At 43.7% G+C, this 144179-nt stretch overlaps 1 long non-coding RNA gene across 1 annotated transcript; it reads right to left on the reverse strand.

Moving 5' to 3' along the window:
• Positions 1 to 43729: 43729 nt before the first annotated feature.
• Positions 43730 to 110578, reverse strand: LOC138667250 (uncharacterized). The gene is made up of 4 exons (XR_011318672.1): positions 110457 to 110578; positions 106797 to 106901; positions 48148 to 48217; positions 43730 to 45823 (listed from the first exon to the last, which is right to left on the reverse strand). It is a non-coding gene; the product is annotated as an uncharacterized lncRNA (long non-coding RNA).
• Positions 110579 to 144179: the final 33601 nt, after the last annotated feature.

Below are 144179 nucleotides of genomic sequence, written 5' to 3' on the forward strand. Positions count from 1 at the left end.
GGCCTCGGGCCTAGTAAGGAATGGAAGAGCCATTTTTCGACTTCACCTTTGGAAAGGGAAGCGGTTGGGGAACTCCTGAAGCGGGTCTGAGCAGTAAGAAAGCTGCAGGACCGACGGATCCGGTAGATATTCTTGGAGGAGTGAGGGACAGTACAGGGAATGGAATGATATTCTACGAAGAATCTTGTGCTGTTTCTTTGACTAAACTGGATGAGCGGAGTAAAATTGTTTTGTTGAAAGTGAACCTGGACTCTAACTGTCATTGTGTGGTGTTAAAGTGAAAGGACTCTCGACAGTGTGAAATGTACCCTGACTTGCAAGTGAGTGAACTACCATGTGTTAATAGAGCGGAGGGCCAGGGTGTGTCAGTACTGCAACGACTACCTCCCTGGCCTCCGTTTCATTTGCAATGTTTGTATGTGTATTAACGTGTAATGTATTGTGATGTTCTCCTGTAATCTGATACGTCTGTTATGCATGTAATAGAGGCAGGGACAGAAACCGTTAAACTTGTGGGCTGGGTCAGCAGCAGAGAGGAAAAAGGAAGCTGCTGTCCCCAGTCAGTGAGACCTTATATGTTGGCATGGGCAGACGTGTGTTATTGAATGGAAACTGCCAGACTCCTGGATGGGAGATATCTGTTGCCCTGGATCAAAGATTCATATGGACTGAAGGATTACAACACAGGCCCCCAGGACTCGGGACAGGGCCTTCACTGAAGGGGTCTCCGGTGCCCAGATTTCAGCTATTGGACTACTGTGAACTTCGGAGTCAGGGAGAGAGCAGGTAGCCAGTGTTAACGTTGTCTTTTTGTCCACCTTTCATCCATGTTCAATAAAAGTTATTTTCCCTGTTGGGAGTACAGCTGCCTTCCGGACCTTTATTTGCCAGGACTACCACCCTGTTTGCCCTTGTTACACAATCTTGAACCTGTATCCATAGCCAGTCTCTGTACTTATCTGACTGCAAGACAACCTATGCAAGAAAACGGTCACCATTCCGTGTTAATATATATATTATTTATTATTATAGTGCTATTTATTCTATGGCGCTTTACATGTGAGGAAGGGTATACATAACAAAAACAAGTACAATAATCTATATACAGTATATCTAATCTTTGTCGCCATAAAATGAGGGGGGGGGGGGGGGGCAGACACATTTCTTGCACAGGGGCCTCAAGCTGTCAGTGTCCGCCCCTGGTATACAGAGTACAGGAATATTTATTCAGCATGTGGAAGACTATAAGGAGTACTAGGGGTATGAGGGAGGCTGTATACAGACTGCAGAGGGATTCACAGACTGACAACATTCACTTACATTGTAGTCTATGCACGGATATATTCAATTTCCTGCTATGTCTTCTATTAAACCTTATTCCATGAACAGTCTACAAATGACATATGAACTTAATATTTATATCAAAGAAATGCTTATAACCAGACTGCACTAATGAATAATCTTTTAATTACAAGTTAGTTCAAGAATTTGGCTTCCTTGCACAGACACGTAGCCTGTGACTAGTACGGCAGCCATTTGTTGTGGTGGAGCTGTACATGTGCATTTTCTGCATTGTAGGCATTTTCAGATAATTATTTTTTACTTATAAACATTTCCATGTATTAGGGGATGACATTCTGAGACATCTGTTCTTGTACAGCAGATGCAAGTTTAGCTGATCTGTCTGGGAAGATGTTCTGCTTTCATGACATAGTAACATACATAGTAACATAGTTAGTAAGGCCGAAAAAAGACATTTGTCCATCCAGTTCAGCCTATATTCCATCATAATAAATCCCCAGATCTACGTCCTTCTACAGAACCTAATTGTATGATACAATATTGTTCTGCTCCAGGAAGACATCCAGGCCTCTCTTGAACCCCTCGACTGAGTTCGCCATCACCACCTCCTCAGGCAAGCAATTCCAGATTCTCACTGCCCTAACAGTAAAGAATCCTCTTCTATGTTGGTGGAAAAACCTTCTCTCCTCCAGACGAAAAGAATGCCCCCTTGTGCCCGTCACCTTCCTTGGTATAAACAGATCCTCAGCGAGATATTTGTATTGTCCCCTTATACATGGTTATTAGATCGCCCCTCAGTCGTCTTTTTTCTAGACTAAATAATCCTAATTTCGCTAATCTATCTGGGTATTGTAGTTCTCCCATCCCCTTTATTAATTTTGTTGCCCTCCTTTGTACTCTCTCTAGTTCCATTATATCCTTCCTGAGCACTGGTGCCCAAAACTGGACACAGTACTCCATGTGCGGTCTAACTAGGGATTTGTACAGAGGCAGTATAATGCTCTCATCATGTGTATCCAGACCTCTTTTAATGCACCCCATGATCCTGTTTGCCTTGGCAGCTGCTGCCTGGCACTGGCTGCTCCAGGTAAGTTTATCATTAACTAGGATCCCCAAGTCCTTCTCCCTGTCAGATTTACCCAGTGGTTTCCCATTCAGTGTGTAATGGTGACATTGATTCCTTCTTCCCATGTGTATAACCTTACATTTATCATTGTTAAACCTCATCTGCCACCTTTCAGCCCAAGTTTCCAACTTATCCAGATCCATCTGTAGCAGAATACTATCTTCTCTTGTATTAACTGCTTTACATAGTTTTGTATCATCTGCAAATATCGATATTTTACTGTGTAAACCTTCTACCAGATCATTAATGAATATGTTGAAGAGAAGAGGTCCCAATACTGACCCCTGCGGTACCCCACTGGTCACAGCGACCCAGTTAGAGACTATACCATTTATAACCACCCTCTGCTTTCTATCACTAAGACAGTTACTAACCCATTTACACACAATTTCCCCCAGACCAAGCCTTCTCATTTTGTGTACCAACCTCTTGTGCGGCACGGTATCAAACGCTTTGGAAAAATCGAGATATACCACGTCCAATGACTCACCGTGGTCCAGCCTATAGCTTACCTATGATGACCTTGATGAATATTCTTTGTTATTTCGCTAATATGTCATCTATGAATCCAGTTGTAACTACAGAACACAATACTTTCTCACATTCTGATTTTCGCTCTCATATCTCTCACACAATGACATTGAATGAGGAGTAGTCCAGACGGCTTCTGTGCAATTCCGTTCCTACCACTTGAACGCTGGACACGGTTTCTGAAAAAATATTCCATTTTTAATCCTAGACTACAATGTTCATTTCAAAAGCAAAAATATAGCAAGGATGGACTTAAAAGATTAAAAAAATGAAAGATAATTGAGAGAATATCAGGCATACCGGTCCTTTCAGACAAAATCTATAAAAAAAGAGAAAGCACTCGGCACCCGATAGCGTTATGTTGCTAAATCAAGTTTTATTTTCAAATGATCCAAAGTGATGACATTTCTGTCCTGTATAACAGATCTTCATCAGATATCTTCAGATAGAGAAGGAGAGATAATCAGAAGATACCAGGCTAAAACTACTTTGTGCAGGGTTGCTGAAGGAATAGCACCTTGCTCATGGCTCCTAATTTCTGACCATCTCTCCTCTATCTGCGATCTATATATTTGATGAAGGTCCATTATAAAAGGACCAAAAAGTCATTATTTCAAATTGTTGAAAAATAAAAATCCATCAGCATGTTACTACAAAGTACCGAGAGCTTTCTCATTACTATATTTCTCTTGGGTGCAACCCAACTAGAAGACCCACCATCCAGGAATGCCAAACAGCTCTTTTCGAAATCTGTGGAATTGCATGGTCTTGTAAATGTTAAACCTGTTTTTGGTGCCCCTGTCAGTCTAATATGTTAAGAAACTGTCCCAATTTTCCTGTTCTGTACCTTGCCATACAGTCTTTTTGAGTGGATGGTTCCTCTTCTTCAGGTCTCCACCAGCAGTATAAAGACCTTCTCCCCTTCCTGTAATCCATCTGGTGTCTTTGCTGTTGGAGACTGATTACATTTGACAACAGGCAGTGGACAACAAGTGAAATAGATGTTAGACAGCTAGTCGCTGGCAATTTTAAAATTATTTTTCAGGCATAAGATACGGTAATATCATCATAAATAGGGTGACTTACAGATGGCCTTTTTAAACACATGATCAAATGAGATAACTTTGTCTGAAGGTACAGTGACAATTTAAATTGGAAGGCAATTATCTGAATTCATATTTTAGAAAAAAAAAAGCTTTTAGGGATAGCACAATATATAATATGTGTTATAAGCAGCTAGTGGGAGCTGGAAGAATTACTTTGAGAGACCTGCAGGCAATTCTTGCCAAACTGTGCTCCTTTCTATATAAAAAGTGTATAATTTTATGTAATGTTTTCTTGCATAGACCTGGTTCACACTTTACACTAAGCCTCTACTAACATTCACACGACTCCGCAATATTCAGTAATCTACATTGGTGAGATCACACACACAAGTCCATAGAATCGTATAACCTGGAAATGAAATGAAAAATGAAAATGTGTCTGTACTCTCCTCATTGCCAACTTTTCCCATATGAATGTCTCCCTTGTTTAACCATCACAAAACCAGTGTAGCACTTAAGATTTACATTTTAACATATTTTATAGCTGCATCTCAGAAAGTGCCTCATTTACAGTGGTGATACATGGGCATTGATGGGTGGTGAAGCATCTTCCTATTTTACGACCTACAATGCAATACCAGCAAGCTCTAAAAGAACAATCTAGCGGGAGGGATGGACTGGACCTACAATTCAGCCCTACTACCTATATTTCCAATAATGCCACTATACAAAAGATAATAATATACATACAGTTAGGTCCATATATATTTGGACAGGGACAATATTTTTCTAATTTTGGTTATAGACATTACCACAATGAATTTTAAACAAAACAATTCAGATGCAGTTGACGTACAGACTTTCAGCTTTCATTTGAGGGTATCCACATTAAAATTGGATGAAGGGTTTAGGAGTTTCAGCTCCTTAACATGTACCATCCTGCTTTTAAAGGGACCAAAAGTAATTGGACAGATTCAATAATTTTAAATAAAATGTTAATTTTTAGTACTTGGTTGAAAATCCTTTGTTGGCAATGACTGCCTGAAGTCTTGAACGCATGGACATCACCAGACGCTGTGTTTCCTCCTTTTTGATGCTCTGCCAAGCCTTCACTGCGGTGGTTTTCAGTTGCTGTTTGTTTGTGGGCCTTTCTGTCTGAAGTTTAGTCTTTAACAAGTGAAATGCACGCTCAATTGGGTTGAGATCAGGTGACTGACTTGGCTATTCAAGAATATTCCACTTCTTTGCTTTAATAAACTCCTGGGTTGCTTTGGCTTTATGTTTTGGGTCATTGTCCATCTGTAGTATGAAACGACGACCAATCAGTTTGGCTGCATTTGGCTGGATCTGAGCACACAGTATGTCTCTGAATACCTCAGAATTCATTCGGCTGCTTCTGTCCTGTGTCACATCATCAATAAACACTAGTGACCCAGTGCCACTGGAAGCCATGCATGCCCAAGCCATCACACTGCCTCTGCCGCGTTTTACAGATGATATGGTATGCTTTGGATCATGAGCTGTACCACGCCTTCACCATACTTTTCTCTTTCCATCATTCTGGTAGAGGTTGATCTTGGTTTCATCTGTCCAAAGAATGTTCTTCCAGAACTGTGCTGGCTTTTTTAGATGTTTTTTAGCAAAGTCCAGTCTAGCCTTTTTATTCTTGATGCTTATGAGTGGCTTGCGCCGTGCAGTGAACCCTCTGTATTTTCTTTCATGCAGTCTTCTCTTTATGGTAGATTTGGATATTGATATGTCTACCTCCTGGAGAGTGTTGTTCACTTGATTGGCTGTTGTGAAGGGGTTTCTCTTCACCGTGGAGATTATTCTGCGATCATCCACCACTGATGTCTTTCGTGGGCACCCAAGTCTTTTTGCATTGATGAGTTCACCAGAGCTTTCTTTCTTTCTCAGGATGTACCAAACTGTAGATTTTGTCACTCCTAATATTGTAGCAATTGCTCGGATGTTTTTTTTTCTGTTTTCGCAGCTTAAGGATGGCATGTTTCACCTGCATGGAGAGCTCCTTTGACCGCATGTTTACCTCACAGCAAAACCTTCCAAATGCAAGCACCACACCTCAAATCAACTCCAGGCCTTTTATCTGCTTAATTGAGAATGACATAACAAAGGGATTCCCCACACCTGTCCATGAAATAGCCTTGGAGTCAATTGTCCAATTACTTTTGGTCCCTTTAAAAACAGGGTGGCACATGTTAAGGAACTGAAACTCCTAAACCTTTCATCCAATTTTAATGTGCATACCCTCACATGAAAGCTGAAAGTCTGACCTTCAACTGCATCTGAACTGTTTTGTTTAAAATTCATTGTGGTAATGTCTATAACCAAAATTAGAAAAATGTTGTCTCTGTCCAAATATATATGGACCTAACTGTATATCACCAGTGGTGATAATACCAATATCCTAATCATTAACCAAAACCTCTGTACTGGGACTCATATTACCTTAGTGCAGTGGCCAGCGTCGGACTGGAGAACCTTGGGCCCACCAGAGAAAATCATTCTTGGGCCCACTATGTAGCTACATAGAAATAGATACAAGACCACCAATTGTGCGGTAAAAAGCGCTTAATTATGTAGCAAGGGTTGAGGTAGCCCCCTCGCAGAATATAATTTAGCCCCCTCATAAAATATAACGCAGTCCCCTCTAATAGAAAATAATGCAGCACCCCACAAAATATAATGCAACCCCCTCAGGTATAACGCAGTCCCCACCATAGAATATAATGTAGCACCCTCATAGGGTATAATGCAGCCCCCCTCATATAATATAATGCAGTCACCACAGAATATAATGTAGTCAACTGAGAGAATTCAGCCCCACCACAGAATATAATGCAGCCCCCCCATAGAGTATACTGTAGCCCCCTCATATAGTATGATGTAGCCCCCCATAATATAATGTAGTCCTCTGAGAATAATGCAGCCCCCCCACAGAATATAATGTAGCCCCCTCATATAGTATAAAGCAGCCCCTCTCCACCCCCATCATTGTCCTCATCACCACCTCCATCATTGCCTTCTTCCCCACCACCCCTATCATTCTCCCCCACCACCTCCATCACTGCCCATTCCACTACCTGCATCATTACCTCCTCCCCCACCATCATTGTCCATTTCATCACCTCCATCATTGCCTCCCCCACCATCATCATTGCCCATTTCATCAACTCCATCATTGCCTCCCACCTCCATCATTGCCCATCACCTCCATCATTGCCTCTCCCCCACCACCATCATTGCCCATCACCTCCATCACTGCCTCCCCCACCACCATTGCCCATTTCATCACCTCCATCATTTCCTCCCACCACCACCATTGCCCATCACCTCCATCATTGCCTCCCCCACCACCATCATTGCCCATCACCTCCATCATTGCCTCCCCACCATCATTGCCTATCACCTCCATCATTGCCTCCCATACCATCATTACCTATCACCTCCATCATTGCCTCCCCCACCATCATTTCCTCCCCTCACCCTCATTGCCCATCACCTCCATCATTCCCTCCCTCACCATGATTGCCCATCACCTCCATCAGTGTCTCCTACACCATCACTGCCCATCACTTCTATCATTGCCTCCCCTCACCTCCATCATTGCCTCCCCACCACCACCATAATTGCCCATCACCTCCATCATTGCCTCCCCCACCATCATTGCCTCCCCTCACCCTCATTGACCATCACCTCCATCACTCCCTCCCTCACCATGATTGCCCATCACCTCCATCATTCTCCCCAACCATCACTTCCATAATTGCCTCCCCTCACCTCCATCATTGCCTCCCCACCACCATCATCATTGCCCAGCACATCCATCATGGTCTTCCCTCCATCATTACCCATGACCTCCATCATTGTCTCCCCCAACCACCATCATTGCCTATCACCTCCATCATTGTCTCCCCCACCAATATCATTGTCCTTCACCACAAACATAGCTCACCACAGCTCATCACACACACACACACACACACACACTCTCTCACACACACACACACACACACACACACACACAGGCAGGCACACACACAGGTACGCAGCACAGCTCACCTCCCCGCAGCAGCAGCTCATTCCAGCAGCCTCTTCCTCGCTGGATTCCTGGAAGCTTTCTGACTGAGACACCTTGCTGGATGATGACGTCATCCAGCTGGGCTGTCTCAGACAGGAAGCAGGACGCCGGGCCCGGGAGGTGAGCTGCTCTGTGTGAGTCTGTGTGTATGTGTGCGGTGCTGTGTGTGTGTGTGTGTGTGGGGGGGGTGCGGTACTTTGTGAGTGTGTGTGTGGTGCGGCTTTACATGCGGGCAGTGTTAGCTACATCCTGTGGCTAACGCTGCCCGCTATTAAAGACAAATGGTATTCACGCCTCTTCCACTCCAATAGGGGCGTGGGGAAGCGTGAATATTCATTTGGCTTTAGCAGCGGGGACAGGATCCTGGTTCCAGCTGCTGCTACTGGCAGAGGGCGGGCCCCCTTTACTCAGGGGCCCTATAGCCACTGGCAAGGGGCCCCTGCAGCAGTGGGGGCCCTAGGCAGCTGCTGGCCAGTATGCCAGCAGCTGTCAGTGCCTGGGCCCACCGGAGAATCCTCCGGTTCTCCGGTGGGGCAGTCCAAGCCTGACAGTGGCTATATATTGGTAATATCAGATCTACAACACCGCTATGCAGACCATATATGTGTACTCTTCAGGTTCTCACCAGTTATGTTCTCACTGACCGTTGGCATTCATTTTCCCTTTTTTTATTCATCCCAGACTGCCATTACTTCCATCCATAGCTTGTTCCTGCAAAATGATGCAACACAGAAATATTATTGACTCAATGCATTTCCATCCCCTTTCCCACATTACCCCATATCTACACAAGCCATTTAGTGCTTTAACCAGTGCCCTTGACAGTAATAATGCCTCTCTGTGCCCTGTATAGGAATTTGACCCTCCTTTTGTGCCCCACACAATAGCAGTGCCCCCTCTGTACCCCTACACATTCATACAGTTCCATCTGTACTTCCTCATTGAAATAATGTCCCCCTTTGCCGCTTGATAATAATTACCCTTGACCCTTTATAATAATTACTCAAAATCTACTTATAATACATATGTCTCCTGTGAATTCTTTTAATAATAATAATGCTTCTCTCTATATTATCCCCCCCATTATCCCTGAGAAGGGGTACACATAGATATCACAAGACCTCTTTGCAAATGTTCTATCACAGCAAATAGACTCGGTCATAGAAGCCCCTTAGTGTTCTCGCCCATTATGGTACCCCTTCCATGACCCCCATAGATTATGATGCCCCAAAAATGCCTCAATGCAGAATGAAGTTCCCATATTCATCCATCTGCACAATATAAGGGCATCAAAAACCCCACTACTAAGATGGTCACCCCAGCCCCCTTACACAGTATGATGGACACACCAGCCCCCTCCACCCACACACACACACACACATAGCATGATGGTCACCTCCGCCTCCCTACACAGTATGATAGTCACCAATGACCCTCACACAGTATAATGGTCTGTACACATATTGATGGTCTCAACAGCCCCCACGTAGTATGATGGATTTGAGTCTCCCACCAGGGCAGCGGGTTACTCGGCACCGGGTCCGGTCGCTATTAAAGGAGACGTTATGGTGGCTGCGACCAGGTCCGTGGCCCTGGGACTCACTGTAAAAGGGAACGGTCTTTAAATGAAATTGTGCTAAGGTCTGTCGTGATGCCACCTGTGGAGTTCGGTCAATAGGGGGACCGACGCTGCTTTAAAAGGGTCCTCTGGGGGATGTTGCGGCAGCAATGATGGTGATGCTTCCACAGGTGAAGTGGGGTCCCCAGGGCTTCCAAGGTGTATGGCGATGATGGTGAATGCCAGTCAATGAGTAAAGGACACAGCGTTGCAGTCTTTAACTGGTTTACTGAAGATGTAACAGGCCTCAGTCCAGGGTACCGGCAACAGGTATATAAGGTGTCCAGGTAGCCCAGAAACAAGTGAAATCCCCTTGGCAAGTCAGATTGGGAGCCTTCCACTTTGCGCTCGCTATAAGTCCCTTGCTGCCTGAAGTGTTCTAACAAGGTCCTGGTTCTTCCCTGTCCTGGGACAGGTACCTGTATGGTAGGCAGCTTGAGCCATTCCTTCTGGGGTCCCTGCACGGTGACTCCAGGCTCCAGAATGCTGCTGTACCATAGGCTTAATTTGGGCAATATACGTGTAGTTCTGTGGCCTCCGGTTCTGCTATGGGGCTTGCAGCTCTCCACAGCCCCGGGCTCCTGGTACCTTGTCTCTGTGCTCTGGCTCCTCGGAGGCCCACTCACAGCCTCCTTGAGCCCTATTCTCTCCTCTGTGTGCCTTTCCGATCACTATCTGCTCCAGACTAAACTGACTCCTCCTCCAGACCAGGATCTTTATTCAGGGAAGCTGCCCTAAAACCGGGTTTTGGGCTCCCCTTCCTGGCCTTGATTGAGAAGGTGTTGTGTGTGTGAGTTTACCTGCCAAAGAGATCCCTCTTGTTTCCAGGCATAGCACTACCCTCCCCGAGAGGAAGGCAGCACTACTGTGGTACTCGAACTCCTGGGGTGCCACAGATCCACCACACATTATAATGGTTAACTCACAGTCCCCCACACAATGTGATGGTCACCAAACACAGTATGATGTTTACAACACACAGTATGATTGTCCCCCACAGCTCTCCATATAGTATAATTGCTGCACCAAAACCTCCCATGTAGTATGATAGTCCCACACCACAGTATAATGGTTCCCCCACAGCCCTCCACATAGTATAATGCTTTCCCACGTCTCTAGTACAGTATTATGGTCCCCATGCACTGTTATGGTCCCCCACATCATCAATACAGTATGATAGTTCCCTATAGTTGCCCATATAGTATTTTGGTCCCCCACAGGCCCCTATATAGTGCAATGGTCCCACCACAAGCCCGTAGTTAGTATGATGGTTCACCCACAACCCCAATACAGTATCATGGTTCCCCACACAGCATGATGTGCCCCCCACATTCCCAATACATTGCGATGTTCTCCCTACATGTTGCCATTTAGTATGATTGTTCCCCACAACCTCAGTACAGTATTATGGTCTGTCGCAAACCTTCCATATAGTATGTAGGACCGTCCACAGCCCCCCACATAGTATGATGGTCCCGTCACACAGTATGATGGTCCTTCACAGCACTTCATATAGTATGACAGTCCCCTGTTAGGCCCTATATATTATGATAGCCCCCTACAGCTTTCCATATAGTAGGATGGTTCCCCCCACAGGGCCATATATAGTAAGATGGTACCCAACAGCTTTCCATATAGTATTATTGGTGCTACAGCATCCACAAAAGCAAAACAAAACTAATACTCACCTAATACAGTCTTTGCATCCACCGCAGCTGCCATCTCCTTTGCAATCCTGTCTTGCATTCAGTAGAGCAGTTCAGTAACATCATCGCGCTGCATAACGTCACCTATGTGGCTCCTGCCTACAGCAGGCTGCAAGCCGGAAGAATCCTGCAGCCTGATGGAGTAAGTGATAGAATATGGAGCCGGCAGCCTGAGGATGCTGAAACTGTTAACACAGTCACAATCGAGCCGGACTGGCCCATGTGGCATTTTACATAATAGCTAGCTGGCCAGTCCGGCCCATTCTAGTAGTAAATGAGCAGCAAACCAAATTTGCTTGGCTATTTTCCAGCAAGCAAACATCTGTAGTTCTCCAAATCATCCCTCCATGGATCTCAAAATCCATCTACACTACCAAAATCCATCTACACTAAAGTTTAGGGTCACTTAGAAATTATTTTTGAAAGAAAAGTACAGTTTTTTCCAATGAAGCTAACATTAAATGATTCAGAAATACACTCTATACATGGACCTCCTCAAGAATCCAGGGCCCAAGTATCACTGCAACCTGTGCACCACCTACTCTATAGCTCTGCCCCTTCCGCTAATGCCAAGCATGCTTTTATACCTAGCAGACGTGTTGTGGAAAGTATGTAATCAGGTTGAGGGATGCAGTGACAGACAAGAGGCAGAGCTAGGGTTAACAAGATACTGTATGCATTACAGGTCTAAGGCCTCTTTCACACTTGCGTCGTGTTAGATCCGTCGCAATGCATCGTTTTGGGAAAAAAACACATCCTGCAAATGTGCCCGCAGGATGCGTTTTTTCCCATAGACTTGTATTGCCAACAGATCGCGACGTATGGCCACGTATGGATCGTGTTTTGGCGGACCGTCATCACGAAAAAACGTTCAATGTAACATTTTTTTGTACGTCGCATCCGCCATTTCCTACCGCGCATGCGTGGCCGGAACTCCACCCCCTCCTCCCCGGGACATAGAATGGGCAGCGGATGTGTTGAAAAACTGCATCCTGTGCCCACGTTGTGCCGCATTTGCACAACCTACGTCGGTACGTCGCGCCGACGCTTTGCGACGGCCGCATACCGACGCAAGTGTGAAAGAAGCCTAAGAGTATTGTGCTTTGAGAAACAAAAATGAGCAATAAAATTAATAGTTGTTTTACTGTAGACCTTCAGATTGTGTAAGTTGAAGGAGAATAATTTTAAAAAACATGTCACCTATCCACTAGATAACTGATAGAGTGGTGTTGGTCCAACCACAGGGATTCCTGTGTGCTCAGCTATCCTCATCTATGCCAGCGGCATGTGAGTAAAAAATGTGTCCGGGCCGCTCTCCTTTTGTAGCGAGAAAGCTACACAACATATAAACTGAGTGTTTATTGCATTGCTCTCTTCTTACGTATAGCAGATTCTCTTGTTATCTTTGTTATTTATAGAGCCATGTCTTTATTTCATAGAATCCTCTCTTGTTAGATATAAAATAAAATGACTGCTGGTGGAATTTGGGAAAGCTTCATTTTTTAATGGAAGGGGGCTGATAGACTGGTCCTCTGGTCAGATGCTGTTCCATCAGCAGTCATTTTATTTTATATCTAACAAGAAAGGACTGTGTAATAAAGAGATGGTGTTTTAAAAAGCAAAAATAAAAACACGCTATGTAAGGGACGGTGCTATACATAACAAGATATCATACTATGTCATAATTGGATGACGCTTTACATAACAGAGGACGCTACTTAATAAGGGACGGTGTGTTACATAACTAAAGAAGATGCTTCATAATCATAACATGATAAAAGAGGAAACTTTGTAATTACGGATGGCACTCTATTGTATATACATTTGTCTACTGACTAAAATATCCCCCCAATATGTCTCTGGAAACAAATGCACCATTATTATACTATTAACCATGCACCATTCAAAATATAAATTGATAAGATCTCACTGTGCCCCCATATAATATCTGCCACCGAATAAATGATATCTAAATAAATATAAATTAATCAGTCCTTAGTATTTCCCCCAGTTCCTTTTAAGTACCTGTAATGTGTCCTTCCCCCACAATTCATTCATTAGAAGTCCCTATATACTATTCCCTGAAAATCATTTTAAGTCCCCGATAGCATAATAATGAATTGAGGGTGGGTTAGGATGCTATAAGACTTAGTATTCTCCCCTATTTTCCATTTAATTATAATCCTATAAAAGCGTCATAATGAATTGAGAGGGTGGGGGGCGAGACAAAATGCTATTTGATTCTTATAATGAATTTGGTGTGGGAGAGGATACTATCTGGGTCTTATAATGAATTGGGGATGTGAAAGGATACTATCTGGGTCTTATAATAAATTGGGGATGGGAGAGGATACTATCTGGGTCTTATAATGAATTGGGGATGGGAGAGAATATTATCTGGGTCTTACAATGAATTGGGGATGGGAGAGAATATTATCTGGGTCTTATAATGAATTGGGGATGGGAGAGGATACTTTCTGGGTCGTATAATGAATTGGGGACGGGAGAGGATACTATCTGGGTCTTATAATGAATTGGGGATGGAAGAGGATACTATCTGGGTCTTATAATGAATTGGGGATGGGAGAGGATACTATCTGGGTCTTATAATGAATTGGGGATGGGAGAGGATACTTTCTGGGTCTTATAATGAATTGGGGACGGGAGAGGATACTATCTGGGTCTTATAATTAATTGGGGATGGGAAAGGATACTATCTGGGTCTTATAATGAATTGGGGATGGGAGAGGATACTATCTGGGTCTTATAATGAATTGGGGATGGGAGAGGATACTATCTGGGTCTTATAATGAATTGGGGATGGGAGAGGATACTATCTGGGTCTTATAATGAATTGGGGATGGGAGAGAATATTATCTGGGTCTTATAATGAATTGGGGACGGGAGAGGATACTTTCTGGGTCTTATAAAGAATTGGGGACGGGAGAGGATACTATCTGGGTCTTATAATAAATTGGGGATGGGAAAGGATACTATCTGGGTCTTATAATGAATTGGGGATGGGAGAGGATATTATCTGGGTCTTATAATGAATTGGGGATGGGAGAGGATATTATCTGGGTCTTATAATGAAATGGGGATGGGAGAGGATATTATCTGGGTCTTACAATGAATTGGGGATGGAAAAGGATACTATATGGGTCTTATAATTAATTGGAGATGGGAAAGGATATTATCTGGGTCTTATAATTAATTGGGGATGGAAAAGGATACTATCTGGGTCTTATAATGAATTGGGGATGGGAGAGGATACTATCTGGGTCTTATAATGAATTGGAGATGGGAGAGGATATTATCTGGGTCTTATAATGAATTGGGGATGGGAGAGGAGACTTTCTGGGTCTTATAATGAATTGGGGACGGGAGAGGATACTATCTGGGTCTTATAATGAATTGGGGACGGGAGAGGATACTATCTGGGTCTTATAATTAATTGGGGATGGGAGAGGATACTATCTGGGTCTTATAATGAATTGGGGATGTGAAAGGATACTATCTGGGTCTTATAATTAATTGGGGATGGGAGAGGATACTATCTGGGTCTTATAATGAATTGGGGATGGGAGAGGATACTTTCTGGGTCTTATAATGAATTGGGGACGGGAGAGGATACTATCTGGGTCTTATAATTAATTGGGGATGGGAAAGGATACTATCTGGGTCTTATAATGAATTGGGGATGGGAGAGGATACTATCTGGGTCTTATAATGAATTGGGGATGGGAGAGGATACTATCTGGGTCTTATAATGAATTGGGGATGGGAGAGGATACTATCTGGGTCTTATAATGAATTGGGGATGGGAGAGGATACTATCTGGGTCTTATAATGAATTGGGGATGGGAGAGAATATTATCTGGGTCTTATAATGAATTGGGGATGGGAGAGGATACTTTCTGGGTCTTATAATGAATTGGGGACGGGAGAGGATACTATCTGGGTCTTATAATAAATTGGGGATGGGAAAGGATACTATCTGGGTCTTATAATGAATTGGGGATGGGAGAGGATACTATCTGGGTCTTATAATGAATTGGGGACGGGAGAGGATACTTTCTGGGTCTTATAATGAATTGGGGATGGGAGAGGATACTATCTGGGTCTTATAATGAATTGGGGATGGGAGAGGATACTATCTGGGTCTTATAATGAATTGGGGATGGGAGAGGATACTATCTGGGTCTTATAATGAATTGGGGATGGGAGAGAATATTATCTGGGTCTTATAATGAATTGGGGATGGGAGAGGATACTTTCTGGGTCTTATAATGAATTGGGGACGGGAGAGGATACTATCTGGGTCTTATAATAAATTGGGGATGGGAAAGGATACTATCTGGGTCTTATAATGAATTGGGGATGGGAGAGGATATTATCTGGGTCTTATAATGAATTGGGGATGGGAGAGGATATTATCTGGGTCTTATAATGAAATGGGGATGGGAGAGGATATTATCTGGGTCTTACAATGAATTGGGGATGGAAAAGGATACTATATGGGTCTTATAATTAATTGGAGATGGGAAAGGATATTATCTGGGTCTTATAATTAATTGGGGATGGAAAAGGATACTATCTGGGTCTTATAATGAATTGGGGATGGGAGAGGATATTATCTGGGTCTTATAATGAATTGGGGATGGGAGAGGAGACTTTCTGGGTCTTATAATGAATTGGGGACGGGAGAGGATACTATCTGGGTCTTATAATGAATTGGGGACGGGAGAGGATACTATCTGGGTCTTATAATGAATTGGGGATGGGAGAGGATACTATCTGGGTCTTATAATGAATTGGGGATGGGAAAGGATACTATCTGGGTCTTATAATTAATTGGGGATGGGAGAGGATACTATCTGGGTCTTATAATGAATTGGGGATGTGAAAGGATACTATCTGGGTCTTATAATTAATTGGGGATATGGGAGAGGATACTATCTGGGTCGTATAATGAATTGGGGATGGGAGAGGATATTATCTGGGTCTTATAATTAATTGGGGATGGAAAAGGATACTATCTGGGTCTTATAATGAATTGGGGATGGGAGAGGATACTATCTGGGTCTTATAATGAATTGGGGATGGGAGAGGATACTATCTGGGTCTTATAATGAATTGGGGATGGGAGAGGATACTATCTGGGTCTTATAATGAATTGGGGATGGGAAAGGATACTATCTGGGTCTTATAATTAATTGGGGATGGGAGAGGATACTATCTGGGTCTTATAATGAATTGGGGATGTGAAAGGATACTATCTGGGTCTTATAATTAATTGGGGATGGGAGAGGATACTATCTGGGTCGTATAATGAATTGGGGATGGGAGAGGATATTATCTGGGTCTTATAATTAATTGGGGATGGAAAAGGATACTATCTGGGTCTTATAATGAATTGGGGATGGGAGAGGATACTATCTGGGTCTTATAATGAATTGGAGATGGGAGAGGATATTATCTGGGTCTTATAATGAATTGGGGATGGGAGAGGAGACTTTCTGGGTCTTATAATGAATTGGGGACGGGAGAGGATACTATCTGGGTCTTATAATGAATTGGGGACGGGAGAGGATACTATCTGGGTCTTATAATGAATTGGGGACGGGAGAGGATACTATCTGGGTCTTATAATTAATTGGGGATGGGAGAGGATACTATCTGGGTCTTATAATGAATTGGGGATGGGAAAGGATACTATCTGGGTCTTATAATTAATTGGGGATAGGAGAGGATACTATCTGGGTCTTATAATGAATTGGGGATGTGAAAGGATACTATCTGGGTCTTATAATTAATTGGGGACGGGAGAGGATACTATCTGGGTCTTATAATTAATTGGGGATGGGAGAGGATACTATCTGGGTCTTATAATGAATTGGGGATGGGAAAGGATACTATCAGAGACTTAGCATCCTCCACCACTCCAATTCATTATAAATCCCTATATCACGTCCTCCACCCAATCTGCATCGGCAATATGTCCACTCCTGATCTGTGTTATAGACTTTCAAGCAGTACTCTATTCAAACCATCATGACGATAGTTTTGCAGCAGGGGAAAACAAAGGGGCACATGATTTCCATTCTGGTGACTGGTGGGGAGCCCAGCTGTTGGACCTACACCAATCTATCAGACATCATCTATCCAGGATATACAGTATGTGGCTTTATTTCTAGATCATTATTCTTATTTCTATTTTAAATTTTTTGGCAATATCCTATGGAAATGTAAGAAAGATATGTATCTATTTTTCACATTTTTTTCTATTTTTTTTTTTGCCACATAGTGTTACAGAGATATGTTTTCAATTGCATTCCCCCCGCTGTTGCAATTATTTTTATATATGGGATATATACAGTATATTTGTTTAGGGTGTTTCTCGAAATTGTGGTTTGGACTCGCAGTGGTGTTTTTATTTTATTTTGTTTTTTTTATTTTGTCTGGCTAAGTCTTCAGCTTCAGACATTGAACCGCAAAGCTGATTTAGGTCTTCTAAGAATAGGCAACTTTTGCATCTTCACTGGCACTAGGTGATCAAGTCCATGCTGGGACAAGAGAAGGAAGCTTCAACATTAGAGATGATCTGTGGAGGATCGAGATGGAGACGAATTGCGTGGTTTCACATGAATTCACACAAAAAGCAGAGACTAGACTATTATGGCACCGCCCCCAACTGATGACTTAGATGATTGACAGGTTTCTTGCAAAAATCTGACAGTCACATGCAGAAGCGCTGAGAGAAACCAGCTGGTGGTGGCACCAGATTAGCCTCGTCTCTGCCTATGGTCCCTGGCCGAACCTTAAAGCTAAGTTCCCATAATAACAAAAAAACAAAATGAGCATATACCCTACAAAAAGCAAATAATAATAGTACATGTAATTAACATATGGTACTTAGTTAATGCTATTTAGATTAAAAAAAAATCTCACCACAAGGTAAGGTTTTAACAATAAAGACAGATCATCCCGATGAGTACACTTTGTCATTGTGATATGGCTTTTAATTTCTTCTACTTTGTACAACAATGGCGTGGCCCCCCCTTTCTGAGCTAAGTATTTAATCTGTATAGCTTTCCATAGATGGGTGTCTTAGTTGGGCCCCTGTCCTGCTCTGCCCTTATTCACACTGATGTCGTTTGACACAAGGTGAGTTTTTAATACTATACTAGAGATAAGTTAGGACCATCCTGATGGGTACACCTTGTCGTGGTCAGATGGCTTTTATGCTTTTTCATTTCTAAACAAAACAGTGTTAACTAAGTACCCTATGTTATTTACATGTACTGTTACTATTTACTTGCTGTGGGGTATTTGCTCATTTTGTTTTTATGCATATATATATATATATATATATATATATCTCAACATTTTTCTAATTTTGGTTATAGACATTATCACAATGAAAGCTGAAAGTCTGAACTTCAACTGCATCTGAATTGTTTTGTTTAAAATTCATTGTGGTAATGTCTATAACCAAAATTAGAAAAATGTTGTCTCTGTCCAAATATATATGGACCTATGTGTGTATATATATATATGGGACAGCTCATAGAATCCCACGGTATGCAGTACCATCTCTACGCTGACGACACGCAGATCTACCTCTCCGGACCGGACCTCTCCTCCTTGCTTACCAAAATCCCGCACTGTCTGTCTGCCATTTCAGCCTTCTTTTCTGCTCGCTTTCTACAACTGAACATGGACAAAACAGAATTCATCATCTTTCCCCCATCTCACTCTACCCCTCCACCACATCTATCCATCAATGTCAATGGCTGCTCACTATCCCCAGTCCCACACGCCCGGTGTCTCGGGGTGATCCTCGACTCTGCCCTCTCTTTCAAGCCACATATCCAAGCCCTTGCCTCCTCCTGTCGTCTCAAACTCAAAAATATTTCCCGGATCCGTGCTTTCCTTGACCGCAACACTGCAAAAACGCTAGTGCATGCCCTTATCATCTCCCGCCTCGACTACTGCAACCTCTTACTCTCTGGACTCCCCTCTAGCACTCTGGCACCACTCCAATCCATCCTACACTCTGCTGCCCGACTAATCCACCTGTCCCCCCGCTATTCCCCAGCCTCTCCCCTGTGTCAAGCCCTTCACTGGCTTCCTATCGCCCAGAGACTCCAGTTCAAAACCCTCACACTGACATACAAAGCCATCCACAACCTGTCTCCTCCATACATCTGTGACATGGTCTCCCGGTACCTACCTACACGCAACCTCCGATCCTCACAAGACCTCCTTCTCTACTCCCCTCTCATCTCTTCTTCCCATAACCGCATCCAAGACTTCTCCCGTGCTTCCCCCATACTCTGGAACTCCCTACCCCAACACATCAGAATTGCGCCTACCATAGAAACCTTCAAAAAGAACCTGAAGACTCATCTCTTCCGACAAGCCTACAGCCTGCAGTGATCCTCAACCTACTGAACAGCCGCACAGCCAGCTTTTCCCTCTCCTAGTGTATCCTCACCCACCCCCTGCAGACTGTGAGCCCTCGCGGGCAGGGTCCTCCCCCCTTATGTACTCGTGTGCCTTGTTATCTGCTCATGTTTAATGTATTTGTCTATATTTGCCCCGTATTCACATGTAAAGCGCCATGGAATAAATGGCGCTATAAAAATGTATAATAATAATAATAATAAATATATAAGAAGGGGTTGACTAAAGCTATGAAATATGTTCTGTACAGTATATTTTATACTTATTTATGCTTTCAAATATTGTATGGTTTCTAATATTTATTAGGGAGGGCGTAATACCCTAGTTGGCCCTCTAGATAGGGGTGAAGTGATAGTCAGCTTGTAAATAGTTAAGTGGGAGGAGCTAATGGCCATTAACCTGGGAAACATCTGAAATTTGAATCAGTTTGGCGGGACCATCCTGACAGGGCAGTTAGCTCCGTAACATTGAAGATAAGCGCCCAGTCATACAGTATTCTGGGAAATGGTAACACCAGGAGAAGTGCTGACAGTGCAGAATAAATGGGTCTGCAGTTGCCAGAGGAAGATTAAGCAGTACGGGCAGGTCACTCAGAATGTGGGGGCTTGTTATGTGGGTGGATGTACTCGAGACTGGGACGAAACGGTTTAGAGGTACCCTAAGGGTATGTGCACGCATTCTGTTTTTTTCACGTTTTTCATGATAAAAACGCTATAAAAATGCATTAAAAATGCATACATATGCATCCTACCATTTAGAATGCATTCTGCAATTTTTGTGCACATGATGCGTTTTTTTCCACGAAAAAAATTCATCGCGGTAAAAAAAGCAGCATGTTCATTAATTTTGGAAATTTTTCATGTTTTTCCCATGATTTAATGCATTGGGAAAAACTGCAAAAAAAACGAACAAAAAACGCATGAAAAACGCTAAAAAAATGCATGCGGATTTCTGGCAGAAATGTCCGTTTTTTTCAGGAAATTTCTGCAAGAAATCCTGACGTGTGCACATAACCTTACTGAAGCAGGACTGAGCAAAGATGATGCTGAGAGACCGGAGATGTCGCTCCATCCCGGAAGCATGCTTTGTGATAGAGAAGGAAAGACAGGGACAGAGGAGAAATTGCCTAATGTCCACCCTGATGATGATGATGGAAAGAATATGTATGTGCTGTTTACCAGAAGCAGTAAAGTTAATAGTGCAAGCGTTGAACTGGATTGTGACTCTGTTTATTCTTCATCATCTGAGGAGTATGTGCAGTACAGTGCAGAAAGACCTGAGAGGGAGCTGAAGAACGTGACAGGTAATGGAATGGAGACCTGTGATTTGTACGTGACGGGAGGTCAGGGTGTGCAAGAGACTTTTACCTCAGCCACGACTCTACCACCCTGTCCCTCCCTCACACTTGGCGTTGTCGGCAAGATGCCAAAATCGTGCAGTGTGGAAACGCTGGAACAAGTGACATTGATGTGACAAGAGAAGAGTTGAGACAAGTGCTAAGTATCTTCGCTGTGACTGCTGACACATTACTAGGTGAGGAAATTGTGAAGAGAAAAGAGACTGAAATTCTGGATGTGACTACTTTAATTGATGTGACCACTTTGATGGATGTGACTGAAACTGTTCTTGGGACCGACAGTGCTGTGGTGACTAAGATGGTGGTGAAGGATGCCAAGGAAGAGAACGACAATGGTGGCTTCATCCTTCGTGGGTGTGTCATCCTATAAAGAGCGCTAAGGTCTGACTGCCAACCATTTTTTACCCTATCATGGTGGGTGTGGCTAAAGGAAAGAGGACCTCACCCTCTTCTATCAAATGCTGAAAAATAGGTGGAGCGGCTGGAAGCGACCCCACCTTGGCACAAGTGGGGCCCAGAAGAAATCCCTGGGTGCAGCTCTGCAGTGCCATTGTGTGATCTAGGCCCCACAGCAATAGAACACTCGTGGACCTGACACTGCAGGGGCGTAGGCCGCATGGACTTAAAAGGGCAGCAAGAAGAAGAGAGAACTCGACCTGGATGGCAAAGGGGAGTGGCGGATGAGTTTTGGACTCAACACTTTCCAGAGCTTCCACAGGAGCAAGATTGGCAGCTGCAGCAGTTGTCACTTCCATGGGGGTCGGAGCCTCTTCATGCGGAGCCAGCGCCTCGATGTCCTTTGGAGCCAGAACATCACCACGGGGAGCCGCAACATCCGGAACCAGTGTTACAGCCTTTGCGAGGTTTGGAGACAGCGACTGCCCCAGAAGAGCTCAGACCAGAAGCCAGGAATGAGCCGGATCCTGACACAGTATTGGCGGAGCGTACCGCGGAAGTATACAGCGATCACTGGACGGCCATGGCCAACATGACCGGAGTGGTGAGTGCACCCCAACCCCGAAAGTAAGGTCCCTGCCACAACTAAGTCCCTGAGGCCCAGTCTTCCTCCATTACTGTGATGTCCCTGAATGCCTTCTGTTTCTATCAGTCGGGAGGGGGCCCTTCCCTACGCCTGGCCAGGCTGCCTGGATCGGGGATGTAATCAGGCATAAAAAGCAATGGGAGTGTGTGGTCTGGGTGGAGTTGTGCCAACGGGGAGAAGCAGACCGCCACAGCAGTGGGCAGCTAGTTTACATGGATGTGACCCCCGGTTATGATTTTATTCGTGAAATGGAGACTAATGTTAAGGTCTACAGTAAGTCAATGCTGCCTCGGACAAATTTATGCTTTTAAATATTGTATTGTTTCTAATATTTATTAGAGAGAGCATAGTATCCTCATTGGCCCACTAGATGGCGGTGGAGTGATACTCAGCTTGTAAATAGTTAAGTGGGAGGAGCTAACGGCTGTTAACCTGGGAAACATCAGGAATTTGAATCAGTTGGGTGAGAGCCCCTGACAGGGCAATTAGCTCTGTAATGTTGAAGATAAGAGCCCAGTTAGGCCGGTTTCACACGTCAGTGGCTCCGGTACATGAGGTGACAGTTTCCTCACGTACCGGAGCCACTGACACACGTAGACGCATTAAAATCAATGCATCTGTGCAGATGTCATTGATTTTTTGCAGACCGTGTCTCCATGTGCTAAACACGGAGACATGTTATGGACCTGGTGGTTAGGAGCACCCAGAACGACCTGATGGTTAAACTCACACAGGATAAGCTCTGGGAAGTGGGAGCTCTGCTGACCGCAACCCCTAATCCTATCACACAACTAGAAATAGCCGTGGAGGGTACCTAACACGACCTAGACGCCTCTTCACAGCCTAAGAGCTAACTAGCCCTAAGGATAGAAAATAAAACCTACCTTGCCTCAGAGAAATTCCCCAAAGGAAAAGGCAGCCCCCCACATATATTGACTGTGAGTTAAGATGAAAGTCACAAACACAGAAATGAAACAGGTTTCAGCAAAGGGAGGCCAGACTTACTAAACAGACTGAGGATAGGAAAGGGATCTTTGCGGTCAGCACAAAAAACTACAAAAGACCACGCAGAGTGTGCAAAAAGACCTCCGCACCGACTCACGGTGCGGAGGTGCCACTCTGCATCCCAGAGCTTCCAGCTAGCAAGGCAAAATCATGATAGCCAACTGGACAAGGAAACAATGAACAAATAATTAACTAGCAGGGACTTAGCTTCTGCTGGAGTAGACAGGTCACCAGATAGATCCAAGAGCGAACTGAACCAGTACAAGAACATTGACAGCTGGCATGGAGTAACGATCTGAGTGGAGTTAAATAGAACAGCCAGCCAAAGAATAAACTATGTCACCTGTGGAAGGAACCTCAGAAGCAGCAGCTCCACTCACAGCCACCAGAGGTAGTCCATGGACAGAACTCGCCAAAGTACCATTCATGACCACAGGAGGGAGTTCGAAAACAGAATTCACAACAGTACCCCCCCCTTGAGAAGGGATCACCGAACCCTCACCAGAGCCCCCTGGCCGATCAGGATGAGCCAAATGAAAGGCACGAACTAGATCGGCAGCATGAACATCAGAGGCAAAAACCCAGGAATTATCTTCCTGACCATAACCCTTCCACTTGACCAGGTACTGGAGTTTCCGTCTCGAAATACGAGAATCCAAAATCTTCTCCACCACATACTCCAACTCCCCCTCGACCAACAGCGGGGCAGGAGGATCAACGGAGGGAACCATAGGCGCCACGTATCTCCGCAATAACGACCTATGGAACACATTATGGATGGCAAAAGAAACTGGAAGGGCCAAACGAAATGAAACAGGATTGAGAACCTCAGAAATCTTATACGGACCAATGAAATGAGGCTTAAACTTAGGAGAGGAAACCTTCATAGGAACATGACGAGATGACAACCAAACCAAATCCCCAACACGAAGTCGGGAACCAACACAGCGCCGGTGGTTAGAGAAATGTTGAGCCTTCTCCTGGGACAATGTCAAATTGTCCACCACATGAGTCCAAATCTGCTGCAACCTGTCCACCACCGTATCCACACCAGGACAGTCCGAAGGCTCAACCTGCCCTGAAGAGAAACGAGGATGGAAACCAGAATTACAGAAAAAAGGCGAAACCAAAGCAGCTGAGCTGGCCCGGTTATTAAGGGCGAACTCAGCCAAAGGCAAGAAGGACACCCAATCATCCTGATCAGCAGAAACAAAGCATCTCAGATATGTCTCCAAAGTCTGATTAGTTCGTTCGGTTTTCGCCATTTGTCTGAGGATGGAAAGCCGAAGAAAAAGACAAATCAATGCCCATCTGTTATGACCTGGTGGTAAGGACAATAATGGACCTGGTGGTTAAGAGCACACGGAATGACCTGATAGTCACTGATAATAAAGGACGAGCTCTGGGACGTGGGAACTCTGCTGACCGCAATCCCTAAACCTATCAACCACACTAGAAATAGCCGTGGATTGCGCCTAACGCTCCCTATGCAACTCGGCACAGCCTAAGAAACTAGCTAGCCCTGAAGACAGAAAAATAAAGCCTACCTTGCTTCAGAGAAATTTCCCAAAGGAAAAGGCAGCCCCCCACATATAATGACTGTGAGTAAAGATGAAAATACAAACACAGAGATGAAATAGATTTAGCAAAGTGAGGCCCGACTTACTGAACAGACCGAGGATAGGAAAGGTTACTTTGCGGTCAGCACAAAAACCTACAAAAAGACCACGCAGAGGGCGCAAAAAGACCCTCCGCACCGACTCACGGTGCGGAGGCGCTCCCTCTGCGTCCCAGAGCTTCCAGCAAGCAAGACAACAAATTAAGTAGCAAGCTGGACAGAAAAATAGCAAACCAAAGAAATACAAGCTGGAACTTAGCTTCTGATGGGAAGACAGGTCACAAGAACGATCCAGGAGTGAACTAGACCAATACTGGAACATTGACAGGTGGCCTGGAGCAAAGATCTAAGTGGAGTTAAATAGAGCAGCAGCTAACGAATTAACCTCGTCACTAGTGTTGAGCATTCCGATACCGCAAGTATCGGGTATCGGCCGATACTTGCGGTATCGGAATTCCGATACCGAGATCCGATATTTTTGTGATATCGGGTATCGGTATCGGAAGTGTAAAATAAAGAATTAAAATAAAAAATATTGTTATATTCACCTCTCCGGCGGCCCCTGGACATCAGCGGGAGGATCCGGCGTCCGGCACGGCTTCTTTCTTCAAAATGCGCGCCTTCAGGACCTGTGGAATGACGTCCCGGCTTCTGATTGGTCGCGTGCCGCCCATGTGACCGCCACGCGACCAATCAGAAGCCGCGACGTCATTCCTCAGCTAAAGTCCTAGAATGAGCGCCTTCTAGGACCTGAGGAATGACGTCGCGGCTTCTGATTGGTCGCGTGGCGGTCACATGGGCGGCACGCGACCAATCAGAAGCCGGGACGTCATTCCACAGGTCCTGAAGGCGCGCATTTTGAAGAAAGAAGCCGTGCCGGACGCCGGATCCTCCCGCTGATGTCCAGGGGCCGCCGGAGAGGTGAATATAACAATATTTTTTATTTTAATTCTTTATTTTACACTTTAATATGGATCCCAGGGCCTGAAGGAGAGTTTCCTCTCCTTCAGACCCTGGGATCCATGAGGATACCTTCCGATACTTGATGTCCCATTGACTTGTATTGGTATCGGATATCGGTATCGGCGATATCCGATATTTTTCGGGTATCGGCCGATACTATCCGATACCGATACTTTCAAGTATCGGACGGTATCGCTCAACACTACTCGTCACCTGTGAAAGGAAACTCAGAAACACCCACCAGAGGAAGTCCATGGACAGAACCAGCCGAAGTACCATTCATGACCACAGGAGGGAGCCCGACAACAGAATTCACAACACCCATCTTAGCACAAAAGGACCGCCAAAACCTCGAAACAAACTGGGAACCTCTGTCCGAGACGATGTTCTCCGGAATGCCATGCAAACGAACCACATGCTGGAAAAACAATGGCACCAAATCAGAGGAGGAAGGCAATTTAGACAAGGGTACCAAATAAACCATCTTAGAGAAGCGATCACAAACCACCCAAATAACCGACATCCTTTGAGAGACAGGGAGATCTGAAATAAAATCCATGGAAGTATGCAACCAGGGCCTCTTCGGGACCGGCAAGGGCAAAAGCAACCCACTGGCACGAGAACAGCAGGGCTTAGCCCGAGCACAAGTCCCACAGGACTGCACAAAAAAATGCACATCCCGTGACAAAGAAGGCCACCAAAAGGATCTAGCCACCAAATCCCTGGTACCAAAGATTCCAGGATGACCCGCCAACACCGAACAATGAACCTCAGAGATAACTCTACTAGTCCATCTATCAGGGACAAACAGTTTCTCCGCTGGACAACGGTCAGGTCTATCAGCCTGAAACTTCTGCAGCACACGCCGCAAATCAGGGGAGATGGCAGACAAAATTACCCCCTCTTTGAGAATACCCGCCGGCTCAGGAACACCCGGAGAGCCAGGCACAAAACTCCTTGACAGGGCATCAGCCTTCACATTCTTAGAGCCCGGAAGGTATGAAACCACAAAATCAAAACGGGAGAAAAGCAGCGACCATCGAGCCTGTCTAGGATTCAACCGTTTGGCAGACTCAAGATAAGTCAAATTCTTGTGATCTGTCAAGACCACCACGCGATGCTTGGCTCCTTCAAGCCAATGTCGCCACTCCTCGAATGCCCACTTCATGGCCAACAACTCTTGATTGCCAACATCATAATTGCGCTCAGTAGGCGAGAATTTTCTAGAAAAGAAGGCACATGGTTTCATCACCAAGCCATCAGAACTTCTTTGCGACAAAACAGCCCCTGCTCCAATCTCAGAAGCATCAACCTCAACCTGAAACAGGAGCGAAACATCTGGCTGGCACAACACAGGGGCAGAAGAAAAATTACGCTTCAACTCCTGAAAAGCCTCTACAGCCGCCGAGGACCAATTGACCACATCAGCACCTTTCTTGGTCAAATCAGTCAACGGTTTAGCAACACTAGAAAAATTAGCGATGAAGCGACGGTAAAAATTAGCAAAGCCCAGGAACTTCTGCAGGCTCTTCACAGATGTCGGCTGAGTCCAATCTTAAATGGCCTGAACTTTAACAGGGTCCACCTCGATAGTAGAAGGGGAAAAAAATGAAACCCAAAAATGAAACCTTCTGAACCACAAAGAGACATTTCGACCCCTTCACAAACAAGGAATTTGCACGAAGGACTTGGAACACCATTCTGACCTGCTTCACATGAGACTCCCAATCATCCGAAAAGACCAAAATATCATCCAAATATACAATCATGAATCTATCCAGGTACTCTCGGAAGATGTCATGCATAATGGACTGAAACACAGATGGAGCATTAGAAAGCCCGAATGGCATAACCAGGTACTCAAAATGGCCCTCGTCCGTATTAAATGCTGTTTTCCATTCATCGCCCTGTTTAATTCGCACAAGATTATACGCCCCTCGAAGATCTATCTTGGTGAACCAACTAGCCCCCTTAATCTGAGCTAACAAATCAGACAGCAGCGGCAAAGGGTACTGAAATTTGACTGTGATCTTGTTAAGAAGGCGGTAATCAATACAAGGTCTCAAAGAGCCATCCTTCTTGGCCACAAAAAAGAACCCTGCTCCCAACGGTGATGACGACGGGCGAATATGACCTTTCTCCAAGGATTCCTTTATATAACTCCGCATAGCGGCGTGCTCTGGCACAGATAAATTAAACAGTCGGCCCTTAGGAAACTTACTACCAGGAATCAAATTAATAGCACAATCGCAATCCCTATGAGGAGGTAAGGCACCGGATTTGGGCTCTTCAAGTACATCCCGGTAATCTGACAAAAAATCAGGGACTTCAGAAGGAGTGAAAGGCGAAATTGACAGCAATGGAACATCACCATGTACCCCCTGACAACCCCAGCCGGACACAGACATAGATTTCCAATCCAATACTGGATTATGGACCTGTAGCCATGGCAACCCCAAAACGACCACATCATGCAGATTATGCAACACCAAAAAGTGAATATCCTCCTGATGTGCAGGAGCCATGCACATTGTCAATTGAGTCCAGTACTGAGGCTTATTCTTGGCCAAAGGCGTAGCATCAATTCCTCTCAATGGAATAGGATACTGCAAGGGCTCCAAGAAAAAACCACAGCGCCTGGCAAACTCCAAGTCCATCAAATTCAGGGCAGCACCTGAATCCACAAATGCCATAACAGAATAGGACGACAGAGAGCAAATCAGAGTAACGGACAAAAGAAATTTAGACTGTACCGTACCAATGGTGGCAGACGTAGCGAACCGCTTAGTGCGCTTAGGACAATCGGAGATGGCATGAGTGGAATCACCACAGTAAAAACACAGCCCATTCCGACGTCTGTGTTCTTGCCGTTCAGCTCTGTTCAAAGTCCTATCACATTGCATAGGCTCAGGCCTATGCTCAGAGAATACCGCCAAATGGTGCACAGCTTTGCGCTCACGCAAGCGCCGATCGATCTGAATGGCCAAGGACATAGACTCATTCAGACCAGCAAGCGTGGGAAATCCCACCATGACATCCTTAAGGGCTTCAGAAAGACCCTTTCTGAAAATTGCCACCAGGGCACACTCATTCCACTGAGTAAGCACAGACCACTTTCTAAACTTCTGACAGTACACCTCCGCTTCATCCTGACCTTGACACAAAGCCAGCAAGATTTTCTCTGCCTGATCCACTGAATTTGGTTCATCAAAGCAATCCAAGTGCCAGAAAAAATGCATCTACATCACGCAATGCAGGATCTCCTGGCGCAAGGGAAAATGCCCAGTCTTGAGGGTCACCACGCAACAAAGAAATAATGATTTTTACTTGTTGAACGGGGTCACCAGTAGAGCGGGGTTTCAAAGCTAGAAACCGTTTACAATTATTTTTGAAATTCAGGAATTTAGATCTATCCCCAGAAAACAAATCAGGAATTGGAATTCTAGGCTCTAACATCGGATTCTGAACCACAAAATCTTGAATGTTTTGTACCCTTGCAGTGAGATGATCCACACAAGAGGACAGACCATGAATGTCCATATCTACACCTGTGTCCTGAACCACCCAGAGGTTAAGGGGAAAAGAAAGACAAAAAACACTGCAGAGAAAAAAAATGGTCTCAGAACTTCTCTTATCCCTCTATTGAGATGCATTAATACTTTGGGCCAGCCGTACTGTTATGGACCTGGTGGTTAGGAGCACTCGGAACGACCTGATGGTTAAACTCACACAGGACAAGCTCTGGGAAGTGGGAGCTCTGCTGACCGCAACCCTTAATCCTATCACACAACTAGAAATAGCCGTGGAGCGTACCTAACATGACCTAGATGCCTCTTCACAGCCTAAGAGCTAACTAGCCCTAAGGATAGAAAATAAAGCCTACCTTGCCTCAGAGAAATTCCCCAAAGGAAAAGGCAGCCCCCCACATATATTGACTGTGAGTTAAGATGAAAGTCACAAACACAGAAATGAAACAGGTTTCAGCAAAGGGAGGCCAGACTTACTAAACAGACTGAGGATGGGAAAGGTATATTTGCGGTCAGCACAAAAAACTACAAAAGACCACGCAGAGTGTGCAAAAAGACCTCCGCACCGACTCACGGTGCGGAGGTGCCACTCTGCATCCCAGAGCTTCCAGCTAGGCAAAATCATGATAGCCAACTGGACAAGGAAACAATGAACAAATAATAACTAGCAGGGACTTAGCTTCTGCTGGAATAGACAGGTCACCAGAAAGATCCAAGAGCGAACTGAACCAGTACAAGAACATTGACAGCTGGCATGGAGTAACGATCTGAGTGGAGTTAAATAGAACAGCCAGCCAAAGAATAAACTACATATGAGGCCAATCATCGGTGCCTTTATAGCCTTTTTACTAGGCACTGCTCCTAATAGCCAGATTCCTACTCCACACTGATGAGGGGCAAAAACCCCGAAACAGCTGTCTGTGGATGGATACCATGCTTGGCATAGGTGGCTTTCCTTCATAGGATGCTGCCCTTCCCATGGTTGTTCCTTCCCGGGGAAAGGCCTGGTTATTCACTGCTTGCGTCGAGAAACACGTGGTGGTGTCTCCGCAGCTTCTTTACTTGCATCTGCATATTTCCCATAAGGGATGGGGGCAGTGTTCTGGAATCACTGCGTTGAGAAACACGTGATGTTGTCTCCGCGGTGTTGGATGTTTTGGTCTCCCCGAGGCCAATCATCTGTGCCTTTATAGCCTTTTTACTAGGCACTGCTCCTATTAGCCAGATTCCTACTCCACACTGATGAGGGGCAAAAACCCCGAAACAGCTGTCTGTGGATGGATACCATGCTTGGCATAGGTGGCTTTCCTTCAAAGGATGCTGCCCTTCCCGTGGTTGTTCCTTCCCGGGGAAAGGCCTGGTTATTCACTGCTTGCGTCGAGAAACACGTGATGGTGTCTCCGCAGCTTCTTTACTTGCAAAAGAATAAACTACGTCACCTGTGGAAGGAACCTCAGAAGCAGCAGCTCCACTCACAGCCACCAGAGGGAGTCCATGGACAGAACTCGCCGAAGTACCATTCATGACCACAGGAGGGAATTTGAAAACAGAATTCACAACAGAGACATGTCAGAGTTCGTGGGAGCGCACATATTACACGGACCCATTAAAGTCAATGGGTCCGTGTAAAACATGTACCGCACACGGACGTTGTCCGTGTGCAGTCCTTGTGCAGTGCAGGAGACAGCGCTGCAGTAAGCGCTGTCCCCCCCACATGGTGCTGAAGCTGCGATTCATATCTTCTGTGCAGCAGCGTTTGCTGCAGAGAAGATATGAATAATCCTTTTTTTTTTAAGTTTATCGTGTATAAAATAAAGGTCCATGTCCCCACCCCATGTGCGCCCCCCCCGCTGTTCTGAAAATACTCACCCAGCTCCCTAGTTGACTGTCGCTGCTTCCTCTCCTGGCCGCACCTTCTACTGTATGCGGTCACGTGGGGCTGCCGATTACAGTCATGAATATGCGGCTCCACCTCCCATAGGGGTGGAGCCGCATATTCATGACTGTAAATGAGCTCCCTCGCTGGCTGTCGCTGCTTCCTCTCCTGGCCGCACCTTCTACTGTATGCGGTCACGTGGGGCCGCCGATTACAGTCATGAATATGCGGCTCCACCTCCCATAGGGGTGGAGCCGCATATTCATGACTGTAAATGAGCGGCCCCACGTGACCGCATACAGTAGAAGGCGCGGCCAGGAGAGGAAGCAGCGGCAGCCAACGAGGGAGCTGGGTGAGTATTTTCAGAACAGCGGGGGGGGGGGGGGGCGCACAGGGGGTGGGGACATGGACCTTTATTTTATACACGATAAACTTAAAAAAAAAAAAGGGTTATTCATATCTTCTCTGCAGCAAACGCAGCTGCACAGAAGATATGAATCGTGGTTTCAGCACGATGCAGGGGACAGTGCTAAACTTTAGCGCTGTCTCCTGCACGCTCCGTGTGGTACCCAGTGGGCACACGGGCAGCACACGTGTGCCGCACGTGTGCCACACTGATGTGCCACACTGATGTGCCACATAAACGCAGGGGCACACGGACACGGATAATTCCGGTACCGATTTTTTCCGGTACCGGAATTATCTGGACGAGTAGGACTGCCTTTATACAGTATTCTGGGGCAGGGCCTCATTGGGAAGTAACACCAGGAGAAATGCTTACAGTGCAGAATAAGTGGGTCTGCAGATGCCAGAGGAAGATTATGCAGTACGGGCAGGTCCGTCAGAATGTGGCAGCTTGTTACGTGGGTGGATGTACTCGAGACTGGGGCGAAATGGTTTAGAGGTACCCCTACTGAAGCAGGACTGAGCAGAGATGATTCTGAGAGACCGGAGATGCCTGGTCCGTCCCAGAAGCGTGCATAGTGACAGAGAAGGAAAGACAGGGACAGAGGAGAAATTGCCTAATGTCCACCCTGATGATGATGATGATGATGATGATGGAAATCAGGGTGTGCAAGAGACTTACCTCAGCCACGACTACCACCTTGTCCCTCTCTCACATACATATATATATGAAAGCTGCTGATAGAAAGGCAGGCTCCCGGTGATAGCTTGTCAAAGGGTGATGAAAAGTAGTAATAAACAAACTAGCATGCTAACACAAAAGCATAAGATAGAGAAGTTGTATATGGAAGCATACGGATCACTTATACGATGAATTGGCTCACATTAGGAATACATAATGAACAAATAGGTAGGTAAATAGAAGGGGAAAAAAGGTGTATGAAGTTTATTAAGCCAATAGTCCACACAGTAAAACTTAAAGAAGGCAATACTAAAATCAAAGTATTCAGACAGTATTAAAGAATAATAGCTTTCATGACCTAAATAATATATTAAGCTGTTAAACCCGATTCCGACATGTGTTGTAATAATACGCACATGTCAGACTCCCCGTTTGGTGTGGGCTCCAGCGCTGAGCCTACATTTTTCCGTGCACGTGACAGCTGATATATACAGCTGATATGTGCTCGCAACATACGCCGGTGGAATCGCGATCCACTCACAGCTGTTAACTAGTTAAATGCCTAAAAAATGCCTTAAGTGCTTAAAAAAAGCTCGTCACGTGCTCCTCCCATCGATGACCCCGTCACATGATCGCTGGTCAATGATGGGTTGGCATGACATGTCTGCAGCAGATCTCTGTAGTTGTCATTACCAGATGAGCGCAGCCTGGTGGTCGGCGCTCATAGCAAGTGAGCATTTCTGCTACACACCAGACGAACTGATCAGGCGGTGGCCTGTGTGTAGCAGAGCCGATAAAAGTACTACAGCTTCTAGTCTCCAATGGAAACTATTGAAGCATGCAAAAAGTAAAAAAAAAGTTTTAACAAATACTGAAAAAATAAAAAATATATAAAAGTTCAAATCACCCCACTTTCACCCCAATCACAATAAAACAATTAAAAAAATCAAACATACACAAATTTGGTATCACTGGGTTCAGAATCGCATGATCTATCAATAAAAAAAGGATTAACCTGATCGCTAAACGGCGTAATGTGAAAAAAAATAAAAAAACTCCAGAATTACGCTTTTTTGGTCACCGCTACATTGCAATAAAATGAAATAACGGGCAATCTAAAGATCGTATTTACTCCAAAATTGTATCAATAAAAACGTCAGCTCAGTGCGCAAAACAATAGCCCTCACCCAGACCCAAATCACGAAAAATGGAGACGCTACAGGTCTCAGAATTTTTTTTTTTTAACAAATGTTTTTTTCACCACTTAAATAAAAAAGAACCTAGACATGCTTAGTATCTATGAACTCGTAATGACTTGGAGTATCATAATGGATGGTCATTTTTAGCATTTAGTGAACATGGTAAAAAACAATACCAAAATAAATCCAACTGTGCAATTGCACCTTTTTTGCAATTTCACAGCACTTGGAATTTTTTCCTTTTTTCCGGTACACTATATGTTAATACCAATGGAGTCGTTCAAAATTACAACTCATCCCACAAAACACAAGCCCTCACATGGCCATATTGACGGAAAAATAAAAAAGTTATGGCTCTGGATAGATGGGGTGCAAAAAACAGAAACGCAAAAACGGAAAGTGGTCCAGGGATTAAGGGGTTATTAAGACTAAGAAGCGCAAGGGATATTTAATAAAACAGATGACCATGACAATTTATGTTAAAATTCGTACGGATCAATCTCATGGTTCAACCTGATGGGAGCTAAACTGTTAAGAATAAAAATCCATTTAGAATCAATCTCCTGGACATTTGTTTAACATAGTCCTCCTCAACCCTCCTTATTTTTTTCCGACAATCTGTATGCCACAAAATCGAGTCTCCTTGCATGATTGGTTACATACTTCATAATAGTAATGTGACAGTGAGTGACCCTTACAGCCTTACTGATATTATTGTAGTGTTCTTTGATTCTTTAGATGTTTAGAACGCCCTATGTACAGTTTATTACATGGGCATTGAATGAGTAAAATAACCCCTGATGTAGAACAAGAGGGGCCATTTACTTCATTGACCCCATGTCTCAAAAAATGGAGTGGCAGGGACTATCTTATTTTTGGTGTTACTTATTTTTGTTGCTCATAAAACGCAGCATTATTCGGTTTTTACAAAGTGGATGGAATATAGAGAACTCTCATTCCCACTTTGCTTTTCTATGCCACAGAAACTGATCTATGGAGCGTTTTTGAAATCTGCAACATGTTAATTTTTATTTCAGCAAATTTTTTTTCTCTAAATATTTTCTTATTATCCCTTCCAGAAAAGTTTTGATTGCAGATTTTCTTAAATGACATGAATAAAATCGGCAGATAAAAAAAAATGCATATGCATTTTTAGTCCATTCCTTCAGTGGAAACGCACTAAAAACGCATAACTTTATAAATAACGTTTTATCAAAGCTCAGTAACAGGATCTGCGTGAAACAAAGCAAGTGTATTTAAAACATAACATACCAAAAAGAGACCTAAACAGCAGCAGAAAAACACAATAAAAACGCATGTAAAAATGTACTCAACAATGCAATGAAAAAAAACACAAGTAACCTAATTTAGCTAATCTGCAACACCAAAAATGCATCAAATACTCATTGTGGGAACTTAGCCTTAGAGTATATTTTCTCTACGACGCCAGCGCTTTTCAGAGGAAATACTGTATATACTAATCTGCGATTGTGTAGCCAGGCTCTGATTAACGCCGCCCGCGGTTTGGGCAGCTTGAGTCAGGTGACACTTTCCCTTTAACATAGAGTAATATGAATTTCTCTATTGGGGTAAGGAATGATTTAAGGCTCATTTTGTCATCTTAAAGGTTACTCCTATAGTTCTGGCAGTATTTTATTACAGTGGCATTTAATGATAAGAGAGAAGTAGAGTGCTGTTGTATCTCTTCCCTTTTTTGACAAGACTGGAGCAAGGGGCATCTCAAGACTAAACTACATAGAACAAAGTCACCTTGGTCTAAATTTGGAGGAAGGACACAGGTACAAATAATGGAGCGCTACAGATAAGACTATAAATCATCATGTGTCAGAGGTTACAGCAGTGCACGTCTTGACACCTCGTTCATTACTAAATGTGTGCCCTGTGTAATAAGCTATCCAAGAACTTCTGATTATCACAGAGTATTGGAATAGCTGAAAAGAAGAACTGGACGAAGGATTTGTTTGGTGATGAGTGATTAGAGATGAGTGAATATTTGAATATTCGGTTCGGATTACGATCGCCGTATTTGCAATATTCGCCCAACATAGCCGAACGCCATTGGAGTCAAGGGAGTACAGATGAGCAAATATGTTCGGAAATGATCGTCAAATATAAATTCGGCACCAATATGGTTTTCCGAACATATTCGCTCATCTCTAGTGATGATCCATTAATTTGTTACATGTCTATTAGTTCTGATGTGCTGCTGTACCGCTCCTATCGGCAGCTGAATGTATGGTGAGATTCTGACCTGAAGAGAATACTTCCATATATATCGAATAATGGAACAGGACACTATTTTTGTCTGTTGGCTTGGTACGGAATACATGATATCGGAGACATATGAAAATATCATAAAAAGTTTTGGTATTCCTATAGTAGGCCTATTGCGTACAAAAGACGAAATTCAGTTGTGCCCTTATAGTAAAAAGAGCCATAAAATAAATTAAAAATAAAAAACATCTCTATCTATTTATCCCCTGCTGATCTATACTGCCGGCCGAGCTGTGCCACGAAATGTGGCACATGACTGCCGAGTGGCTGCAGTGGTCACTTTCTGATCGCCTATTAAACGGGACCTCCAGAGCATCACTGTTCTATAGGATATTTTTTTTAGAAGGCGGAAGCTTTTTAATGTGAGTTTTCAATATGAATAGTGTAAAGTACACTGTCATGACCTGTGTCTAGCCAGAAGTTGTGTTCACAACCTATTTCTGTCTCACCATTATATTGAGACTGGGCACCTTCTAACATTATATATACACAGCTGCTAAAGGTTTAAGGATGTAAAGATATATGAGGAAAGTCTAGGTTTTTATGTTCTGCTATGAAGGGGAACATAGTTAATGTTTTCTTTCAATAAATGAGAAAATGAAATATTAAAATGGTATTTTTTGGAAGGTACACGAAATAATTGGGACAAAAAATAATTGGCAGAAGGACCTTTAATATGTTACATTTCCTAGGACACCATTTCATCACGGCATAGCCCTCAGGGCAAGATTTTATTTCAGACAACTCAAAAAACAGAAACATATACAGTATTTACTGGCACCTTATTGATGCTTATATGTAAGGATGTCACCGAAATTAATTGAGAAGAGAAGCTAAAACATAGGACAGAAAGTTCACATAGGGCGTTATCCAGATACAGTCATTAATCGCTTACCTGATTGACTTGTGAGAAAGCACGACTCTTATAAAGGCTTACTAAAATATCCAGATGCTGCTGCTCCGCCGGTGGGAAGTTCCAACGTGAATATCTGAAACATGGTAGGAGATGTAGATGGTGCTGCATCGCTGGTAGATATAAAGAACTCAGATCCTTTCAAGTATAGATAGTATGTAGCCTATTCCCAGCTTGTCTCAAAGTCGAGCTGACCTCATCCTCAGGAGAATCGTAGAATAGAAGTAACAGCAACTAAATGTTGGTTTAAGTAGCTCAAACCTTTAAAAAAACTAGCGCCAAGATAGTTGAAAAAATGCCCATTCTGAGTGTGGTTAGTGGCTTTATTTCTTAGTTTAAAGGGAACCTGTCACCTGAATTTGGCGGGACCAGTTTTCGGTCATATGGGTGGAGTTTTCAGGTGTTTGATTCACCCTTTCCTTACCCGCTGGCTGCATGCTGGCCGCAATATTGGATTGTAGTTCAATCTTGCCTTGCACAGGCGTGTACTACGGAGGACAGAGAATGAACTTCAATCCAATATTGCGGCCAGCATGCAGCCAGCGGGTAAGGAAAGGGTGAATCAAACACCTGAAAACTCCGCCCATATGACCAAAAACCGGTCCCGCCAAATTCAGGTGACAGGTTCCTTTTAATAAACCTAAATAGAAAAAAGGCAGTAGTGAAAATGAAAGTTAATAACAGTAGGGAGATGTATGTGATGTACTGAATGAAAAGTGGAAAAAATTAACAAAAAGAAAAAGAGTACAATTTAAAAAAGAAGAATAAAGGGATTTGTACTAAACAACTACAAAAGCATAAACTTCTACTGGTATGAAGATGAGCAAATCTTTTTGTGTAACCCCAGTCCATGGTGCAGGTTGGAACTTTTTGGCAATGGATAGGAATGCACAAATTTCCTGAGCTTTTGGGTTCCCTGACGAGGCATATAATTCACTGGCCTGGTGCAACATCGACCATACCAGCAGGGTTGATCATAAGCTAAGCTTTCAAGGGACTGTAGGAGGAATCAGCGCAAATAGGGTCTTATCTGATACACAACATAGGTATTACTTAGATTAAACTAACCTGATCTATCCCTTGGAAAAAGCGTGGAATGTGAGCATCTGCTGCAGCTGATCCACGGGTCAGTCAGTGACCATTAGACATCAAATGAAAGGATATTTGTGGATGGTTTCTGCACCGTTTGATGAACTGAGATGTATATTCCGGTATTATGAGTGAAAAGGAAGTGGTTTATTTAACGAGTTTTGGAGTTCAAAATTAATTCTTCCTCAGGATATTCCACATGTGGAAGCTTAAACACTGTGAGAGCAATGTGCAGCGCAAATGTGTTAGCTCCGCTGTACCGTGTTAGCTCTGATCTTACTGCAGATAATCTCTGGAGGCAGAGTCTCATGCAGTTCCGCGTCCACCCCAAATCCTGGAACAGCTCATTTACATATTGTAGGGCTGGTGGAACGCACCGAGTAAATATAATGATAGTAAAGGTGCGCTCGCAGCCCGGGGTCCACCGTGAAGGAGTGGAACCTGCTACTAGTTAATGGCGGTACTATGCCAGAATAGACACGGGTTCCGTCACCTGGTCTGTATAGGAGCAAACTCTGTTGCTTCACAAAGTCACAGGGAATAAAGGTAATGCTGTGCCCTGTTAGCGGTCACAGGGTGCAGCAAATGGATACTAGTGGTATCCCTGCAATTTACCCCCACTATGCTGGTGATTGATCCCGCTCTGACCCTCAGTAGCTTTTGAGCCCACACCTGAGGGCGCCCTGAGTCAGATGCTGGGATCAAGCGGGAGTTCCCACCCTACACTGACGGATAGTCAGGAGAAACTTGAGATAGCCGCACAGAGTGCGTACAGCACCGCACTGGTGGTCACTGCTGGCTAGATGCAGTATAGATTGTGCCTGGTGCTGGATGGCACCATCTGGCACTAGACATCTCCAATATTCACAAACATTCATCAACTCTAGTGATGGAAATGATTTAGAGCTTTCACCAGAAAAGGCATACATCCACACACACAATTATTGATGTATACTAGCGCATGGTCGTGCGACCATGCAAACCTTTCATAGCGAAAGTTCTCCAGGACCTTCCAAGTGGTCCAATAGGAGCTGCTACAGGACCTGAGCATGTGAGCCCCGACCTCCAATGAGAGGTTGTCCCTTGGGCATGCTCAGTAGAGGAAAAGCAGGACTTAGTCAAAGGAGCATCTGCTCGCTGCTGATCAGTGCTGGTTACAATGGCTGGACCTGGAAGGGCAGCAGTAACCAAGTGCACAGTATCTGCCTGAGCCAGATGCTGGAACCGACGTCTCTGCTGAGCAGGCTCAACTGCGGCTGGAGAAGAATGGGAGACCACAGTGGACATGCTTCGAGATTACCCCTGTTCAGCGGCGGGAACTCGACACCGAACACATATAAGAAAAATGTGGATTTCTCTGGAATAAGACATTTGATTGCAAATATCAAGGTATCATTTTATTCAGCTTCCTATGATCTACATGCCCTTATAGATAGGGTTGATGATACTGACAGATTCCCTTTAAGAAGCAGTGATGTGTTTTTTTGCATTGTCAACTTACAGCACTATTTTACAATTTGTAAGAACAATCTTGGAAAGTTTATTCTCCTGCACTTTGGCATTTCCATCCATAGCAAGCCTCGACATCCTGAAAAAATGCTGCTATACAGCCCTGGGCAATATAATGAAAATAAAAAATAACTAAATCTGTGCTATGTTGGCACCATTTGATGAGCATTGAGGATACGGATACGCTTAGGTACTATTCCGTATTCCCTATGGGCTTAGAATCTCGGTTTAAATTATGTTTTTTTTTTGTTAAACTAGGATTTAGCTGAAGTAGCCTTTCATTTTAAAATTTAGTTTTTATAGTGAATATGATGTCTTAAAGGGGTGTTTCAGGACTTACACATTAGGCCGGGATCACACACAGCGAGATACGGCCGAGTCCCGCAGGTTAAAACCAAGCTCTGGCACCGGCACTCCAGAGCGGAGCGTGCGGCCGCATAGCAATACATGGAGCCGCACACTCTGCTCTGGAGTGCCGGTGCCAGAGCTTGATTTTAACCTGCGAGACTCGGCCGTATCTCACTGTATTGTGACTCCGGCCTTAATGACCTATCCTTAAGGTCAGAAATATCAGCTTGATGATATCCAAAACCCAAAGCCCAACATCCCCACTGTTTGCAGATGGATGTTTAGGTCATTAGAGCTGGAGCAGCAGTGTGTAATAGTGTTCTTCAGGTACTGCAGCTTGCTTCACAAGAAGCTGGGTTCTAGGACTCCAAAAGGGCCATTACAGCTTAGAAAGTTGTAATGTTCTGGCTCTGTCTACTGTGCACATCCGGATGCCAGCGGGAGATGCCAACAGCTGATCAATCGATGGTTGGCTCTGGTGTTTCAGACACCGCCGATCTGGTATTACAAACCTTTCTTAAGGACAGAACATCAGTTTCTATGTCTATGACAGCTCACATAAGAGGTGGTCCCAAGAAGACAGCCTTTTTGTATAGATGCTGGCCATGTGATCTTTGTGGGTCCTTTTTATACTTGCTTGTTTACAGTATATTATTTCATACCGGATTCATCTTTATTGTTTGTTTGCATGTGTTAAGTCTACGAGAAATAAATTGCATGTGGGAAAATGGTACGGCTGGCTGGTGTCCATGCAGTAGTGCAAGACAGATTCATTTGCTTTTAACACATGCGACTTGACTTGAGGATAAAATCCCAGCACTGAAACAGCAGCATTATTCCATATTTTGGGAAAGATTTCTGTACAGGTCTTTTATTTTAGTACCCTATATACAGTCCTTTTCCTTCTGTTAATATTTATTGCAGTATTTAAAGTGGTTGTCCACTACTAAACAATTTAACCTTAATGGGCCGAGGGTGATACAAGAAATAAAATAAAGCCTCTTCTCATGTAGAGTTGAGCAAATTTGTTCAGGTTCCCTCTTATTCGGCAAGCTATAGTCTTTGCCGAATAAGCTGCAGAGGGAACCCGGCTTCCTGGATCGCACCGACTGATCAGCGCCGAAACTGCATGTGTCACAGCTGTGTCACGCATGGATAACCAAACAAACAGGCTCTCCATGCATGTGCTGTGACAGTGGCACAGCCTTGACACATGCAGCTGCGGCGCCAATCAGCCACCACGATCCAGAAAGCCAGGTTCCCTCTGCAGTTTATTTGGTAAGCGCTATAGCTTGTCGAATAAAAGGAAAACCGAAAAAATTCACTCAACTATATTCTCATGCATCGGCACTGTTTCTCTGCACTCAGTACTCCATCCAAACAGAAAGAAACACCCTGTCCTCCTGTTTGGACAGGATGTGAAGGCTGTCATCGATCTGCAGCTGATGGTTGGCCACAGTGGACACATGATATCCCTCCCACCAGATATTCATTTCAGGAGACCATCGTGGGACATAGTAATTAGTGTGGAGGAGCATGACCAGTCCAGTAAATAAGTTTTTTTTTTTTTTATTACACCACCTTGGACCCATTAGGGATAACTTTTAATAGTGTGTGCAACCCCTTTAAATAGTTATTCTCATCTTTATTAATAGGTATTGTTGGATAGAGCTTGTAAATACAAGCAATTTTGCAATTTACTGCTTGTTAAAGAGAGTCAGTTTGGAGACTGACCTCCACTGTTAGACAGTAGAATACAGTGATGAGCAAAAGACCCCAAAGCTGTGGCAGCTGACCCCTGTGGGGCAAGAAAGCAGGACCAGCCAGCGATAGGATAGTAGGAGGGATTTGGCTGGTAAACAGATGCTGGATTAGGCACAGGTAGGATGAGTGCAGGAACACAGGACAGACTAGGGTACAGAACACAGGTACCGGTTCAGACTTGACAGGAGAGGGCAGAAGTACAGGTGCAGGCAAGATGGATCAGGCTCAGGACTGAGTGGTAGCAGGATGGACTCAGGAACAGATAAAGACAGGATGGACAGGATTAAGTGCAGACAAGGCGAGCAGGGTCAAATTCAGGCAGTACAGGTATTGGGAAACCACAAAAAGAGGACTAAAAAGCTCCAAAAATTCATGAATTAATACAGCACAAAAGGACTGCAGTGCTTTCTTGCCCAGGTCTCAGAACTAGTACTCTCTCAGGATGCAGCAAACCCATGTAATAAAGATGTGGCGATACAGGTGCAAAATACTGATGAGGCAACCTCTCAACCATCTCCTTTTCTCAATACATCAACATTAACTCAACCAACCCACCTTCAGTTCATTATTTGTGCTCCCCCACCCGCCACCCTCAAGTCATCAACATTTACAGTTACCCACCCCCCATTATCACTGACTCTCTCACCATCCTCAATTCATCATCATTTGCTCTTCCTACCCCCACCTTCAATTCATCATTTGCTCTTCTCCACCCCCATTGATTCTATACAATTTTTTACAGTGAGAGTGATCAATGAGTGTAACAGGCTGCCACGAGAGGTGGTGAGTTCTCCTTCAATTGAAGCTTCGAACAGAGGTTTAGTGAATCCTGCGCTGCATTGAGCAGGGGGTTGGACATGATGACGCTTGAGGTCCCTTCCAACTCTAACATTCTATGGTTCAATTCATCATTATTTGTGCTCCCTCACCTCAATACATCATCATTTACTGTTTCCCATCTCCAATTCATCCCCATTGGCTCACCACCCACACCTATTTAATTAATTTTATTAAAAAAAAAAGTTTTTCATACTTACCTGCAGCTCTACTTCTGATATCCTGATGCGCGTACATGCCAGTCCCTACGCAATGACATCATCATGTAGGCACAGTCACCAGTACTTCACAGATAAGTCAGAGGGTGCTACTCTAGAGCTGCACTGCCGTTCTATATTTTAGGCCGTTGAGCTCCAGGAAAGCTCCTTGCGCCGAGATGTGCACCACCGATGGCAGCGCACTGGCACACAGTACATTATTATACTCTGGGGTCTGGTGAGCAGAAGCAACAGAGGGGGGCCCGGACTAGGTCTAGGCCCCCTCTTTGCTTCTGCTCACCAGGCCCCCATAAACCATTAAGGATAGTAATGCCCTGATGGCGGCCCTGCTTACTATGTGCCAATATTCTGTACTCAGATTTTTTTACGCACAATGTAACATTTTAAATAATTATCCTTTAGAGAAAGTCATGCCCCTTTCACCCATGAGCAATACTTTTTAGTAAAGTGGTGCTCACAAAGGGCTAAATTAACTTAAAGGATTTATGCAGCATCTCTCACTTTTGCACTAGGAGGTGAGATGCTGCTGCTGTGGCGTTTGCCAGCTGATTGCTAGGTATTGTGCAAGCCCAGCTGGTATAGTGCATCTGTTGTATTAATTAAAATAGGATGCGTGCCCAGTAACTGCAGGGGCACATATGATATCTGGCCATTGTCTAATGGATGCCACATCACCTTGTTAAGCTAGTGAGAGGCTCTAGAATTGTTATTTATTTAATTTTGTGGCCAAAAAAAGGATTACAATTTTTGGGCAGCACGGTGGCGCAGTGGTTAGCACAGCAGCCTTGCAGCGCTGGGGTCCTGGGTTCTAATCCCACCCAGGACAACATCTGCAAAGAGTTTGTATGTTCTCTCCGTGTTTGCGTGGGTTTCCTCCGGGCACTCTGGTTTCCTCCCACATTCCAAAGACATACTGATAGGGATTCTAGATTGTGAGCCCCATCGGGGACAGTGATGATAATGTGTGCAAACTGTAAAGCGCTGCGGAATATGTTAGCGCTATATAAAGATTATTATTATTATTATTACGTGAATTCAGTTTAGTAAAAATTTGCAGTAAATAATTTTTTATTAAATCCTTAAGGCTAAATTCACACGAGCATATACAAAAAATCATTTGATTTTCATCCACTAAAGTGGTTGAATTATTTATCTGTATTGTCATCTGTATGACATGTATGATATCTGTATGGCATCTTGATTGATACATCAGTAGTAAATAAAATTTACAATACAAAAAACAGTGTTCTAGGTAATAATGGAAATGTATGCATAGAAATCAGATGCTATACGGTTAATTCATATGGAATCGGATTTTTTTTGCACACCCATAGATTTGAATAGGTGAGTCTCCTTCTCCCTGTAAGCCTGCCAGACATGACTCAACTGCTATTTATCTGCGCATTACCGCTATATCTGCAGGTAAATTACATTTTTGAAGGCAGCAGGTTCCCTTTTAAACCAGCTTGACATATTAAAGATTAAAATTAACCTAAATTGATTTCAACAGTACAAACTGGTGTATCACTAATCAATAGTGCAAAAGTTGTCATGTGACATTAGAAGAAAGGGATTTGCTCCACATGATAGCACTTTGTTGTTGACCCTAAAAGAGTAGGAGGTGGTCTCCCTAATGGCTATAATCAGCAGCATCCCTGCACATGCCTCATAACAGCCTGTCAAAGAATCCTCTTTCAAAACACATTGGAAAGCTTTTTATTTCTAACATTTCATAGGAAACTAAATACATGAATAGCAAAGTAAATACAATGAATTTAATAAAGGCTATTGGAACTGCACTTATATTGTATTTTTTTTATTGATTATTCTTAAAATAAAGATGCAAATATCCTACATTTATATTTACCTTAAATTTTCTGTCTCCAGGTCCTACGCAAACTTACAACTACTACAGCTACAAAGGTGCTAGCCTAATCCAGCTGTTTCTTTTAGATATTAATAGTTTTTAAAATAATAAACTTGAGATATTTGAGTTAACTTTTACCCAAACGCCTGCTGTAGTCTGAGATACTGAGAAAGGCTAAGTGCTGAATCCGAAGATCCACTGGGAAAAAGGGTAGGTCCAAATGATCAGTAATTGCTGCGGGTTTGACGCTGTGTACTTATGTAGCATCAAACCCATAACGGCCAGATGCTACAGCATCGTGGATGGGATTTCAAGCAATCCCATGACCACTCTGCATCCACAGATGCCCACGGCTCACCAACTGAGACTGAAATGCGACGCATCTTTCCGAAGCACAGCATGTCAATTTCACCCATAGAATGTATTCAGTGAACACATGCGGATTCACCTGCGTTCAATAGACAGCAGCAGAGAACATACGCTGCGTCCAAAGCGCTGCTGCTACTTCCGGATCGTGGGCGCCCATCTTAAAGGCCCCCATACACATTAGATAAAAGTCCTGTGGACCTGTTGCTTTTGGTGGATCGGCTGACCATCTAAAGAGTATATGAGCTTCCCAACTCCTCCGCGGCAGATGATGTCATGAAAGATAAATATCTGTCCAATTGAATTTCAACGGCTGATATTTTTGTTTGAAGCTGAGGAGTCTGTTACTGTCCCTCTCATTGAGAAGACAGGAGCTCTCTTGTGTATGGGGGAGTCAGGAGAAATAGTTGACTTCTGACAACTTTCTAATGTGTAAGACCATCTTTAGACTCTAAATCCCATTGTGACCGACATCTGTGAGTAACATTATAGACTGTTCATGTGGAAAAGAAATTGTAGAATTCTCCAATTGTGATATACTACACATTACTCCATGTCAACAGCCTAGAACCCAACAATAGAAGGCCTGAGAGTCCATTGCAAGCAGCAACCGTTGTACCGTAACCACCAAGCTCAGGTGTACAGTATTGCTCTTCAGCCACCAGGCTCTGGAATTTAGTATTGGAGATTAAGAGCAGCCATGATGTCACCAGTGTTGCTGTGCCACCATAAAACTATGTGTCATTATCTAGTGTGTAACCATCAAGTTTGTGACCTAGTCGAGAAACTAAATCTTTATTCTCCCCTGGCTCAGGTTCAATTTAAAATTAGTTTCAGATTAACTCTGACATGTTCATCACAGTACCATCCTCTTGCTGGAAAACATGACCAAATTAATCAGGACCAGGACTGACCATTGTTGAGGTGGAGTTGGTGGGATGCAAGTTGAGCCTTTTCACTATAGCCCATGAGCCTTAAGATATGTCTTTACTTTTCCTCTACATTCCAGCAGTTGTCCAAAATTGAAGGATCAGGTTCACAAACTGAAATGTAATAAAATGTGGCAGTCAGCTCAAACTTACAGAATAAACTAAGATGTTGCCACTATAAACAAAATCACACCTTTAGGCTTCTTTTACACATACCATGTTTCTTGTGACCTGTTATTGCTGGTCTTTTTTGCCGCAATTTTCAAGGTCTGGCACAATAATGGGCCGCAAAAAACTTGCAGATTGCCATTTTCCAGGTTCCCAATACTATAGCAAAAGTATTGGGGAAAAAAACGGCGGTTAGCAAAACCAGAAGTAATGGTGCACAGCAAAAACAACCTTCCATTTGTTACGGCCCCATAGAAAACAGCCGGCAAAATCACGGCAAGTGTAAAAGAAGCCTTAGCAGTCGAATTGCTGCCTGTGTTCAACAGAAAGCGAAGTTTAATCAGATATGATAATTAGTGTATTTGGTGGACCCTTGGCATGTCCAAGAGGCTCAGTGCGCCATTCCACCCACTGATTTTGCATGCCCCACCTCCCTCACTGATGATTGACCGCAAAATCCATTGCTATCTATACAGACAGTGCTCACTCCAGGCAAGTCAATGCTATCAACCACCAGTGAAGAAGTTTGGAAATATAAAATAAATGGGCACAATGGCACCCAGAGCCTCTTGGGCCACACCAAGGGTGCGCTGAGCACCCTAATTATCAAAAATTAAAAGAGTGCAGAACAGAGGCAATGCTTAGAACACTAAAGTAGATCTTTTTATAAGGGCTACATTCCCTAGGAGGCTATGAGCTTAGTTTATGATGTCTGCTTGGATCCCATTAAGTTCATTTTAAGCAAATATAAAGAGAAATAAAAATGTGCTCCTGTTTTACATATTAAAACTCATGATAAACCTAATAGGCGGCAGGTGGCATGTTTTATTGCTTATGTAAAATGCTAGGTCTCTTTAAGAAGAAAGTTCAGGATGTTTCTTTTTAGATCTTCGGGATTGCCTGTGCCATGTGTAGCCCCCAAATTGGGGGGAAAGCATTGAAAACCTTGAGAGAAGAATGTCAACTTCAGCATCAATTAGATGGGAGAAATCAAATACTGAATTATTAAGTGTAATTACAGGCAGGATTACTTCAATAGGCAGAGTAATTTTACAGATGATTGCTGGAAAACATGAGACAAAAGAGTTCCTTTAATCTTTCCGGCAAATCTATTTATACCACAAGAATGCTTGCAGTGTATACTCTGTGCATATAGAGATGGAGCGATAGAGATAGATTGTCCCAGATAAAGGATTCTTTTACATGATTTAGTATGGTAAGGGCAGGTAAGGGGGCTTAACTAGACATTGGAATTCTCTGCAGGAGTCTTCTCCAGGGCTGGAAAGCTGTTGCATTTAATATTCATATTCATTCTATTCTGTGTATAAAAAAATTGACAAATTGTGATGTATGAAGTGGAGCAAATTAAGAAAGATCTGTAAAACTAAGGCCGTGTTTACACCAATCAACTGATACCGTTAAACAACTGCCGATCGGCAACATGTTTGCTGATTGGCGGTAGTTTAGTAGCCTATTTACACATACAGACCATGCTTCAGATGTCCATGAATGATCAGCAATTGTTCTGTGCCCATAAGCTGTTACTGTTCTCAGTTGTTCAGGTATTTTTAAGCAAGGCGATGTGATGCCGAGGAGGAGGATTTTTAAGCAAAACGATGTGATGCCGAGGAGGATGATTTTTAAGCAAGGCAATGTCATGAGGAGGATGATTTTTAAGCAAGGCGATGTGATAACGAGGGGGATGATTTTTAAGCAAGGCGATGCCATGAAGGAGGATGATTTTTAAGCAAGGCGATGCAATGCTGAGGAAGATGATTTTTAAGCAAGCCAAAAGATTGGTAGCCGGTTTACACTACCCAGTTATTTGGAAATAAGAAAGATTGTTCACAATAATCAGCCAGTGTAAACCTGACCTAATGCTTCACTCTTTTTTCAAGACCAACTTGTATTTTACCTCCTGAAACTCCTGTATCTTATGTGATTGTCACCAAATATACAACATGTCCACCTTTATACAAGGCCGGATTTTAAGAAGGGCAATTGCTTAAGGGCCAGAAGAGATCTAGAGTCTGACTGTTAATGTTTTTTGCAATAAGGAGAGGCGAGTATGCAGCTACTAGTCACTAATGGCTCTGCTAGACCCTTGTTTTCCCGTTACATTGGGTGGACAGTCTGGCGCTCAAGCTATCTAATAGGTAAAGCCAGCTTACTTTAGAATATCAAATATTCTCTTTAAATACTTTTGGATGGTTTTGAAATGTGGGACTGCGAAATGACAGCAGCTCAGGCTAGAAGGATTTTACATTTACCTAAGGCATGGATGGAACTGAAAAATATAAATTCTTCTACATGATTTCCATTCCTGCTTCAGAATGCAACCTGCAGCAATATAAAAAAAACATGTAATTAAATACAGATAATACTGGTCTTCTTTTTTTGGCCCCAGAACTGAGTCCATGAAGCCTTTTTCATCTCTGAATTTGTGTCCATGGAACTTTTATAGACTCACGATTGTGGGTCAAAACCACATTTTCTGTCCTGTTAAAGTCAAACTAAAGTGATTTTGTGGCTTTGATGTTAAAGTCAGTGTAACTGCACAAAATGAATGTTCTAACCCAGCACATCCCTTAGTAAAGAACATAGTCCTCAAATAAATGACACCTTCAATATCTAAATGTGTTTGCATGAAATCGTGGCTGAGCAGTTGAGTGCACCATCCCTCCTAACTAGCTTACATCTATCTCTACACATCTTCCCTGGTAGACACCTTTGGCTTTACAAGAGCCAGAGAAAGGCTGAGATAGATGCAAAACAAATAAAAGGTCTGGTGGACGGAGAACTTCAGTATTGCATTTTAATAATGATGGATTTAAACACACAAAGAATGATTTTAATTAGGAAACGCCCCTACAAAGTAACGTGATTGAGTTAAACAGTTATTTGGTGCTCACTGTAAAAAGAACCTGTCTGCACAATTTTGCATGTTAAAGTAAAGGCATGACCATAATGGTGCTGTTATACAGATGAAATAGATACATATAGTGAAGAAATTCTCATCCTGGTTGTTGTTCAATCAGCATTTGAAGATTTGGAGTAATTATCTCTAGGTGCATTGAATAGGAGCATAAGGTCATAAGTGCATATGGGCATGTGCAAAGGGGCATAGGTGCAAATGGGCATGTGCAAAGGGGCATAAGTGCATATGGGCATGTGCAAAGGGGCATCATTGAGCCAAGATCTCAATCTGCCATCAGCGCCATTTTATTAAAGACCACCAGAAGATCAACCTGCACAGTATGTCTTTGGAGTGTGGGAGAAAACTGTAGTAACCGGAGGAAACCCAAGCAAACATGGGCAGTACATACAAACCTCTTGCTGATGTTGTCCTTGGTGTCATAAACTTAAATGCTAATCGAATGAAGCAGATCAGGTGATGTGCATTTGTGTAATGAAGAGCATGAGGACTAAGGATATAACATGCTTTATCAAGATGTGCACAATTATTAGGCAGCTTGTTTTCCTCAGGAAAAATGGGCCAAAAAAGAGATTTAACCACTCTGAAAAGTCAAATGTTGTTACAAGTCTTACAGGGGGATGCAGCACTCTTGAAACTGCTAAAATATTGGGACATGATCACAGAACCATCAAAAGTTTCAAGGCAAATAGTCAACAGGGTCGCAAAAAATATGTTGAGAAAAAAAAGACACTTTCACTGCCAAAGATTTCAGAAGATTCTAACGTGAAGTGACCAGGAGGCCATTATTCTACAATGCTGCCTGTGGTGGAATATGTGTATATATATTATATATATCTATATGTGTGTAGTGACCTCTGACATCTGTCTAGTGATAATGTAGCATCTGTCCTGAAGGCCAGTGGCACCTAGGTGTTAATATGTACTTCCTTGGGAAGAGTAGGAATTCTGTCTCCATATCTCACCAAGGGGTCTAGCTAGAGCCAAGAACAAAGGAACACTTGACACCTCTGAGGTCTTGGAGGGGAGATGCTAAATGCTGCTTGATGGAAGGTATCCCTGGGAACCATTTCACACATGTCTCCAGAGAAAAATAATATATATTCCTTAGTAGCACGGCCGTGGCCCAATCAAACAGGCAGCAGTTATGATATTGGCCTGAGGGGCCGGTCTAGAAACCTGACCTCAGACCAAAGTTATAAATTTAGGCTGCAGACAGAGAATGGTGTTCACATGATGAGGGCAGCCTGAAAAGCTGATGTGTTCCACAACTACATTCACCCCCCCTCAGGGAGCAGAAAGCAGACTACAAGTTAGATGATTTCTGTAAGTTTCCTCCTCTTTATTTTATACTGTTTTGCATAAGTTGTATGTCTTTTTATTATCATATTTTTATACCTTTTTCTTGTAAGCACTGAACCTTTTTCTATTAAAGTATAAACCTTTAATAAGTTGAACCTTGAATGTTCTAAAGAATCCATAGCCTAGAGGTGTGTGAGCCTTATGAGTGATAGACATATTTTGATTAGTTATTTCTGGGACTCATCGCCCGTGTATTCGATGAGTGGTGGCAGCGCGTATGAGCGTGTGTGTGGCTTGGGTTGGTGTGTGATTTATGCTCCCATTACAGCATAGGACAGAGGGTGAATGCTGGACTGAGAGAGGGGAGATAGATTAACCCTTGCAGGCACAACCCAAAGTCACGTGTGAGAGCAAGCACATGACGAATAAGTGACACCACGGAGTACCGATCCGTGACACTGCCTTATTCAAGAACTGCAACCTCCCTGGAAAGCCCAGAAGAACAAGGTGTTCAGTGCTCAAAGTCATGACCGAGGTAAAAAAGCTGAAACCCGACCACCACCGAAAAAGTTACAGAAGGGGAAATGTCAAGACTGGGACAAGAGATATCTGAAGATAGATTTTTCAAAGGTTTTATGGACTGATAAGATGAGAATGACTCTTGTCAAACTAGATGGATGGGCCTGTGGCTGGACCAGGAATTGGCACAGACCTCCACTTCCACTCAGATGCCAGGAAGGTGGAGGTGGGGTACTGCTCTTGGCGAGTATTATTAAAAATTAGTTAGTTACACCTACTGCCAGTTTTTAGAAGACATTGCAATCAGGTAGTTGTACAGGAAAAAGTCTACATCTTTCAAGAAAACATGATTTTTATGCAGGACAATGCTCCATCGCATGCATAAAAGTTTCAACTGCTTGGCTGCCAGTAGAGCCTTTAAAGCTGAAAAATAATGACATGGCCCTTCGTCACTGAACCTAAACCCTATTGAGAACTTGTGAGATTAACAGTGAAAGAAAACAGTACACCTCAGTGAACTGTGGTTGTTGCTGCCCAAAAAATAGATCGCCAACAGATTAGGAAACTGACTGACTGATGTTCTTTTTCTAGGAGAGGGCCAATATCCATGTACCCTTCCGAGGCTATTAATATGATTCCACAGCTGTCTGCCTAGCCTTTGCTGTTTATTAACAATAAGGAGGACCCCATGTCATTTTTTGGGGGTCACCCTTGTTAATTACCAGTAAAGGCCAAGTAGACAGCTGCGAACTGATATTAATAGCCTGGGAAGCTCCATGCTTACTACACACTTCCTAGGCTATAGACATAAGTCCCCAGCTGTCGGCTTTCTCTCAGCTGGTTTAAAAAAATATGGAGGATCCCACACCATTTTTTTCTTTCTATATATATTCTATTCTGACAGTTCGGGCTTTGAATTTACTGTACTTGGCTGATGAAATATCGGGTTTCCCATGAGATGGGTTTTTCTGGCACCCATTGACTTGCATTGCCGAGCCTCATCCGATTTACATGGCCACTCACAGCATGCTGGAATTTTTTTCTCAGTCCGATCCAAGCTAAGAACAAAAATCGTAGATGAACACAGATTCATTGACTAACCCTATTCAGAGTGTAATCCGAATTTTTATTGTATTGCACTTGTCAGTTTTTAAGCACAGATGAATTTGAGCACTAAGGAAGACAAATGCTCTCTTTAGTTTGTTAAATAAATATTCAGGTTTCACATTTATTAACACATTGGATTCATAATCAGCTCTGTAGTTGTTCAGTAATAAAATGAATAATCAAAAATACAAATTAACAAATAATTCTGCACATATTGTTAAACTACAGTAAATTTAGAGATTTTTTTTCCGGTACAGTATGAGGATACATTTTTTAAATACATGTAGTTGTCAGTAACCAGAAGCTATATTTGTAAGAATGACATTTTATTTTTGAAAATATGAGGTTTAAAAGGTTTAAAAGGCTTTTACAAACTGCAGTATGATCTATTTGGTACATTTTGTCGGAAAACATTCGTATTGAAGTAATCGAAGAGAAACCATAACGAGTTCAAACATTTCCTAGTAACGATTCTGCAACAAATGTATCTGTCCTATTGTGACTGTGGTAATTGATGTGAATAAAGAGATATTCTGCTACATAAAACGGTAACTGTATACACAAAGGATTATACTGATGGAATAAACACAGATTATTGCCATTACAGCTTTGTTACCACACATATCTGTGATCAGAGGCGTGAAAAACAAGTACATGCTGATGCTGTACAGTGAATGTTCTTCAGTTAGCCAGACATCACTTTCTTCTTCTACCTTTATCTTTTCGAACACACCTAATATTGGAAAAACATAAAAAGATGACTGATAGCTATCCCTCAGCCCCAGTTAGAAATGGGAGAATTGATTTGCAGGTCTGGACTTCAGCCGGGTCACTAATCTGAGGGTGTCGTGATGCATACAGAACGTTACACCAGCCCTACTAATCAAAACAAGAGCTGGGAATGCCAGAAGGTAATGAGAATCAGGAATACCAGGTCGTAAGGAGATTTGGGAATGCCAGGATTGAAGGAGATTCAGAAATGCCAGTGTTAGGCGCAGGAATAACTACTCTGTAGAGACTCGCATCGGACATGCAAAAGCGCCGTCTCAAAACTGGTGTCTAGAGATGCGGATGATATACAGTCAAGTTCAAGAGTAAATCGAAAGCTAGCAGCATTATTATTATTATTATTTATTTATATAGCACCATTGATTCCATGGTGCTGTACATGAGAAGGGGTTACATACAAGTTACAAATATCACATACAGTAAACAAACTAACAATGACAGACTGATACAGAGGGGCGAGGACCCTGCCCTTGCGGGCTTACATTCTACAGGATTATGGGGGAGGAGACAGTAGGTTGAGGGTTGCAGGAGCTCCGGTGTTGGTGAGGCGGTAGCTTCGGTGTATAAACCTAAATGAAAACCAAAGGCAAACTCCAGGACAATAGCTAATAAGGAAGAGCCAATAATGACCATTAGCAAGTACTGAGAAGCATCCAGAACCCAACCAAGAAGCACTCACCATACCACTACGCAAGGGAACTTAATAAACAGCACTGAACTGGATTAGAAGCAGGCTTTAAGTCACCAGTCCAAATCTAAGGATAACGATCAGGGATGCATTACTCCCCTTCATGTCCAGGGAGCCACTCTCTGCTCACCAGAGTGCGCACATTCCCACCATTGGCTAACACCAGGCAAGGCAGAGTCCTACATTGCCTGACAACCAGGAGACACGGCGTCCCATGTCTCCCAGACCGCAAAACCAGTGGGAAGCATAGCGTTTCGTGTTTCAGCATAGTTCACCACTACTACACACAAGGCACCACTGTTAGTAGTCGCAGCACCCAAGTAAGTGATGGTACTGCCCCCAACTCGGACAGACGGGTTCGTACAGTCTGGAAACTAGAGGAGGACAATTGCATCCATGGCATGTATTCCTAACAGCCAGGAGGTAAGTACATTTGGAAAACTAGGAGGTAAGAACATTTTGGAATGCCAGGAGATGAGGAGATTGGGGAATGCCAGGAGGTAAGGAGATTCGGGAATGCTAGGAGGTATGGAGATTTGAGAATGCTAGGAGGTATCGAGATTCAGGAATGCTAGAAGGTATGGAGATTTGGGAATGCTAGGAGGTATGGAGATTTGGGAATGCTAGGAGGTAAGGAGATATGGGAATGCTAGGAGGTAAGGAGATTCAGGAATGCTAGGAGGTATGGAGATTTGGGAATGCTAGGAGGTATGGAGATTTGAGAATGCTAGGAGGTATCGAGATTCAGGAATGCTAGAAGGTATGGAGATTTGGGAATGCTAGGAGGTATGGAGATTTGGGAATGCTAGGAGGTAAGGAGATATGGGAATGCTAGGAGGTATGGAGATTTGGGAATTCTAGGAGGTATGGAGATTTGAGAATGCTAGGAGGTATCGAGATTCAGGAATGCTAGAAGGTATGGAGATTTGGGAATGCTAGGAGGTAAGGAGATTTGGGAATGCTAGGAGGTATGGAGATTTGGGAATGCTAGGAGGTAAGGAGATTTGGGAATGCTAGGAGGTATGGAGATTTGGGAATGCTAGGAGGTATGGAGATTTGGGAATGCTAGGAGGTATGGAGATTTGGGAATGCTAGGAGGTATGGAGATTTGGGAATGCTAGGAGGTAAGGAGATTCGGGAATGCTAGGAGGTATGGAGATTTGGGAATGCTAGGAGGTATGGAGATTTGGGAATGCTAGAAGGTATGGAGATTTGGGAATGCTAGGAGGTAAGGAGATTCGGGAATGCTAGGAGGTATGGAGATTTGGGAATGCCAAGCGGTAAGGAGATTCTCAGGCCTCCCGTCCAGCAGTCTTAGATTACGGACGAGGCTGAAGGACCAGAGTCCTGCAAAATTTATTCTCTGATTTCTTGCCCAAATAAGTAATTTTTTAATAGGGAACCTGTCAGGACCTTTCCAGCAGTCTAATTACTTTGCTGAGTAATGCAGTAAAAATAGGTTAAAACATGTCTTCCTGGTTGCAAATGGTAATTTCATCATTGTAAAAATGATCTTTGAATCTTTATGTAAATGAGACTACAAATGCACTGAGCTAATTCCAGCAAGTGAACATCTCACCTGTTATGGTTCCAGTGCTAAAAGAGGAATAGCGCGAAGGATCAAAACACTGTCTGGGAATGCGACCACCATCAGCTCAATTCATATTTTCTATGGTATGTGATGTTAGGGACAGTTGTGAGGCCATCATATACATTACGTTGTCAAGGGATCCCAGTAAAATGGTCAGTATCCACTAACATTAAAAATAATCTATCAGCAGGATTTTGATATGTAATCTGAGGACAGCATGAAATTGGGGCTGAGACACAGATTTCAGAGAATGCGTCACTTACCAGGCTGTGTGCTGTTGTTTCCATACAATGAACATTTTATCACCTGGAGATTATCACTGCCTAGACTAGCTTCTTCATGCCAATTGGTCTGACCACGCCCCCTACTGTGATAAGCAGCTCACTGTCAATAGACCATGCACACAAAGTTGTGGTGTGGGTTGGTACAGCTTTCTGAGCTGCTCTCAGATGAGGTAGCCAAAACCTGGTGACAGATATCCTTTAATGCAATGTGTATTAAGGTGTGCACCAAACAATAGTATGGATATAACTATTGACTTTTCTCGGTATACTTTGTGTGCCGCACAGAGGTCATTGTGCAGAGAGAGAGAAAGGAGGGGAGCTGTGACATAAATCTCTGGGAACAATTCTTCAACCTTTTGCTGTTTACAATGAAATTCTTCTGGGAAAGGGGAATCCTGCACAGTTTGTCATCACTAGAAGGCAAAAGATATGGACCAGCCGTGGTTGGATCCTTCTTCACGAGAGCCACTATGGCAGGCATTTTGTCTGCTTCTATGATATGTATGAATCAGTTTTTTTTAAAGGGAACCTGTCACCTGAATTTGGCGGGACTGGTTTTGGGTCATATGGGCGGAGTTTTTGGGTGTTTGATTCACCCTTTCCTTACCTGCTGGCTGCATGCTGGCTGCAATATTGGATTGAAGTTCATTCTCTGTCCTCTATAGTACACGCCTGCACAAGGCAAGATTGCTTTGCGCAGGCGTGTACTATGGAGAACAGAGAATGAACTTCAATCCAATATTGCAGCCAGCATGCAGCTAGCGGGTAAGGAAAGGGTGAATCGAACACCCGAAAACTCCACCCATATGACCCAAAACCAGTCCCGCCAAATTCAGGTGACAGAGTCCCTTTAACCCAATTCCAGGATCCATATATCGATTCATAAATGATCAGCTGAGATGATCAATCCTAATCATATTTTGATAAATGCTCATTAAGAGCCTGTCATCAATGACAGTGTTGCCATATCCATGCAGTAAGATGCAATAAGTAATAATATTTGAAGTCTGATTAAAATTACAAAATCCCTTCACATTGCATAATCTAAATGGTCATCTTCAACATTCCTACCACACATATCTCCCTTCACTTCTTTATGTTATGCCATGATGCACACACATGGAAAGCTCCGCAATGTTCTCCTAGACGAGGGATACCCTTGCTCTGATTGTATAATATTAAGTCCTTGCTTGCATTCAGAGCTCATTTAACTCGATCAATAACCAATTCATATTTAATCTACCAGCTCTGAAATCATTGCTGATGTTATCTGCTCTTTAAACAATGAGATTAATTTATATTTCATGCTGCCCCTAGAAGTAAGAGCATTAATTGGCCAATAAGTGCTCAGTATTAAACATCTTCCTTTCCTCTTCTCAGAACCTCAGACGATAGTGTCACTTCCTGAAAACCTTTAGAGACGTCTTTGAAAATTTCTGGATGGTTTACTGATTATAAGCTTGCAGACATCACAGTTTGACCTTACTTCACGCGCCCATGGTTTTATAGCATTTACTGGTATATGGACCTAAGATGCAAGGACAGCTCTATAGTGCAGTCTAGTAAATGGAGTATTTTAGAACATTTTATATGCTGCTCAAAAAAATAAATGCAACTCCAAGTCAATCACATTTCTTTGAAATCAACCTGTCCAGTTATGAAGCAACATCGATTGTGAATCAATTTATACCGCTGTTCTGCAAATGGAACAGACAACAGATAGAAATTATAGGCAATTAGTGGTTTTGCAGATAGTGACCACAGACCATTTCTCTGTTCTCATCTTTTCTGGCTGTTTTGGTCAGTTTTGCATTTTGTTATTGCTCTCATCCCTTGAGGTACAGTAGCATGAGGTGGTGACGACAGTACAACACATACAAGTGGCTTAGGTAGTGCAGCTCCTCCAGGATGGCACATCAATGCGAGCTGTGGCAAGAAGAGTTGCTGTGTCTGTCCGCACAGTGTCCATAGCATGGAGTAGATACCCGAAGACAGGCTAGTGCACCAGGAGGCGTGCAGGGGGCCATAGGAGGGCAACAACCCAGCAGCAGGACCGCTACCTCCTCCTTTCTGCAATGAGGAAGAGGAAGAGCAGTGCCATAGCCCTGCAAAATTACCTCCAGCAGGAAACTAAGATACATGTGTCTACTATTAAACTCTCAGAAACAGACTCCATGAGGGTGGTATGAGGGCCACAAGTGGGTGTTGTGCTTACAGCCCAACACCATACAGAGCGATTTGCATTTGCCAGAGAACACCAAGATTGGCAGATTCGACATTGGCATCCTGTTCTTTTCATTGATGAAAGCAGGTTCACCCTGAGCACATGTGACAGACATGACTGAGTCTGGAGACGTTGTGGAGAACGTTCTGCTGCCTGCAAGATTCTCCAACATGACCAGTTTTGCAGAGGGCCAGTAATGTCGTGGGGAGGGATTGCTTTGGAGGGCCGGACAGCCCTCCATATGCTATCCAGAGGTACCCTGACAGCCATTAGGTGCCAGGATGAAATCCTCATACCCATTGTGAGACCATGTGCAGGTGCACTGGGCCCTGGGTTCCTTCTGATGCATGACAATGCTAGGCACCATGTGGCTGAAGTATGCCAGCAGTTCCTGCATGATGAAGGCACTGAAGCTAATGGCTGGCCTGCTCATTCCCTAGCCTTAAATCCAATCGAGCACATCTGGGACATCCACCAATGCCACGTTGCACCACAGACTGTCCAGGAGCTGACTGATGCTTTAATCCAGGTCTGAGAAAAGATCCCTCAGGAAAACATCTGCCTCTTCATGAGGAGCATTCACAGACATGGTAGAGAGGTCATACAAGGACGTGGAGGCCACACACAAGACGGAGCATCATTTTCTTGTCTTAAGTCATTTTTCACTGATGTTGGATCAGCCTGTAATTAGATTTCCACTTTTATTTTGACTATCATTCCAAATCCAGACCTCCATGGGACATTAATTTTGAATCATCATTCAATCATTTTGATCATTTTTATGTTTTATTGGTCTCAACACCTTACACTATGTAATGCATAATGATTTGCAACTGGAATATTTTATTCAGTAATATCTAGGATTTGGTGTTTTAGTGGTCCCTTTATTTTTTTGAACAGTGTATATACACTTATTTACATAATAGATAGGAAAAATCCTAACTAATTCTTATAGACTTATCATGGATTCATCAGGTTTTTATTTTCTTGTTTGGAAAGAATATTGTGATGTATGTTTTTGCTGCTTAAAAACTAGGGGAATAGAACTTAGTGACTAGAACTTGGTGAATAGAGCGTATTGCTATTGTGAACAGAGGCAGTGACCACTATGTTTTTATCTGTAGATCATCCTTGGAGATGGGAACGTGCTACTCCAATGATCTCCATGATCTATAGAAAGAGAAACAATTGGATCGCCCCCACATCAGGGCAATGGGGTACACGGCACCGGGTCCTGCGGTTCGGGGGATGTCACGGTGGCTTGACCCAGTCCATGGCCCTTTGAGGGGCATCCAATAAAAGGACAACAGTTTATAGGATAATGTTTGTGACGCCACCTGTGGTATTTGGTCAGGGTGACCGACGCTGCTTAGGGGTCCGCTGGGATGATGTTATGGCAGCTAGATGGTATACCTTCCCACAGGTGAAGTGCCCCCAGGGCTTCCCAGAGTGTAGTTGGTAGATGGTGAATGCTGTAGGGCGCAGAGAATAACGAGGACACAAGGTTGCAGTCTCTTTACCTTTACTGAGGGCTTCAGCATCCACAGTCCAGGGCACCAGACCACAGGGTAGGCAGAGTCCGGCCAGTCTGAAGGCACATCCAGAGTCCCCTTATCCAGGTGGAATTCAGTAGCCTTCCTACTAGTGCCTGGGTGTTGTAGTACCTCCCTGCTGAGCAACTCGGTAAGGTCCTCACAACTGTTGTAGATGTTCTAGATGTTATTTCCTCCTCTCTGTCCTCCAGATGGTGTGGATAGGACAACCCGTATGACTGATGGCCTGAGGCTTGTTTATAGGGACCCTAGAAACGCCCCGACCCCCACAATTTGCCACCATGTCTTCTTAGGTATTTAGGTCGGGCAGCCAACTTGGAATTGACTGTCCTGCCAGTCTCTGAAGTAAAGCGTAGAGTCTATTACTCCCTCGGTGTTCCGGCCACCGGCTATGCGCCTCAGAAGGAGGCAGCCTCTCTCAGGGCAGAACTCCTTCTGGTTTTCTCCTTGTGCTATGACTTCATTTCTCACTCTCTGCAATACAATTCCTTTCTTAGGATGCTGCTGCACGTTGGGCAGGCGCAGCTCCGTGTCTTTCTGTCTCGTGCTAGGCCTCTGACAGGATCCCACCCCTGTCTGGGGCCCTCTGTCTTCAGCTTCTTGGTGTTCCTCCTTTCCCGCTGTCTGCCTGACAGGTGTTGCCTGGGCCAAGCCCAGTCAGCTTCTGACTAACTTTCTATCCAACCCACCAGTTTTACCCTAATGTGAGGAGTGCCCTAGTAGATAGGAGCAAAGCTCCCCCTGGTGGACTGGAGTGTGAAGTGTAGTGTATGGTTTGTGATACCTGGCAGGGTGAACTCCTTTAGTGCCATCAGACTGTTATGATCAGGTGACCTTGGAGCAGCATGAAAACTTTCACTGGAGTAGGTGGTAACTATACTGACCGCAAACCCTGATCTTAACACCGCAACTAGAAGTAGCCGTGGGGTGTGCCTAACAAAACCTAGACACCTCGACACAGCCGGAGGACTAAATACCCCTATAGATGGAAATAGGAATTCTACCTTGCCTCAGAGCAGAACCCCAAAGGATAGGCAGCCCCCCACAAATAATGATTGTGAGTAGTAGAGGAAAAGACAGACGCAGGCAGAAAACAGGATTTAGCAAAAGAGGCCACTCTAGCTAAAATAGGAAAGGATAGGACAGGATACTAAGCGGTCAGTATTAAAATCCTTCCAAAAATATCAACAAGATACAGATTCCCAGTTCCTGGGCAGCGGTGCACAACTATGGGTAAGCATTGATCCACTTACGATATTTGATTTTTATATTATATATTGAATTCTCATAATCCGGGAACAATAGATGTAGATAATACCTTAAAGGATGTCTCTGGGAATCTTATATTTATATGAGAGTAACAATTATAGTGTGCCTCAATGCTTGACATGACATGGTTGGATGCGGTACTTCCGCGGCTCGTGGGATTTTGACTAATTCTCTTTGATATAACTCACATGGTGTTATGTACAATTTTTTAAATTTGTTTTCAATAAACTTTATTAATTTTATAGTATTTGTGATATAGTGGTCTGTGGGTACTTGGTACTCATCTTGTGGTAGCAAAAATATCCACAGCAGAAAATACAAAAACTCCACCATCTAACTAAAGATGTGGAGCGTATATCTGCAACTCCAGAGAATCCAACAAGACTGAGAAAACACTGACACAGTCTAAGCTGGACAAGAGAAAACAAATGAATAGCACAGAATATAAGCACACTGCATGTGTGCCACAGAAAAAGAAGCAGACACTTATCTTTGCTGAAATGGCAGCTAAGCAGGAGAAGCCAGACAAAGATCCAACACTTCCCAAGAAACATTAGCAACTGGAAAGGACTAATGAGTCCTGCAAACCTAAATACCCCAGTCAGAATTGCAATCAGCAGATACACCTGTCCAAGACTGCAGCCCAGAGACAACTGCATTACCACCTACAACCACTGGAGGGAGACCAAAAGCAGAATTCACAACACAGACGTAACATCACTCCCCCTGGTGGAAGAATAACATTATTGCAATGACCAGGACTCTGGGGCGCTGCACAATCATTTGGTTCACAGCTAAGGCCAGGTTCACATTGCATTAAAGCAGCCCGTTCAATGCATAGCGTTGACGGGCTTCGTTAACGCTATCGCGTACATGCCATCGCGTTATGCTGTACCGCTAGCGCAGATGATTCATCTGTGCTAACGGTGACGGAGCCTCAGATGCTGCAGCCCGCGTCTGAGGTTCCGTCACTGAATAATTCTGGGGTTTTGTTTTTTTTTTTCCTTGTTATGCGGTTTACCAATCAGATTAATTTACTTAATATTTTGATAGATTGGACTTTTACGAATGCAGGAATGCAAATTATGTGTATATTTTTAACTGTTTTATTTTTAATGATGTAAAAGGGGGTGATTTGAACTTGTGTGTTTTGTTATTTTTTTATATTTTTAAAAACTTTTTCTCATTTTTTTACTGTATTTAATAATTCGCTTAGGGGATTTGAAGCCACGATCATCTGATTGCTTGTGCTATACATAGCAGAGCATAAGAACTGTTTGGGCGATAGGTCTTGTTTTTAAGGGATTGAGTTTTGGGAAACCAGGTGGGTCTCGGGAATTTGCAAGTTAAGGCAGAAGGGCCTTGTTGAAACACTGTTGCATATACCTTTGTTGCCGTGAAGGCCTGTGTTTGAGTGTCCCTGAAGGAAAATTGTAGGGACTGTTATTATACCCTCGTGACTAGGTTGGCCTAAAATAGCCATGTGGGCTGGATTTTTGCTTTTTTTCTGTAGTGCCTGTTGCCCTTTTTTGCCGGATTAAGGGTACCACAATGACTGGAGGGTTGTATACCCTAAGTGATGGACTGTTGGTGATGTTCATTGACTGTGTACTACCTCATTTCTAGGGTCCTTAACCAAGAAGGACCAAGTTCATTTGTATCTATGGACTTTGTTAATTACTGTTACAGGGTCGTTAACCGGGAAGGACTGGATGGTGTGACAGCTTGAAGGAGCGATCTAGACATCACGATTCCAAGAATTTGTGGTATTGTTTTATACTGCCACATTGCTTTTATGTCCTGTAGATGCAGGATTGCCAAGGATTGCAATTTTTAAAAAAGGGATGTGTGGAGAAGTTGTCCTGACTTCCTTTCTGATGACTTCTGTAATGTTATTGTATGGACCTCGTTTTATGTGACATCGTTATGTGATTTTACTTTCACTAGCTTGCAGCATCTTTTTAGCTCGGACAGAGTTAACATTTTATGCAAGCCCATGTGGGGAGGAATTAGAGGCATTTGTACAGGAAGCTAGGTTCTGTTAGAGAGATGGAGTTGAGCTTCTGAAGTAGAAGCATCATATAGCTACATGCAACAAGTGGAAAGTGTGCTGCAGTTGAGAATCAAAGGGTTAAAGTGCAGACTTAAGTTACAGAAGCTAGTTACCATCCAACGACTGGAGTATAGAGGTTGAAAGGAAGTCACAGCAACACACATTGACCCATGTAACTAATATGCAAAGAATATTCTTCACTTACTGTGAGTAACAGCAGTGGCATAAATAGAGGTGACGGAGATGTGATTCCCATAGGCAGCTAATGAGGAGTCGACTACTGACAATGTGTCAAATAGGTCCGGGAGGACTTACTTGAATTTCTATCTGACCAGGAAGGAGCACGGGGTTCTGCAACAGAGTGTAGGATATTGACAGTGGTAGAATATATATTCTGTTACTCTGCAACTGTACCGAACATCATCGTTATGCCGTTTATCCACTCTTGGGAAACATGCTCAAGAATTCGAGTAAGCTTGTCTTTAACTCTTTAAAATGGTTGTTGGCGTCCCTGATTTGTCGCATGAACCTAAGGATCCCATACCTTGTACCACTTGTACCCCAGAAAGGGGTAACCAATAAGTAACAAGAGAAATCCAGCTCAATGAACTTGTGAACAAACTTCTTTCTTTATTCACCAAAAGTGCTCAGCAGAGGGTAAAACAGCAGCAGCGTTGACAGTTACATGATATGCGACATCAACGCGTTTCAGGTAACTACGCACCCTTAGTTCATGATTAAGGGTGCATCCACATCTTCTGATATGTCATATGGTCTTGGAGGGTACCATCACATCCACTTTCCTTAACATCACTCTTTCTCATAATGAATGGGTTATGAAAAAAAGATTTCTTGGCTTTATTTTTCACAAGTACTCTCACAGAGGTGTTATGTACAAATTCCCTGTATCTAGCAATGTTTTTTTTTTTTTTTGTTTTTTTTTTAGATATCAGCAACAGCAGACTCATGAAAATTACAGGTAAACAGTTACGTTTGCTGTTGTGAATTCTGTGGCAGAGCTCCCTCCTGTGGTCACAAGTGGTACTGCGGCTTCTGAGTTTCCTTCCTCAGGTGATGTGGTGAAGTCGTTAGGTGCTGCTCTATTTAACTCCACCTAGTGCTTTGCTCCTGGCCTCCAGTCAATGTTCTAGTATTGGTCTTGCTTCCTCCTGGATCGTTCCTGTGGCCTGTCTGCTCTGCATAAGCTAAGTTTTGCTTGTGTTATTTTTGTTTGCTATTTTTTCTGTCCAGCTTGCTTAATTGGTTTTTCTGGCTTGCTGGAAGCTCTGAGACGCAGAGGGAGCACCTCCGTACCGTTAGTCGGTGCGGAGGGTCTTTTTGCCCCTCTGCGTGGTTGTTTGTAGGGTTTTGTGTTGACCGCAAAGTTATCTTTCCTATCTTCGGTCTGTTCAGTAAGTTGGGCCTCACTTTGCTAAATCTATTTCATCTCTGCGTTTGTATTTTCATCTCTACTCACAGTCATTATATGTGGGGGGCTGCCTTTTCCTTTGGGGTATTTCTCTGAGGCATGGTAGGCTTATTTTTCTCTCTTAGGCCTAGCTAGTTTCTCAGGCTGTGCCGAGTTGCATAGGGAGCGTTAGGCGCAATCCACGGCTGCCTCTAGTGTGGTTGGATAGGATTAGGGATTGCGGTCAGCAGAGTTCCCACGTCTCAGAGCTCGCCCTATGTCTTTTGGTTATTGTCAGGTCACTTTGTGTGCTCTGAACTTCAAGGTCCATTGTGGTTCTGAATTACCTAATCATAACAGTTTGCGTATCTTTGCACGATTTGCGACAGTCGTACAACTGCTAGATAAAGAGATGATATTTATTTAACCAATAGAATTTTTTACAATTTTTTATATTGCCTTATTGAGACACGCCAGCAGCAGACTCAGGGAAATTACTGGTAAATAGTGAGTTTTCTGTAGCTCAGCAGGTTTTGCGCCAGTCGCACAACTGCTAGATAAATATTAGCTATCTCAGCAATAGGCAAGGAATATTATTTAGCAATTAGCTTTTAAAAAGGATGTTATTATATGCTGGCACTGAGGAATATTATTTAGTTTAAAAAAAGTTTTTTATATGCTGGTACACAGGAATAATATGTAGCTCCAAAAAAATTGGTTTAGCATATGCTGGTACTAACTAATATTATTTGGCTCTAAAAATAGTTGCTTTGTATATTATGGTAGGGAATGAAACCCTGCCTATCTCTCCCTAATCCCACAGTCTGTTCCTAAACTATACAACACAATGCAAAATAGCAGAGATCTCCAGCATGTACTTGCAATGATGATGTGATAACACCCAGGTGCCTGCCTTTCACTCTCCCTTGTATTATATATCTCCCTATGCAATGTCCACCTAACAAAGAACTAATCTTCACCCTCAGTAGCTCTTAAAAGAGCTTTTTGGAATCATGAACTCTCCCTATACGCTGCTTTCACCCTTCCTTCGCTGTTTCCAGCTGCAATGTGCACAAGATGGCACCGGCAGGGATTAAATACACCCTATGACTCTGTAAGGCCAGTTAATCACAGTAATGCCAAACCAAAGATGGCGCTGGCATTACTGTGATTGGCTAGCAAGCTCAGCAAGTTCATTGGCTGCAAATAAAGCATCCAGAATGCTTGGCGGGTCACTTGAATATACTGAGGCAAATAGCAAATTACTCATGGAGTAATTAATATCCCAATTAGCATACTTTTGGTGCGAGTAACCAGTAGTGCCAAATGTATTCGCTCATCACTAAAAGTAACCTCACCTTTGTGACCTTGGAAATGTCACCAGCGGCCGTTTTTGTGCACTCATTAATTCAGCTATTGCCAAGCACGCATCATCTTCCTCAACCTCTATGTAATAGCATAGCCTTCGTTATTGTGAGGATTTAAAGTGAACTCTCTCCGTTCACTTCATACAATCATATCCATTATTCAACCTCCTGTCCTTTCAAATCTGTCTCAAGATTAAGTAGAAAGAATCATATCGAAAAAGTCTGAAAGCGACCTGAAAGCCTGGATAATATTGTGGCCGAAGTTATGGAGGCTGCTATGCCCAAGGTTTTATTTTGTAGCTAACCACAGAAACAATGACTAATTGAATAAAATGGAAACATTCTGGGGCACCTCGGTGGTGCAGTGGTTAGTAGTGTTGCCTAGGGGTTTTAGATTTCACCCAATCAAGGTCACCACCTGCATCGAGTTTACATGTTCTTCCCATGTCTGGGTAGATTTCTGATGATCTTTGGGCTATAAAAAGAACAAAAAATAATAATATGCTGAGTAATGAAGTCCAAATTCCTAATACACTCACTTAGACATCACATTCCTAATATTGCATTAATTTATACATTTGTTTAGCTTTTCAGCACTTTTCTTAAAGAGATTGTCCACTACATTCTATAATTTCCCCACGGAAACTCGTGTAAGGAGGTTGCTTTCCCTGCTCCTTACCTGGAACCACTTAGTCAGACAGCTGGGTTGTTGGGGGAAAGACTTTCTGCCCTGGACAGAAGGGACCATGTGACTGCTGGGGGCAGAGAGGAAGAGAGAGGGATGTGGTTAGAAAAGAGCGGGAGAGCAGAGCGCGTGAAAAATAGGGAACAGCGCACCAGAGAGAGCGCAGGCTGCAGCGCCGCGCTCCCCGAAAGAGAGTGCTCCCAGTGAGGGCACTGAGGCTGAGATACCAGCCGTAGAGAAGAAAAATAGCAGCCACTCTTCAAATGTTTGTGATAAATATCCTTAGTCCTTTATTTCTCAATGAGTTACATGGACAAGGTGGTGCGGGCAGAACAAGTGCAGGTTATGCAGGCAAGAGAAACAGGACCCAGGAATAAATCAATTGCGTGCACCCCCCTGATTGACTGACCTGTGGGCGGAGTTTCACAGTTTTTTGGTCGCGATCTTGAGAGGTCACTTCGGCACCAAGTTAACATCGAGTTACATTGTGCCACACTTTGAGTACCTCCGGGTTAAAAGAATAGAAAGGAGATTGAGGGTTCCCTTACGCCCCACCCTTTTTCATGATAATTTGGAGTATTGTTCTAAATATGAAGATATACTAAACAATTTTTTTTAATTTAATGACACGGTGGAACACCTCCACAAGAGCATCGAGAGCAACACAGCACATATCAAGAACATCGAGACTCAACTGGCAGCAGCTGGCACGACCGAGGAACTCAACTCTCTCAAAGTCCAGATCCAGACCCGTGTGGAGCAACATAGGAAGGATACTGAAAGTCGCAAACGCAGCAAGTTTTCTAGAGATACCACTGACTACGAATTGAATCAGGTATACCGATGGTATACCGATGGCGAGACAGCTCCTCTACCAGACGTCTACCATCCTGCAGCCAGAGATCTTCAACGGACCTTTCCACTTCAGGATCGGAGCATGAAAGGAGTACACTTCCTTCCATCCAGGGCCTTTTTTTAGGACAGAAACGTCAGTTCCCAAGAAGAAGACAAGATGGGGGCACTCAACCCAGACAGAGTACGAGTGATGAGGTCACAGGAAGGGAATCTTTGGTAGTAAATATATCCTCAAGATCCCAGGGTATTGCTGAAATGAATGTCTTACAGAAGGGCCTCTCATTCTGTCCCTCCAAAAAGTGTAAAACGTTTGAATTGGAGATGGATCTACAACGATTTTTCCGTCTCCTGAGGTTAAAGGCCCATTTCTCTACCACCCCTATCCAGGACTCCGATCCTGTTACAGTGGGTAACATGGTTTCTATTACGAATCTGGGTTTACGTAACAAAAGCTGTTTCCGACCACCCCATGGGTCACATGTGGTAGAGACGTTTATTAATTTTATACAAAATTATTTCCATACCATTTGTGATGATATTGAGAAGGGGAGACTTTTCTTTCCATCTAATTTATCTGTAGCTGAACAACAGGCACTTAGGACACTCCAGAGGGACAGTAACCTTATCATTAAATCGGCAGACAAGGGGGGTGCCCTCGTAGTCAGGGATAAAACTAGCTACTTATCCGAAATTACCAGACAACTGGCACATTGGTTTATTGTAGACTTACCAGGGACCCCACCCAGGATATTTGTGATAAAATAGAAGTAATTCTATTGAAATATTCACATCTTGGAGTCTTGGATGCTAAAACCATGGATTTCCTTAGGAAAAAGAATCTGGTTACACCGGTATTCTATAACCTACCTAAAATTCATAAGGATCTACAGAATCCTCCTGGAAGGCCCATAGTGGCCTCTACTGAATCAATTCTATCACCTATATCAAACTTTTTGGAAAAGATTTTCACCCCAATAATTCAAAAAATACCTTCCTTTCTCCTTGACACTGGGGCTTTCCTTAGTACAATTCGGCAATTAGATACTGTACCACCTAACACCATCTTGGTTACTATGGATGTTAAAGATTTGTACACTTCGATCCCCCATATTGAGGGAATCAATTCAGCGCACCACCTTTTAACATCTACCGGTATAGAAACGGACCAAATGAACCTATGTATAAATCTTCTTACATAGGTACTGTTTAACAACTTTTTTCTTTTTCAGGATAATTTCTTTCTCCAGACCAGGGGGACCGCTATGGGCTCCAACGTAGCGCCCCCTTAAGCTAATGCCTATATGGCACATTTTGAGGAATCAGTGATTTACAAACATCCCCTCTACATCTCCAATGTCCTTCTCTGGACCCGTTACATTGACAACGTGTTTTGCCTATGGGGGAACTCATTGGAGTCCCTAAATCAATTCTTCACAATCCTCAATGATTCCTGGCCTGGCATAAAATTTACCATGACTCACGATGTTAGCTCAGTTAGCTTCTTGGACACAATTGTCATCAAGGATTCTGAAGGTCATCTAACCACTGACCTTCATATAAAACCCACGGATAGGAATAGTATCCTGCATTATCAGAGCTTTCATCCACCATCAGTTAAACGCTCCATACCGAGATCACAATTCCAACGTGTCAATCCCATTGTCTCAAATAGTGAGACATGTGGACAGCGCTTACATGACATGACGTCTAAATTCCTCAATAGAGGGTACCCTGCCGTAGTACTAAACGAACAACTTAATCCTCCACGCAGGACCTGCAATACTAACCATATTAGAAGGATACCGTTTGTACATACGTATCATCCATTTTCATTTATTCTTCATAAACACATCAGGACAGATTGGCCCTTATTAGCATCAGCTTATCCCAAGATCCCGGAATTTAAAGTCCCGTTCTTACCATGCTTTAAAAGACCCCCTATCCTTAGTCTAGTCTAGTCAGAGCGGACATCGGCCCCACACAAATTGAGAGACCAGTGTTCCTGTCTAAACCCAAAATGGGAACCTTTCCCTGTCTGCACTGTGCACAGTGTAGCAATGTACAAAAGGGCAGTACTTTCTATCATCCCCAATCTGGAAAAAGTTATCAAATCAAGGGATACTATACATGTGAGGCATCTTTTGTAGTGTATCTTATTAAGTGCCCGTGTGGCTTACTTTATGTTGGGGAGATCACACAACCTATACGGGACAGAATCTCAAAGCACAAATCGACTATCCATTGCAAAAACCTTCTTTTGCCTATCCCTTATCATTTCCATTCACAAGGGCATTCAGTTTCCCAATTGAAATATCAGGTCATCGATTCTGTCCCCCCACCCAGACATGGTGGCGATAGGGTCTCTCTTTTATAAAAACGAGAAGCATACTCGATACACACTCTGGAGACACTCACCCCTAAGGGATTGAGTAGAGAGTATGATTTGTTAGCGTTCATATAGATTATGTTTGTATTATACTGTATTCAATTTTCATGATTACTAACTATGCTCTCTCTATTCCCTCAATCGCCTATATTGATCCCTGAACACGACTGTTCACGAGCACCTTCTAGCCTTCACCACATTGCACCACCATGCATGAATCCGTGCCATCCTCTATTACCGTCACACTAAGTTTACTATGGTACTTCCTGCACTGCCTGCATATCCCTTTCATTTTTCTTCTTTATATTCCCACAAGTTATGGGCAATCCAACATATAGCATAGAGCGGTCTTTTTATTATTTCACATGTCAGGACCCCTCCGCAATGTTTAGGCCATCTATTACCAGTCCTCACACGGAGTTACAGCATCCGCACTATGGTTTCTATGGGTGGAACGCACCCAATATTTCTGTGGAATGCACCGCCATGTAGGAAACGTCACATCCGTTTCCAGCATACAGTGGTGCTCACTATGCACCGCCTACTTCCGGTTTTCAGCGTCCGCACACCCTCCGCCCCCTCCATGTGCTTTTTATGGGGCAGTCTGACCGCACATTACAGACAAGCGGTGGAATCCGCGTCTGCAGCAGCACCACGGTCGGGTAAGATAACACACGGCGCTTTGATCACCGCCTCAAGCACCATTTCCCCTCCTTAGTTCGGGGGAACTGGAACCTTAACTATTTATATTTTCCCCACAGGCTGCGCTTTCATTAATGTCCCCTTCCTGAATAGGGGTATGCATATACACCACGTCCACTTTGGTCTATGGCAGTGGAGCTATACTCCCCACCTATTTTACACATTTACTTTTGCTTAATCTTTTCAGCCGTACATTCCCTTGTCTGCTATTTAAGACACAATATTTATCTCACCATCACTTAAAATACGGTAATTTCACCCAGTCTATTCAATATATCCTATGTGACTGTGCCAGGATGTTTCATTCCTAATCTTGTCCCATTGAATATCTGATATTGTGCCATATAATGTTTGTATATACTTTGTTTTTTATGTTTTTTGTTGATATTTTATAATTTACAGTAACTGATGAAGGTCGCTGTTTATGACCGAAACGTTTTGCTTTTACTGCATTTGGAATAATAAACCGCTTGCATATACCACAAGTTGAGTGCCAGTTTTTTTTGCTATATATTGGATACTGGGTTGTGACATGCTGTGAAACACCACCCACAGCCCAATCAGGAGCGGTGCGCGCAACTAGGTCACGCCTGGGTGAGAGAAGGCTTTCTGGAACATGACGTGATATCAGCGGCAGTTACAACCGGGATCACGTCAGCGATTGCGCCGCTCACAGGCACAGATGACAAGAAGAGGTACAGTACTTGCAGAAATACTTCTATGCAAAGGTTTAAATCTGTGGGGGAATTATAGAATGTAGTGGACAATCTCTTTAAGCTGCTAACAGTTCCATCCTTGCTGGAAGCTGTAGCTGCCTTCATCAGTCTGTTAACGCATTGCTTTACTTGTCTGCCTATATTAATCAATACAAAAAGTAATGTAATTTTGGCCACATCTCTTCACTCACCGATTGCCACAGTGTGCCCTCTTGGACCAAAATGATTGAGAATAAAACAAATGAACCAATGTATTACCTCTCTAACAGATTATTATTATTTATTGTTATAGCGCCATTTATTCCATGGAGCTTTACATGTGAGGAGGGGTATACATAATAAAACAAGTACAATAATCTTGAACAATACAAGCCACAACTGGTACAGGAGGAGAGAGGACCCTGCCCGCGAGGGCTCACAATCTACAAGGGATGGGTGAGGATATAGTAGGTTGGGTAGAGCTGGCCGTGCAGCGGTTTGGTCGATCGGTGGTTACTGCAGGTTGTAGGCTTGTCGGAAGAGGTGGGTCTTCAGGTTCTTTTTGAAGGATAGATATAGAAAGATATACTAGACCCAGAGGAAGCAGGATGCTGGTCCTGCAGGTCCACTTTACTCATGTTCGTTTTTGCAACACAAATGAGAAGAAAAAAGGGAGGAGAGATGTACATAAAGGATTGATTTGCAGAGTGCGTAGGACTGGAGGATGACTGGTATACCAGGAGATGTGCTTTCTAAATAATTTAGTTATGAACATGACCCATGGAGTTAAACATCCCTACTAATAACAAATGGCAGCAATAATGAGGTTAGGTGGCCATGTGTGCACTGTATTAAGTGAATATGTGATAATTATACAATAGTGTATTGCCTCTTCATTCCTTTTATATTCACAAATCAGACTAAGGACAAAGGCAAATGTGACGATAGAGTGCTCCACAATTCCCACACATTAAGAACTATGCAAGTAGTAGAGATACTGGCATGTAATGCATAGATTTTTTTCTCCTATATCATGTTTGTTAACCTAGTTTTAAAGTGTAACATAACTACTTCTTAGACATACAGATTTTTTTTCTCAATATGTATACATAATATACATTATGTAAACCAGGGGGTAGGTCAGTGAGGGATCAGTGACCTATCAGAAGCCATACTGGTGAAGACCTAAGCAACGCGCCACTTTAAGACCCCCCCACAGGCCGCCCCGGATCACGAGCGTATCATTAACTCAAAACTGAAAATAAAGATTAAACAACAACCACAAGACGGATTTCATCAACCAAGGTATCATTGTAATCAGCATAATGGCGCCGACTAGAGTTGAGCGACCTTGACCTTTTTAGAGTCGAGCCGGGTTTCGCGAAACCCGACTATCTCAAAAGTCGGGTCGAGTGAAATCGGCCGATTATGACGTAAAGTCGGGATCGACCGAAACACGAAACCCAATGCAAGTCAATGGGGCAGCATAGTCGGCAGTGAGTGGGGGCCAGGAAAACACCTAGAGTGCCCATTTTAATGTCAAAACCATCCATTCTTCTTAATGAAGCTTGTCAAGCGTAATTTACCTTATAATAATTGGAAGGCATTTGAAATTGGGGGTCATTTGGCTAAAGTTGTGGTGGGTAGGGCTGGTTCAAGTAATTAGTGGGCCCAGGAAATCTGGACCACGTCACGGCAGTGGAGCAGGGAGAGGTAAGTATTTCAACTTTGCAAGTGCTGTGATCCTGAGCAAGCAGGGGGGGCCCACTTGTTGGCATTGGCACTGGCACAGGGCCCCTCAAAGTACAGCGGTGTGTTTGCACGGCGGGGGCGCCTCCCACTGGCAGCAACACTTTTGCGTACTATGAGAGGCCCTGTGCCAGTGACGTCGCCAACTAGTATTCCTCCCCCCACCTGATGAAGGAACCTGCACTTTCATCTGCACCTTCCTCTTTGTCCCCGTGTAAGGTGGTATGGTATGCGGGAAGAGCAACCTGACTTTCAGCAGGGTCACAATGTTGTTGTGTAGCATGCACGGGGAATGTTGCGTTATGGGTCAATGTACCAGCAGACTCATCTATCACTGGCTGGGCAATGGGCACGATGAAGTGGAAACACAGATATAGGCCCAAAGAATAAAGTGGGCTAAATGCAGTTCAAAATTGGTAACACAGGAATAACCAAGGGGCATTGCAGTGGAGGACAACTGGAATGAGAGGCTGACACAGAGAGTAGGGCCAAATCTGTAAGTAGTCGAAATGCAGTTCAAAATTGGCAACCGTAGTAAACAGGCGGCACAGCTTTGTTCAGTGGAGGAGAACAGCAAGGAGTGGCAGACACCGATAGTAGGCCCCAACCCAACTAGTAGGCCAAATGCAGTCTAACATTAACAACTACTTAACGAGAGCCTGAAAATGGAATTTCAGGACAGGAAACCAGGAGAACAGCAAGGAGTGGCAGACACCGATAGTAGGCCCCAAACCAACTAGTACGCCAAATGCAGTTGTTCCATTTAACCACAATTTAATGAGAGCCTGAAGATAGAAGCTCAGGAAAGGCAACCTGGGGAACACCTTGGAGTGTAACACACCATCTCTCTCCACCCCATACCCATTTTGTAGGCCTAATGCAGTGTACTTTTCTACAACTACTAAACGAGAGTCGGAAGTCCGAAGCAATGGCAAGGAAACCTGGGGAACACCTTGGAGTGTAACACACCATCTCTCTCCACCCCATACCCAATTTGTAGGCCTAATGCAGTGTAGTTTCCAAGAACTACTAAACGAGAGCCGGAAGATCGAAGCTCAGGAAAGGCAACCTGGGGAACACCTTGGAGTGTAACACACCCTCTCTCTACACCCCATACCCAATTTGAAGGCCTAATGCAGTGTAGTTTCCAAGAACTACTAAACGAGAGCCGGAAGATCGAAGCTCAGGAAAGGCAACCTGGGGAACACCTTGGAGTGTAACACACCCTCTCGCTACACCCCATACCCAATTTGAAGGCCTAATGCAGCGTAGTTTCCAACAACTACTAAACGAGAGCCGGAAGATCGAAGTTCAGGAAAGGCAACCTGGGGAACACCTTGGAGTGTAACAAACCCTCTCTCTACACTCCATACCCAATTTGTAGGCCTAATGCAGCGTAGTTTCCGACAACTACTAAACGAGAGCATGAAGATCGAAGCTCAGGAAAGGCAACCTGGGGAACACCTTGGAGTGTAACACACCCTCTCTCTACACCCCATACCCAATTTGAAGGCCTAATGCAGTGTAGTTTCCAAGAACTACTAAACGAGAGCCGGAAGATCGAAGCTCAGGAAAGGCAACCTGGGGAACACCTTGGAGTGGAACACACCATCTCTCTACACCCCATACCCAATTTGAAGGCCTAATGCAGCGTAGTTTCCAACAACTACTAAACGAGAGCCGGAAGATCGAAGCTCAGGAAAGGCAACCTGGGGAACACCTTGGAGTGTAACACAACGTCTCTCTACACCACGGAAGGGCTGATTCTTAGGAAGGAAGGCTGTTGGAAATAAGCATTGCGCTTCCGAGGGTGATTATATTCTTATTAGGTATATACTCACCCTCGGACGCGCCCTGCTTCTTTATTTGGAATGAATGTTTATTTGCAATGTGGTGTTGACTTTCTCTATTATTTTGGTAATTAATGATTTTATTATTTTCATTGTTTTGCATCTTCTCGGCAATAATATAAAGAAGACGCGACAGGACAACACTCGGTGGATGCCATATGTGTGTTTTCAACTTAAAAAACCTTTCAGTTAACTACTTGCAGGAGAAAGTAATTGTAGCTGGTGGCCATTTTTAGTACTGTACCAGATTTTAGTTGTGTGTTTGTTTTTAATGTTAAAATGTCTGCATTTGATATCTCACCAGTATTTTCTTTTTTATAAGCAAAATACTTTTTTTTTTATTTTATGATGTTGGTTCAAGGGGTACACGGGCAGCAGTAGACAGGTCAGTGGAGGCCTAGTGGAAGGAGGGACCACAGACAGGCTTCGAAGCCCTAACATAATAAATTGGGCTGCCTGTAGGCAATGTAAAATTGGTTCCAGGGGAACACGGGCAGCAGTAGACAGGTCAGTGGAGGCCTAGAGGAAGGAGGGACCGCAGATGCGCCAATGTTTCCCCCATACCAAATTTGTAGGCCTAATGCAGTGTAGTTTCCAACAACTACTAAACGAGAGCCGGAATATCGAAGCTCAGGAAAGGCAACCTGGGGAACACCTTGGAGTGTAACACACCCTCTCTCTACACCCCATACCCAATTTGAAGGCCTAATGCAGTGTAGTTTCCAAGAACTACTAAACGAGAGCCGGAAGATCGAAGCTCAGGAAAGGCAACCTGGGGAACACCTTGGAGTGTAACACACCCTCTCTCTACACCCCATACCCAATTTGAAGGCCTAATGCAGCGTAGTTTCCAACAACTACTAAACGAGAGCCGGAAGATCGAAGCTCAGGAAAGGCAACCTGGGGAACACCTTGGAGTGTAACACAACGTCTCTCTACACCACGGAAGGGCTGATTCTTAGGAAGGAAGGCTGTTGGAAATAAGCATTGCGCGTCCGAGGGTGATTATATTCTTACAGGTCCTTCTCAAAAAATTAGCATATAGTGTTAAATTTCATTATTTACCATAATGTAATGATTACAATTAAACTTTCATATATTATAGATTCATTATCCACCAACTGAAATTTGTCAGGTCTTTTATTGTTTTAATACTGATGATTTTGGCATACAACTCCTGATAACCCAAAAAACCTGTCTCAATAAATTAGCATATCAAGAAAAGGTTCTCTAAACGACCTATTACCCTAATCTTCTGAATCAACTAATTAACTCTAAACACATGCAAAAGATACCTGAGGCTTTTATAAACTCCCTGCCTGGTTCATTACTCAAAACCCCCATCATGGGTAAGACTAGCGACCTGACAGATGTCAAGAAGGCCATCATTGACACCCTCAAGCAAGAGGGTAAGACCCAGAAAGAAATTTCTCAACAAATAGGCTGTTCCCAGAGTGCTGTATGAAGGCACCTCAATGGTAAGTCTGTTGGAAGGAAACAATGTGGCAGGAAACGCTGTACAACGAGAAGAGGAGACCGGACCCTGAGGAAGATTGTGGAGAAGGACCGATTCCAGACCTTGGGGAACCTGAGGAAGCAGTGGACTGAGTCTGGTGTGGAAACATCCAGAGCCACCGTGCACAGGCGTGTGCAGGAAATGGGCTACAGGTGCCGCATTCCCCAGGTAAAGCCACTTTTGAGCTACAGAGAAGCAGCACTGGACTGTTGCTAAGTGGTCCCAAGTACTTTTTTCTGATGAAAGCAAATTTTGCATGTCATTCGGAAATCAAGGTGCCAGAGTCTGGAGGAAGACTGGGGAGAAGGAAATGCCAAAATGCCTGAAGTCCAGTGTCAAGTACCCACAGTCAGTGATGGTGTGGGGTGCCATGTCAGCTGCTGGTGTTGGTCCACTGTGTTTCATCAAGGGCAGGGTCAATGCAGCTAGCTATCAGGAGATTTTGGAGCACTTCATGCTTCCATCGGCTGAAATGCTTTATGGAGATGAAGATTTCATTTTTCAGCACGACCTGGCACCTGCTCACAGTGCCAAAACCACTGGTAAATGGTTTACTGACCATGGTATTACTGTGCTCAATTGGCCTGCCAACTCTCCTGACCTGAACCCCATAGAGAATCTGTGGGATATTGTGAAGAGAAAGTTGAGAGACGCAAGACACAACACTCTGGATGAGCTTAAGGCCGCTATTGAAGCATCTTGGGCCTCCATAACATCTCAGCAGTGTCACAGGCTGATTGCCTCCATGCCACGCCGGATTGAAACAGTCATTTCTGCCAAAGGATTCCCGACCAAGTATTGAGTGCATAACTGAACATTATTATTTGTTGGTTTTTTTGTTTGTTATTAAAAAACACTTTTATTTGATTGGATGGGTGAAATATGCTAATTTATTGAGACAGGTTTTTTGGGTTATCAGGAGTTGTATGCCAAAATCATCAGTATTAAAACAATAAAAGACCTGACAAATTTCAGTTGGTGGATAATGAATCTATAATATATGAAAGTTTAATTGTAATCATTACATTATGGTAAATAATGAAATTTAACACTATATGCTAATTTTTTGAGAAGGACCTGTATTAGGTATATACTCACCCTCGGACGCGCCCTGCTTCTTTATTTGGAATGAATGTTTATTTGCAATGTGGTGTTGACTTTCTCTATTATTTTGGTAATTAATGATTTTATTATTTTCATTGTTTTGCATCTTCTCGGCAATAATATAAAGAAGACGCGACAGGACAACACTCGGTGGATGCCATATGTGTGTTTTCAATTTAAAAAACCTTTCAGTTAACTTCTTGCAGGAGAAAGTAATTGTAGCTGGTGGCCATTTTTAGTACTGTACCAGATTTTAGTTGTGTGTTTGTTTTTAATGTTAAAATGTCTGCATTTGATATCTCTCCAGTATTTTCTTTTTTGTAAGCAAAATACTTATTTTTATATTTTATGATGTTGGTTCCAGGGGTACACGGGCAGCAGTGCCCTGGTCAGTGTAGTAGTAGTTGAAAGAATGGACCGCAGACAGGCATCGAAGGCCTAAAATAAAAAAATTGGGCTGGCTGTAGGCAATTTTAAATTGGTTCCAGGGGTACACGGGCAGCAGTGGTGTGGTCAGTGGAGGCCTAGTGGAAAGAGTGACCGCAGACAGGCATCGAAGGCCTAAAATAATAACACATGGCTGTAGGCAATTTTAAATTGGTTCCAGGGGTACACGGGCAGCAGTGGTGTGGTCAGTGGAGGCCTAGTGGAAGGAGTGACCGCAGACAGGCATCGAAGGCCTAAAATAATAACACATGGCTGTAGGCAATTTTAAATTGGTTCCAGGGGTACACGGGCAGCAGTGACCTGGTCAGTGTAGTAGTAGTTGAAAGAATGGACCGCAGACAGGCATCGAAGGCCTAAAATAAAAAAATTGGGCTGGCTGTAGGCAATTTTAAATTGGTTCCAGGGGTACACGGGCAGCAGTGGTGTGGTCAGTGGAGGCCTAGTGGAAGGAGTGACCGCAGACAGGCATCGAAGGCCTAAAATAATAACACATGGCTGTAGGCAATTTTAAATTGGTTCCAGGGGTACACGGGCAGCAGTGACCTGGTCAGTGTAGTAGTAGTTGAAAGAATGGACCGCAGACAGGCATCGAAGGCCTAAAATAAAAAAATTGGGCTGGCTGTAGGCAATTTTAAATTGGTTCCAGGGGTACACGGGCAGCAGTGGTGTGGTCAGTGGAGGCCTAGTGGAAGGAGTGACCGCAGACAGGCATCGAAGGCCTAAAATAATAACACATGGCTGTAGGCAATTTTAAATTGGTTCCAGGGGTACACGGGCAGCAGTGACCTGGTCAGTGTAGTAGTAGTTGAAAGAATGGACCGCAGACAGGCATCGAAGGCCTAAAATAAAAAAATTGGGCTGGCTGTAGGCAATTTTAAATTGGTTCCAGGGGTACACGGGCAGCAGTGGTGTGGTCAGTGGAGGCCTAGTGGAAGGAGTGACCGCAGACAGGCATCGAAGGCCTAAAATAATAACACATGGCTGTAGGCAATTTTAAATTGGTTCCAGGGGTACACGGACAGCAGTGGTGTGGTCAGTGGAGGCCTAGTGGAAGGAGTGACCGCAGACAGGCATCGAAGGCCTAAAATAATAACACATGGCTGTAGGCAATTTTAAATTGGTTCCAGGGGTACACGGGCAGCAGTGCCCTCGTCAGTGTAGTAGTAGTTGAAAGAATGGACCGCAGACAGGCATCGAAGGCCTAAAATAATAACACATGGCTGTAGGCAATTTTAAATTGGTTCCAGGGGTACACGGGCAGCAGTGGTGTGGTCAGTGGAGGCCTAGTGGAAGGAGTGACCACAGACAGGCATCGAAGGCCTAACATAACAAAAATGTCAATACAATGGTATTGTCAGTGGCAGGCATTGAAGGATGTCAGCGCATAGACTAAACATTGGTGGAGCTGTGAGATAATTTTGCAAGTGGTAGAGCACTGTTTGAGCTGGGGTGGGGGGAAACTGTCTTGTGGCCGGCGGTACAGGCCCAGGGCCCCTCATATTACAACGGTGTGTCTGACGTTGGGTGCGCACCACCACCGCCAGAGACACTTTATTGTACTAGGAGGGACCCAGTGGCAGTGCCGTCGACCAAAAGCGGGCTCACCCACCTCTTCAGACAAACTGCACTCTCACGGGTGCTGTCGCCAAGTGTCGATACCACGGCCCCGTGTGGGGAGTTTGGCCATTTAGTGAGATGTAAACATGTCGTATGCTGGACAATCAGGTGCTGAAAATTACGAGATTGGAAAAGGCATTCAGAATAGTCCACAGGCAAGACCTTTTCATAGGAAAGCTAGGTGTCAGCCGGGCAAGGTGGGGCAAAAGATTTCGAAATCCAGTTGTGGTTCATTTTAATGAAGGTTAGATCATCTACATTTTGGGTAGCCAGACGAGTCCTTTTTTCTGTTAGTATTGAACCTGCAGCACTGAATACTCTTTCTGATAGGACACTAGCTGCCGGGCAAGCAAGCTCCTGCAATGCATATTCTGCCAATTCTGGCCAGGTGTCTAATTTTGATGCCCAGTAATCAAATGGGAATGACGGTTGAGGGAGAACATCGATAAGGGATGAAAAATAGTTTGTAACCATACTGGACAAATGTTGTCTCCTGTCACTTTGAATTGATGCTGCAGTACCTGTCCTGTCTGCGGTCATAGCAAAATCACTCCACAACCTGGTCAGAAAACCCCTCTGGCCAAAGCCACTTCTGATTTCTGCCCCTCTAACTCCTCTGGTCTGCTGGCCCCTGCAGCTCGTGTGAGAACGATCACGGGTGCTGTGTGCAGGGAATGCCAGAAGCAAACGGTCAACAAGAGTTGATTGTTTGGTTGCTAATATTAGTTCCAAGTTCTCATGTGGCATTATATTTTGCAATTTGCCTTTATAGCGAGGATCAAGGAGGCAGGCCAACCAGTAATCGTCATCATTCATCATTTTAGTTATGCGTGTGTCCCTTTTGAGGATACGTAAGGCATAATCCGCCATGTGGGCCAAAGTTCCAGTTCTCAAATCTGCGGTTGTGCTTGGTTGAGGGGCAGTTTCAGGCAAATCCACGTCACTTGTGTCCCTCAAAAAACCAGAACCCGGCCTTGCCGCGCCACCAATTTCCAGTGGCCCCGGAAAAGCTTCCTCATTAAAAATATAATCATCCCCATCATCCTCCTCGTCCTCCTCCTCCTCTTCGCCCGCTACCTCGTCCTGTACACTGCCCTGGCCAGACAATGGCTGACTGTCATCAAGGCTTTCCTCTTCCTCAGCTGCAGACGCCTGATCCTTTATGTGCGTCAAACTTTGCATCAGCAGACGCAATAGGGGGATGCTCATGCTTATTATGGCGTTGTCTGCACTAACCAGCCGTGTGCATTCCTCAAAACACTGAAGGACTTGACACATGTCTTGAATCTTCGACCACTGCACACCTGACAACTCCATGTCTGCCATCCTACTGCCTGCCCGTGTATGTGTATCCTCCCACAAAAACATAACAGCCCGCCTCTGTTCACACAGTCTCTGAAGCATGTGCAGTGTTGAGTTCCACCTTGTTGCAACGTCAATGATTAGGCGATGCTGGGGAAGGTTCAAAGAACGCTGATAGGTCTGCATACGGCTGGAGTGTACGGGCGAACGGCGGATATGTGAGCAAAGTCCACGCACTTTGAGGAGCAGGTCGGATAACCCCGGATAACTTTTCAGGAAGCACTGCACCACCAGGTTTAAGGTGTGAGCCAGGCAAGGAATGTGTTTCAGTTGGGAAAGGGAGATGGCAGCCATGAAATTCCTTCCGTTATCACTCACTACCTTGCCTGCCTCAAGATCTACAGTGCCCAGCCACGACTGCGTTTCTTTCTGCAAGAACTCGGACAGAACTTCCGCGGTGTGTCTGTTGTCGCCCAAACACTTCATAGCCAATACAGCCTGCTGACGTTTGCCAGTAGCTGCCCCATAATGGGAGACCTGGTGTGCAACAGTGGCAGCTGCGGATGGAGTGGTTGTGCGACTGCGGTCTGTGGACGAGCTCTCGCTTCTGCAGGAGGACGAAGAGGAGGAGGAGGGGGTGCGAACGGCTACAGCCAATTGTTTCCTAGACCGTGGGCTAGGCAGAACTGTCCCAAACTTGCTGTCCCCTGTGGACCCTGCATCCACCACATTTAACCAGTGTGCCGTGATGGACACGTAACGTCCCTGGCCATGCCTACTGGTCCATGCATCTGTTGTCAGGTGCACCTTTGTGCTCACAGATTGCCTGAGTGCATGGACGATGCGCTCTTTAACATGCTGGTGGAGGGCTGGGATGGCTTTTCTGGAAAAAAAGTGTCGACTGGGTAGCTCGTAGCGTGGTACAGCGTAGTCTATCAGAGCTTTGAAAGCTTCGCTTTCAACTAACCGGTAGGGCATCATCTCTAACGAGATTAGTCTAGCTATGTGTGCGTTCAAACCCTGTGTACGCGGATGCGAGGCTAAGTACTTCCTTTTTCTAACCATAGTCTCATGTAGCGTGAGCTGGACTGGAGAGCTGGAGATCGTGGAACTAGCGGGGGTGCCGGTGGACATGGCAGACTGAGAGACGGTGGGAGATGGTATTGTTGCCACCGGTGCCCTAGATGCAGTGTTTCCTACTACGAAACTGGTGATTCCCTGACCCTGACGGCTTTGGCCTGGCAAAGAAACCTGCACAGATACTGCAGGTGGTGCGGAAAATGGTGGCCCTACACTGCCGGAAGGGATGTTGCGTTGCTGACTAGCTTCATTGGACGAGGGTGCTACAACCTTAAGGGACGTTTGGTAGTTAGTCCAGGCTTGCAAATGCATGGTGGTTAAATGTCTATGCATGCAACTTGTATTGAGACTTTTCAGATTCTGTCCTCTGCTTAAGGTAGTTGAACATTTTTGACAGATGACTTTGCGCTGATCAATTGGATGTTGTTTAAAAAAATGCCAGACTGCACTCTTTCTAGCATCGGATACCTTTTCAGGCATTGCAGACTGAGCTTTAACCGGATGGCCACGCTGTCCTCCAACAGGTTTTAGCTTTGCCACGCGTTTTGGGCAAGATACGGGCCCGGCAGATGGAACCTGTTGCGATGTTGATGCCTGCTGCGGCCCCTCCTCCTCCGCTTCAGAACTGCTGCCGCCTGCACCCTGTTCCCCCAATGGCTGCCAATCGGGGTCAAGAACTGGGTCATCTATTACCTCTTCTTGTAGCTCGTGTGCAACTTCGTCTGTGTCACCATGTCGGTCGGTGGTATAGCGTTCGTGATGGGGCAACATAGTCTCATCAGGGTCTGATTCTTGATCAGCACCCTGCGATGGCAATGTTGTGGTCTGAGTCAAAGGACCAGGATAGTAGTCTGGCTGTGGCTGTGCATCAGTGCACTCCATGTCAGATTCAACTTGTAATGGGCATGGACTGTTAACTGCTTCACTTTCTAAGCCAGGGACGGTATGTGTAAAGAGCTCCATGGAGTAACCCGTTGTGTCGCCTGCTGCATTCTTCTCTGTTGTTGTTTTTGCTGAAGAGGACAAGGAAGCGACTTGTCCCTGACCGTGAACATCCACTAACGACGCGCTGCTTTGACATTTACCAGTTTCACGAGAGGAGGCAAAAGAGCTAGAGGCTGAGTCAGCAAGATAAGCCAAAACTTGCTCTTGCTGCTCCGGCTTTAAAAGCGGTTTTCCTACTCCCAGAAAAGGGAGCGTTCGAGGCCTTGTGTAGCTAGACGACGAACCTGGCTCCACAGCTCCAGACTTAGGTGCAATATTTTTTTTCCCACGACCAGCTGATGCTCCACCACTACCACTACCCTCATTACCAGCTGACAATGAACGCCCCCGGCCACGACCTCTTCCACCAGACTTCCTCATTGTTTTAAAAACGTTAACAAACGAACGGTATTTGTTGCTGTCACACAACTTACACGGTGAGCTATAACTTCAGTATGATTTAGCTACCCCTTTACAGGTGGGTGAGACCACAACGAAAATCAGCCACAATGTTACACACTCTGTTGTTGTTGGCAACAAATGAGATGGCACACACGCAGGACTGTCACTGAAGCGCAAATGAAAATATTTATCTCCCACTGATTTGTGTTTGTTTTTTTTAAAAGGGAGACTTCAGAAAAAAAAAAAATTTAAAAAAAATTATTTTTTACAGAAGAATTTATAAAACAAATAAAATGAAATGATTGTTTCAGGGAGAATTTAGGAAAAAAAAAAAAAAAAAAGGCTTTGTAGGGCCCACTGAGTGAGAGAGGACGCACACAGGAGTCAGGAGTGGCACACAAGCCCAGAGGCCAATATTAATCTCCCACCGATTGATTTAGTTATTTTTTTTGGTAGATTTTGGAACCCAAATCAAGCAAAAAAATTAATAGGCTTTCTATGGCCAACAATTGGGGAGAGAGAGAGAGATGGCACACCCAGGAGTCAAGACTGGCACACAAGCAGAAGGGGCAATATGAATCTCCCACAGATTTTTTTTTTTTTTTTTTTTTTTTTCAGGGAGACTTGAGAGAAAAAAAAAATACCAAAAAAATGATTTTTTTCAGGAATAATTTAGAAACCAAAGAAAATAAAATGATTGTTTCAGGGAGAATTTAGAAAACAAATAAAACAAAAAATAGGCTTTCTAGGGCCCACTGAGTGACAGATGACGCACACAGGAGTCAGGAGTGGCATACAAGCCCAGAGGCCAATATTAATCTCCCACTGATTGATTTAGTGATTTTTTTTGGTAGATTTTGGAACCCAAATCAAGCAAAAAAATTAATAGGCTTTCTATGGCCCACAATTGGGGGGAGAGAGAGAGATGGCACACCCAGGAGTCAAGACTGGCACACAAGCAGAAGGGGCAATATGAATCTCCTACAGATTTTTTTTTTTTTTTTTTTTTCAGGGAGACTTGAGAGAAAAAAAAATACAAAAAAAATGATTTTTTTCAGGAATAATTTAGAAACCAAAGAAAATAAAATGATTGTTTCAGGGAGAATTTAGAAAACAAATAAAACAAAAAATAGGCTTTCTAGGGCCCACTGAGTGACAGATGACGCACACAGGAGTCAGGAGTGGCACACAAGCCCAGAGGCCAATATTAATCTCCCACTGATTGATTTAGTGATTTTTTTCAGGTAGATTTTGGAACCCAAATCAAGCAAAAAAATTAATAGGCTTTCTATGGCCCACTATTTGTGAGAGAGATGGCACGCTCAGGACTGGCACACAAGCCCAGAGGCCAATATTAATCTCCCATTTTTTTTTTCCAGGGAAAATTTATAAACCCAATAAAAAAAATAATAATAAATAGGCTTTCTATGGCCCACTATCTGAGAGAGAGAGATGGCACGCTTAGGACTGGCACACAAGCCCAAAGCCCAATATTAATCTCCCACTGATTGATTTAATGATTTTTTCAGGTAGAATTTAGAACCCAAATCAAGCAAAAAAATTAATAGGCTTTCTATGGCCCACTGAGTGAGAGATGGCACACACAGGAGTAAGGAGTGGCACACAAGCCCTGAGGCCAATATTTTTCTCCCACTGATTGATTGATTGATTTTTTCAGGTAGAATTAGGAACCCAAATCAACCCAAAAAATAAATAGGCTTTCTATGGCCCACTATTTGTGAGAGAGATGGCACGCTCAGGACTGGCACACAAGCCCAGAGGCCAATATTAATCTCCCACTTTTTTTTTTTTTCCAGGGAAAATTTATAAACCCAATAAAAAAAATAATAATAAATAGGCTTTCTATTGCCCACTATCTGAGAGAGAGAGATGGCACGCTTAGGACTGGCACACAAGCCCAAAGGCCAATATTAATCTCCCACTGATTGATTGATTGATTTTTTCAGGTAGAATTATGAACCCAAATCAACCCAAAAAATAAATAGGCTTTCTATGGCCCACTATTTGTGAGAGAGATGGCACGCTCAGGACTGGCACACAAGCCCAGAGGCCAATATTAATCTCCCACTTTTTTTTTTTTCCAGGGAAAATTTATAAACCCAATAAAATAATAAAAAAATAGGCTTTCTATGGCCCACTATCTGAGAGAGAGAGAGATGGCACGCTTAGGACTGGCACACAAGCCCAAAGGCCAATATTAATCTCCCACTGATTGATTTATTGATTTTTTTAGGTAGAATTTAGAACCCAAATCAAGCAAAAAAATTAATAGGCTTTCTATGGCCCACTGAGTGAGAGATGGCACACACAGGAGTAAGGAGTGGCACACAAGCCCTGAGGCCAATATTTTTCTCCCACTGATTGATGTTGTGATTTTTTCTGGTAGATTTTGGAACCCAAATCAAGCAAAAAAATAAATAGGCTTTCTATGGCCCACTGAGTGAGAGATGACACAGACAGAGATGGCACTCTAGCAAAAATGTCAATCTTAATCTCCCACAGAAAAAAAAAAAAAAAAAAGGAACTGTCCTTCAATTACTATCTCCCTGCAGTAATCTCAGCCAGGTATGGCAGGCAGCAATAAGGAGTGGACTGATGCACAAATTAAATAGAAGAGGGGACGGGAAGAAAAACATTAGACTCGAACAAAGACGACCCAGGAAAACATACTCAGAAGGGAGGTAAGAACATTTCTAAAACAATCCACAGTGAGGAGATTGGAACAAAACAAAATCCTCTAAACTGCATGCTCGCAAACGCCAGAAGCCTGACAAACAAGATGGAAGAACTAGAAGCAGAAATATCTACAGGTAACTTTGACATAGTGGGAATAACCGAGACATGGTTAGATGAAAGCTATGACTGGGCAGTTAACTTACAGGGTTACAGTCTGTTTAGAAAGGATCGTAAAAATCGGAGAGGAGGAGGGGTTTGTCTCTATGTAAAGTCTTGTCTAAAGTCCACTTTAAGGGAGGATATTAGCGAAGGGAATGAGGATGTCGAGTCCATATGGGTTGAAATTCATGGAGGGAAAAATGGTAACAAAATTCTCATTGGGGTCTGTTACAAACCCCCAAATATAACAGAAAGCATGGAAAGTCTACTTCTAAAGCAGATAGATGAAGCTGCAACCCATAATGAGGTCCTGGTTATGGGGGACTTTAACTACCCGGATATTAACTGGGAAACAGAAACCTGTGAAACCCATAAAGGCAACAGGTTTCTGCTAATAACCAAGAAAAATTATCTTTCACAATTGGTGCAGAATCCAACCAGAGGAGCAGCACTTTTAGACCTAATACTATCTAATAGACCTGACAGAATAACAAATCTGCAGGTGGTTGGGCATTTAGGAAATAGCGACCACAATATTGTGCAGTTTCACCTGTCTTTCACTAGGGGGACTTGTCAGGGAGTCACAAAAACATTGAACTTTAGGAAGGCAAAGTTTGAACAGCTTAGAGATGCCCTTAATCTGGTAGACTGGGACAATATCCTCAGAAATGAGAATACAGATAATAAATGGGAAATGTTTAAGAACATCCTAAATAGGCAGTGTAAGCGGTTTATACCTTGTGGGAATAAAAGGACTAGAAATAGGAAAAACCCAATGTGGCTAAACAAAGAAGTAAGACAGGCAATTAACAGTAAAAAGAAAGCATTTGCACTACTAAAGCAGGATGGCACTATTGAAGCTCTAAAAAACTATAGGGAGAAAAATACTTTATCTAAAAAACTAATTAAAGCTGCCAAAAAGGAAACAGAGAAGCACATTGCTAAGGAGAGTAAAACTAATCCCAAACTGTTCTTCAACTATATCAATAGTAAAAGAATAAAAACTGAAAATGTAGGCCCCTTAAAAAATAGTGAGGAAAGAATGGTTGTAGATGACGAGGAAAAAGCTAACATATTAAACACCTTCTTCTCCACGGTATTCACGTTGGAAAATGAAATGCTAGGTGAAATCCCAAGAAACAATGAAAACCCTATATTAAGGGTCACCAATCTAACCCAAGAAGAGGTGCGAAACCGGCTAAATAAGATTAAAATAGATAAATCTCCGGGTCCGGATGGCATACACCCACGAGTACTAAGAGAACTAAGTAATGTAATAGATAAACCATTATTTCTTATTTTTAGTGACTCTATAGCGACAGGGTCTGTTCCGCAGGACTGGCGCATAGCAAATGTGGTGCCAATATTCAAAAAGGGCTCTAAAAGTGAACCTGGAAATTATAGGCCAGTAAGTCTAACCTCTATTGTTGGTAAAATATTTGAAGGGTTTCTGAGGGATGTTATTCTGGATTATCTCAATGAGAATAACTGTTTAACTCCATATCAGCATGGGTTTATGAGAAATCGCTCCTGTCAAACCAATCTAATCAGTTTTTATGAAGAGGTAAGCTATAGACTGGACCACGGTGAGTCATTGGACGTGGTATATCTCGATTTTTCCAAAGCGTTTGATACCGTGCCGCACAAGAGGTTGGTACACAAAATGAGAATGCTTGGTCTGGGGGAAAATGTGTGTAAATGGGTTAGTAACTGGCTTAGTGATAGAAAGCAGAGGGTGGTTATAAATGGTATAGTCTCTAACTGGGTCGCTGTGACCAGTGGGGTACCGCAGGGGTCAGTATTGGGACCTGTTCTCTTCAACATATTCATTAATGATCTGGTAGAAGGTTTACACAGTAAAATATCGATATTTGCAGATGATACAAAACTATGTAAAGCAGTTAATACAAGAGAAGATAGTATTCTGCTACAGATGGATCTGGATAAGTTGGAAACTTGGGCTGAAAGGTGGCAGATGAGGTTTAACAATGATAAATGTAAGGTTATACACATGGGAAGAGGGAATCAATATCACCATTACACACTGAACGGGAAACCACTGGGTAAATCTGACAGGGAGAAGGACTTGGGGATCCTAGTTAATGATAAACTTACCTGGAGCAGCCAGTGCCAGGCAGCAGCTGCCAAGGCAAACAGGATCATGGGGTGCATTAAAAGAGGTCTGGATACACATGATGAGAGCATTATACTGCCTCTGTACAAATCCCTAGTTAGACCGCACATGGAGTACTGTGTCCAGTTTTGGGCACCGGTGCTCAGGAAGGATATAATGGAACTAGAGAGAGTACAAAGGAGGGCAACAAAATTAATAAAGGGGATGGGAGAACTACAATACCCAGATAGATTAGCGAAATTAGGATTATTTAGTCTAGAAAAAAGACGACTGAGGGGCGATCTAATAACCATGTATAAGTATATAAGGGGACAATACAAATATCTCGCTGAGGATCTGTTTATACCAAGGAAGGTGACGGGCACAAGGGGGCATTCTTTGCGTCTGGAGGAGAGAAGGTTTTTCCACCAACATAGAAGAGGATTCTTTACTGTTAGGGCAGTGAGAATCTGGAATTGCTTGCCTGAGGAGGTGGTGATGGCGAACTCAGTCGAGGGCTTCAAGAGAGGCCTGGATGTCTTCCTGGAGCAGAACAATATTGTATCATACAATTATTAGGTTCTGTAGAAGGACGTAGATCTGGGTATTTATTATGATGGAATATAGGCTGAACTGGATGGACAAATGTCTTTTTTCGGCCTTACTAACTATGTTACTATGTTACTATGTAAATAAAAAGTGTGGACAAACAAACAAGATAGCTGTGCAGAAAGGAAGGAACAAGAGGATTTGTGCTTTGAAAAAAGCAGTTGGTTTGCACAGCGGCGTACACACAGCAATGCAGCTATCAGGGAGCCTTCTAGGGCAGCCCAATGAGCTACAGCGCTGAGGAAAAAAAAAAAAAAAAAAGGAGCTTCCACTGTCCCTGCACACCGAAGGTGGTGTTGGGCAGTGGAAATCGCTACAGCACAAGCGGTTTTGTGGTTAATGGACCCTGCCTAACGCTATCCCTGCTTCTGACGAAGCGGCAGCAACCTCTCCCTAAGCTCAGATCAGCAGCAGTAACATGGCGGTCGGCGGGAACTCCCCTTTATAGCCCCTGTGACGCCGCAGACAGCAAGCCAATCACTGCAATGCCCTTCTCTAAGATGGTGGGGACCAGGACCTATGTCATCACGCTGCCCACACTCTGCGTTTACCTTCATTGGCTGAGAAATGGCGCTTTTCGCGTCATTGAAACGCGACTTTGGCGCGAAAGTCGCGTACCGCATGGCCGACCACGCACAGGGGTCGGATCGGGTTTCATGAAACTCGACTTCGCCAAAAGTCGGCGACTTTTGAAAATGTTCGACCCGTTTCGCTCAACCCTAGCGCCGACCTGACACTGTCTGTAGGTTACTGTGCACAATCCTGCTGACAGGTTCCCTTTAATGTTTGTTCTGTGTGTGCTCTGAAGGAGAAGCTGACCCACAGAGCTGTGCTCTTGCTAATGAGAGCTGAACCCTGTTTTCTTATCAGTTGGACTCTGCAGGCAGTAACACAGACTGTAAAGGTACCGTCACACTAAGCGACGCTGCAGCGATACCGACAACGATCCGGATCGCTGCAGCATCGCTGTTTGGTCGCTGGAGAGCTGTCACACAGACCGCTCTCCAGCGACCAACGATGCCGGTAACCAGCGTAAACATCGGGTAACTAAGCGCAGGGCCGCGCTTAGTAACCCGATGTTTACCCTGGTTACCTTCGTTAAAGTAAAAAAAACAAACGCTACATACTTACCTACCGCTGTCTGTCCCCGGCGCTGTGCTTCTCTGCTCTGGCTGTGAGTGCCGGGCAGCCGGAGAGCAGAGCGGTGACGTCACCGCTCTGCTTTCCGGCCGCTGTGCTCACAGCCAGAGCAGAGAAGCACAGCGCCGGGGACAGACAGTGGTAGGTAAGTATGTAGCGTTTGTTTTTTTTACTTTAACGATGGTAACCAGGGTAAACATCGGGTTACTAAGCGCAGCCCTGCGCTTAGTAACCCGATGTTTACCCTGGTTACCAGCGAAGACATCGCTGAATCGGTGTCACACACGCCGATTCAGCGATGTCTGCTGGGAGTCCAGCGACGAAACAAAGTTCTGGACTTTCTTCCCCGACCAGCGACAGCACAGCAGGGGCCTGATCGCTGCTGCCTGTCACACTGGACGATATCGCTAGCCAGGACGCTGCAACGTCACGGATCGCTAGCGATATCGTCCAGTGTGACGGTACCTTAAAGGGTGCCTTTTGTTGATGCCAACAAGTCTGAGTATGTCTGTTTTTCTGCTTCTGTTTTCGACCTGGTTTATGATGCACATTTTAATAAACCAGCTCAAGTTTTAAACTAAAAGCTGTTATGAAAGGCAATTCAGTATCACAATGGACATGGAGGACAGAGCACATACAGTGATCTGACAATAACCCAAAATCATAGAACGAGCTCTGAGACATGGGAACTCTGCAGACCGCAATCCCTAATCCTCTCCAAACAACACTAGAGGCAGCCGTGGATTGCGCCTAACTCTGCCTATGCAACTCGGCACAGCCTGAGAAACTAACTAGCCTGAAGATAGAAAATAAGCCTACCTTGCCTCAGAGAAATACCCCAAAGGAAAAGGCAGCCCCCCACATATAATGACTGTGAGTAAAGATGAAAAGACAAACGTAGGGATGAAATAGATTCAGCAAAGTGAGGCCCGACTTTCTTAACAGAGCGAGGATAGGAAAGATAACTTTGCGGTCTACACAAAACCCTAAAGAAAACCACGCAAAGGGGGCAAAAAGACCCTCCGTACCGAACTAACGGCACGGAGGTACACCCTTTGCGTCCCAGAGCTTCCAGCAAAACAATTAGACAAGCTGGACAGAAAAAATAGCAAACAAATAGCAAAGAATAACTTAGCTATGCAGAGCAGCAGGCCACAGGAATGATCCAGGGAAAAACAAGTCCAACACTGGAACATTGACAGGAAGCCAGGATCAAAGCATTAGGTGGAGTTAAGTAGAGAAGCACCTAACGACCTCACCAGATCACCTGAGGGAGGAAACTCAGAAGTCGCAGTACCACTTTCCTCCACAAACGGAAGCTCCCAGAGAGAATCAGCCGAAGTACCACTTGTGACCACAGGAGGGAGCTCTGCCACAGAATTCACAACAGTACCCCCCCCTTGAGGAGGGGTCACCGAACCCTCACCAGAGCCCCCAGGCCGACCAGGATGAGCCACATGAAAGGCACGAACAAGATCGGGAGCATGGACATCAGAGGCAAAAACCCAGGAATTATCTTCCTGAGCATAACCCTTCCATTTAACCAGATACTGGAGTTTCCGTCTTGAAACACGAGAATCCAAAATCTTCTCCACAATATACTCCAATTCCCCCTCCACCAAAACCGGGGCAGGAGGGTCAACAGATGGAACCATAGGTGCCACGTATCTCCGCAACAATGACCTATGGAATACGTTATGTATGGAAAAAGAATCTGGGAGGGTCAGACGAAAAGACACAGGATTAAGAACCTCAGAAATCCTATACGGACCAATGAAACGAGGTTTAAACTTAGGAGAGGAAACCTTCATAGGAATATGACGAGAAGATAACCAAACCAGATCCCCAACACGAAGTCGGGGACCCACACGGCGTCTGCGATTAGCGAAACGTTGAGCCTTCTCCTGGGACAAGGTCAAATTGTCCACTACATGAGTCCAAATCTGCTGCAACCTGTCCACCACAGTGTCCACACCAGGACAGTCCGAAGACTCAACCTGTCCTGAAGAGAAACGAGGATGGAACCCAGAATTGCAGAAAAATGGCGAAACCAAGGTAGCCGAGCTGGCCCGATTATTAAGTGCGAACTCAGCCAAAGGCAAAAAGGACACCCAGTCATCCTGATCGGCAGAAACAAAGCATCTCAGATAAGTTTCCAAGGTCTGATTGGTTCGTTCGGTCTGGCCATTAGTCTGAGGATGGAAAGCCGAGGAAAAAGACAAGTCAATGCCCATCCTACCACAAAAGGCTCGCCAAAACCTCGAAACAAACTGGGAACCTCTGTCAGAAACTATATTCTCTGGAATGCCATGTAAACGAACCACATGCTGGAAGAACAATGGCACCAAATCAGAGGAGGAAGGCAATTTAGACAAGGGTACCAGATGGACCATCTTAGAAAAGCGATCACAGACCACCCAAATGACTGACATCTTTTGAGAAACGGGAAGATCTGAAATAAAATCCATAGAGATATGTGTCCAAGGCCTCTTCGGGACCGGCAAGGGCAAAAGCAACCCACTGGCATGAGAACAGCAGGGCTTAGCCCGAGCACAAATCCCACAGGACTGCACAAAAGTACGCACATCCCGCGACAGAGATGGCCACCAAAAGGATCTAGCCACTAACTCTCTGGTACCAAAGATTCCAGGATGACCAGCCAACACCAAACAATGAACCTCAGAGATAACTTTATTCGTCCACCTATCAGGGACAAACAGTTTCTCCGCTGGACAACGATCAGGTTTATTAGCCTGAAATTTTTGCAGCACCCGCCGCAAATCAGGGGAGATGGCAGACACAATTACTCCTTCCTTGAGGATACCCGCCGGCTCAGACAAACCCGGAGAGTCGGGCACAAAACTGCTAGACAGAGCATCCGCCTTCACATTTTTAGAGCCCGGAAGGTACGAAATCACAAAGTCAAAATGGGCAAAAAACAGCGACCAACGAGCCTGTCTAGGATTCAAACGCTTAGTAGACTCGAGATAAGTCAAGTTCTTATGATCAGTCAATACCACCACGCGATGCTTAGCTCCTTCAAGCCAATGACGCCACTCCTCGAATGCCCACTTCATGGCCAGCAACTCTCGGTTGCCCACATCATAATTTCGCTCAGCAGGCGAAAACTTCCTGGAAAAGAAAGCGCATGGTTTCATCACTGAGCAATCAGAACCTCTCTGCGACAAAACAGCCCCTGCTCCAATCTCAGAAGCATCAACCTCGACCTGGAACGGAAAAGAAACATCTGGTTGACACAATACAGGGGCAGAAGAAAAACGACGCTTCAACTCCTGAAAAGCCTCCACAGCAGCAGAAGACCAATTGATCACATCAGCACCCTTCTTGGTCAAATCGGTCAATGGTTTGGCAATACTAGAAAAATTGCAGATGAAGCGACGATAAAAATTAGCAAAGCCCAGGAACTTTTGCAGACTTTTCAGAGATGTCGGCTGAGTCCAATCATGGATGGCTTGGACCTTAACAGGATCCATCTCGATAGTAGAAGGGGAAAAGATGAACCCCAAAAATGAAACCTTCTGCACACCAAAGAGACACTTTGATCCCTTCACAAACAAAGAATTAGCACGCAGGACATGAAAAACCGTTCTGACCTGCTTCACATGAGACTCCCAATCATCCGAGAAGATCAAAATGTCATCCAAGTACACAATCGGGAATTTATCCAGGTACTCTCGGAAGATGTCATGCATAAAGGACTGAAACACTGATGGAGCATTGGCAAGTCCGAATGGCATCACTAGATACTCAAAATGACCCTCGGGCGTATTAAATGCAGTTTTCCATTCATCGCCTCGCCTGATTCGCACCAGATTATACGCACCACGAAGATCTATCTTGGTGAACCAACTAGCCCCCTTAATCCGAGCAAACAAATCAGATAACAATGGCAAGGAGTACTGAAATTTAACTGTGATCTTATTTAGAAGGCGGTAATCTATACAAGGTCTCAGCGAACCATCCTTCTTGGCTACAAAAAAGAACCCTGCTCCTAATGGCGACGATGACGGGCGAATATGCCCCTTCTCCAGGGATTCCTTCACATAACTGCGCATAGCGGCGTGCTCAGGCACGGATAAATTAAACAGTCGACCTTTTGGGAATTTACTACCAGGAATCAAATTGATAGCACAATCACAATCCCTATGCGGAGGTAGGGTATCGGACTTGGGCTCATCAAATACATCCCGGTAATCAGACAAGAACTCTGGAACCTCAGAAGGGGTGGATGACGAAATTGACAGAAATGGAACATCACCATGTACCCCCTGACAACCCCAGCTGGACACCGACATGGATTTCCAATCTAATACTGGATCATGGGCTTGTAGCCATGGCAACCCCAACACGACCACATCATGCAGATTATGCAATACCAGAAAGCGAATAACCTCCTGATGTGCAGGAGCCATGCACATGGTCAGCTGGGTCCAGTATTGAGGCTTATTCTTGGCCAAAGGCGTAGCATCAATTCCTCTCAAGGGAATAGGACACTGCAAGGGCTCCAAGAAAAACCCACAACGCTTAGCATATTCCAAGTCATAGTAACATAGTAACATAGTTAGTAAGGCCGAAAAAAGACATTTGTCCATCCAGTTCAGCCTATATTCCATCATAATAAATACCCAGATCTACATCCTTCTACAGAACCTAATAATTGTATGATACAATATTGTTCTGCTCCAGGAAGACATCCAGGCCTCTCTTGAACCCCTCGACTGAGTTCGCCATCACCACCTCCTCAGGCAAGCAATTCCAGATTCTCACTGCCCTAACAGTAAAGAATCCTCTTCTATGTTGGTGGAAAAACCTTCTCTCCTCCAGACGCAAAGAATGCCCCCTTGTGCCCGTCACCTTCCTTGGTATAAACAGATCCTCAGCGAGATATTTGTATTGTCCCCTTATATACTTATACATGGTTATTAGATCGCCCCTCAGTCGTCTTTTTTCTAGACTAAATAATCCTAATTTCGCTAATCTATCTGGGTATTGTAGTTCTCCCATCCCCTTTATTAATTTTGTTGCCCTCCTTTGTACTCTCTCTAGTTCCATTATATCCTTCCTGAGCACCGGTGCCCAAAACTGGACACAGTACTCCATGTGCGGTCTAACTAGGGATTTGTACAGAGGCAGTATAATGCTCTCATCATGTGTATCCAGACCTCTTTTAATGCACCCCATGATCCTGTTTGCCTTGGCAGCTGCTGCCTGGCACTGGCTGCTCCAGGTAAGTTTATCATTAACTAGGATCCCCAAGTCCTTCTCCCTGTCAGATTTACCCAGTGGTTTCCCGTTCAGTGTGTAATGGTGATATTGATTCCCTCTTCCCATGTGTATAACCTTACATTTATCATTGTTAAACCTCATCTGCCACCTTTCAGCCCAAGTTTCCAACTTATCCAGATCCATCTGTAGCAGAATACTATCTTCTCTTGTATTAACTGCTTTACATAGTTTTGTATCATCTGCAAATATCGATATTTTACTGTGTAAACCTTCTACCAGATCATTAATGAATATGTTGAAGAGAACAGGTCCCATCAAAGTCCATCAAATTCAGGGCAGCGCCTGAATCCACAAATGCCATGACAGAATACGATGACAAAGAGCAGATCAAGGTAACGGACAGAAGAAATTTTGACTGTACTGTACCAATGGTGGCAGACCTAGCGAACCGCTTAGTGCGCTTAGGACAATCAGAGATAGCATGAGTGGAATCACCACAGTAGAAACACAGACCATTCAGACGTCTGTGTTCTTGCCATTCAACTCTGGTCAAAGTCCTATCACACTGCATAGGCTCAGGTTTAAGCTCAGGTAATACCGCCAAATGATGCACAGATTTACGCTCACGCAAGCGTCGACCGATCTGAATGGCCAAAGACATAGACTCATTCAAACCAGCAGGCATAGGAAATCCCACCATGACATCCTTAAGGGCTTCAGAGAGACCCTTTCTGAATATAGCTGCAAGCGCAGATTCATTCCATTGAGTGAGTACAGACCACTTTCTAAATTTCTGACAATATACCTCTATCTCATCCTGAGCCTGACAAAGAGCCAGCAAATTTTTTTCTGCCTGATCCACTGAATTAGGCTCATCGTACAGCAACCCAAGCGCCAGGAAAAACGCATCAATATTACTCAATGCAGGATCTCCTGACGCAAGAGAAAACGCCCAGTCCTGAGGGTCGCCACGCAAAAAAGAAATGACGATCCTAACCTGTTGAACTGGGTCACCAGAGGAGCGAGGTTTCAAAGCCAGAAATAGTTTACAATTATTTTTGAAACTCAGAAATTTAGTTCTATCTCCAAAAAACAAATCTGGAATAGGAATTCTCGGTTCTAGCAAAGAATTCTGAACCACAAAATCTTGAATATTTTGAACTCTTGCCGTGAGCTGATCCACACATGAAGACAGACCTTTAATGTCCATTGCTACACCTGTGTCCTGAACCACCCAAATGTCTAGGGGAAAAAAAAGGCAAAACACAGTGCAAAGAAAAAAAAATGGTCTCAGAACTTCTTTTTTCCCTCTATTGAGAATCATTAGCACTTTTGGCTTCCTGTACTGTTATGAAAGGCAATTCAGTATCACAATGGACATGGAGGTCAGAGCACATACAGTGATCTGACAATAACCCAAAATCATAGAACGAGCTCTGAGACATGGGAACTCTGCAGACCGCAATCCCTAATCCTCTCCAAACAACACTAGAGGCAGCCGTGGATTGCGCCTAACTCTGCCTATGCAACTCGGCACAGCCTGAGAAACTAACTAGCCTGAAGATAGAAAATAAGCCTACCTTGCCTCAGAGAAATACCCCAAAGGAAAAGGCAGCCCCCCACATATAATGACTGTGAGTAAAGATGAAAAGACAAACGTAGGGATGAAATAGATTCAGCAAAGTGAGGCCCGACTTTCTTAACAGAGTGAGGATAGGAAAGATAACTTTGCGGTCTACACAAAACCCTAAAGAAAACCACGCAAAGGGGGCAAAAAGACCCTCCGTACCGAACTAACGGCACGGAGCTACACCCTTTGCGTCCCAGAGCTTCCAGCAAAACAATTAGACAAGCTGGACAGAAAAAATAGCAAACAAATAGCAAAGAAGAACTTAGCTATGCAGAGCAGCAGGCCACAGGAATGATCCAGGGAAAAACAAGTCCAACACTGGAACATTGACAGGAAGCCAGGATCAAAGCATTAGGTGGAGTTAAGTAGAGAAGCACCTAACGACCTCACCAGATCACCTGAGGGAGGAAACTCAGAAGCCGCAGTACCACTTTCCTCCACAAACGGAAGCTCCCAGAGAGAATCAGCCGAAGTACCACTTGTGACCACAGGAGGGAGCTCTGCCACAGAATTCACAACAAAAAGCATCCTGTGACTACTACATTAAGCAGCTGACTGAGCCAATCTGCCACACCATGCATAGAAATGTAATGTATGATGTAATGTCAAAGACGTAGTAGACATTTTTGGAGTGGTGCAATCAATAAATTGGTATGTTCCCAAGAAGTAGGAATGCACTGGTGAGACCAACAACACTAAGGCTATCCATATACCTTAGGCTACGTTCACATTTGCGTTGTGCGGGGCTGCGACGGCGACGCAACGCACAACGCAAACAAGAACGCATGCAAAACGCATAGTTTTGCGACGCATGCGTCCTATTTGTGCCGGATTTTGGACGCAAAAAAATGCATCTTGCTGCGTCCTCTGCGCCCTAACGCTTGCGGCAAAAAAGACGCATGCATCGCAAAACGCATGCAAACGCATGTCTATGCGCCCCCATGTTAAATATAGGGCCGCATGGCGCATGCGTCGCCGCGGCTGCGCCCGACGCAGCCCGGCAGAACGCTAATGTGAACGTAGCCTTTGATGGCTGTTTGCCAAACAATGTTTCGGCTAATCGTTCGTCCGAAAGCCATCTCAGCCAACTCTTCCATATGCAGGAGCCCTCTTTCAGCCAAGTGCTCCTGTGTTCTCTATGAGAAAACTGCTGATGAACACTTTGGTCAGCAGCTTATCTCAGGGAGAACAACATGATCGATAGTTTAAAATCGGATATGCAATCTCTCGGGAAAACCAGAGCAACGAGAACACTCTCTCATCACTACTCAGGATCCAAAGCATATCACATCATCTGTGGTTCTCTTATCTAGAATTAGGTTTGGACTGTTACATTTTAGGCATTAAAATGGAGTGAATGTAAAAAAAAAAATGTAATTTCTAATTTGTTAATGTAAAGTTTTTGTAAAACCCCTTAAAGTAAAATTATGTCTTTCTTTTGAATGCATTGTGGACACAGGGCAAATTCTGAAAATGTTTCTGGACCAATCTGTATGTAACACTTAAAATATTAGGCAGCGAATGATGTTTTTGATGCAGTGTGCTGGGCAGCTTGTTGGCATACTCTCCTTGAGACAGTCTGTTTTCATATGCACAGTAAGTTAAGCAATGATAACACATGACATGACTTAAAGAGCCAAGAACCGTCTCTCATGCTCCTAAATCTCAAAAACCACCATATTGTAACAACTCATGAAGTATACTGTATGTACTACTTGAATTTGCAATACTGTTTAATTTATAGAATTTCATTTAAAATATTTTCATGCTCTCTTAATTTTTAAATTATTTATCAAATATTTAAAAAGGAAAAATATTCGTTGTCCACACATGGATTTATCTTCATAAACTCACTTACGACCTCTACCAAGTGGCATCTATACCAGTATTAAGTTCAGAACCAAACATCCTTCAAGTTGCTTCAACCCAGCACCTACAGGGGTAGACCCAGATGCCCAACAGCACCCATTCTACCAGTGTAGACCTCTTGACCCTGGGCTGCAGGTTGATATTCTATACTCATGTCTCTTGCCCAGTGATGGCATGATCCTTCATAAAATAGGGGAAATTCCATGAAATATGAATTCATCTCTTCGTGTTTTCCCACCTTCAGTGTACTGCATCCTTTATTCCCTACAGCTCTGTGGTTTCATAGTTTTGGCAGAATATTGTCTTGAATCATTTTCAGATTAAGATGCCAGTGGTTTACTAACAGAGAACATAAATACACAGATGACATCCTAATGACACTATTATAATACAGGGCTTGTGACCCTGGCAATTAACGTTTCGACGGCAACTATTTTTGTCAGACATGGAAGATGTTAGTGGATTGTGCCAAGACTTTCTGTGAATGCATTGTGACAAATATCTAAAATTCCTCCAATTAAACACACGGCCCTGTCAACAATTATATCACCAATTACTGAAGGAAAGCCACATAGATGGATTGTTACTTGCGGCTCACATAAGGGTATATACCTGGGGTGTAGCCTGGCCTGGGGACATTATCTCCTATTGTTAATACTTGAATACAATATATGGTTACAGCGAGCTTATAGTGAATGTTCATCATTTTATAGTATGTTTTTTTTTTAGATTACTACATTCTATGCTGATTACTTTCTTAATGGGGTTGTCCATACAAAAAATAGAATTGTATTTAAAAAATAATAAACAGTGGGAAACTCACCTGCTCTCACCATCATGGATCTTGCATATATAACAGGACCATTGTGATTGGCTGCAGCAGTCAGGTGACTTAATGTGTCATCCGATGTTTCTCTGATGATTTGCTGTTCCAAGCACGTGACCACTGCAGCCCATCACAGGCTTCATCAGGCATGCAAAATCCAATGACTAGAGTTATCTGTACTGGATCCATGAGGGTAACAGCAGGTAAGAAACCCTGTATTTGTTATTATTCATTATTCTATGGCTATAAAACTAGGCCTTTTTTATCTATCTGGATTAAAGCTCCATTTTTCTGATACATGAGTTCAAATCCCAAGACTTAAAAAGGACCTAAGGGTCTTCTCATTTAGTTCTAGTTTTGCTTGCAGGATGCGGTTTTTCTCCATTGACTAACATTAGCGACGCATTGCGACGCATTGACACACATCGCAACCATCGTGCGACGGTTGGGTCGTGTTGTGGCGGACCGTCGGCAGCAAAAAAAGTTACATGTAACGTTTTTTGCTGCGTTGTGCCCGCCATTTCCGACCGCGCATGCGTGGCTGGAACTCCACCCCACCTCCCCGCAACTCACAATGGAGCAGCGGATGCGCTGGAAAAATGCATCCGCTGCCCCGTTGTGCGGCGCTTGCTCAGTATGCGTCGGTACGTCGTGCCGACGCAGCGCGACGGCCCCGTACCGACGCTAATGTGAAAGTAGCCTTAGGCACAATTATGTGTTCTTGATGCTTGCATTATTCCTATTGCCAATACCATTCCAGCACTTTGACTCTATAAGGTCTACATTAATCCATGTCAGTGTTATAGGAGGAGTAGAATAACACTTGAGTTGGGCTTACGAGACATCTGTCTGAGTGTCGATCTCAATGAATGGTTTTTAGGTTATTACAGATGGTTGCTGGCTGTGCAGTGGCTGGGCTATGATGTGTTCTGTCGTCTGATGTGCTCCGAGCGCAGCCCCTTTGGTATAGAGGAGACCCACAGGGGCCTAATTACCATGCTCTCCTTTCAGTCTCACGCACAGAGTAACTTCAACTTCATTTAAATTTCTGTCTGACCATGTGGCTGCTTTCTGCATATAAAAAATTGATTTCTGTAAAGAAAAGACATTCTTACTGTTTACGCCTAATATACCAAGTACACACCATGTACCTACCATGACTCTCCGCTAGCCACCTTTATTCACGCACATTTGTAATACCATATTTTGTGTGGATTGTAGCTTATTCTCAATGAATGCCAAACTTGAGGATGTTTAACACCTATTGTTTGAAAATGTAGTTCTCACTGCACACTATTCATACTTTGGGGCCAAATAATACCTATGATACTACTATAAGGATATGCAAAGAAAAAAACTTCAAATAATTGCCCAAAATGTTGCACCTAACGCACTGAATTAACCATAACACTGTCATCTACATAGCCGTGATCACTTTATATACTTAACATGTTCTTCATTTTAGCAATTCATATGTTAGTAAGATCAACCCCTATTCTGCCAGGCACCATTACTAAGGTTGCTCATAAAGGCTCATTATTATGTGCGTCGCCACCTTTATAGCTTAGCAGCAAATCAGCACCTCTCTTAATGAGAATCTGTAACGTCCCAAAATGCTATTAACCTGCAGATGTGGGGCTAATCTGCAGGCTAATTGCCTTCCAAAAGATGCACCACTACCACCACCACACTGAAAGCCCCTTTACTGTGAGGAAAGACCCTTATTCCTCCCACCAGCCTCTGGCTTTCAGTTATGGAGGTGCGGCCCAAGTGAGCGATGGCTGTAAACACACCCCAGCAATGACTACGCCCCGTAAAAATATGGAGAAGTGATGTTGAGCAGATTCAATCTGCTATTAACCTGGAGTTACCCCAAGAGAGCTCATTTGTGTCATCTATGAAAGAGATACAGCCATTATAGTTTGCGCTCCCATATACAGTAGTGTCATTCGACCTAAATCTCCTGTATCCTCTATGACAGAAAGGCTTACCTCCAGGAGAACAAATGAATCGTAAGTCTGAAATTGGACATGCTAGATCAATATCTCCACCTACAATAAATTATCCGGTGCTCCCATACACATGAGAATGTTGGCTGAAGTCACTGCTATTAGCAGGTACATCAGACATTAGTCTAATGTGTATGTCCCGAATTAACTATACATTTTCAGTTGTTATGTGTGTATCTCCGTGCTCTGTGTTCTTTGCTATGCTTGTCTATGTCTTCCTGCACATCCTATTTTCTTGGGCCTCACTGTTGCACATGCCTTCTGGCCAGAGCTGCCACTGGGAATTTCAGGGCCCCATACAGGCAAAATTTTCAGAGCACCCATAAGACTCTGCTCAGGCTCCACCCCTCAAACCTTCCACAGTCCCACCACTCACTCTTGGAAAAACTGCATTTCTGCACCATGTCCTGACCAATCACACATTAACAGTTCCCATCACCACATCACACACACAGCCAGCAGCTTTTGTTTTGACCAAAAGATTTTTAATCCATCATCATGACAAGGCAGACTCTTTTGGCTGGGCTCTACTCTACTGTAACTTATTAAACATTTGTTAAAATGTCCAATACTCTTTAGGTATATTTTAATTTATTTTTCAATTTTTAAAATGACCAGTAATATCACATACAAGGGACAAATACCACCACACCATGACCAGACCACATATCACCACTACATAATGACCTATAATACCACATACAAGGGACAAATACCGCCACACTATGACCAGATAACATATTACCACCAGTGATTGAATACTACAATACTGATCATTAAGGAAAAAAACACAATACTAATATCACCATAAGTGCCATTATATGCAGGAGATCTGTTCTTAGCATACAGTGTCAGTGTACAGTGATCACCAGTGACATTATAAACAGGTGCTCTGTATATAGTGTGAGTGTTAAGGTAATACAGTGATCATCGTTGACGTCTCTAGTTGAAGTCCTTCATCTTCGCTTTTCATCTTCATCCAGCACAGATCGCCATCACTTTTTCCAGCCAGGACTGGTCTCTGCAGGAAATAACAGTTATCTAGAGCACCGCTTGAAGAGCACATTATTTAATTTTTCCAAACCTCTACACTACACCAGATGAAGACAAAAAGGTGACATAGTGTCACCCTGCGCAGTGCCAGCACCCCCATTGAAAACAGTATCCTCAAAAATAAAATACATCACTGCAGTAATAATATCTCTTAATTAGCCCCTATGGCAATAATATGCCCCATCATAGCCTCCTTGTGTCTCATTCCTGGTTCCAGCCATACGTTCTGCCATCCTGGCCCCATATGTTCTTCCATCCTACCCTCATGTGTCATCAAAACCACAAAAAGTGGACTTGAAAATCCTCCAAAAATCTATAATAAAAACACCAAGAAAAAGGCAGAGATGCCTACCTGCCCAGGCCTCAAAACAAATTCAGTGGACGCAATTAAAGATGGCAGCTACACAGGTGCAGTAATACCGATGAGACAGCCAGCCTACAAATCAGGGAGTGGCTGTTTGGTACACCAGTGCACAAAAAATACAGTCTGTATGCTGAGCATCTGGCTCACAGCCTATTAATGACGCCCATACTCTTAGATCAGGCGGGCTGCCCAGTGCTAACTAAAATGCATCCTGTGTGAACAGTGGCCACAGTTTACAGAGCCATCTGGGCCCAACTGCACCCTGAAAAAAATAAAGTGCAAAAAACACATAGCAATATATGTGAGGTATTAGTTGATATTATGGCCAAAATACGGAAACTCGCAACCCACGTCACGGGTCCTCACGTTTTGCGAATCCTACTCTAACATCAAAACCACAAAACTTGAAAATCCTCAAAAAAATCTACTATATAAAGCTGAATGTGTGTGTGTGTATGTGTGTGTGTATGTCCGGGATTGGCATCTGCACCGTCGCAGCTACAGCCACAAAATTTTGCACAGTCACATGTCTGGACCCCGAGAGCGTCATAGGCTATGTTGTGAGGCGAAATTTTAACCCCGCGCGTTCCAATTCACCAAACAATTTTGCCCCTATCTACATAATGGGGAAAAAAGTGAAAGGAAAAGTGTTGGAAGCGTCGCAGCTACAGCAACAAAATTTTGCACAGTCACACGTCTGGACCCCGAGAGCGTCATAGGCTACGTTGTGAGGTGAAATTTTAACCCCGCACTTTCCAATTCACCAAACAATTTTGCCCCTATCTACATAATGGGGAAAAAAGTGAAAGGAAAAGTGTTGGAGGCGTCGCAGCTACAGAAACAAAAGGCACCAGACATAAAACTCACCACACGCAAAAACTCGCCATGCGCAAAACTTGCTGCACACAACTTGCTACACTAACCTATCACATGCAACTCGACACACAAAAAGTTGCTACACGCATGTTGCCACAAAAAACTCATCTCACAAAAGTCGCTACATGCATGTCGCCACACACAACTCAACACACACAACTTGACAAACGAAACTCGCCCTAAAACACACACATGTCTGGTATTAGCCTTCAAAAATAAAAATCTGATTAATAAGCAGACAAACTACAAGAGCAACAAATGTACCATATAGGAAATACGGCAGCTGTCAGTCACATGACCTGTCTATTATGTGTATGTGTGAGCTAATATATACTGCCAGGGGGAGGGCTTCCTGTTGGCTGGGGATTTATCAGGCTGCCAATATATCTTACAAATACTGAGGTAAAAATACTGAGCAAATAACGTGTTAACAAGGTCTAATACAGGAGATCACACAGGTATATACTATATACAGGGGAGATGACACACAGATATATACTATATAAAGGAGGAGATGACATACAGGTACATACTATATACAGGAGGAGATGACATACAGGTATATACTATATACAGGAGGAGATGACACACAGGTATATACTATATACAGGAGCAGATTACCTACAGGTATATACTATATACAGGAGGAGATGACATACAGGTATATGCTATATATAGAAGATGACATACAGGTATATACTATATACAGGAGGAGATGACACACAGATATATACTATATACAGGGGAGATGACACACAGGTATATACTATATACAGGAGGAGATGACATACAGGTATATACTATATATAGAAGGAGATGACATACAGGTATATACTATATATAGGAGATGACATACAGGTATATACTATATATAGGAGGAGATGACATACAGGTATATACTATATATAGGAGGAGATGACATACAGGTATATACTATATACAGGGGAGATGACACACTGCAGGTATATACTATATACAGGGGAGATGACATACAGGTATATACTATATACAGGAGATGACATACAGGTGTATATTATATATAAGGGAGATGACAAACATGTATATACTGAGGTGAAAATGAGAGGTGTGAGGTGAAAATGAAAAGGTGTGAGTGCAAAATGAGAGGAGTGAGGGAAAATAGTGTAGTGATCGGAAAATGACAGATGTGAGGTCGAAATGACAAGTGTTAGGCGGGAATGAGAGGAGTGAGGGAGAAAATGAGAGGTGTGAGGGAGAAAATGAGAGATGTGAGGGGGAAAATTAAAGATGTGATTGGGAAAATGAGAGGCATGATGGGAAAATAAGAGAAGTGACGTGCTATAACTAACCACAGATATTTACTATGCCCAGGCAACGCCGGGCTCTTCAGCTAGTCTATAATAAAAACACCAAGAAAAAAAAGGCAGAGATGCTTACATGCCCAGGCCTCAAAACAAATGCACTATCAAGGTGCAGTGGACCCAATTAAAGATGGCGGCTCCATCCTGCTCCATGTTGCTGCCCAATGATCCTCTTGCTTCTGGGGCCCAGTGAACAGAAGATGGGGGACCCAGGCCGGTCTCTGCGCATACGCCAGTATGCCCTGATGGCGTCGCTGTATCTGGCAAGTGCTGCCACTGTGCCATCACCTTCATTCATTGACCTGTGGCTTAGTGAATCCACCACTTTTGGTGAGTCTTTATCAGCAACTCAGTTTGGACATTCATAGATATGTGCCAGCAGTTTGCTGGCATGATGGCTGTTTGTAAAATGGAAAAGCACCTGTGAACTTTAGATTACAAATGGTCTGCTATAAATTGATTAGTTGACTTATTGGCAGATGACGTCAATACAATTGGCAGTTGTTTATGGTCAGATTAGATGATTTTCTACTTACCAGAGCATCATCTGCACATCTGCAAGAATTGCAATGGTGCTCCATACTTTTAAACCCTTTAATGAGGTTGCCTATTTAGGAGGTAGACTCATTTTTCAAAACTGGCATGTGTCATTTTATGTGAATATACATTTGAAATGCTATTAGTTAGTAAAGCGAATTTGAGATTGTTTTTCGTTGCACATTTACGTCCCTATGTTTTAAGCTTATTAGAAAAATAGCTGAACGGCAAAAAAGATTTGAAACATTTGCAGTTTCCAAACTTTTAATATTTATGCTCTTATGTATGTCTATATTATGTTAGCATCATTTTTATATGTCCATTTATTTGGGGGGGCATTAGATAACTTATAAGTTTAGCAGCATTTTTTTTTACATTTTAAAAAATCTTTCAGATCCCTATACATTTAGAAACCAACTTCACTTTTCATGTACTTGATAGGCCTATATATTAGAAACTCCGAACAGTTACCTCTTTTTAAAAATTGTACCCCTTAAAGGGAACCTGTCACCCCGAAAATCGCGGGTGAGGTAAGCCCACCGGCATCAGGGGTTTATCTACAGCATTCTGTAACGCTGTAGATAAGCCCCCGATGTTACCTGAAAAAGGAGAAAAAGACGTTATATTATACTCACCCAGGGGCTGGTCAGGTCGGATGGGCGTCTCTGGTCTGCTGCGGCGCCTCCTATCTTCATTACAAGACGTCCTCTTCTGATCTTCAGCCACGGCTCCGGCGCAGGTGTACTTTTGCTTGCCGCACCATATTTAAGAGTTTCTTAGGTACCAGTACAGTGGAACCCCCAAGAAGTGACCCTATTTTAGAAACATCAGGAAAATATCTAGGGGTAATGAGCATTTATACCTACATATGTTTTTTTGACCATTGGAGTGTGAAAATTATTAATAAAATTTGTTCCAATACTATGTAAATGTAATGAGAAAGTTTTAATTCTTACAAGCTAAGCTACAAGGTAAAGAGAAAAATGGAACCCTTAGTGTATTTTTCAAGTTAATTAAATCCCCTATTTGTAGTCGTACACCACTATTTTAGGTGCACAGCAGGTATTAGGAGGGAAGAAGCTGTATTTGATTTTTGAAGCACACATTTTGCTGAAATGGTTTGTAGTGTAGTGGAAATCTACTAGAAGTGACCCAATTTTTGAACCTTCACTTTTCAAGACATTCATCTACAGGTGTAGTCAACATTTTGACTACTCAGGTACCGGTATATTCTAGAAATTACAGCAGTGCAGAGTAAAAATTGCAATCTCAGTGCCCAATATGTCATGGCCAATTTATGCCTTTTTGAAAAGACCATTTGCAAATTATTATGCTGTATTTCCCAGTTTTCTAAATACCCTACATGTGGTCTTAATCTTTATGCTGGACATATGATAGGGCTCCAGAGTGAAAGAGCACCATGCACAATTGAGGCGTAATTTGATGTTTACACATCACTAGCCGACAATTTCAAAGGTTCTAGAATGAAAAAAATAAAACAAGTCCACGAGAAGTGACCCTATTTTGAAAACTACATTTTTCAGGGCACTTATAAAGAAGTTAAGCATCTTGACCTTATAGATGTTTTCCAGAAACCAGTGCAGAATGTATTTTATAGAATGAAAATAGCAATTTTTCAATATATTTGCCTTTTTCAATATGTTGTGTCCAGTATGTGCCATTGTGAAATTAAAGTTCTTTAATGTTTTTTCCTGGTTATATAAATATCCATCTTATATTCCTAATCTTTTGGCTTGATGTTTAACAGTGAACGAGTAACTAGTGCTTTTGAGCCCAAATATGGAGATTTATAAACCATTGGCTGCCAACTGCTGAGGTTCTAAGGCTAAGATGTGGAGTTCACTATACTCCGACCCCACAACATGTAACACCACTCTCATAATCAGGAAACAAATGGAATTTTGTGACTGAATGGCGGTCACAGTTTTAATTATAAAACTCCATTTACAAATAACAATGAACTTACGGTTGTGCAATACTGAATGAGGGGTACAGAGAGTTATGGTAGCACGCATAGCTTCTGGTACTGCTCATCTCCAAACTTCTACACTGACTGCTGCTGTGACCAGATCTGCAAGAAAAACACCATCAAAATAACAACAATCTAGGTACAGAGGTTCGTTTCACCTCTAAGACCACCTGGGCGAGGAGGAGGAAATGGGAGAGGAAGCAATATATAAAAGGTAGGGATAGCCTATAGGTAGGACTAAACAATATGTGAGCAGGCAGAGCAAAGGGATAATTAAAATACTGCCTGATGAATGGACTAGTACTTGCAAAACAGGAATCAATGGCCCTCTCATCACTCTCTCAATGACCAATAAAAATAAAGATGTGGCCCCACTTAACACCACTCATTTCATGCATCAAATGGAGTAGTAAGCATTGTGGCTAGTGATGGGCATACGTGCTTGCCACTGCTCGATACGTGATTGAGCATTTGGGTGCCTGATTGAATACAGAGCAGTGCTGCCGAGCATCACAAGCTGCCCGAATGCTTGGGTCGCTGAGCCACGCCACACTGAAGCCCTGCATCGTGGCCGCGATATAGGAATATCTCTTTTGCTTGCCATCTCTCTCCCTCTTTCTCTTTCCAAGACCGTTGAGTAAGGGTATGCCAAAAAAATACTTGACTACTTCATAGACTTACACTATGTTTGGAAATCGAGTATTGAGCACCCAAGCATGCCAAAGTGCTCGATACAAGCACCCGAGCATTCCAAAGTGCTCAATTTGAGTATCGAGCACACGAGCATTCCAAAGTGCTCAATTCGAGTGTTGAGCACACGAGCATTCCAAAGTGCTCAATTCAAGTATCGAGCACACGAGCATTCCAAAGTGCTTAATTTGAATATCAAACACACGAGCATTCCTAAGTGCTCAATTCGAGTATCGAGCACACAAGCATTCCAAAGTGCTCAATTTGAGTATCGAGCACACGAGCATTCCAAAGTGCTCAATTCGAGTATCGAGCACACAAGCATTCCAAAGTGCTCAATTCGAGTATCGAGCACACAAGCATTCCAAAGTGCTCAATTCGAGTATCGAGCACACGAGCATTCCGATAGAACTCCAATAGAACCTTCTACTATATAAGTACCTAAGGGTCACTTCCGTCCTTCTGTCTTTCTGTCTGTCACAGATATTCATTGGTCGTGACCTCTGCTGTCATGGAATCCAAGTTGCTGATTGGTCGTGGCAATGGTCGTGGGCGTTTTGCCAGGACCAATCAGCGACGACCGCAGTCCGGCAGCAATATGGCCGCTCTTTTCTCCCCGCAGTCAGTGCCCACTCCATACTCCCCTCCAGTCATCTAGTCAGCCCTCACACAGGGTTAATGCCAGCGTTATCGGAGCGCGGTGTAACGCACTCCGGTTACACAGCTATTAACCCTCTGTGACCAACTTTTTACTATTGATGCTGCGTATGCAGCATCAATAGTAAAATGATCTAATGTTAAAAATAATAATAATTAAAAAAAAAGGTCACCCTCCGACATGTGTGCTGTCCTCGGCAGTGCATGCGGCAGGTTCCGGTTCCAAAGATGCTATGTGAGAAGGACCTGCCATGCCGTCACGGGTCCTGCACTCATACCAACCTTGGGACTGGCAGCTGCCGCCTGCACCGTACACAGGCGCCAGGACAACAAGGGGCCCTCGGAAGGTGGGTATATGTTTATTTTTTATTTTTTAAACTGTTACATATGTGGCTGGGTAATATGATACGTAGCTGGGCAATATACTATGTGACTGGCCAATATACTACGTGGCTCTGTGCTGTATACTACGTGGCTGTGCAATATACTACGTGGCTGTGCAATATACTACGTGGCTGTGCAATATACTACGTGGCTGGGCAATATACTACGTGGCTTGGCAATATACTACGTAACTGGGCAATATACTACGTCGCTGGGCAATAAACTACGTGGCTGGGTAATATACTACGTGGCTGGGCACTATATACTACATGGTTGGGCAATATACTACGTCGCTGTGCAATATACTACGTGGCTGGGCAATATACTACGTGGACATGCATATTCTAGAATACCCGATGCGTCAGAATCGGGCCCCATCTAGTTAGAAATAAGTGTGTCAATTGTGAAAAATAAAAGATTTTCTTTCCCAGATAGGGTGACATATCTTTATTTGCGGGTCAGTATGATTAACGGTGATGCTAAATTTATATAATTTTAATTATATTTTGCTATGTTTTGCATATTAAAAACACTTAAAAAAAAATTATGTGTCACCTTATTCTGGAAGCCATAAGGTTTTTTTTTCTGCTGACCAAGCTTTATGAAGGATTAATATTTTGTGGAACTAGATGTAGTTTTAGTCTATATAATTTTGGGATACATATAGTTGCAGTTCATGCAACTCAAGGATTTATACCTGAATAAGTCGCAATTAAAGACATATTTACGCTCACATTTTATTGTTATGAACATAAACATTGCCAAGTAAGGGTATGTTCACACGTTCCTGATTTCCCTCCTTTTTTTTTCAGGACTGAAACCGCAGCTCTTTGCAGAAAACGCAGGTCCATTTTTTGGTGCTTTTTTGGTGCATTTTTTGGTGCGTTTTTTGGTGCGTTTTTTGATGCGTTTTTTGATGCTTTTTTTATGCAGTTTTCTATGCAGAGTCTGTGTGTTTTCTAGGAAGTTTTTTAGGGTTAAAATGGCTGAAAATACCCTAACCCTACCCCTAACCCTACCCCTAACCCTACCTCTAACCCTACCCCTACCCCTACCCCTAACCCTAACCCTACCCCTACCCCTAACCCTACCCCTAACCCTACCCTAACCCTAACCCTACCCCTAACCCTACCCCTAACCCTACCCCTAACCCTACCCCTAACCCTAACCCTACCCCTAACCCTAACCCTACCCCTAACCCTACCCCTAACCCTATTCTAACCTTAGTGGAAAAAAAAAAAAATTCTTAATTTTTTTTATTGTCCCTACCTATGGGGGTGACAAAGGGGGGGGGGTGTCATTTACTATTTTTTTTATTTTGATCACTGAGATAGGTTATATCTCAGTGATCAAAATGCACTTTTTAAAATGCTTATTTTTTATTTTTTTTTACATACAAACTGTTCACGATACAGATCATAAAACTCTAATGTCCAGCATCATGTCGGCAAAGAAAACTAAAATCAACTATCTTTATTTAATCCTTTTAAAAATGTGGGAAGTAAGCAGTAATTAATAGGAAACTGGCCTACGCATTTTAATCCTAGAGGCTAACTATAGAGGAGCTGACATCGGACTAATCAATTGCTAGTGCTTCATGAGTGCAGGTGTTAATAAATAGATGCAATATATGGAACAAATAAAAACATCATTGACATTGTAGTATCAGTGCATCAATCATGTAATATCCGTGCAATCGATTTAAATAACTATAAAAGTATAAATAACTTAAACATTAAGCAAACAATGTAACACGTAAATACAAAAAAGCATAAATGCCGAACAGACACATACTATTATGCATACACACCTTCAGATTCATGCGTGTACACATATATACCACTTAGAAGCACTTAAACCCACACAAACATCAAAGGCATGCTTGAACACAGACATACACACACTGGATAATAGGATTACACTTACCGGTACATGTACAAGCATACTTTCATCTCATAAGGACCCTTGGTTTGTGTATTGCCCCAGTTTCCAGCAGCTTCAAGTTGTACATCTTTCTAGTAAAACAGACTCCTAACACTCTGTTGAGCTTCTCTTTCTAACTAGGAATGTTGATTTTCATAGGCAGCCAAGATCACGGATTCTTATAGCTGTTCAGAGCAGTTCAGAAGCCACAGCTAAAAACGCTAGCTGTCCTAACCAGCCCAGTGCCTTGTATATGGCGGAAATCTATCACATTTACAGATGAAAGAATCGTTTGAAATTCAAATTTGCCAACTTTGATGAATTTTCACCCAAGATTAGATTTGCTTGTAATTCCTTGGAAAATACATGTGGGGAGAGGAGAGAGAGAGCCCTGATGACCATAAGAGCTTCCACTCTACAGGAGAGAGAGAGAGAGGACCCTGATGACCATAAGAGCTTCCACTCTACAGGAGAGGGGGGGACCCTGATGACCATAAGATCTTCCACTCTACAGAAGAGAGAGAGAGAGAGAGGACCCTGATGACCATAATTGCTTCCGCTCTACAGAAGAGAGAGAGCGAGGACCCTAATGACGATAAGAGCTTACACTCTACAGGAGAGAGAGAGGACCCTGATGACCATAAGAGCTTCCACTCTACAGGAGAGAGAGGACCCTGATGACCATAACAGCTTCCACTCTACAGGAGAGAGAGAGGGGACCCTGATGACCATAAGAGATTCCACTCTACAGAAGAGAGAGAGAGAGAGAGAGAGGACCCTGATGACCATAAGATCTTCCACTCTACAGGAGACAGAAAGAGAGAGACGACCCCGATAACCATAAGAGCTTCCACTTCACAGAAGAGAGACTTACCTATTGATTCTGGAGATAAAACATAACCCTCCCATACAAACTGTTCTCTGCTAGGAACCACTGTTCTGTGATGGCCCAGGTACTGATCACCACTGTACAATGTATGATGCTATAGATGTCATAGTTGCAGGGAATTTTGGGGAGGCCCCCCTGGCCATGTAAAATACATTAGCCCACTCTCGGATGCTTCAGCAGCGCAGGAAATAGTGCCAGGCAAGTGCCTTTTTTTGCAAACCACAAATGGGACTTCAAAGTGTTTCAACTCGAACTCGATCCTCAACAGATCGATCTGCTCATCTCTAATAACATAATTTGTGCACACTCCACCCACTGCACTTGATCTTCACGAAGAATGTGCTTAAACCTATTGGAGCGCCTCCAGACACAGGGCCACGGGATACTCGATCCGGAGTTGTCACGGTGGCTAGACCCGGTCCGTGACCCTGCTAAGGGGCGTCCAATGAAAGGTGATGGTGTGGGGTGCAGGGTGCGAGGAATAATGAGGACACAGAGTTGCAGTCTCTTTTTACCTTTTTTACTGGAGGCTTCGGGGTCCGCAATCCAGAGCACTGCTAATGGGGCTGGCTGAGTCCGGCCGGTCCGAAGGCACATCCAGAGCTCCCTTTGCAGGTGGGAATCAGTGTCTACATTCTAGCACCTGTGTGTTGTAGTCCTTCCCTGCTGACCACCATGGGATAGTCCCCACAACTGTCGTATCTGTTCTTTCTCTCCCTCTCCGTCCCCCAGATCACATGGATAGGACGCACCTGTGTGACAGGTAGGCCTGGAGTTATTCTGGGACCCTAGAGACGCCCCTCTCCCACGATTGCCTCCTTTGTCCGTTTAGGTGATTATTTAAGTCAGACAGCCAACCTGTAATTAACTGTCCTGCCGCTGTTCGAAGCAATGCGTGGAGTCTGTTACTTCCTCGGTGCTCCGGTCACCGGCTACGCGCCTCAGAAGGATGTTGCCGATCTCGGGGCACGACTCCTTCTGGTTCTATCTCTTTCGTACTATGATCCCACTTCTCCACAATATCCTTCGCTTTCGTGTCCTTCCTTAAGATACCGCCGCAAGGTAGTGCAGGTGCGGTTCCATTACAATCTGTCTTTTCTGCTAGGTACCTGCCAGGTTCCCACTTCTGACAGGTCCTCCCTGGATCTCTCCCAGGCTGCGTTCTGCTTAACTTCCTGTCCTCCCCCAGTTTTACCAAAGTGTGAGGAGTGGCCTAATACATAGAGCCTTTTGCTCCCCCTGGTGGCCGGAGTGTGAAGTGTAATGTGTGACTGTGATACCTGGTCAGGTGAACTCCTTTAGTGCAATCAGACATAACATCACCCCCCTTAGCGGCAAAGCGACATTACTGCAACAACCAGGACTCTGGGGCGCTCCACTATCACTACTCCAAGTCCACATACCCAGAAAGTCCATCTCTTTTTATGAACATTATTGCCCTCACATCTTGTTGGCCTGTACCTAACATTAACTATTCCTTATCTATTTCCTTTCTCCTATCACATATTACTAATAATCCTTGCCTTGCAGCTTTCCACTGTTAGATGCTGCCCGTGGCTCACAGTAACCATTTCCCCTGATGAACCCCATTTGGATTGACAATAGGGGGGAAACACATCAGAATGGTGCACCAGACCCTCTGGGATAAGTGTTGCCCATTCACTATGGGCATGTTTTTTTAACTACATTTGTGCTTTATACCACATCTTCAGAGGTACACAGATCCATACAGTGATGAGCTCTATTACACAACTGTTGTAAGCCAAAATATGACAAGAACCACTCAACTAAGTAAAGATAAATGACAGTTTATCATTACATTAACCATGAAGGTAAGCCAATTCGGAAGTTTGCTAGAACTTTGAAGGTTTCTTCAAATACAGTCATGAAAACCATCAATCAATAAAATAAAACTTACTTATGAGGACCGCCAAAGAAAAGAAGTCCTGCAGTGGATAAGTTCATCAGTGTTACCAGCCTCAGAAACTGCAAATTGACAGCACCCCAGATAACAATCATTATAGATAATATACAGATATAAAGTAGCAGACCTATCTCGACATCAACTGTCTAGAGGAGTCTGAGAGAAGCAGACCTTTCTGGTGGAATTTTTGCAAAGAAGCCACTACTGAGAACAGCAAACAAGAACAACAGACTTGTTTGGGCAAAGCAATATAAGGCCTGGACATTAGATTAGTGCAAATCTTTACTGTGGCCTGATAGATCATTTAGAAATTGATGGCAGCAACCGAACAGCAAAATATGCAAGGCCTTTCCTGAAGTATATGCTGTTGGGATGAAAAAATGTGTTGTTCTAAAACTACTTTATAATGTTCAGCATTGATAGTGCTGTTCAAGATGTACAAGTTGCCCATACCATAGACACTATTGCAACCCGATACCATCAAAGATGCAGGAACTGTTCGCTGATACAAATCTGGATGGTTCCTCTTGTCTTGAGTCTGCAGGACATTGCATCAATGGTTTCCCTAAAGAATTTTAAATTTTGATCCATCTGACCACAGAACAGTTTTCCATTGTTACTCAGCCCATTTTAAATGAGCTGTGGCCAAGAGAAGACAACAATGCTTTTGGACTCGGCTAATGTGTGACTTTTTGTTTTTGCATTATTAAGCTTTCACTTGCATTTGATGATTGTCCGTCTAATTATTTTCACAAGCAATGATTTCTAAAATAATTCCTGAGCTTTTGTAGTGATTTGCCCAACCAAATAATGCCTGTATTTACAGAAGTTTTCACCTGAGGTTCCATAGAGCAAGATGATCTAATATTGACCATTGGCCTTGTCCCTTGTGCACTTGGATTTCTGCAGAATCTTTGAATATTTTGAGATATCTTGTACGGTACACAGTGGGATATTCAAAGACTTTGCAAATTTACGTTAAGGAAAAATTTTCAGAAATTTTTTCACAAATTTTCAAAAAGTATCGTTTCTCCTTGCGCAGAGTGACATGATAAGCATGTCGAGGTGAGAAGACTTAAAGCCACAATGCTCCTCTGGAAAATATGCAAATTGTCTCTTCAGAGAGGAAGAGGACTAGAACTCTAGTGACACCTATTAGAAGTAGCAATCCTAACAGTCAATGTTGACCCTTTAACGAGCCTTGTCACATGACTTAGGATAATAGCCAATACTTCCAATAGGTGGCACTAGAGTTCTAGTCCTCTTCCTCTCTGAAGAGACAATTTCCACAAGTTTTAGAAGAGTTGTTCACAGACTGGTGAAAATCTGACCATCTTTGCTTCTAAGAGACTCTGCCTCTCTAAAATTTCTTTTTTTTTTAAATACACAGTCATGTTACTTAAAGAACCAGAAACACATGGGCTACTTGCACATTGAACAAGTCTGTAGGAACATGTTCACATACACCACCAAGAAACTTGAAGACACAAAAGAGCACAGTGAGGTCAAAAATACTCTGTTGTAAAAAAAAATCACAGTAATAAGCAAGTGCTAGTTAAAAGATGGAATAAAAACAGGGTATTTAGTTGATACTTTTTTTTTTGCAAAAAATGTATACTAAGCTGCTCCACCAATCGTCAAGGTATACCCATATAGAGCAGTCCTATCTAATGTAAATACTCCCTATCTGATGTATTTAAAAACCTGATCATCTGTATAGTACCTTTATAAGCAGGGTTCAGAGAGGGAATATCCATGTGGACATGCTGGATGGAACAGCAAATGACCCACAAAGGAGTGGTGGTCTCCCCTGTCTTGTAGAAACAAGAGAACAATTCTAGAACCAGAAACACATGGGCTACTTGCACATTGAACAAGTCTGTAGGAACATGTTCACACACACCACCAAGAAACTTGAAGACACAAAAGAGCACAGTGAGGTAAAAAATACTCTGTTGTAAAAAAATCACAGTAATAAGCAAGTGCTAGTCAAAAGATGGAATAAAAACAGGGTATTTAGTTGATACGTTTTTTTGCAAAAAATGTATACTAAGCTGCTCCACCAATCATCAAGGTATACCCATATAGAGCAGTCCTATCTAATGTATATAATCCTTATCTGATGTATTTAAAAACCTGATCATCTGTATAGTACCTTTATAAGCAGGGCTCAGAGAGGGAATAGCGCTCCAGCTGTTTTTCACTGCGACCATTTATTTTTCCAGTGTATTGTTAGGGTACCGTCACACTATACGATTTACCAACGATCACGACCAGCGATACGACCTGGCCGTGATCGTTGGTAAGTCGTAGTGTGGTCGCTGGAGAGCTGTCACACAGACAGCTCTCCAGCGACCAACGATGCCGAGGTCCCCGGGTAACCAGGGTAAACATCGTGTTACTAAGCGCAGGACCGCGCTTAGTAACCCGATGTTTACCATGGTTACCAGCGTAAAAAAAAACAGTACATACTTACATTCCGGTGTCTGTCCCTTGCCGTCTGCTTCCCGCACTCACTGACTGCCGGCCGTAAAGTGAAAGCACAGCACAGCGGTGACGTCACCGCTGTGCTCTGCTTTCACTTTACGGCCGGCAGTCAGTGAGTGCGGGAAGCAGACGGCAAGGGACCTGACGGACACCGGAATGTAAGTATGTACTGTTTTTTTTTTTTTACATTTACGTTGGTAACCAGGGTAAACATCGGGTTACTAAGCGCAGCCCTGCGCTTAGTAACCCGATGTTTACCCTGGTTACAAGCGAACGCATCGCTAGATCGGTGTCACACACACCGATCCAGCGATGACAGCGGGAGATCCAGCGACGAAAGAAAGTTCCAAATGATCTGCTACGACGTACGATTCTCAGCAGGGTCCCTGATCGCTGCTGTGTGTCAGACACAGCGATATCGTATGGATATCGCTGGAACGTCACAGATCGTACCGTCGTAGCGACAAAAGTGCCACTGTGTGACGGTACCCTTAACCTTGTTTCAACTTTTTGAAAAGGAGCCTGGTTGGATCACACCACATCTATTGGGCAGGGGAGGATGCAAAAAAGAAGATACAGACAGGACAGCATTGGATCACAGCTGATTCTTTCTGTGAGGTAAAATATTTCAACTGCCTGTTTTTAAGCAATGTTTTACCTCACAGAAAGAATCAGCTGCGATCCCCTGCTGTAATGTCTGTATACTCTTTTGCTTTCCCCCCTGCCCAGGAGATGTGGTATGATCAGACCATGTTCCTGCAGGGTCAGACACAGCCATTACACAGTACACATCAGGGGCACATTTATAAAGATCTTCTCTGCACAGGAACATTTTATTTAATCACATCCAATTATGGAACTAATTATTATTCAAAGATCTTTTGATTAAAATGTTGATAATGTTGATAAAAATTAACTGTTTGTGGGAAAACCCCTTTAAATTTTTAATAGAGATTTTTTTTAATATCAAAAGGTGAGTATTATATAAAAAGGACAAAAATTAAAGACCGTAGTGAACAGGTGTGGAACAGTGAGATCCACAGTGGAGAGTATAGGCCCAACAACGAGAAATCACTGCACCCACTGACAGTGATCATAAAGTTAAAGATATCTTACTTTATGAAACAGGTCCATTTAAACGCAGAAGTATAAAAATGGGAATACACAGTTGAGTAGGAGCTATGGTACACTGTACTCTTCCTGGCTTTCCGTTGGAGTAGACTTGTTTTCATTCCTTTCCTGTTTCCTTTGCCTTTCCCACCTCTTTCCATCCACCCTGGAGCAGGAAGGTGCTATTTTGGGGACTGAGGTTAGATAAATGCCCTGTCACTGTTCATTTTCTGTTTAGTTGAGGAAGGTGTGGTGAGAACAGACTACTAGAGGACCCCATAAATCTGAAAGTAATTAAAGAAAAATGGGGTTGTCTGATTTTTAATGTTTGCTTTCAGGATGGTAATTAGTACTGCTGTCAGGGGAAAAACAAGCGTATTAGTCTGTAAGGTTAATAGAGGAGGTGGGGGTCCTTCTCAGCTGTGTGTCAGTCACAGTCCTGCCAACACACAGCAAACTCAGCCAGACCACTGATTACTAATTGGGTGATAATTTGAGGTTTAATAACTGCAATCTCCAGGAAAATAAGGGGGCTTGACACATGCTGGTGGGGGAGGAGATGGGGTGTCATAGAAAGGTGTCCTCGGAGACAGATGGGAAAACACCTACTTTCCTTTCCACCATTTCCATATTCAAGCTGTGCATTTCATCTACCGTGACAATCCTTCACTATTGTAAAGGTACAAGCTCTTATTGAGGTCGCTCCTTGGCTGGATACCTCCCGAAAGCCAAGGCTCAGGACCTTTTATTGTGCGTTTTTTCCTTTCTTTCGGCCAGCCACTTATTCATACTCCAGCACATTCAATGGTAAGAACAATTCTCAATAGAGTAATAATAACTTGATTTGTAATAATAATCTTCACAGTTAGGAGCAAAGTAGATCATTTGGTGCACGCTAAGTAATTCTATTGGCAAGGTTAATTTAGCTAGCCTCTTGCCTCGGACGGACGGGTGGATGTGTATATATAGCTAATCGGCATCCCACTCCAGCAAGGGCTTTTCCTATAACTGCAGGTGTCAGGCTGCCAATATAGTAACAAGTTTTATAGTGCGTAATAAAGTCTGTGTTTGTACAGGCACCATGTGCTCCCATTAACATATCCCAGGGAAATCCGCCAGGTTACAACAGGCCAAGGCCTGGGGCTAGGACGGCATTGTATAGCTTTAGTGAATATCAGCAGGCACCTCATCCAAATAAACTTTAGAATGATCTTGAGTATAACTATGACATTTGTGTGCAACACGTCTGAACACAAAGCGTAGCTAAAGTAACCAGAGCGCCAGTTTAAGTTTAATTTGGGACATATATAAAAATGAAATTCCGGCTAATTTGGTCTTGGAACCCAATTTTGTGTGCGTGTTCACCAGCTGGGCCTCATGGTGATGGAAGAAGGAGGCAGTGACTGCTCATGAGGACAGATCATTACCAGCGAAGGGCACATTGCCTGCGATCTGTAAAATATAAGAGGCATATTTCCTCCTAAATGGTTCAGTGTCGCGTAGACGGCCTATTGTTGGGATTCTTTTATATTCATGCATTCAACATCAGGCCTTAGTTAAACACTGCTGACAATGACAGCATTACTAATGAAATATGGCACATTTTCTACTGCCCCCTAAAGGGACAATGACAGACATTATGACATCTAGAGGATCAGTACGATATGCCACTAACGGTATCAGCTCCTGCCTCTTGTGACCTGCTCCTCCGCACCTCCCCCATGGCCACAGCTGGATTACCTTTTTTTTGCCCCCAAAGTATGCCACCTTCAGAGAGATAGGAGGTAGCGCCCTAGATGGTGCCTACCCTGCCCTTCGTCCTATTCAAAGTGCACAAGTTCTTCCACATAAAAAGATATATACACAAATACAGTTAAGTCCATATATATTTGGACAGAGACAACATTTTTCTAATTTTGGTTATAGACATTACCACAATGAATTTTAAACAAAACAATTCAGATGCAGTTGAAGATCAGACTTTCAGCTTTCATTTGAGTGTATCCACATTAAAATTTGATGAAGGGTTTATGAGTTTCTGCTCCTTAACATGTGTCACCCTGTTTTTAAAGGGACCAAAAGTAATTGGACAATTGACTCCAAGGCTATTTCATGGACAGGTGTGGGCAATCCCTTCGTTATGTCATTCTCAATTAAGCAGATAAAAGGCCTGGAGTTGATTTGAGGTGTGGTGCTTGCATTTGGAAGGTTTTGCTATGAAGTAAACATGCGGTCAAAGGAGCTCTCCATGCAGGTGAAACAAGCCATCCTTAAGCTGCGAAAACAGAAAAAACCCACCCGAGAAATTGCTACAATTTTAGGAGTGGCAAAATGTACAGTTTGGTACATCCTGGGAAAGAAAGAAAGCACTGGTGAACTCATCAATGCAAAAAGACCTGGGTGCCCACGGAAGACAACAGTGGTGGATGATGGCAGAATAATCTCCATGGTGAAGAGAAACCCCTTCACAACAGCCAACCAAGTGAACAACACTCTCCAGGAGGTAGGTGTATCAATATCCAAATCTACCATAAAGAGAAGACTGCATGAAAGTAAATACAGAGGGTTCACTGCACAGTGCAAGCCACTCATAAGCATCAATAATAAAAAGGCTAGACTGGACTTTGCTAAAAAAAATCTGAAAAAGCCAGCACAGTTCTGGAAGAACATTCTTTAGATGAAACCAAGATCAACCTCTATCAGAATGATGGAAAGAGAAAAGTATGGTGAAGGCGTGGTACAGCTCATGATCCAAAGCACACCACATCATCTGTAAAAGACGGTGGAGGCAGTGTGATGGCTTGGGCATGCATGGCTGCCAGTTGCACTGTGTCACTATTGTTTATTGATGATGTGACACAGGACAGAAGCAGCCGAATGAATTCTGAGGTATTCAGAGCCATACTGTGTGCTCAGATCCAGCCAAATGCAGCTAAACTGATTGTCCATCTGTAGTATGAAACGACGACCAATCACCCAAAACATAAAGCCAAAGCAACCCAATAGCCAAAGCAACCCAATGACCCAAAACATAAACCCAAAGCAAAGAAGTGGAATATTCTTGAATGTCCAAGTCAGTCACCTGATCTCAACCAAATTGATCATGCATTTTTTCTTGTTAAAGACTAAACTTTACACAGAAAGGCCCACAAACAAACAGCAACTGAAAACCACCACAGTGAAGGCCTGGCAGAGCATCAAAAAGGAGGAAACACAGCGTCTGGTGATGTCCATGAGTTGAAGACTTCAGGCAGTCATTGCCAACAAAGTGTTTTCAACCAAGTACTAGAAATGAACATTTTATTTAAAATTATTGAATCTGTCCAATTACTTTTGGTCCCTTTAAAAACAGGGTGGCACATGTTAAGGAGCTGAAACTCCTAAACCCTTCATCCAATTTTAATGTGGATACCCTCAAATGAAAGCTGAAAGTCTGAACTTCAACTGCATCTGAATTGTTTTGTTTAAAATTCATTGTGGTAATGTCTATAACCAAAATTAGAAAAATGTTGTCTCTGTCCAAATATATATGGATTTAACTGTACAATCATCCTAATATGTACATTTTTTTTTCTTTAATGGATATTGTCAGGCACATGAAGTTATTTGTGGGCACACAAACACCATACTGCTCACTAGACAAGAATCAGAGGTTTCAACATCCAACATTTCTGATGGTTTCAGATGAAACCATCTGAAAATCACAAAAGGCCAGAACTGCAGGGGTGAAATTATGTGAGCTCCACATGCTGTGAGGGCCAAATTGAACTCTATGAGGACTGTAAGCAGGGCTTATGTCAAGTTTGTAGCCATTCATGCATGTTGTTAGCAGACTTTGGCCTCAAGCACTGATTGGAAAATATTAGAATTGCTCTGTGAATAATTAAACCTTTAGATGCCAAGGCTAGTTGGGACTGCGGTGTCTAAAGTGTTTGACTTCCAGGTCCAAGAAGGTTTTCAAATCTACCATAGTAAGTTCACTAATAGCTTACCTGCCAGTGTAACCCAAAAGGGCAATAATGCTTTAAAATACCACGTATTCCAAAGCAGTATAAGGGCTCACGTAGATGAGCATGTAAATCGGAAGTGTGTTGTCCGATTTTTAATCGGATAACATACTGACCCATGTTATTCAATAGGGTTGTTCAGATGAATGATTGTTTTTCTTGGTCTGTCTGTCTGCCTGTCTACATGATAGATAGATAGATAGATAGATAGATAGATAGATAGATAGATAGATAGATAGATAGATAGATACTGTAGATAGATAGATACTGTAGATAGATAGATACTGTAGATAGATAGATAGATAGATAGATAGATAGATAGATAGATAGATAGATAGATAGATAGATAGATAGATAGATAGATAGATAGATAGATTATAGGGATGAGTGAGCAGTAAACTGCTCTGGTGCTCTGTACTCGAATCAAGAACTGTGTAATGCTCCGGTGCTTGATTCCAGTACAGATCATAATGTAAGTCAATTGAGCAGAGAGAAAAAGAGAGAGACAACTATAAATACCGGCACATTACCATGCTAGATGCCAGATGAGAGAGAATTCACGTGATACTAGTCAATGCTTGGTGCGGCTGCGTGTGACTGACGGTGACGTAATTAAAGAGACCAGGACCTGTGACGCTCATCAGACCGGACCGCCCCCAAGGTGAGTATAATCAGTTATTTTTCTTCTCTTACAGGTTGGATCAGGGGCTTTTATACAGCATTATAGAATGCTGTATACAAGCTCTGAAAGGGGGTGGCCGTTCCTTATGCCGCTAGTCACAAGCAGCATTTCTCACGCTCATCTCAGTGTGTTCTGGCCGACGTGGTGAGCAGTCACATCGCTAATGTAACAACTCACTAAACCATCTGGATCTTCGTGGGAAATGGGCATTAATGGATTATCGGGGGAAATGTTAGTATAATTTTTTTTTTTTTTGGTGAATAAATGGGTAAAAGAGGGTTGAGGAGTGTTTATTTGAATTAGAGGACTTTACTCTGTCTTTATTAAATTTGACTATGAGGTTAGTAATGGGGGTGTCTTATAGATGCCTCTCCATTACTAATCCCTAGGCATGATGTCAGTGGACATAAAACAGCTGACATCAACCTCACAACTATTACCCCACTTGCCACTGCACCAGGACTAGTGGGAAGAGCAGAGGTTAAATGACAGATTTGGAGCATCTAATGAAAGCAACATTTCTGGTGTGGCAAGGGCTGATTTTCTTAATCTGGGAGGGGGCCAATATCCATGGCTACTTCCTAGGCTATTAATATCAGCCTGCAGCTGTCTGTTTAGCATTTGCTGGTTAGTAATTATAGGGGGACCCCACAACATTTTTTGCGGGGATCCCCCCCATCATAACCAGTAAAGGCTAAGCAAACAGTTGTTTACTGATATTGATAGCCTGGGAACCTTTATGGCTATTGATCCATTTGCAGAATATTATCAGCCCCCATCTATCAGCTTTCCCTCATCTGGTTAGGAAAACTTAGGGGGACCCCACGCCGTTTAAAATAATGCATTTATTTAATACGCACTACACAGAGGGTGCTGACTACAAGTCTCATCAGCGTCACTTGGTCTCGCTAATCACAGGATGACCAGGCGACAATGATGAGACCTGTCGTTAGTGCTTTTCCCAGACGCTGGAGCATGCCGCCAGAGCTTTTCATTCCAGTACGTGTCACACTGATGACACACGGATGTCATCCATGTGGCATCAGTGTGCACGTATGTGGCACACATTTTGTCTATGGTGCATTAAAAAAAAGAGACATTTCTGCGCTTTTTTCACCTGGATACACAGGTCCGTGTGAAAAGCCTGGCATGTGCACCCCACCATTGAATACAATAGGTGTACTTGTGTCCTTATTTGGGGTCCTTGAAAAGCAGATCACATATGGACAAAGGTGTGTGAAGAAGGCCTTAATGTGACAATTAAGGGATTAAGATCTGTCCTGTATGATAGACACATGGCTGCACAGCTCTGATAGGTGTACAATGTACGGTATATAGCACATGACCAAGACAAAATATTATCCACTGTATGTAATGGATGAAGATCCTCATGAATGTCAGCAAGTAGAGATTGTGAAAACAATAAGAAACTGATGCAGAACGTATATTAGAGATTTGTACAATTCCTCCTTATACAATGAATAACCCTATAATATATTGGATTTCAATTCAATTTATTGCAAATATTTGAATGATGATTAGATGAACAATAAATCCCAGATCAGAACCATTAGGATCATTTTAAGGGCTTGATCATACTGGCGAATAACACGTCGAAGTGCTATATGTTTTTTCGGATAGCACTCGGCCCAATGTTATACTAGATCTGCCAATATTTTCTCATGCAGTGCATCCTAGAATCGACTCGCACGCACCCATATAAGTCTATAGGCGCATGTGAAACATTGCACTGCACTCAGATGTGATCCGACGGCAGTCCGATTACTGTGGATGCCAGCAATGGAGCACATGGAGAAATGTGTACTGTATTTTTCAGACCATAAGATGCACCTAGGCTTAGAGGAGGAAATTAGCAAAAAAATTGAAGCAAAAAACATGGTCATTTCTGTACTAATATACCCCATCCTGGTATGTATGGCCCCCAAATCCCCATTCTGGTGTGCATGGTATTCCTCATCCCTATCCTGGATTCTCTCACACAACCGCAGCCTATGGGTTCATTCACACAGGTGTACAAATTGGACAAGTGCAATCTAATAAAAAAAAAATCTGATAGCTCTCGGACGAATGTAATTCAATGAGGCACTGCAGATCTGTGTATTTTTTCTTAGATGTATTGAACAATTTCACTCAGAAATCGGATGTGTGAGAAAAAAAAAATTGCATGCCATACAGACACACCAGTATGACATCCGAAATTTACAGATACAGATTCCTATGCTACAGAATTGTAATGTAAGTGGTCATGTAAAAGATTAATGGCTGCTGAGTAAAAAAGAAAAAAATGGATTGTATACTGAAAGCACTCGGTTGACAAGTGAGGAAAAATCGTCACACTCTCCTGGATGAGAATAAACTGATTATATTTATAGTATGAGCAAAAACTAAGGTGAAGTATGACAAAGCTGGGACACTAGCTGACTTCTAGGCTGGGGCCACATGGTGACTTTGGCAATAACACAGGTCATGCCAATGATCGCCCTATGCTGCTACATTGCAGCAGAATGATGGTTAATGGCGTCATAGTGGTACTTGTTGTGAATTCTGTGGCAGAGCTCCCTCCTGTGGTCACAAGTGGTACTTCGGTTGGTTCTCTCTGTGAGCTTCCGTTGGTGGAGGAAAGTGGTACTGCGGCTTCTGAGTTTCCTTCCTCAGGTGATGTGGTGAAGTCGTTAGGTGCTGCTCTATTTAACTCCACCTAGTGCTTTGATCCTGGCCTCCAGTCAATGTTCTAGTATTGGACCTGTTTCCTCCTGGATCGTTCCTGTGGCCTGCTGCTCTGCATAGCTAAGTTCCTCTTTGCTATTTGTTTTGCTGTTTTTTTCTGTCCAGCTTGTCAATTTGTTTTTTTCTGCTTGCTGGAAGCTCTGGGACGCAGAGGGTGTACCTCCGTGCCGTTAGTTCGGTACGGAGGGTCTTTTTGCCCCCTTTGCGTGGTTTTTGTAGGGTTTTGTGTTGACCGCAAAGTTACCTTTCCTATCCTCGCTCTGTTCAGAAAGTTGGGCCTCACTTTGCTAAATCTATTTCATCTCTACGTTTGTCTTTTCATCTTAACTCACAGTCATTATATGTGGGGGCTGCCTTTTCCTTTGGGGTATTTCTCTGAGGCAAGGTAGGCTTATTTTCTATCTTCAGGCTAGCTAGTTTCTCAGGCCGTGCCGAGTTGCATAGGGAGCGTTAGGCGCAATCCACGGCTGCCTTTAGTGTGGTTGGAGAGGATTAGGAATTGCGGTCAACAGAGTTCCCACGTCTCAGAGCTCGTTCTTGTTTTTTGGGTTATTGCCAGGTCACTGTATGTGCGCTGACCTCTATGTTCATTGTGGTACTGAATTACCTTTCATAACAGGTACTGCCACTGTGACAAGCAACCCATAAAGAAATACAACTGGTTCCAACTTGGTCGTTGTACCTTGCAGATCACAATACGACCCCTCCCTCCTGCATTGTGTGTGATGAGATGTATCAGCATAGGAAAGGAAGATTTGTGGATGATCTATGCCGCTGGTAATCGATGTTATAAATCCAAGTCCAGGCAAGCGGTATTTGCGGTTTATTTTGTCAACGTGTTTCAAAGTATCACAGGCGTCTTCATCAGGTCAGATAACTGAAGTCTCTAGTACTTTGAAACGCGTTGACACAAGTACCACTTGTCAGGACTTGGATTTATCACATAGATTAACAGTTGGGCAGATAATCCACAAATATTCCGTTCCTCTGTTTCTTCTGTCTGATGACCCATTGGACCTGCATCAGCTCGATCTATGTGTCATAAAAGTGTTGTCTACACAAACCTGAATCAGGTAGCATAACTTTTTTAAATGTTAATTTCTTGTGGATAAGACCCTATTGTGCTGTTGTTGCTCCTTAGTTACTTCTTAAGAGATGTAACAGTGGCATAGAGTGATCTTTGGTCGCATGACCTTTGTTGTCAAATTCATTGTGGTGTCCATGCTTTTTCCTATTGCTAAACAAGTGGTTTGTATAATAAAATTTTCGTATGCATCTAGTCAATATTATGATCTTATAGATAACTTTTTTCAATGTATTTATCTTACTCATTTATATAGCACCATTAATTTCACAGCCCTTTAAAGATATCATTATTTCTGTCCCCATTGGGGCTCACAATATAGATTCCCCATCAGTATGTCTTTCGAGTGTTGGAATAAACTGGAGATCCCAGAGGAAACTCGCGTAGTCATGGGGAGAACATACTAACTACATGCAGATGTTGTCCTGGGTGGGATTTGAACACAGGACCCCAGCGCTGCAAGGCTACAGTGCTAACCACTGAGGCACCGTACTGCCCATAACTATGTGTGATGTTTGTAAACTATATGGGATGTTATTATTACTTTACCTTCCTGTCCAAACCCTGCTTGAATATTGTTTCATCACACTCTCTAGCTTTATGTTTATGTTCACCTAACAGAGAATCACTACTGACTCCCAGAATTGTACTTTCATAGCAGAAATCAGGGGATTTATCTGTGGATTTTGTGGCAGATAAGCCATGACAAAGAGCATTGTCATTCAATTAGAATTATGCAAGACTTTTCTGTGTAAAAAAAAAACAACACAGAAATAACATGCTATTTCCTTTGTTGTCATTTTCTGTGAGGACAAAAGTCCAAATAGAAATTTTTCGGAGCAGTGATACACAGTTGCAGAACTTCAATTTACATAAATGGCAGATTATCATCGTGACTAGTGTAACTGACCCATTCCCTTTTTCACTCAAATTTTTAGCACCCTCACCCCAACAATGGAAAAAGACTAGCACTTGGATTTTCTAGGGCATAGCAGCCTAAGGCCAAGTTGAGCCTCCAAACATGTTCCCATTCACATTAACAAATTAGTCGTATTTCCAGAGTACCGTACCAGATAGAAGATCCCCAAAATCTTGTAAAATCTGCCCACCCCTTTTGTAATGACTTCTTACCAGTTCGCACCAGCTCAGAAGCATACAGACCAATTCTAGGCTTTGGACCGATACTCACTAACAGATTTGCGCCAGACCTTCTACCATTTTCCACAATTGGGTAGTCCAGAGCTCTCCTGGTTCCATCCCATAAAATAGCAGTTTCTTACTATTTTCAAGTCCAAGGACCTTTCCCCACGGTAGCAACTGCTTTGACTTGGAAAATTCAAACCCCAACCAAGTACAGTTAATCATCCCACTCAGTCCCAAATGGGACTGACAAGAGGTGAGGTTGGTGGGGGTGAGGAAGGTAGGTTTTTTTTTTAAAAAAAAGCCAACAGGAGGGGGGCAGAAGGATCTGCTCCCACCTCTTGACTTTAAAAACAAACAAACGCCTACCTACCTCACCTCACATCATTCTCACAAAGGAAGGTAGATGGGAAATTCACTAACTTCCTGAGGTAACATAGCAGTAAGCCTACTGTTCCTCCTGTTTTGTAGCCCTAGCCATCCCCTAATCTTAAATTATGACTCCCACACATTTAACTCTTTATTTGCCTAACCCTAGATCCACTCGCTCTTAGTCCAATCATGGCGGCCTCCCCTGAGGAAGGAGATCATCCGAAACGTGCGTCGGGGTGAGTGCACAGACCCCGGGAAACCGGGGAGAGGTAAATGTACCTTGCCTGCAATATTGTTGATGTGACTGGTGGTTCCCTGGTTCTCTGCACTGCTGCCACAGTGGCGGGGTTTCACAGTATCTGCACATTTGTGTTGCACCTCTCTTCGTACCTGGTACATATCTTGTTTAAATAAAGAATTTTTCTATTTTTATACTTCCAGACTATATGGTCGTTTTTTCTGGCTTGATTGCCTTTGTTTTTCATGTCATTGTTTCAGCAATCGGTCTGATATATTTTGTCCAATACCTCTCTGATCAGCAGTGAAGAACTAGTATTATTCTCATATATTATATCTTGTTGAATTATTGGTCATGCTGATCGCTTTCGTGAGTTTTCTTATTTATCCCCAAATAGTTTGCAGCCATCCAGTCCAACCTTACTACTTCAATGCAGATTTTGGCTTCTAATCCACATCAAAATCAAAGTAAAATCTGAAAAATGTGATCTGAGTGATGTGTTAAATTTCCACATAAATAAGCAACTTGATAAAGCATATCAGACACCAGTAAATCAATGGTATCAACCATTAAAAAAAAATCAGTGCCATCCATACAAATGCTGTTAATCCCTACATTTCTTTGTTTAATAAGCATAAGCAAACTTATAGCAAATGTATGTAATAATGTGTTGTTTTCATGCCACTAACCTTTCATGTGTATTTGAAATCTTCTGGTATCCATTACCATATTGACCGAAAGAAGACCGCCCTAGACAGCCTTTAGGCTAAACTGCAGACCTGTATGTAGGACACTAAGACAATGTGTAAACACGGAATACTGGATACAGATGAGACCAATCTTTACAAACTATGCAAGACATGCCATCATAGAATTACTATATCAAGAACATTAATAAAATATGGAATAAAGTACTGAAGGACATTACAATACTTAAAGACTACTGATCTAATAAGAAAAGAATGTGGGAACAGGCTGAGCCTTCACAAAACTTCTGACTTCTTTTATGGTTAAAATTTACAATTGTTTTACTTACTATACCTCCATAATACTCTGCACATAGTGTGAGGAGCATCAAAAGTTTCCAAATCTTTAGTTGTTTCAGACAGGCACATTTCCACATATGGACCACAATGCCCAGACTCAACATGAAGTTAGAGCATCTCAGACACATATGAGGCGAGTAGTTTGGGTCAAGAAGATACATTGTGGTCTATATAATGACTGTGAAATATTTTTATCTGTACCCGGCTTTACTGCATTAAAATAAGCTAAACAGTGCTCATCACTAGAGTTGACTTAAAAGTTTGGGGTTCTTACAGGACAGCTAGTGTCCTGTGCTAAACACTGAACACGGACTTCTCCCGGACGTCCGTTGCAATGTTAGGAGTTCCAGGGGAAGGAAAGAGAGAAATTTTCCAGTTCAAAAGTTTGAGCCCCCATTGTTTTCAATGAAATTCGGGTTCTGGTTCAAGTTTGGGTACAGTTCTGTTACCAGAACCGAACTTTGGAATAACATTCTGGTCAAGTACCAGGACATGAACTTTCATGTAAAAGAAGTCTCATATTTTTTCCTAATACTCCAAAGCCGTATTGCTATTCAAATTTCACATTGACATGCTTTAGCATGATAGAGTGCAACCTTTTTTTGTATATTGTATATGGAGGTAGCTCCTCCTGGTATTCACCTATTCACCTTGTGTGGATGTGCCAGTTAGTTTTTTGTCTTTTGTATGTTATCTTACTGAGCACTCTGCCCTCCACCAGGTGGTGATTGTAATTACAGCAGGTCCCTACTTACCCATAAATACAGGCATTGCTGACAGAGGTGTCCACATTCACCCAGAAATTCAGACATCAGCCTCAGTGGCATTAATACAGGTCAGGGACCCATCAGACTGAGGCCACCTTGACGATGGTTGATGGGCAGATAATATTTGGCCAAATTTTATGCTAAGTGTCTCATATTTTTTCCTAATACTCCAAAGCCGTATTGCTATTCAAATTTCACATATTCCAGATTGACATGCTATAGCATGATAGAGTGTGACCTTTTTTTGTATATTGTATAAAATGAACTTCCATGTGTCCGCTCAACCCTACTCATCACACATAGTCCTTTGCATGCAACTCACAATCTGTACACATATGGTCAGAGGATCCATTCAGAGCCTCCATTGTAGATTCTTGCTTTTGTGGAATCAATAATATCACTGCATGCAGTGATTTTTTTCCATGTTAAAACCAATGACACCATCTTAGAGATGTAGTGTTAATAGATTACAGACATCTCACACATTAGTGTATATGTACAAGTCTCCAGTGAAGACTACTATGTGATCCAGGCTGACGTATATGATGCTATAGCTTACAGCCTACAAGTAACTCCTATATGTGGAGCGCCCTATAGGACCATGGGGTACTTGGGCCTAGTCTGGCGGTACTTAAAGGGGTGGTCACGGAAGCGGTGACCCTGTCTGTGGCCCTGGGTGTCCAATTAAAGGGTATGAAGTGTAGTGGGAAATAAAGTCTATGGAGAAATGTTCGTGATGCCACCTGTGGTACTCGGCCAGGGATGGCCGACTGCTGGTATTGCAGCAGAGTTGGTACAGCTCCCCACAGGTAGAGCTTAGTACCCTGGGCTACCGGAGCAGTTGGTAAAGAATGATAGATGGTGGGTTGCAGCACTGAGGGTGCTGGAAATAATGGGAGGACACAGAGTTTGCAATTTCCTTTACCTTTTACTGGTGAATTTCAGGTGCAGTCCGGGGCACATGTTACAGGTGTAGATGGGGTCCGGGTGGCCTCTGAGTAACTTGGGATCCACTTAACCAGGTGGGTTTGGAGGCCTTCCTTTCTGCGCTATATTTACTGTCCCTTGCTGCCTGATGCTTTGCACAAGTTCCTCTCGGTGTCTGTTACTCCTAACCCGTGTGGTTGACAGCATGAGCTTTTCATGGGCACTGTCTTCTCACTGGCAGCCCCAGGCTCCTGACTTGCTGTGGTGCCTCCAGGTATTAGATGGGCCAGAAGACCTGCAATCTCCTGCCTTCTGGTTCTAGCTGCTAGGCCTTTAGTACCCACAGACTCCGGTGTCTGGTTTCTTTTGCACTTAATCCAGGGAAGAGCTCAGTTACAGCTCCATTCCCAGTCTCTATCCTCATGTGCTTCCTCTCCCTTCACTGTCTCACACTGAACTCACTAACCTTGCCTCCAGACCAGAACTTATGGGGAAGCTACCCTGAAACCAGGTTTAGAGCATCCCCTTCTGGTCTGGAGTCAGGAAGGTGTTGTATGTTTGTGCTACTTGCCAAGGGGATCCCTCCTTACCTCCAGGCATGACATCACCCCCCCCCCCCCCCCGTGAGGAAGGCAATGCCATTGTGGCAATCGGACTTCTGGGCTGCCACATTCCCACCCAGTACAATTCAGTACTCCTGGACTGAGGAAACAAAAAGAAAACATGTAAAGAGGTGAACAATTGTAAAAGGTTTCCAGGGTTTCAAAAATATAAAAATTTACAAAAATCAAAACAACATGGTAAGATTTGGCCAATTGAGTTCCTGGGGCAACATTGGTCCATTTGTGTCACCCTCCGGACTTTTGAGTTTTCTCAGTGGGAACCGCCCCAACACACCTGATGTATTGTCCCTGGGCATGGCTACAGGGCACTCTGTTGATGCGCCCGGTCTTCGGCCACGCCTGCGGTTTATTTTCTAGGCCAAACCGGGGTAACTATGTACAACAAAAGATCCTGACCACACTTAGTCCTGTGGCCCAATTGTCCTTTAAAGGGAACCTGTCACCCCCAAAATCGAAGGCGAGCTAAGCCCACCAGCATCAGGGGCTTATCTACAGCATTCTGGAATGCTGTAGATAAGCCCCCGATGTATCCTGAAAGATGAGAAAAAGAGGTTAGATTATGCTCACCCAAGGGCGGTCCCGGTACGATGGGCATCCTTGTCCGGGGCCTCCTATCTTCTTACGATGATGTCCTCTTCTTGTATTCACGCTGCGGCTCCGGCGCAGACATACTTTGTCTGCCCTGTTGAGGGCCTCTCTGACCTTTCCCGGTGCCTGCGCACTGCAGTACTTTGCTCTGCCCTCAACAGGGAAGACAAAGTACACCTGCTCCAGAGTGTGACTATAAGAAGAGGACGTCATCATAAGAAGATTTGAGGCCCCTTACCGGACCGCGATGCCTATCGGACCGGACCACAGGGGGACCGCCCTTGGGTGAGTATAATCTAACCTCTTTCTTTTTTTTTGGGGGGGGGGGTGACAGGTTCCCTTTAACAGGTTATTATGCATATTTAAAAGTTCATACAGTAGTCTCTGTAGGTACTCATGCTTTAACGGTGGCAAACATACATTTTAACTTATTTATATTATTAAAACTTATATACTTTAGTCCATGGGCGGACATACCACCTGTTCAACCTGTGCAACCGCACAGGGGCCCAGAGTGGGAGGGGGCCCCCGACGGACATACAAAGCAATGAATGTGAATGACAGCCGGCGGCAGTATTACTGCTAACAGGAGAAGCAGGGGGGCTCGCTCTACTGCACACATGTGATATGACAGTTAAACAGGCCCCCCTCCCCACCTGCTAGCATATATTATGCTGCTGTCCTGCCGGCTGTCACTGCTGCAGTGAGGTGACAGGTAGCAGACGCTGGAACAAGAAGAGAGGAGGCAGGAGGAAAGAGGGAGGTGGAGGGCCTCTCAGTCACAGTGAGTCACTGAAGCTTGCTCTGCTTGTGACTCATTGTTGCTGTGCACGTGCAGTAGTTTGTACACTCTTCCCAGAGCCTCAGTGATCCGCGGGACTGGGTCTTTACATTACACATGAAAATAGGGGGGTGAGGGGAGGAATGAATTAATCACTGGTCTAGGTAGGGGTAGGGCTGGCCCCCCTGGAATAAATGTATTAAAATGATCGATCCACTATATAGGGGGTGGATGGGGATAGAGGTCTAAAGAGCGACTGGTACATGTTTAAGATTATATGGAGTGCACAGTGACATTTGTGCATGGTTACCTCTCAGCCAATCACAAACTGCCTTAGGCTGGATTCACATTATGTTTCCGTAGTCCGTTAGATGGACTGCGTTACACTGTGGCATAACGCGGTGTAATGCAGTCCGTTAACGCCACCATTAAGCCCTATGTCGGACGCATCGCTAGAGCATGCCCAAAATGGGCGTGTGCTAGCGATGTGCCGTCATTGAGTGACGGACCCTGGGACGCGGGCTGCAGCATTTCCGGGTTCGTCACCGCTAGCGCAGATAGAGCATCTGCTAGCTCTATCTGCGCTAGCGTGATGGCATGTCGGCACTTGCGTTAACGCAGCCAGTCTAACGCATGTGTTGAACGGGCTGCTGTTAACGCAATGTGAACCTAATCTTACAAGCACATCTGTGATTGGCTGACAGGATGATCTGCAAGTGTCTTCTGTGCAGATATGACATCAATTGCATGACTGCTTTGTGTTATAGTCAGTTGTTAAGTATGGAACTTAAATTTATTATTTAGAGTTGATAGTTGTGTTCTAAACTGATAATAAATATTACAACCTATATGTTTACATAACTTTGTTGCCCTATGGAGGGGGGGACGGGAAGATTTCTTGCACAGGGGCCCTCTGCAGTCTGTGTCCGCCCCTGCTTTAGTCCCTATACCGGGCTGGGATCTGACCTCTGGTACTACGGATGGATCTACGCAGTACAGGTATTGATAGCATCCTGACTCCTGACCGGATTAACTATGCTTGCTACCACTGGTGTAGTGCACTCTCTATTGGCTGTGCTATCACTGATTCTACGTAGCACAGGTATACTGGATTTTCTAAGACTACTCCTGCTCACTGTGAGCATGACAGATTGATCGCTGGCAGGGGATGGATTCTCTTGCTCTGCTACTGGTGTGGCATCTGCTGCTTGAGCCTGCTGGTTTAGAGTCTCTGCTGCTTCAGGTTAGTCTTGAGTCACATCTCCTTCTGACATTATTAGTAGGGGAAAGGTCAAGACAGGTACTATGATGGCTTGGTTTACCTGTGTCCATGACTGGGGAAAGTCTCCAAGGACGGTATGAATTTTCTTTTTCTCCTCTTCTATAGGTTGAGGGGCATCTTGGTCTTTGTTTCTTAATTGTTCAGGGCATACCTTCAGATGATCTCTTGATATGGATGCTGAGGTTTCTCCTCCATCTTTACTGACGAGGGATACCTTGGTATTATCAAAGTTTGAAGTCATGATGGTGTATGGCTCAGCCTCCCACTAATCATCTAGTTTGGGCATCCTCTTTCTTTTGAGAACTTGTTCTCCTGGTACTAAAGGAGAAGGCGGAGCTTGTTGGTTGTAGCTCTTTTCCTGTCTTTGGCTTGGGACAAACTTCGTTCCACACACTCTGAAAACTCCTGAAATACTTCTGCTTCAGAGTACCTTTTCAGGGTGACTTTATGGTCGACAAAAGTGTTGTTGAAATGCCTTGGCTGCTGTCTTCGCTGTTTTGTCCTTAACAGGCACAACTACCAGGAACCTTGAGTAGTGGTCCACTATGGTGAGGGCGTAGACATAGCCTGACCGGCTTGGGGTTAGCTTCACATGATCCAAAGCTACCAGTTCAAGAAATGGTTTGGTGACTATGGGCTGTAGGGGAGCCCTCTGGTTGTTGCAGTCTTTCCTGCGCAAGTTGCATGGGCCACATGCAATGTGCCCAGCTTTGCAGTTTCCAGGTGAGTCAGTGGATTATTGTCCGTGAAGATGGTGAACTTTGCTGAAGCCAGGTAGTATTTGAATTGCTCGGTCACAACCCAGACTATGGCGAGAAACTCCAACTTGAAGGAACTATAGTTGTTGGAGTTCCTTTCAGTGGGAGGAAGCTTCCTGCTGGCGAATGCAATCACTCTCTCTCTCTGCCTTTCTGCACCTGGAACAGCACTGCTCCCAATCCCACATTGCTAGCGTCAGTGTAAAGTATGAAAGGTTGGTCATAGTCAGGATAGGCCAGGACTTCATCTTCAGTGAGAGCCAACTTCAACCGAGTGAAGGATTATTCTAACCTGTCGTTCCACTCGAACGGAGGATTCTTGTTCTTAGCCTTCTTGGACTGGCCCACCAGAAGATCTTGCAGGGGTGCTGCTATCTTGGTGAAACCCTTGATAAATCTCTGGTAGCAGCCTACCAACCCGAGGAACTGCCGTACTTCATGAATGGTGTTGGGTTTTGGCCAGTCTCTGATAATGGTGACTTTGTCAGGGTCTGGTGTCACACCTTCGGCGCTTACCAGATGAACTAGGTACTGCACCTTGGGCTTCAACAGGTGGCATTTCGATGGCTTCACTTTCAGGCCAAAGTTGGATAGGGCTTCAAACACTTCGGCCGGGTGCTTCAAGTGGTCTACATAGGTTTTGGAGAAGACAATGATGTCATCCAGGTACAACAGAATGGTTTCAAAGTTCTTGTGCCAGAGGCAACACTCCATCATCCTCTGGAACATGCCTGGTGCATTGCAAAGTCTGAAAGGCATGTAGTTGAACTCGGAGAGGCCCATTGGTGTCGTGAAGGCGGTCTTCTCTTTATCCGCCTCTGCCACGGGAACCTGCCAATACCCACTGGTGAGATATAAGGTGGAGATATAGTGAGCAGATTTCAGTGCAGCTAATGATTTCTCTATTCTGGGTATCGGGTAGGCATCCTTATGTGTAATGCAGTTAATCTGCCTGTAGTCAACACATCCTCATTGTTCTATTCTTCTTTTTAATGGGGACTAACGGAGCCGCCCAGAGGCTCCAACTGTCTCTGATCACCCCAGCCTCCTTCATCTCCCATAACATAACCTTGGCACATTGATAGTGAGCTAGAGGTCCCGGCCGGTACCTCTTTTTAATGGGTGGATGATCTCCAGTGGGGATATGGTGTTGGACCCCCTTTACCTACCCGAAGTCTAGTGGGGGTTTGCTGTATACCCACTCATATTCTTAGACCACTTGGTAAGACCCTCTTTTTTGGTACAAAAGAGTGAAATCAGTGCCTACATGTAGCTGTTGATACCAATCCTCCAGCTGTCCTGCAGAGCCATTGTCCTCAGCCTGATTGAACGGGACCAAGGGTTCTGTTGCTTGTATTAAATTGTTATTGACAGTGAACAGTTTGGCAAGGGTGGCATATCTGGGTAAATGGACCTCTTTTTCCCCACAATTCAGGATGCGTATTGGTACCCTCCCCTTGCAGACATCAACTACCCCTCCAGCTATCAGGATGGTGGGCCTACTGTCAGAATACACGGGATCTACCAGGGCCTGGTAGTCTTGACCCCTTGGGTCTATTGACGCTCGAAACCAGATTAACATTTCACTCCTGGGGGGTATTGCAATGGGGATTGGATCACTCACTGACACTGCCGGATTCTCCACCAGACAGTTCTACCTGTTATCTTTGCATCAGGGCTTTGATCTCTTTTTGCAGGACATGCTGCTCACTGGAACCAGCAGTTTCAGCTACCTGTTGTAACAAAACAATAACCTTGCCAAGACAGTTTTCTATCACGTTAGTATCTAAGGTCATCATTGGGTTACATTCTCACCGATCAATACCTACAATTACCAGACCTTGGGCTTTCAACTCTACCCACCCCACCTTAATGGTCACCTCCTTGTACCTCACTTGTGGCAAAGGCTGACCATTGCTGGCGACTATTGTCAGATTATTATCTGGGCCACGGGTAATATCAAAGTCGACTGTAAAAAATATATGGCATAGTCGTCACCTGGGAGCCGGTGTCCAGTAAAGCGTTCATTGGGATGTCGTCAATCACAATTGGGAGGATCGGTCGTCCGCCATCATACTTGGCTCGCCAGCTTTGTGGGCCTGGTTGTCCTACTCCTGGGGGTTGGCCCTCTGCCCCAGGGGTTGCTCTTTTAAATTGCAGAATCTTGCGATGTGTCCCTCCTTGCTGCAGCGGCGACAAATGGGTCTTCCGTCCTGCTCATAGTGGTTATTGTCTCTCCCTCTGGTCGGTGGGATCCTCTTCTGCCATCGCCATGGGACATCTTCTGGATTGGTAGCCAGCTGGATCGTCTCTGGAGACACTTGCATGGTCTGCACGGTTTTGGCTAGTGCAGCCACACTTTTGGTCAGTTCCCGGACCTGAAGGCGCAGTCCTGCAGCAGGATCATTATCTAGGGTCTGCGTGTCGGCCTCAATGGGGGCCTGAGGAAAGGATGCCGCTTCCTGATGGTATGTAATTGCTGGGCGCCTAGGGGGCGCTGTGCGACTGGAATTTGGTTCATGCGGCACCCGGATGGCCCCATCTTTAAAGTGTGCAAAGCCCGGGTCAGGGTTCTGTAGGGCATAGATATGCAGTTGTGTCTGGTGGGTGCTGGATAGGAGTCCTTCAATAAATTGCTCTTTAACAATCTGTCCCCATCCTGCATGCTGTCAGAGTCAACCTGCTTAATGGCCCGCAGTGCCTCCTGGAGATTAAGGGCATAGTACGGTATACTGTCCTGCACCCTTTGTTTATTTATTTCTGCTGCAGTGCAGATGTCAAAGGTGTCCTTTAGTCTGGCCATGATTTGCTTAACAGTCCTTTTATCAGAGTCCTGACAGGACGTTACCTCCCTCTGAGCTGCAGCAGTTAACTGGCCAATGAGGATCTGACCTTTTGATTCTCAGACAGGAGGTACACTTTAAACAAACTGCAGAGTCTCTCCTTAAAATCGCTCAGGGTGTGTGACTCCCTTGAGTACTGCAGTAACCAGGCTGCTCCCGGTTTGTACGGTATTGATAGTGGCATCATGAAGGTTGTAACCGCTGGCAGCCCCAGGCTCCTGACTTGCTGTGGTGCCTCCAGGTATTTGATGGGCAAGGAGACCTGCAATCTCCTGCACTCCGATTCTAGCTGCTAGGCCTTTAGTACTCATGCAACCATGGACTCCGGTGTCCGGTTTCTTTTGTGCTTAGTCCTGGGAAGAGCTCAGTTGCAGCTCCATTCCCAGTCCCTCTCCTCACGTACTTCCTCTCCCTTCACTGTCTCACACTGAACTCACTAACTCCGCCACCAGGCCAGAACTTATGGGGAAGCTACCCTGAAACCAAGTTTAGAGCTCCCCCTTCTGGTCTGGAGTCAGGAAGGTGTTGTATGTTTGTGTTACCTGACAAGGGGATCCTTCCTTACCTCCAGGCATGACATCACCCCCCTCCATGGGGAAGGCAATGCCATTGTGGCAACCGGACTCCCAGGGTGCTACATATGATCCTCTAATAAAGTAGGACCTGCACATTTATTTATGTATAGGACATCAATTATGTAGTGACCTGAACATTTTTTTGACAGCATCGATCGCGCATTGTATGGCAGTGTTAAATTAAGACTGTATGGCCATATTTATTGGGCACTAGATGTATTTATTAACACTGTATGGTGGTATATTTGCCATTATTTGTCCTTATGAAAGAAATTATTCAGCTTTGATTAATGAAACTGATCCATTTATGGTGCAGTTGATTGCAGCATGACTATGTCTGGGACGCTGTCACGGGAAGCAATCGGAAAATAGGAAATGAGGAACCTGGACCCCTGAACTGCCCCTCAGCCTAGGGAATCCCTGTCTTTCCTTAACTCATGGGTGCCCTTGAAGGTAGAGAGGCCTGAGTCACTGACCTGTCCCTACCTCCTGTACTGCCCTGAGCTAAACCCCCAACTCCCACCCCCGAAATTGAACAGTAATGGAACAACGGATTAAGACCGACAGGGATAAAGTAAACTGCATCACAAGACAAACTAACAAGACCACTCAATAAGTGTGTGAGAGGAACACAATACAAATAGGGAAAAGAACAAAAAACAAGGTATACTTCACCAGACTCCAAATTAAGATTTGAGTATCAGCAGTTATTCCAACAAAGGACCGGTATGGAAGAGGCACGCAAATGTTATAGTCGGCATCCAGTCATGTTCTGAGCCATACTTAAAGAGAGAAGGTGTTCCCAGCAGCCTCAGCCTTCAATTGACACAAACCAAACAGTTAACTCCTGCAAAGCGGAAACCCTGAGAACACACCACTATCAATGCCTAAACTCAGGCTGAGCAACAGGAAGACTGCACATCAGACTCCCCAGTGTGAACAGAGTCCAAAGCCAACATGACAGAAGCTCAGCCTAACTTTACCTTACCTAAAAGTATTCTAAATTAGTGCTAGTCCTGATTTACAGGCACATGGCTCTGTACCACATACACTGTACAGGTTTTCATTAAAAGCAAGCAGTTTCTTGTGGATATGGACAGACATGGCCTTGCATTGTGGCACAGCTATTTTGTCCATCATTAGAGGAAGTAACAAAGGGGTTGTCCTGTGAAAGTAAATTATAATCTATTCACAGAATAGGAGATAACTTATTGACCGATTGGCAGGACAGGGATCTTTTACTCCTGCTAGAATGGAGCGACAGTACACATGACGGACCACCGCTCTCCTTATGAGGCTGTGCATTGCTGCACTCAGCAGCCCCATAGGGAATCAATAGAGTGGTTTTTGGGCATGCAGACTGCTGTTCCATTTTAACAGGGGTAAAAGTTCCCTGTTCTGCCGGAGTTTGCAGGTCTGAGCAGTCGGAGAGTTGGCCAGGAGATAACTTGCCTTTATCGGAGAACCCGTTTTATATTGAGTCTGTCTAGGAGGTAATGACAAATGCCAAACCAGTAGATATCAGGACTATCACTGGGAATCCTTGGGTCATTGACTAGTTGTGATTGTCTGATGCTTGTATATAGATCCATCCATGCAGCCGGCGCACGCTAAGCTGAGCAGATTGTTTATTTGTGAGAGCTCATTGCGTGGGGATAATGTATCTACAGACAGTACATAAATACACAGAGTAACAATGGCCGTCTGTATGGACATGTGCTATTCACACCCGCGCGGCTCATACACCACTATTTTTGCTGTAGCGTGTTTGCTAAGGAAGAGGGCGGAGTCACCGCAATGCATATACAGAACCCCTGCATCCGCTGTTTATTTGCAGAAGTATCTGTGTATGTAAGATCACACTGAGAAGGTGTTTACACAGAGCTGCCACTAACAATGTGCCCTTATATACACAGGAATCACTGGCTTTTGTGTATCTTGAGCAGGCACTATCCACACAAGTTCACATTGCAATCCCTAGAATAATTTTAGAAGCTGTTTCTGTGGTTGTGTTTAAGAAGACATTGCTGCTATTGGCACCAAAATATTTGTAAGGGAACGGTGACTGTCATTATGGAACACAGTCTTGTAATTGGGGCTCTATGGCTATTATTAGATTGGGCACTATAGATAAATAATCATGGAGCACTGCAGGATATGGGCATTATCACATCATTGTGTGAACAATTTGGCACCATCATCAGTAGATATGGTTCTCAGTACAATCTCTATGCTGATGACACCCAATTATACACATCATCTCCAGACATCATCCCTGCGTTACTACAAAATACCATTGATTGTCTTTCCACTGTCTCTAGCATCAAGGCTTCATTTTATCTAAAACTGAATCAGTGAAAATAAAAAAGGGGAGAAGCCAGCACTGCTTATGGTCAGAACGCAATACATAAAGTGCACATACACATATTGATTTCTAACTGCATTTCAAAATGAGACATTTAGCAAACAATTGATCAATTCTTTGAGCCACCCCGCCACGCCAAGGCATTCTCATAATGGGGCAGTGTTGTGAATTCTGCTCTTGGGCTCCCTCCAGTGGTTATGAGTGGTAGTGCTGCGGTAGTTGGATCGCAGCATTTATCAGGTGTATCTATTTTTTGCAATTTGGGCTGGGCTATATAGCCTTGCTTGATCCTTTAGTCAGTGCCAGTTGTCCATTGTTTTTGGAGGATTCACATTATTATTATTATTATTATTATTTATTTATATAGCACCATTGATTCCATGGTGCTGTACATGAGAAGGGGTTACATACAAGTTACAAATATCACATACAGTAAACAAACTAACAATGACGGACTGATACAGAGGGGCGAGGACCCTGCCCTTGCGAGCTTACATTCTACAGGATTATGGGGAAGGAGACAGTAGGTTGAGGGTTGCTGGTCTCTCCTGTTTGCTGTGCTTTTCTTCAAAGATAAGTCCTGGCTTTGTTTTTGCTGTCCACCTGCTGTGGACCTTATAGTTCTGTACATTTTCATGTTTTTGTCTTGTCCAGCTTAGTCTGTGAAGGATTTTTTGCAGCCTAGCTATTTCTCTGGAGATGCAGATATACCCTCCATGTCTTTAGTCAGATGTGGTGTTTTGTATTTTCTGTGGTGGATATTTTCTAGTGTTTTAATACTGACCGCATAGTACTCTGTTCTATTCTTTCTTTTTAGCTAGTATGGCCTCCTATGCTAAATCCTGATTTCATTTCTGCGTATGTTATTTCCCTCTCCTCTCACAGTCAATATTTGTTGGGGGCTGTCTTTCCTTTGGGGATTTTCTCTGAGGCAAGATAGGTTTCCTGTTTCTGTCTTTAGGGGTAGTTAGCTCTTAGGCTGTGTCGAGGGGTCTAGGGAGTGTTAGGTACCCCCCACGGCTACTTCTAGTTGCGCTGTTAAGTTCAGGGTTTGCAGTCAGTACAGGTTCCACCTTCTCCAGAGTACGTCTCATGCTGCTCCAAGGTCACCAGATCATAACAGGGCAGCCCTACTCTACGTTTTTTATATTCACTGTGCCATTAAGGCCTCCTAAATGTATTAATAGCAAGACCACATTAAATGCAAACTGTACCTCAAGCGTTTCTGAATAACTCCCATGGCGCCAGAAAGGGCAAGCGCAGATAAAGGTTGACCAGGTCCGGACATAGACATTTCAGATCCAACCTCCACACTGCCTAACCAGCACCACAGAAGAAGGGTGAGACAGGCTCAGACACAGGTGCACAATTGTTGTGGATTCTGTTTTTGGGCTCCCTCTGGTGGTTACAGATGGTACTGGGTGACTTGTGTTTTCTGCGGTCTCTGGTGTCCACCTGTTCTATCAGGATATGGGAGTTTCCTATTTAACCTGGCTTTCTTGTCATTTCCTCGCCGGCTATCAATGTAATCAGTGTGTCTTTTTACCTCTGCTTCCCGCTTCTGTAATCTTCAGGACAAGCTAAGTTTTTGATTTTCCTGTTCCACGTTTTGCTTAATTTTTGTCTTAGTCCAGCTTGCAGATATGTGATTCCTTTTTGCTGGTTGCTCTAGTGGGCTGATATTACTCCTCATGTTCCATGAGTTGGCACATGAGTTCAAGTAATTTCAGGATGGTTTTTTGTAGGGTTTTTCGCTGACCGCGCAGTTCACTTTTGTATCCTCTGCTATCTAGCTTTAGCGGGCCTCATTTTGCTGAATCTGTTTTCATAACTACGTATGTGCTTTCCTCTCATTTCACCGTCATTACATGTGGGGGGCTGCTATTTCTGTGGGGTGTTCTCTGGAGGCAAGAGAGGTCTGTGTTTCTTCTAATAGGGGAAGTTAGTCCTTCGGCTGGAGCGAGACGTCTAGGATCATCGTAGGCACGTTCCCCGGCTACAGCTAGTTGTGTGTTTAGGTTCAGGATCGCGGTCAGCTCAGTTTCCATCACCCTAGAGCTTGTTTTGTTTTTTGTGCTTGTCCTTTTGTGATCCCCTGCCATTGGGATCATGACAGTATAGCCGGCCAAAAAGTGGTATCGTATTGGCTGAAGTAGCAGGAAAAGTAGTCTGAGGAAGTTTTTTTTTTTTTTTTTCCCTCAGAGTTTGCTGCCTAGCATTAATTGCAGCCTGGCTGCGTCTTACCTCCTCTTAATCCTTGAATGGCTCTGACCTCAGCTGTTTATCATGGACGTCCAGAGTTTGGCTTCCAGCCTGAATAATCTTGCTGCTAAGGTTCAAAATATACAAGATTTTGTTGTACATGCTCCTGTGTCTGAACCTAGAATTCCTATCCCAGAGTTTTTTTCTGAGATAGATCTAGTTTTCAAAATTTTAGGAACAATTGCAAGTTGTTTCTTTCTTTGAAATCTCGCTCCTCTGGAGTCCCTGCTCAGCAAGTCAAAATTGTTATATCTTTCCTGCGGGGTGACCCTCAGAATTGGGCACTTGCATTGGCACCAGGGGATCCTGCGTTGCTCAATGTGGATGCGTTTTTTCTGGCATTGGGTTTGCTCTATGAGGAACCTAACCTAGAGATTCAGGCTGAAAAAGCTTTATTGGCTCTCTCTCAGGGGCAAGATGAAGCAGAAATATATTGTCAGAAATTTCGGAAATGGTCGGTGCTTACTCAGTGGAATGAGTGCGCCCTGGCTGCAAGATTCAGAGATGGCCTTTCTGAGGCCATTAAAGATGTTATGGTGGGGTTCCCTGCGCTTACTGGTCTGAATGAGACTATGGCTATTCAGATTGATCGGCGTTTACGGGAGCGCAAACCTGTGCACCATTTGGTGGTGTCTTCTGAACAGGCACCTGAGACAATGCAATGTGATAGAATTCAGTCCAGAAGTGAACGGCAAAACTATAGGCGGAAAAATGGGTTGTGTTTTTATTGTGGTGATTCAGCTCATGTTATATCAGCATGCTCTAAACGCACAAAAAAGGTTAAGTCTGTTGCCATTAGTACTTTACAGTCTAAGTTCATTCTGTCTGTGACTCTGATTTGTTCATTTTCAGCCATTTCCGTCGATGCCTATGTGGATTCAGGCGCTGCCCTGAGTCTTATGGATTGGTCATTTGCCAACCGCTGTGGGTTTAGTCTGGAGCCTCTGGAAGTCCCTATTCCTTTGAAAGGAATTGACTCTACACCTTTGGCTATGAACAAACCTCAGTACTGGACACAAGTGACCATGCGTATGACTCCCGTTCATCAGGAGGTGATTCGCTTCCTGGTACTGTATAATTTACATGATGTCTTAGTGCTTGGTCTGCCATGGTTACAAACTCATAACCCAGTCTTGGACTGGAAAACGATGTCTGTGTTAAGCTGGGGATGTCAGGGGGTTCATGATGATGCACCTCCAATTTCTATCGCTTCATCTACTCCTTCTGAGGTTCCTGTATTTTTGTCTGATTATCGGGATGTTTTTGAGGAGCCTAAGCTCAATTCGCTTCCTCCTCACAGGGATTGCGATTGTGCTATAGATTTGATTCCTGGCAGTAAATTTCCTAAAGGACGTTTGTTCAATCTGTCAGTGCCAGAGCATACTGCTATGCGGGATTATGTTAAGGAGTCCTTGGAAAAGGGACATATCCATCCATCTTCGTCCCCTTTGGGAGCAGGTTTTTTTTTCGTGGCCAAAAAAGATGGTTCCTTGAGGCCTTGTATAGATTACCGTCTTTTGAATAAGATTACAGTCAAATATCAGTATCCTTTGCCATTGTTGACTGATTTGTTTGCTCGCATTAAGGGGGCTAAATGGTTCACTAAGATTGATCTTCGGGGTGCGTATAATCTTGTGCGGATAAAGCAGGGTGATGAGTGGAAAACCGCATTTAATACGCCTGAGGGCCATTTTGAGTATTTGGTGATGCCTTTTGGACTTTCTAATGCTCCTTCTGTCTTCCAGTCCTTTATGCACGATATTTTCCGTCAATATCTGGATAAATTTATGATTGTGTATTTGGATGATGTTTTGGTTTTTTCTGATGACTGGGAGTCCCATGTTCAGCAGGTCAGGAAGGTGTTTCAGGTCCTGCGGGCCAATTCTTTGTTTGTAAAAGGTTCAAAGTGTCTCTTTGGAGTCCAGAAGATTTCTTTTTTGGGGTATATTTTTTCCCCTTCTACTATTGAGATGGATCCCGTCAAGGTTCAGGCTATTTGTGACTGGACGCAGCCTACATCTCTTAAGAGTCTACAGAAGTTCTTGGGCTTTGCTAATTTTTATCGTCGTTTCATAACTAATTTTTCTAGTGTTGTTAAGCCTTTGACGGATTTGACTAAGAAGGGTGCTGATGTTGCTGATTGGTCTCCTGCGGCTGTGGAGGCCTTTCAGGAACTTAAGCGCCGGTTTTCTTCTGCTCCTGTGTTGCGTCAGCCAGATGTTTCGCTT

Source organism: Ranitomeya imitator, chromosome 2 (genome assembly GCF_032444005.1).
Source record: "Ranitomeya imitator isolate aRanImi1 chromosome 2, aRanImi1.pri, whole genome shotgun sequence".
NCBI classification, from domain to species: domain Eukaryota; kingdom Metazoa; phylum Chordata; class Amphibia; order Anura; family Dendrobatidae; genus Ranitomeya; species Ranitomeya imitator.